Source organism: Hoplias malabaricus, chromosome 1, assembly GCF_029633855.1.
Source record: "Hoplias malabaricus isolate fHopMal1 chromosome 1, fHopMal1.hap1, whole genome shotgun sequence".
In the NCBI taxonomy this organism is placed as follows: Eukaryota; Metazoa; Chordata; class Actinopteri; order Characiformes; family Erythrinidae; genus Hoplias; species Hoplias malabaricus.
The window spans coordinates 60,237,545-60,352,589 of NC_089800.1; the positions used below are offsets into that span (position 1 = coordinate 60,237,545).

General features: G+C 38.5%; 3 protein-coding genes across 8 annotated transcripts; 1 reads left to right on the plus strand and 2 right to left on the minus strand.

Moving 5' to 3' along the window:
* Window positions 1-5,550: 5,550 nt before the first annotated feature.
* On the minus strand, window positions 5,551-32,262 carry mgaa (MAX dimerization protein MGA a). Of its 3 annotated transcripts, none has more exons than XM_066669216.1 (25): window positions 32,130-32,262; window positions 27,087-28,233; window positions 22,714-24,529; window positions 22,551-22,623; window positions 22,352-22,462; window positions 21,642-21,770; window positions 21,456-21,551; window positions 20,612-21,327; window positions 20,194-20,479; window positions 18,649-18,833; window positions 18,328-18,441; window positions 18,195-18,231; window positions 17,290-17,723; window positions 16,933-17,182; window positions 16,109-16,339; window positions 13,496-13,780; window positions 12,511-13,340; window positions 12,273-12,415; window positions 11,993-12,035; window positions 9,927-10,046; window positions 9,706-9,817; window positions 7,659-8,117; window positions 7,248-7,373; window positions 6,898-7,023; window positions 5,551-6,729 (listed from the first exon to the last, which is right to left on the minus strand). In XM_066669216.1, exons 2-25 carry the CDS (start codon window positions 28,166-28,168, stop codon window positions 5,816-5,818), a joined length of 8,718 nt encoding a protein of 2,905 aa, XP_066525313.1. In that variant the 5' UTR covers window positions 28,169-28,233; window positions 32,130-32,262; the 3' UTR covers window positions 5,551-5,815. The 3 variants fall into 3 exon arrangements, with proteins under 3 accessions (XP_066525313.1, XP_066525322.1, XP_066525331.1); XM_066669225.1 differs by having other exon boundaries at window positions 31,945-32,226; XM_066669234.1 differs by lacking the exon at window positions 32,130-32,262 and adding an exon at window positions 31,253-31,876.
* A 1,208-nt stretch (window positions 32,263-33,470) lies between these two features.
* On the minus strand, window positions 33,471-54,912 carry tyro3 (TYRO3 protein tyrosine kinase). Its single transcript, XM_066669245.1, has 19 exons — window positions 54,604-54,912; window positions 53,047-53,230; window positions 50,129-50,229; window positions 48,379-48,549; window positions 44,559-44,645; window positions 44,223-44,335; window positions 43,233-43,413; window positions 41,758-41,900; window positions 41,530-41,668; window positions 40,301-40,427; window positions 40,048-40,142; window positions 39,856-39,951; window positions 39,199-39,279; window positions 38,993-39,085; window positions 37,711-37,832; window positions 37,119-37,228; window positions 36,396-36,555; window positions 36,070-36,206; window positions 33,471-35,307 (listed from the first exon to the last, which is right to left on the minus strand). Exons 1-19 carry the CDS (start codon window positions 54,659-54,661, stop codon window positions 34,902-34,904), a joined length of 2,604 nt encoding a protein of 867 aa, XP_066525342.1. The 5' UTR covers window positions 54,662-54,912; the 3' UTR covers window positions 33,471-34,901.
* A 2,006-nt stretch (window positions 54,913-56,918) lies between these two features.
* mipol1 (mirror-image polydactyly 1) lies at window positions 56,919-110,311 on the plus strand. 4 transcript variants are annotated; one of them, XM_066669266.1, is made up of 14 exons: window positions 56,919-57,025; window positions 59,821-59,912; window positions 73,205-73,289; window positions 74,257-74,336; window positions 76,481-76,703; window positions 77,323-77,458; window positions 78,526-78,631; window positions 81,485-81,614; window positions 84,863-84,896; window positions 87,455-87,625; window positions 92,449-92,550; window positions 98,505-98,596; window positions 104,589-104,792; window positions 109,713-110,311. In XM_066669266.1, coding segments are annotated over exons 1-14 (1,524 nt in total). In that variant the 5' UTR covers window positions 56,919-57,023; the 3' UTR covers window positions 109,780-110,311. The 4 variants fall into 4 exon arrangements, with proteins under 4 accessions (XP_066525363.1, XP_066525381.1, XP_066525372.1 ...); XM_066669284.1 differs by lacking the exon at window positions 56,919-57,025 and adding an exon at window positions 57,642-57,686; XM_066669275.1 differs by lacking the exon at window positions 56,919-57,025 and adding an exon at window positions 57,693-57,841.
* Window positions 110,312-115,045: the final 4,734 nt, after the last annotated feature.

The window sequence follows — 115,045 nt, forward strand, 5'->3', positions numbered from 1 at the left end:
CGTTTCCATTTAGATAAAAATAATAAAATAAAACACTAAACCCAAACGTGAGAGTATTTTTGTTCACAACCAAACTATGCGGTATACACAACATAATGATTCTGTATTACAAAATACAGAGACGTTAGATTAGATTAGATTCAACTTTATTGTCATTGTGCAGAGTACAAGTACAGGGCCAATGAAAATATTACAGGTAATGTGAAATATAGATTAAACACTATACAAGTTTTTCAGTATTTTATAATTTTACTAAAGATAACTGTGCCCTCCAAGTCAGAAGGTATGGGTATCCTTATTACCTTTGTAGCTATAAGTGACATGTTTGCAGATGCAAGAAAGCAATGATCTTGATCATATAAACCTGAAATTGTGAGTTCAAGCTGCATTTTTCCACAAACGTCTGCTGAAAGTTTATTATGCCACAACACAAGTTTGAGACTCAGCTACACAATAAGGTTTAAGGGGTACATTACAACAATTCTTAACTTATCTATTGCATTATATACACAAGAAAACAATGTATTAGAAGAAAAAAATAATAATCAAAGTTGTACAGCACTGACAGGTTTCAGCGGAGCTTCTCTTAAGTTCTGATTTTCCCTTTTTTGCAGACATCTTTGCCCACAGCAAATCCACTGCCCCACTGCTCTGTGAAGCTGCTGAAAGTAGCTCTGGTGCATATGGAATATGAATGGATCTAGACATGAATTAAGACAGCAGAGAATCTCAGAGATTTCCACTAGTACATTGACTACCCATGCTACCCAGCAAATGTTATTACAGTCATTCAGAGTGAAGAAAAGTATGCAAGCTACAAGGTGCAGCAGCTGACCTGGAAGCCAACAGATCAGAAAATTGGCAATGAACATAAAAATTATGCAGATGGTCTTGTCCTGAACATGAAAGTTGGCATGGCCCCACTGCTTGCGTGTATGTTTCATTCGAGCTACAATCATAATGTAGGATGGTATGATGAGCAAGAGAGGTACAAACACTTGGATAGAGTAGTAGTATAGTAGGTTGTATGTAGCTTCTGTAGACTTTAACTTAGCGATCACCACTACTCCACAAATTTGGACACCATCTCCCCTCACCAAGTACAGGATATTGGGGTAGCTGAGGTACATTAGAAGGGCAGTGATGGTCCAGAGCAGCAAGGAGACCAAAGCACTATTCTGAATGGTGCGGAGTAATCTCGATTCCAGTGGGAAGACTATGGCCAGAAAGCGATCAATACTGATCGTGCAAATGAATATGGTGTTAGATGTTAAACCAACAAAGTATAAGATCTTCACCAGAATGCAGGCGATGTGCCCCATTTTCCAGTTGTAGTCTGCACTTATGTATAAAGTCCAAGGTGTTATAGATAAAAGATAGGCAAGATCACAAATGGCTAGGTTCAGGATACCAATAGATGCAATGTTCCAAGGCCGTGAGGGTCGCAGGCAAGTCCACAAACTCCCAATATTTCCAAGAATGCCAATGATTGAAAGCATGTGAAAGAAAAAAGGAATGAATTTCACAGCATATTTGCGGTTGTAAGGACAGTGACTAGATGGAATAAAAGGAAGCACAAAGTCATCTATGTCAGAGCAGTTATTATTCCACACACTGTTGTTAATTTCAGACATTTCCTGTTTGTTTTCTCAAATTCCTTGCAAAAGTAAAAAACAAAAAAGTAAAAAAAAGGTTATTAGTTATTACACTGAGACTATCGCTATCCTTTACAAAACCTGGAAATAATACAAATAGAAACTACTAAAGCACAGCATCGATAAACAATTTAACAGGTACTAAATCAAACTGTAAGCAATGCATCAGTAAAAACATTAAAAATTAAAACAGATTTAAAATACACATCACAACTTAATTTCAGAACAAAGCTATGAGACTTCAGAATTCTCTCTGCTGCCATGTGTTATATATACGTCTTTTTACTTCCTGTTGATCCCTTGTAGGACTGAGCCCATGTTCTTGGGAGCCTATAATGGCCAATCATTTAAATATCAGTGGTTACATGACCACACTGTGGCTTGTTTGTGTAATTCCCAAGAGCAGGCTGCTACATTAATCATTCATCAGTGCTGAAGTAACAGGGAGTAAACAAAAAATCAGGTTCAAGTGTATTAGTTTGGAAATATATTTTCTGATGCTGGCACATCATCTGTGATGCAACCTTTGGTGTTTTAGGCAACCCAGCTGAGGTTGATCAGGCTTCAGCTTGTGCCATAGAGACTGCCATCCACAGATCCTCTCTTTTGACCCAGAGCCTTTTAGAGGCTTTCTTTGCTACCTCAGTGGTACTGTAAAAGACTTCTCTCGTGATACCCAGTGCAGTATAAGCCTTACAGAGTGACTGCCTTCAAAACCTCTGCAGCCCACCTCCATAGGCTAGCAGCTTGTCCTCCGGCCCTTCTATCTGCAGTCACTGATAGAGTCCACGTCCAGTCTTCTTATGCTCAAGGGCCTCTGTGATCAGTTCTTCCCGAGGCGTGATGGTGTTTGTCATCTGACATCTTTAAACTGTTTCAGGAAGCAGGGAGGTGCAAATAACATGCAGGGGAATCATATATTTTTGCCCATGTCCATTGACAATTTCAAATCCTGTATGCTGCTTAGCAGCCTGATTTTTAATTTTTTCTCCAGAATGTTCTCCAACTTTGATGAAAGGGGACAGTCAGGTGTTGTCACCAGTCCCCAGCAATGCAAAATGGATGGACTAGGGAGAACATTATACACGGTCTGTACCAAAAACTTAATCAGTCCAAGTGATCTTTTTTCCTCAGCTTGCTCCAACTTCGTCCTGACCTCTTGCTGCCTAATCTCCACAGCTCTAATTTCCTTCTCTTCCTCGACTGCCAATCTCATGTCTCAAGGGCTTCATCATACCTGGGGATTGTAAAGGTTCGTAGCCCTGCTCTTCTACTTGTGAGTGCTCTCATTGGGTCATAGTCTTGGTCTGCATCACTGCCATTTCTGCACTTCACTTAATACAATTTTTTACTGCCACCAATCCTAGCCATCTCCTTAGGGTACAGCTTACTCTACTCTCTAGTTCTCTAATAGTGGTAATTGGGAACTCATACAAAAGCAGAGGATACAGGATCAGTTGCAGTATTCCATGTTGGTCCATCAAGGCTTTAAATCTTTTTTTCTGGGAGGCTAGTTTTGTTTACCGTATTTAGAAACCCATTTAGCTCCTCATTTGTGGTTGCTTCTGTATCCCTGAGGCTACCATGGTAAGTTTTTCCCAGGATTTTGGTGGGGATTGGAGCATTGTCTATGAATTTGCCCATATTTAGCTATAGATCTTAATTAGTCAGACTTGAATAACATCCTAGCCTAGCCTATTTGGGATTAAACAGAATTAGAAAGTTAGCTGCAAACTGGAAAACACACAAACTCATGTCTTATGAGCTGTTATGGAAAATGTTTTGTTGGGTTTAGGTTATATCTAATTTCTGAGTAGGTAAGCCTTAACCTGTTGATATAGCAGCCATTTCCACATTTAGCATTACTGCTTGTTCTGTCTTAGCCGTGGAGATTAATCTCAGATTAATTTGCAAAATACAACATAATAAACTGGAAAAATTCTTATGTGACCTTTCTGGCATTAAAGTTTGAATAAAAAAACAAACAGAATTGTTTGCAACACATTTACACTGCATTAAATTTATCTTCAATCTTTTATCGTTCTAAAACTAAAAATCCTACAAATTTTAGTTAGCATAAGATATGTCAAAATCATGTTAATTTTCTTACAAATGATAAACACTACTTTACAATTCTGTAAGTAACACTAAACATTCTGCAGATGTTGTGAATTTTAACTTTTTATATGGTCCATATTTAGTATATTACAAATTAAAAAATGTAAAAAAAAATTTAATCCAAAGAACTATCTTGTAAGTCAGTAATTTTTTCAACATTTTGGTAAAAATGTTATATGAAAGCCTCTCTGTAACATAGTCATAAAGATTATATTGCACATACTACAACCATGCTACATCAACAGCCATTCCCTTTAATATTTCTTTTTGTTCTATAACCACTTTGTGTTAGCCAAATTGAAGCTATTAACAGCTTCTTTTTTTGTCCAGGGGTGTGATAGTCTAAGAAACTGCTCCAGTATTGCTGAGCATAATGCACATGATGCCATACTGTACAGTAGGAGTTGGTGCTTGCTTGAAGAACCATTCATATATCTATATATATGTAGCTGTTATTAGCAGATATACTCAAGTGCAGATCTGAACTCACTGGGGCAGAGACAATTTAGTTGCACAGGTCACTAAGCAAATCCTCAAACCCTCAGGCAATAAGATGAGCCTGACCTTTAATGCTCTTATTACAGATTCTTTCTAAACCTAAAGACTTAAGTACTTTCAAGTGGACATATTGTGGGGGAAAAAGAAGGGGAAAGAGAGAGAAGAAAAAATAACGAGTGCATTAGCCAATGAATTTGAGCTGGAGCTACCATCTTACAAACTGATAAAACATTTCGTGATTTGCTTAAGTCTGAAAACCTGGGATACCATGAATGGTTTGGATTGTGTGCTGCTGTGAGACTGTATTTGTGAGGGGCGGCAGGTGGTGTCACAGTCACAGAGCGCCAGGGACCTGGAGACTGTGGGTTTGAGTCCCGCTCTGGGTGACTGTCTGTGAGGAGTGTGGTGTGTTCTCCCTGTGTGCGCGTGGGTTTCCTCCCACGGTCCAAAAACACACATTGGTAGGTGGATTGGCAACTCAAAAGTGTCCATGGGGGGGAGTGTGTGTGTGTTGCCCTGTGAAGGACTGGCGCCCCCTCCAGGGTGTATTCCTGCCTCGAATGAATTATTAAATATGGTGGGGTTCTCTCTCTCTCTCTCTCTCTCATATATATATATATTTCTCCATCCACCTCCAGGATGTGTTCCTGCCTTGCGCCCAGTGATATTACATGCTTGTAGTGACACTTGTAATGTGCTGCCTTGTTAAATTAAACTTGACTGTGAAACAAGCAGATATCTTCTCAATCCTAAACTGCCACTATGCAGATATAACAAATTATTACAGAATTAGCCTTGCTAAAACAAAAAAAGATCAGGAATTTTGTTAGCCTGATGAAAACCACAATTTATATGCCCTTTTATTATTTGCATTACACAAGATTTAAATGAGAGGTTCTGTGTCTTAAACGTCAAAAATAAATGCAATATTAGTACCATAAATCTGTATTATTAGTTACATTAGTAAAATCCTACGTTTAGTGATTTAACTTAAACCACTGTTAACTCAGATATGGCGACATCTAGAGGCAGGTGATGTAATGGCATACCACTGAAATTCAAAGTATTTTCTGTTGTTTTTCCTTAAATTAAATTCAGTATGGAAGAAATTCTCCATTATGGAGGATAACCCATTTTTGCTTAAATTTACATAAAACTCTAAACGTTACTTAGGAGCTATCTGCCTGTTTAAACACGCATGCATCTTGGTATATAGAGATAACATACAGCTATGCATGAACAATAATAATAACAAAAAAACAAGCTTATTTTGGTGTTTTTATTCAGTCTGTGGCCTCTTCTAAAACAAGAGGAAGAACATCAGGAACAAACAAGTTTTCCTATTAGTCAGAAGTTCTTTTTTCTGTTCTTTCTGAAAATAATAGATGTAAACATCTTTGGATTCACCAGAGGCACAATAAGCATGTCTTGCTGGAACAGGACATGATAAATACACTCTGAAACGCATAAATATTAAACATCCTATGTTTCCTATATATAGACCTGAAAAAATTAAAACAGCAGATATCCCTGATTCATGGTCATTACATATGGGCACTTCGTAGCCTAGGTGGTTTTAAGCCAGGTTTCAGGGTATGAGGACTTGTGGCTTTAGGCTGCCCAGCCTCCTGAGTCTTTAACCCTAGTGGAGCAAGCTTTGGCATGGGCCGCCATGAAACGCTGGCTTGCTCTTTCGAAGAGTTTGATGTGGTGCCCCCTCCAGCTTTCATCTGCAGCAGAGGGGGTAGAGACGGAGCTTCACCTTTAGCTTGGCCAACAGAGAGACTGGTGCTGTCATCATTAGTTCCTGCAACAACCTCAGATTCTGATGAATTGGGAGGAGAGTCAGACCCAAATATGACATTGACAAGGTCATCCACCTTAGGTGGAATATCTTCCATCTCATCTTTTGAGTTGTTTGAGGCTATTAGATCCTCATCTAATCTGAGAAACAAGGGGCTAAGGGAACGCTCGTCATCTCTGTCTACACCAGTCTCCCTTTCACTGAGCAAATTCCTTGGTACATCGTCCACCTCTGTTTCACTCAAAGTTCCTCCTTGTGTCTGAGAGGGTTCATCATTTAACTGCTGATTGAGGAAAATAAGTTCATCAAGTAAAGACATCAGATTTTCCACCTCTGTTTCATTGCTAGGGGCTGTTTTCCCCTCTTTTTCACTAGTTGCACCATCTGCTGGTATGTTGACCTTAGGACTCTGTGCAGGTTGCTTGGGCACAACCTCGACAGACTGTTTGGCCAGGCTCTTTCCCTCCCCCACTGTAAGGACTCCATTAGAAGATGAAAAAGTGTTTTCCACATGCACAGGGTTGCAGGATGCTGTGGTCTGGACAACAGGTGAATCGTTTGTCTTCTGCAGAACAACTGGTGGTGTTACAAGCAGATTCTCAGATGGAACAAGAGAGACTACATTGGATATCTTTGGGAGGTTTACAGATTTAACTGAAAAAAAAAAAGAAAAAAGAAGAATGACTTGTGTTAAAATTATTCCTGACAAAGTAAGCAATTCTTTTTTATAGTTTAAGCTAAACAGATATTCAATAAGGAAAATATTACACTCTATTTTGAATAGTTTTATAAACAAATACATCAGACACCAATAGGAACTACCTGGACTGCTGATGTTTAGAGGGCTTTGGGTTAGCGTAAGAACCTGAGGCTGCATAATAGGAACTGGATTCCCCAGTTGTATAGTGTGAGATACAACAGGACCAGATATAGACACTGCTGCAACTCCTGTTTTTATAGAGAAAAAAATAAAATGTAAAATACACTGTGAATACATGAAATGCAGCAGAATAACAAAAATTTATAAAGTTCATATCTGGACCTAGACAACACTGATATTTCCTACAAACATTTATAGTTTTAAAATCATGGAAATCATGTTTTGATTTAACTACTAATACTTATAGGAAAACAATGGGAAAGAAACATATTTAATGAATTAAACAGCTGACCTGGTGTGAGTGAATGCCTTTCAGTTGAAGAAGTGATGTCAATGGGCTGAAGGGGATTACTTATTGTAATGATTTGATTGCATGGTACCACCGTTTCCAACAATGGAATTACTTGAGAAACAAATGCTGAAAATGACATGGGACATTAACAAATACATGTATATACAAACGGTTTAGTAAGAAAGTTTTATGTTCAACTCACTACTGAATGCCACCGCATGCAGGATGTCACTTTATAGTTAAATTACCTAATGATTCATGGTCGAATACAGAATTTTCCAAATATATTAATTTCATTTAGTGATAACATAATACAGTCAGTCTACATAGAGGTGACTCAGACAGAGGAAATCATACTGGATCAAATTCAGCTTGGAGTATGTATAGTGTGTGGGTTTTTCCTTCACCAACCTTGCTCTTCAGTGGGAGAAATTGCTGGGGCTTGAGACTTGCTGCGGGACAAGATGTTGGGCCTTGTTCTCTCACGCGATGGTAGAGGAGGAGGAAGAAGCGTTTTCTTTGGTTTGGGTTGAGAAGTTGCAGTCTTATAGCTAAGTGGTTTAGTAGTTTGACTGGATCTCAGAGCTTCTTCAGAGCTGGCGCTTGCTATGTCCTTGTGTCCCAGCCTTTTCTTTTTGCTTATGCTAAGGTCTATTGGTTTGGAGTTAGGGGACAGCTGAGCATTTCTATGCAAAACATCTTTAACATTGTCCTTAGATTTTTGTTTTGTTCTGAGATCCCAAATCATACTTTTTGGAGCTGTTTGGTTGTGCAGAGGAATTCTCTCTTTTACTTTTTCTTGGCTTTCCATATATTTCTGTTTAGTGGTGATTTCTTTCAGCTTCTGAGAGATGGAATTCTCAGTCTTTCCTGTGTAAAAGAGCATTAAGGCTTTAGTTATTTAGAGCAAATCACAATAATCTATACAGCAATTCAAGCTGCAAGTCATCGGTGACATGCACAACCAAATATTACAATAAACTAAGTTAAAAAGATTGCACTCTGTTAAAGCAAATTTAATTTCAATTTGCAACAAGACCAGGCCAAAACATAAACCTGTTGGAGTTCACATGTCTGTAAGTACGACGGAGGTTTAGGGCCACAGCGGTAAAAAAAAAAAAAAAACAAGATTCCGAGATTAAAGTCGGAATAATTCTGAGAAAAAAAGTCTGAATAATTCTGAGAAAAAAAGTCGGAATAATTCTGAGAAAAATAGTCAGAATAATTTTGAGAAAAAATCTCAGAATAATTCGCTGCGTATAATGGAGCAGACACAGTGTAAAAGTGTAGAACTCCGGCGCCCACGAGGCTCCATCGTGTTAGACTCGGACTCGTACAAAAAACTAAAGCCTTCATGCATCTCAGTCAGGGGCTGCGTCATGTCTGTGAATGCGTTTAATAAATAATTCATGCATAAGGCTTTAGTTTTTTGTACGAGTCCGAGCCGTAACGCGATGGAGCTTCGTGGGCGCCGGAGTTCTACTCGTTCTGTATCCATCATTTTTGTGATCATTAATTGTATCGTGAAACTACATGCCATGGGTTCGTGCACATATTCAGGGTTTAAACACTAATCACACTGTGGCCCTGATGTGGAAGGGAAGAGTGTTTATTCCTGAAATCTATACCACAACATAACTTAAGCAACACATTGCGTTCCACAGTTACACTGTGTCTGCTCCATTACACGCAGCGAATAATTCCGAGATTTTTTCTCAGAATTATTCCGACTTTTTTTCTCAGAATTATTCCGACTTTTTTCTCGGAATTATTCCGACTTTTTTCTCGGAATTATTCGCTGCGTGTAATGGAGCAGACACAGTGTAACTGTGGAACGCAATGTGTTGCTTAAGTCCTGCTATGGTATAGATTTCAGGAATAAACACTCTTCCCTTCCACATCAGGGCCACAGTGTGATTAGTCTTTAAACCCTGAATCGGTGCACGAACCCATGGCATGTAGTTTCACGATACAATTAATGATCACAAAAATGATGGATACAGAACGAGTAGAACTCCGGCGCCCACGAAGCTCCATCGCGTTACGGCTCGGACTCGTACAAAAAACTAAAGCCTTATGCATGAATTATTTATTAAACGCATTCACAGACATGACGCAGCCCCTGACTGAGATGCATGAAGGCTTTAGTTTTTTGTACGAGTCCGAGTCTAACACGATGGAGCCTCGTGGGCGCCGGAGTTCTACACTTTTACACTGTGTCTGCTCCATTATACGCAGCGAATTATTCTGAGATTTTTTCTCAGAATTATTCTGACTTTTTTCTCAGAATTATTCCGACTTTTTTTCTCAGAATTATTCCGACTTTTTTTCTCAGAATTATTCCGACTTTTTTTCTCAGAATTATTCCGACTTTAATCTCGGAATCTTGTTTTTTTTTTTATTTACCGCTGTGGCCCTAAAACTCTGTCGTACTGTAAGAGACAACAACTTGTAGTACCAGATAATTGAGATGCAAGTTGAATGTAGTATGATCTCCTCTTTTTCAACTTTTCCTGTAGTTTCACCAACTGATTTCTTTCTTCAGTAAGTGCGTGGATTTCTTCTTGTGCCTAAAAATATTGTACAATGTGGAAATAATATACGCCATGTTCCAATATTTTGATAACTGTACGTGTTTTTGTATTTAAGATCAATTGAAATAATTTATGTCCAAGTCACCTGTGTGAGTATTGCCATTCTGGAGGCTTTATCATCCTTATGATTTAGAGTTTTTCGCATCTTCTGAAAGCACCCTCTTAAATTATTGCGTCTCTCCATTTCCTGTTTGTTCTTCTTTAGCTAGAGAAAGAGAAGAAGGAGCTAGTAGTGAGTGATATTCATATAATATCTGTATTGGCAGATAAGTGCCTTAAAACTCAACACACTCAATATTTCAAACAAGAACTTATATTATGTAGAACATGTTTCACCAACATTTTATGTATGAGATCACATTTTGAAATCTGAACAAATGGAAGATCTACCAGCATAAATGCCAGACTTAGGTTACTCAAAATAACAAATGTGTACATGTCCCCATAGTCTCCTATAAAATGAAATGAAACTGTTTACTTGCATCCTTAATGCACAGCTGAGTGTTGGCTACTTTGGTACACTGTCAGCAAGTGCTTTGTAAAAGTGCTTTTGTTTAGGTTCCTGCTTATAGTTCTCTTGGGGGTATTTTCTGATATGCTTCTTTTATCAAAATATACCTACTGTTTTATTTAGGACTTGTTAACTAGTTTTAGTATGGATTGGTAGAACAACTTAGGACACTGGGGTATAGTGTGACCCTTGCTTGTGTTGTAATTTGTAATCCACATGAAATATTTCTAAAATAATACTCTCCCGTTCTGAAACCAAAACCATCAGCACTGCTGCCACGCTCACTCAGACAGAGCAGAGACGGTGCAGAGCAGCAGCCCTATTGGTCACGAACATCACGAACTCAGTGTGACAGCAGCTTTCTATGCCCCTGCTTAACTAGCCTGCGAAGTACAGCGGATACAGAATGACGCACCTATAGCAACTTAAACATGAGAACTGAAGCAACAGTGATATATGGCGATCAACACTTCTTATCTCGCTATCAGCTGGTTTGTGACCACTGGTGTAGACAAAAGTCTCTGAATCTCTGGGATAATTACACGTGTTTCAAGTAACAATAAGTATCTTTTATTAAAATGTTTAAAAAATATAATTTGCATCAACATTATTTTTTTTATTATTATTATTATATATATAATTATTATTATATATAATTTGCATCAACATTAATAAAATTGTTAAATTAGAAATGCACAAAATCAGATTCTTTTCAGAATTTACCAAAATGGAATCAAAATACTGTGTGTGTCCTATGCAAAGTTCATTTTATGCCAAAACAAATTGTGCTCTGAACACCAAGAGGCTCAAGGTTCTTTTAAGCAGGATCCACTGCATCACCTGCTGCTGAGGTAACAATGCTTAGACCACTGGTCCCCAAAGTGGGGGGTGTGGCAAGGCAAATGAGCTATGCATGTTTGAGTGCTACTAGCAAAAGATGGTAAGCAATTAGGAGCAAGTATGTTTAACAATGACTAGTAAGCACAATCCCTTTTTTTTCTATAAGTAGTTGCAATTTTTTATGAATGTATAAAAAAAAAATCCAGTGGAGCCTGGAAGTGAAATGTGTGTACATATGTCAATATGGGGAATCACTGACTTAGACTATTGGTTAAAATCATGTATTTCTAAGAAAATGTTTACAACATGAGAATTTTGCCAAAAGTTAAGTGCTTCTTAAATGGAATACAAACAAATAAATACATTCTGCTGGGATAAAGGAAAGAAACATGAATTGAAAGAAGCATGAATAAGTTTTAGCATTAAATGTTATATATAGGGCAAACAGAAATGTCTGTTACATATTAATTCACTGTATTTGGAGTATCAGTTTACATTTATAAACCATATGCATAGACTTCAACAGATATATACATAAAACATATCCGATATCCTCAATGGCCAAAATTTCAGATATTGGTCCATCCAAACATTCATTTTCATTAATTCATTGTCTGATACCCCTTATCCAATTAGGGTCACGGTGGGTCCAGAGCCTACCCGGAATCACTGAGTGCAAGGCGGACACTTTTTGAGTCGCCAATCCACCTACCAGCGTGTGTTTTTGGACCATATTTCAACTTATGGGCGAATAACTTTACCATCACACATTAAAAACAAAAACATTATCAGAGACGTACCAAATATTGATACCCTTTTTCTTCTCTTTGTTTCTGATGATTGCTAAAGAAAAAAAAAACAACAACAACAAAGAAATCAGTTCATATTTAATAGTTAAATCACATGACAATTTAAACAATCCACTTAATTCAAATGATACGTTCAAAGCCTGAATGTGAGTTAACGTAAAATCTAAATAAAGTTTAATATTAAATGATCTATGAGCAACTAAAATTGAGTGTTTAAAGCAAAGCAAAATGCACCATCAAAAGATTAAAGAAATCACAGCATAAGTTTTACCTTTTATACTGCTTTGACAAATCTAGTGCATCTTTTTCCTCAAATGTTTCAATATCAATCTGCTCATCATCCTTTTCACAAAGATTCAGCAACTCAGCAGCCTTGTCTTGTTTCTGCTCATCCTTCTCTCCTCCATCAGAATCCTAGAAAGCAAGTCAGAAATATAGGTCTAAATGGTTACTTAGAAACCACAGAATATATGTGTATACACACACACACACCCTGCTTGATTCCTTACAGTGTCTATAAAGAGGTCCTCTTGGTCAGTGGGTTCAGAGGAGTCAGAGTCATTATACATGTCAGAGTCTTCAGTTAGTTCTGTGGAGTCTGAACCAACTTCTACTTCCTCTGTATCTAATCCAGCCGTATACTCGTCATCAATCTCAGACTCTAGAGCATCTGTGGCATCACATTCATCTTCAATAGGACCAAATTCCTGCATGTCCTTTGAGAGGGTACGGGATATAGAGGAGTCTGCCAGTCTTCCACCATCCTTGGGATTTTGACATGGAGTGCTGGTTTTCTTTACTTCTAAGGTGTAACAGTGGTCTTCAAGAATGGCACTGTCAGATAACTTTGTTGACTGAACACTCTGTTCTGATCCCTCAGTTGAAAGCAATCCCACTTTGACTTTGCTCTCTAACTTTTGAGTGTCTAGATCTTGCATGTTTAACAAATTTGGAGGTTTAATCAGTACAAACCCTCCCTTTGCAGGGGCAAAACTTGAAGTACTTTGTACTGGTGAAGTTACAGGGTTTATTGTAATTTTTGTATGTTTTGGATCTTTGATAGATAAGATTTTTATGAAACTTTTGCCAGTATTACTAGGGAGACCTTGAACTTGGCTTGAAAAAGGTTTTAGGCCAGAAAGAGAGACTGTTTTTTTTCCATCTACTGGTGAATTGACTGCTGTTGTGGTTAAGACCGTATTACTCTGTACTGGGGTCGAGCTCTGAGCTTGTAATAGAGGTACGGTGGAGGTGGCAGGGGTGGATGAAGTGTTGGTTATGGAAGAACTGCCACTTGATGGTTTACATGTGGCAGGGGAAGGAAAACGGAACACTGGTGCTGCAAAAATAGCAGAAATAATTAATGTTTTGCAACATTAAAATCACAGTCAACCTCAAACCAAAACACTGAATTTTCTGCCAAATACCAACAACAAAATTAAAGTTTGATCTTATAAACATTTACGCCCATTTAACATCTTTAACAACACTTACTCTGCTTGGGTATGAGATAGTTGGGATTGAGGGCTTTGAACTGGCTGAGAGGCACTAGTTGGATGAGTTGACCACTGGCATTGCGAAACATTGTGCCCCCACTTGATGTCTTTAACATCTGAAAAACCATTCTCTGTCCTGGGACTGCTGGTTGACCAGATGTTACAGGCTGCATCAGCTTGACTCCACCTCCAGGAGCAACTGCACGTGGGGCAGCAATACTGATCTTTACTGATTCAGCTGGTCCAGACCTTGGTACCATTTTAATATGTGGCAAAGTGCCATCTAATTAAAAACAAGATTAAAATTGCATATAAGAGAAATCGTGTGTTTTAAAAACGATTACATAAAATGTATTTATATGTGGGGTCAGTGTATATTTTACATTTCAGAAATGGACATTTGGAAAAAAAAAAAAATCATTCATTCATTATCTGTTCAGGGTCGCGGTGGGTCCAGAGCCTACCTGGAATCATTGGGCACAAGGTGGGAATACACCCTGGAGGGGGCACCAGTCCTTCACAGGGCAACACACACACTCACACCTATGGACACTTTTGAGTCGCCAATCCACCTACCAACATGTGTTTTTAGAGCGTGGGATGAAGTCGGAGCACCCGGAGGAAACCCACACAGACAGGGAGAACACACCACACTCCTCACAGTCACCCGGAGGAAACCCACGCAGACACAGGGAGAACACACCACACTCCTCACAGACAGTCACCCAGAGGAAACTCATGCAGACACAGGGAGAACACACCACACTCCTCACAGACAGTCACCCGGAGGAAACCCACGCAGACACAGGGAGAGCACACCACATTCCTCACAGACAGTCACCTGGAGAAAACCCACGCAGACACAGGGAGAACACACCACACTCCTCACAAACAGTTACCCAGAGTGGGACTTGAACCCACAACCTCCAGGTCCCTGTGTGACTGCGACACTACCTGCTGCACCACCGTGCCGCCCAAAAAAGAAATCACGTACTTTGAAATGGTTATGTGATTATTAATTTTTAGATAGGGTTCCTGATCGCAAAAAAAAAAAAAAAGAAATTATATATATATATATATAATTTTTTTTTTTTTTTTCAAATGTTGAAACAGAGAGATTTCAGATCTCAAGAAATATCTATATGCAAAGGACAATGCAACAAACCAATATATGTTAACTGTGGTCTTGGGACACAACGGTGGCACTGAATTAATAAAACAAAATCACTGCAGGGGCTCAGAGACACTCATGACTGGGGCCATCAACAGCTAAACAGCGTAACATATTCTGTGAATTTTTTCCATTTCATTGAAAAGAACCAGCTGAGAGTTAGGAGTATAGAAATTGAATAAGGATAAATTAAGTAATTTGTGGTGGTAATATTTCATATTGCAGTGTTGAACCTGTTAAATCACCACACGGGAAATGATTTTACCACCACAGCCCTAAGCAGGAGCTGGTTAAAAAGCTGGCTAACTGGTACAAATTCTTTTTTCGGGCCTGAAAAACATGCATCAACATGCATCTAGGTATTCCTGAAAGCAGTTTTTCAACAATAAATTAATCTATCAATTATAAATCCTCCATCAGGGGCCTGGGAATAGCCTGTGAATTAAATCTATAACCCACTCTTTAGCTTTTTTCTGTTCTGGATCATTACATCATTAATCATCATGACCAGAGAAAAGTCAATATCACATAAGCCTATTGTAAATGTCTCAGTCCTCCAACTGTACTGGGAAATAACAAAATGGAGCATTAGAAAACACTAAAAACCATGACTGCATCTCGACAGAGACCTCAACACGAGCTACAATTACATAATTAGGCAAGCTGCATTTGTATATTATTGTTTCCAAATAATTTCCATTCTTGTTGATTTCTAACTTACTACATCATTTGAACACAGCAGCTGTCCTTCACACTGTGTGAAAATCTCATGATGAATGGAAATGCTCCAAAAAATACATAGAATAAAATCTTTTTACCTTGAATTCCTTTGAAAATTAAGTTTAGTTTTTTTCCTTCTCTTATAAAGTTACTATTATGTTTGTCTTTGGACACTGACAATATGTAGATGTGATTGGCCGTCAGTCATGGGGCGCAAAAAAACACATATTCTCTCTCTGAAGCAGTGTCACAATTATTCTTTAGTTGCAGTCTCACTTTTGTACATGATAATCTCATGCATTATATTATGTTGTAGCTCTGTGTGTGTGTGTGTGTGTGTGTGTGTGAGAGAGAGCGTGCGCCTAAAGAGAGAGAGAGAGAGTGCATGTGAAAACAACAGCAATTGATCATATGAACACTGTAAATACCCGATAATTAAAAATATGCCGGAGACCCCTACTACCCTATTTGGACAAGTTACAAATAAATACATTTTTAAATCCCACTCTAGAAGTAACAGTGCATAATAATATAGCAAATTGAAAACATATATAATGTACTTTCATTACCACATTAACAATCAATATGTCTAAGAATTAAAGCAGAGATATGCATAAGCCGGAAAGCGGGGGAAATAATGAATGTATGTAGCAATCTTAGGGAGAAGAACAAAGACAGCATATTCATGGCAAGTGGTACAAGCAGCAAAGTTAAAGATACCTGTGGGGCCAGCTGTGTCAGGGGCCCGGGAAGATGTGCTTGCTTTTGGAGAACTGGTAGACAAAGCAGAGCTTCTGGTGGGTCCACTAATCACAGAAGAAGGGGGGTTGATAATATTTTTAATAGTTTTCAGCAACTGTGGGGCACTAGTGCTGGGTAGCTTGTGTTGCTGGGATGTTATATGGTTCATCACAACCTGGGTGAAAGACTTTCCCACTGGGGGCTTCGTCACTGTATAAATGGATAAGTTTGACAAAAGGTAAGTCCCTCCCAATCCTTTATTTTTTTAATGAATGATTTTTCTAACATATTCCTACGGTAATTTTATTATTCTGTTGTAGAGCTGTCTACTAGGATTATAAAATATAAAAACATTTTCACTTTCTTTATTATTATTATTATTATTTTATTTTATTTTATTTTACATATGCCAGTAGCAAATACCAACCATCTAAGTGAATATCATGTATTATTAAATCACAAGAGGGTGCTTAAAATATCAGTACATTGAGTCACCTACATATAAGCAAGTTCCGTTCTGGAAGCTGATTCACAAGTCCAGCAAAGCCACAAGTTATACTCTTATATAACTTACAAGAGTAATGTAACTGGAATATATCACAATAGTACACTGGGCATAAATGCTGCAAAACTCCAAAATACTTGACTCAATCCAATGAATCGGTTGTAGTTCTGCGTGTATTATCTGTGTACTACACAAATACATAATTTTTGTGACCCTGATCAAGTCTCTTTTGAAAACTACTCATAGAAATAATACTTATATCACAAACATCACATAGTTGTATTTGTTGTAGACTCACCAGCTGGCTTAACTGATATTAGAGGAGAATGTGTGCTGGCAACAGATGTTGTCAAGGCCACAGCTGTAGTGGCAGTGGTAGACTTGTTGGAAGTAGTTGTTGAAACGGTGGCCGTGGTTATGGTTTCTGTAGCATTTTGATTAACCAGGCATACCTTTCCTGTGATGTAAGCTGCAAGCCTGTTGGCTGGGTGCAAAGCCCCCATCTGACCCAGTTCCAACTTGGCTTGTGGATATGACTTTCCATTAACCTACATGGAGAGGTAGTAATTGATGGTTATGCAAATTTTGTCTTAACTTTACAACTATTATTTAACTCAATTCATTGATAAGGTTTAAAAGGACAGGTTTTGCCTACCGTTATCTGGCCTGGAGCACCAGGAGTTTTTTTCTCAGCCTTCAGTATACCTGCAGGAGTGACTTGGGAAAGCAGAGGGAGGCCTTTCACCTCACTTTTCCCTATACAATTTATCAACTGGGCTTCCAACTGCTTTATCCTTTCAGTCTCTTCGTTCTTCTCTTTATTTTTTGTAAGACTGGACTGTGAGATTGAAACTTTGTATGTTATAGTGCTTTCTTCTTCTGTCTCTTGCACAGTTTTAGAGATGGGCTGGATTCGGTACTTTCCAACCCAGAAAGGGTGCTTCAATCGGTCCTGAGCCATATGCTCACAGACCACACGCAGAACAACATTCCGACTGCCTTCTGTTGCCCACTTGCATTTGGATACAATCTCCAGCCGTTTATTAGGGCCGGACAAAACAGGTGGTCGAAGTTCTCCCTCCTCCATCTCTGCAATGCACAGGCCAAATGTTGGGTTTTAGAAGCAAATCAGTAGAAGCTACATTAAGAGCTCTAGAAAGGTTATTCTGGCCTTAAACCAGAGCATATATATATATATATATATATTTAATAATTCACAGCAAACAGTATGTAGACCACTGGCAATTCATTTGATATAATCAACCAATATTAACAAATAGATTAGCTACTGAGCTAAAAGCTGAAAAATACAAGCAAACTGAGAAAATGTAAGGAGATGAATGTATTCAGCAATTTTACTGAATGTTTATCAACACAAATTGGACAATTGGCAAGGTATGTATGTATCTCCAGAAATTAAGCAAATCAATGGCAAAATTTATAGACAGACAACTTTTAGCTTAACTATATTCGAAGAACCTGCCCAAAATAATACAACAGGAATACCAGGAAGATGCAAATATTCAGATTCATTTTCAAACTCGGTGAACTCATACACACCTTCTAGGGAGTCTTCTGGAGCAAGACCCTGATCAGTCTGTTTCAAAAAATGAAATTCAGTTTTAGACTTTCTTTTTTGTTGTTTTCATGTTTCATTCAATATAAAGTTTTACACATTTCAAATTATTTTTACCTTCGTGCCCTGCTGTCCGGCAGGAGACCGCTTCCTCCCACTAAAGGGTCTGGCACGAGCACAAGCCAAACTCTCTTTATAATCGTATTTCACATTCAACCAGTCATCAGTCACCTGCATGGAGAGAAGAGTGAAGTGACAGATACTGGATAGAGAACGAAATAAATGTATCCAAGCATTAAGCATCAGCCACTTCTAAAAGAGTACGTGCCTTTTCCACTACAAGTGGATTAATTAAATGTCAATAAAGTAGGTGAACTAAGGTATGCTAACACCACCAAGAAGTTCTTGGTATGGACTTTTATAACAAGTGAATCTCACCACATTTTTAGGTGAAGGAGAGAGAAGATTATCTAAACAGTTCTGCAGCTCCTGAGATGGGTGAGGACATGGAGATCTGGCAGGTGTAGGAATGAAAATACACTCTGTATCAGAGATATTTTTCTGATTCCATAATCTTTTCACAAGTGTGGCTGGTTCAGGTGCTGCCTCGGGACCTGAAAGAACTGCATAAAAAAAGGACACCATAAGAATTATAAAAAAAATAATCATCATCACGTTTGTTGCTGCTTAATCTATTTCAGGGTCGTGGTGGCAACAGGGCGAGTAAAGAAGCCCAGAAGCCCTTCTACCAGCTCCTCCTGGGGGATCCCCAGGTGTTCCCAGGCCAGCCAAGAGATAAAATCCCTCCAGCGTGTCCTGGGTCTACCCTAGGGTCTCCTTCCAGTTGGACATACCTGATATACCTCCAAGGGGAGGCGTCCAGGAGACATCCTTATAAGATGCCCGAACCACCTCATCTAAATCCTCTCAACACGAAGGAGCAGCGACTCTACTCCAAGATCTTTCCTAATCACTGAGCTCCTCACATGATCACGGAGAGTTCGCCTTGAAACCCATCGGAGAAAACTCATTTTGGCCGCTATGAAAAAAATCAGTATACTGATATTGCTATTGTTCTACACATTTCCTTACATCACCACCACCATCATCATCATCTCCAGCTTTCTGCTTTTGAAAACAGCACAAAAGCTTAACATACAGACTTGTTTTTATTAAATTTATGTTAAATGGGCATATAAAACATCCATACACTTTTAACCAAAGTTTACCACTGTAATTTGGTCCATTTTTAAGATATGGCCACCAATTCACCTGATTGGAACTGGATTCAGAGGGACATGTCATGTCAAATTTCAGACTGACAGCACTCTCCATCTTTTGTCACACCTATTTTCTTTCAGAATTTATTTGAATAAAAAATGCTAGAGTGGTTCATAACATAATCCACTCTTGCTCTAACTGAAAAGGTCTTACCTCTAGTAATAGCACACCATTTCAACTAGAAACCTCAATGAAACTTAAAATCTTAGGGAAATTCCCCGTTTCTAAGACCTGTAAATTTAAAATCATTCACAATAGTTTGAGATATAAGCATTTGTTCAGCACTATGAAAGGCAGACTGCTCCATAGAATTTATTTTAAAAAGGCTTTTCCAAAAGTTCCTCCTTATTCACATTTTCAGCTATAAGAGTGTGAAGTTGTATATCTCTCATATAGTGACTCACACAGGAACAAACATACGGATGAATTTCCAGTTATAAATGTATGAGTCTGAAGTGTACTTCTGTTTTACCAAGTTTTAGCTGAAGTGTCTCTGCTACTTTCAACAATTCTCTCCCTCCATACTCTTCTCGATTCTCCCAGAACTTTTCAAATAACCCCCCCCCCCACACACACACTTGCATTTCTTTTCAAGCACTGTGCTTTTTTCAGCAAATGCTAATCTACTTTTATTTGTATGATTTAAAAAAAAATTTATGGGGAAAAATGTATGTTTTCATCTAATGATGTAGCCATACTCACTATAGGCCTTTTTCTTTTTTTTCTTTGTCATTTCAGTTTGATTGTGCACCGATTGACCTTGAGGTAATGGTCTTTCATTTATGTCCTCATCCTCAATAGGGCTTTTTAACAGGACTACTTTACGTCGAAGGCAGTCACATCCCAGCATGCACTGTGGTTTACCACAGTGGTGCCGGCGTCTCTCCTGTGCCAGGCTAGCACATACACACCCAAGCCTGCAAAAATCATTAAGGCATGGTGGAGCCCGCCTTTTTATGATGGTAGTGGGGCTGCCATTTACTGTACCCTGAAACCAGAGAGAAAGAGAGATAGATTGTGAGCATGAGGAAGAGAATTACTCAAGCTGAACATTCAAGCTGAAGAATACATTTGAAATTACCATGAAAAAACTGCTTGATGAAATCAATTTAATAAATACCTTTGCTGTGACAAGGGCAGATAAAGCAATGGCTGCCCGTTCCTCAGTGATGCATGTGCGATGTTTCCCTTCCCAGACGGCACCATCTTCCACATCCAATAGTTTAACCAAAGTCTTGGACAAACCTGTATTGCGCCCTACAGGGGTACTAGAAGTACAGTCCTGATCTACACTAGACACTGTTGTACTTTTCAAAAGAGGTGTTCCACCAGGCAGTGCAGATGCCTGTAAGGTCTTGGATCCATTCTTGTTCTTGATTTTAAAAGTTTTTTTGTTTGGGGATACGCTAAAAGGAGCTGACTGCATATCATATCCTGGTTTTGAAGCACCAAATTTGGTAGATTTCTTTGAGGAGTCATGTTCTATTTTCGGGGCATCTTTGCCGGAGGTAGATGATGGCTTTTCTGTGCTGGAAGACTTCTTTACTGCACCAGATTTGGATTTCTTTGAAGAGGCCAGGCTATTTTTTTTAGATGCAAAAGAAGGCTTGAATGTGGTGGCTGTGGAAGGAGGTGCCTGTTTTTTTAATACACTATCCAGAGTACGAACATAGCTTGTGCTTTTAGTGGGCAGCTGGTAGGCCACTGGAGTGACAACAGCCTGGGAGAAGCTGGCAGCTCGTTCATCAATAAGTTTGCCTTCACTCTCCAGATACTCATCAAGCATGTCACTGCAGAAAGCAGAAAGATTCTTCTGCCCTGTGTCCAAGCTGGAGCCTATTAATCAGAACAAATCAATTAGCTTAGAATTAGCTTAAAACATTTCACACAAGCCTATACATGTTACCAATAAATAACTGGTTAAAGAGTGTTCATCAGATACAGTTAAGTATAAAATAACACACCGCAAGGAAGGGACGAAGAGGAGGTGACAAATTTCTCTCTCCACCCTTTGATTTTAGTGAAGTCTGTTGTTTTCCCTGTCCTGGAAACAAACGGTACTAGAAAGCCCAAGAATGATAAGCAAAAAATCTCAGCTGGCAATTACATGTAAGAACAGATAATAAAATAAATCTTATCATTTTACTCACCTTGTGATGAGGATGAACTCCCTGAGCTTTCCCCAGGTAAGAGAACAGGTGGAGGAATAGGTAAGCACACACCCAGATACTGCAGATCAATTGCCAGAGTAAGATCCAAAAGGTTCAACTTCAGACCAACTATAACATAAGTACACATGTCAACATATTAGCAAAATAACGAAATAACCAAATGAATCATTGAACAAAACCAAAAAGGAAAATTTGGGATTATTTAATTAGTCACAAACTAATTTTGAACAAGAAAACTCATTAACAGATTTGTCATACATGTTTTCTAATTACAAATGTGCTCTTATTATGCTTATACACATGTTCAGAAACCTCAAGCGCATTTAATACAGTGATAGAAAACAGCATCACACATCAGATCTATACAGTGCTGTTATTGTTTGCAAAAAGGATGCGCAAATGGCAGCAGATATTTGATTCATGGCACTGGGCAATTTTTTTTACTACATAACCTTGATTACATAGCCTTCTTGTGCATGAACAGAGCTGTGCATCGCACGCAGGGTAGCTGGCCAAGAAGGCTTTTAGTCCCTACTGAATTTTAACCTATTTGTTTTTTAACCATGATCTAGACCTTTGCCTTAAATCAAAGCTTAAAGTCATCATGTGGAGATTTTTGAGTCAACACAGTTCAACTGTCACTGCTGTACCTTTGTTTAAGACATTTTTATATACATAAAAGTCCATACCTGCTTGAAGCACTGGATGAATGACCTGTCTGTGCTTCATAAACTTTAAGTCACGCAAAAGGACCTTTTCTAATGCATCAATTTGTTCTTCTACATTTTGAATGTCTTCACCTGTTTCCCAAAGTAAGACAGAGAAATCATACCAAAACATTCAAGAGTGAAACATTTTTGTGAAAGAATAAAATATTTTATAATTTACCATTCATATTTTCTGTGGGTTTCTGTAAGGCTTCGTCTTTAGCTTCATCACCAAGGTGAATTTTAAGAGCTTTCTGTTTATAAGATGCACATCATTTACAGTGATATCTGGATAATGTGTTCCAACAATTTTTTAAATAAAATAAAAAGCATCTTAAAATTACCTTTGACATGAAGGAAACAAATAAATGGCCCTCCACATCCTCAAGATTAGGCTGCATTGGGACAGGTATGGGGCCTTCAATTGTCTGTACATCTTCATTCCGTTTTAATTTTCCACCTTTCTTATGTTTCATCTTGGTCTTCTTGCTTGTACTCTCTTGCAAGGACTGGTTGGTTTCCACTGGAATGCAAGGTTCAGGGGCAAGTGTAGAACAGGTCAGCTCATTACTAATACTCTGAGTTATTGGCCCTGTTTCTCTAGGACATGGTTTTTTTGTGAAAATAAAACTTTGGGGCACTGTGTCAAATGAGTCTACAGGAAGTCTTGGTCTATCAAATGACAGACAAGGTGGAAATGGGTCAAGTGTCTTTCTAGGAGGTATTGGCCGATCAGAAAAAAGACCTGGTGGAAATGGGTCTGGTGAGGAAGGAGCTGGGCTTGGTATAGAGAACTGTGGTGATGGTGGAGATGATGGCGAAAATGGAATGTCTTCATTAACATCAGATAAACTGGAGTGATCAGGAGTATCAGGAACAAATTCAGCACATAGGTCTGCATTGTAGTCCAAGGTAGGGTCAACATTTGATTCAGTGTTAATGGCATTACTACAAACAGTTTCATTGTTACAGCTATCAGATATAATAGCAGAAAAGGTCTTAGTAGGAGAGCTGGACGAAAGGGCAGAGAAATGATCAGATACAAATTTTGAGACATTATTATCAGGTACAGAGTCTGAATGAAAACTAGAGAGTACAGTACTGACTGCAACTGCAGACAATTCTGCATTCTTTTGCTTTGAAATAAACACTGTATCAGAGACAATATCCTCTGTTGGTTTAGTATCAATATTGGTGTCATAATCTAGTCTTGAGAGAGTTTTTTGTTCAGCAAGAGCAGGTTCAGGAACTTGGCCGGAATCTGTGACAGCTAGTGAAGTAGAAGGCTTCTCAGGTGAAGGCATTTCTGGCAATGTGGGGGATATAGTTAGTGTGTATGAAACCGTTGGTAATATCGATAAGCACTTAGAAACTGTGGTGCTGTCTATAGTGCTTGTTAAAATGGTTGAGGTTACTGTTTCAGATGAAAGGGAGGCTGCTGTTTGGGAATTTGATTGTGTGGGAAGAGAAGAACTAAACGATTCTGTAGGAGTAGGCAAGGTTTCTGCAGAGGATTCGACAGGAGGAGTCATGTCTTCCCCAACTGAAGTTTTATAGGATTTCTCAGACTGCGATTGTGAACTAGAACTATCACATATCGACTTTGGTCTAGTGGGTCTTGTTTTCGTCTTTAACTGTTGTAGGAACAGTGCAAGAAGTGGTAAAGGTACAGGCTCAGCCCGCTTCTTCTTTACTTCTCCTACACAGTCAAGTGGTTTAACCACGGAGTGCGACGTTTCCCTACCTTCTTTAACTGAAGCCATTTCACTCACTGCAATATCCATGATTTCATTAGTATTGGGGTGCACATTTGTGTTTGTTTCTGATGTTTTTGGACACATCCCTGTGGTATTTTGTACTTTTGATAAGTCTGTGACTTGGGAGACCAACGTTGTTATATTTTTTGCATTAACAATTCCACTTTCCTTTATTATGCTGGATTCCACTTCTTCTTTATTACCAACTTTGACTGAAATGTGTTCCGTTTGACTTTCGTTTGCTGTGACACCCAACTTTTCATCTCCAGCAGGCAGACTAAAATGGCTGATCTGTGAGTCACTGCCATCTTGAACTTTGCTGTCCTGAAGGGATGTCCTTTTAACTTTAACATGAGAACCTTTAATCAACTCAGACAAACCCTCTGGCCAAGGGCGTTTCTTACTGTTGAGAAAAGAAAAAAAACTAATTTTAAAACACTTATAATTAAAATTAATATATATATATATATATATATATATATATATATTATAAAACATATAGCATCTGAATACAATTAACATTGCTTAAAACACATTCAGAACCTAAATTATATGTATCAATGCTTTTCATTAAAATTGGACTAGATGTGGGCTCTGTACGCAGAATTTGTATACAAAGAGCTGTCAGTCACTTTTCACCACACACAAAATACAAACAATAATTGTAAAAGTTATTATCCATTATTTTATAAAGCGCCACTTGAATGAAATGAATGTAGTGCTCTACAGAGAAGGACGTCCACAGAGCATGTTTAAGTCGGTTAAATACAGAATCACTGCCATATTAGGGCACATGTTTTTGCCAAACTTTAAGAGAGAATTGCCAAATAGTTCAAAAAAAAAATTTCTCAGCACAAGACTGCAAATATTATATGTCTTTCACCATCTAATTTACAAAATGTTGTAAAAAGATTACAAATGTCCAGGGAAACCCAGTGCATGTAGGGGAAGGCTGGAAACAGCTGTTAAAATGTCAGTGAACTTCAATACTTTTGATTGCTTTGCAAGACAAACAACAGTTAGTATTCTTTGTTCCCAAATGATTGAAAAGTGTAATTAAAAGGAACAACGATGTAACAGGGTGGTAAACTGTCACAACTGTCCCAACATTTTTTGGAGTGTGCTGTAGGCATAAATTACAGTTTGTTTTAGTGGTGGGCGATATGGCAAAAATACATTATCGCAATTTTATTTATTTATTTTTTTTTTTTTTTTTGCAGATCACAATCTCTATTTTATCACGATTCTTGTTCATGCTGGTTTTTAACCTCTTAACACTCCAGGTATTTTTTCCATTTTCCACCTGAAATCACATACTCAAATCTTGAGGCAGTGAATAAACTAGAGGCAATTTTATGAAATAATGTTACTGAAAAGCCTTCAGAATTTTTAAGATATTGAAATATTTTATAAATAAGAGTCTTTAGTGGTCAAAATATTATCAAAACAACGAAACATTTCAGGCACTTTTCTAAATTTAATTTGGATTCTTCTTTGAAATCTTCCTTTGGAATCTTGAAAGACCCCAACCAAGGAAAATGATTAATTTTACTTCAGAAAAAAAATTTTTTTTAAAAGGACAAACTCTTATTGTTCACGATCTGATATTGTCATACTGCACACCCCTAGTTTGTTTATATTTAAAAAATAAAATCCAATTAGTCAGTGAAAACTGGAAATCATTTTGTACAGTCAAGATAATTAAAAAGTAGTTGGTTCATGTTTTCATTGCATTAAACTGTCTCAGCTCATCTGGAAATAAGGACATAGTATACTGTCTTCGTCAGTATCCACATTTTTCATACCGTCACACCGTCTCAAAATATTATCACAGTATACGGTATTACCGTGAGGAGGGGATGCTACGTCAGGCTGCGCTAAGCCTTATATCTGTGAGCACAAAGTCAAGTGAATTTAGCTAAACACGACACACGTTTTGACGATAAAAACCCGTATCTGTGAGAGAGCAAATTTCAGTAACTTGTGCTGAAGGAACAGGAAAGTTCGCAAAGGAGCGAAATAAGATGATTCTACACTCTTTAGAAGCACAGCTAGCACTAACATGCACTTGTGGTTTAGCACAGCACAGACGATTTTTCAGCAAACTGAGGCTCAACACACACATATTTAGAGGATAAAGCCATATACCTGTGAGTAGCACAAAGTCGAGTGAAGGATTTTCTGAGAATTTTGTCTGTTTACAACTTTCTTCCTCTCTCTTTTAACCCAAACTCAGCGCTAAACTTACATCTGCAGTGGGCTACTGAGCTTGTGTTTTTCTCCACGCGTTTTCAGATGGTGCCATTAGCAGTCATGGAGCTCCCACAGCACACCCTCCCTGTGGCTCTCTTAAATGCACATGAACGTTTTAGTCGATTTTTAAAAAGACAACAGAAATTTGACACACGTCAAAAATACCGCCCTCATTTTGAGCTACCGTCCACATTTTTAAATACCGTATACGGTATTAACATTATACCGCCCAACCCTAGTTATCACCAACTGTTAATTTAATCTCAGGTCTCATCTAATAATCTTCTCACTTATCCTGAATAATTATCCAACCACAGAAACACTCTCATTGACTGGTCCTCCTCACATTTAAATGAAATATGACGTTAGGTCCACCTCACACCAGAGACACTACAATATAAATTCATCAGGCTTTACATTTAAGTGACTACCTTGTTTCTAACCTCACCGTCCATATCTTCTACACTTATTATAAGCGCACTTCGCTGTTACACAATTGCAGATTGTAGTTCATCTGTTGCTCTCTGTTAGAAAATGAATGTAGAAACAAGGTGGAAATTTTAAAGTTAGTGTAGTTTTTGTAGTGCCCATCACACGAAGTTCAGGAAAAGACCAAATAAATAAATAAACAAACAAACACACACACACACACACAAAAGGCTGATATATTTAAAACTGACGCTCTATAAAAAGGTTTAAATACTTACCTACAACTTTTCTCATGCTCAGGAGGTACTGGAGAATTACCATTAGCAGCTTTAAGATCCTGATCAGTAGGTACTGACAGAGATTGTCCTTTGAGGACTTTTTCAGTAGCATTCCTCTTTGCAAACAAAGTCTTAAGATTGTTTAGTGTTGTAGTCTCTCTGCTGGGTTTAACGTCATTTTCCATTGTTTCAGCAGAAAGTCCATTTTTAGGCTTGCAGGAACGAGAGTTAGTAGCATCATCTCTGAAACCCTTTGCAAAAGGATTGTAATCGATTTTAAGCTGGGTAATTGATAGATTCTGGTAAGCCGTGACTGCAAAGAATTCTGTTTGAGGGAAACTAAAAGTAACAACCTCAGGTCCATTAAGCTCAATACCATCTTTGGCTTTATCTGCAGGAATAATGTGAAGACGAGGTAGGTACCGATGCATGGAGTTTATGATGATATGACCCTCTTGATCCAAGGAGTTGTTGGTAAGCTTCAGTTTGTAGAAAGAAACTGGGTTTTGCATCCAATCAAGGCCAGTAGCAGGGGACCCTGGGTGTACGAAGGATCGTAAAATATGTTGATCGGCTTTCCCATTGGTCTCCCATCGCCTGTCACTCCACTTATAGCGATGGTTATCTACTGGGTGCATATCCATTACAAATGTATAGCTCTGGAACGGTTCCAACCCAGAAATTCGGAAGCGGCAATAAGGGAACATTCTGCGACCTTGCTTAGTCAGAATCATCTCTGTCTGACATTTGTAAAACTCATTCCACATATTATTGTTGTCTAAAGTGACAGTAATGCCTTTACATGTACTTTCTGCTGGAAAGTTACACAGTTGGTTACCACTGTTGGAGCCTGCCATAACTGACATGGATGGTAATTTTTGAAAACCAGTAGTAGATGTTTCCAAAGGTCTGGCTTCCTTGTTAGCAAACAAAGCTTTTTTGTCCAGTCCTCCGTCCCCAGGAAGTATGGGTTTGAGTACAACAAACAATGAGTGAGCAGAAGAAACTTGATTTGCCAATGTAGATGTGGTCAAGCCCTCTGGGTGAATCACCATTATGGCCTGCTTATCTGTGATTGCCATTGAAGTGAAGTAGTCATCTGAAGAGCTTTTGACTGCTTTATCTCAGGTCTGGGTCATTCAGTGTCCTTCAACAGAAATGAAAAGAGTTTGTTTGTGCATGGCCATTTCTAAATATGATGACCTTTTTGTGAATTTCAGAGAGGCAATAAAAATGGGACAGACAAGATCTGACATTTATCAGTTTCTACTTTCAGTGATTGCAAAATTATTTAAATAAACAAACTATATAAACACTTCACTCCAATAGGTCACAGTTAGTAGTTTAAAACTGATCTAAACCCCAGCAGGCCTGGTTATATTATGACTTGAGATAAGAGGTAGGCGATTTGCACAGTATAAGTTAAACAAGGGGCTCAAATATGTTTAGCATTAACTGCTATTTACTGATTAATATTTACCATTACTTGATGCCCAAGAATAGCAAAGTAAACACAGCAAACGAAACTAAACCAAGTCTTATCTAACTAGGGCAGATGAAGAAGAACTAGGGCAGGTGAAACTTCCTTCATACAAAATATCTAATTCCATCAAATTTATATGGTAACCATTTTGCTTTTATTGTCCTGCTAGAAATGTCTGATACCCCCAGACACTAATAAATACAACTTGTGTACAATATACATATTTTTAATCTCTGTTTTTCTGCATGATGATGCAGTAGTGGACCTAAATATATGTTTTGCATTGGAAAATGCTGTATAAATATTAGAAATCCAAAGTTATAATTATAAATAAGTGTATAAATTATATAAATAAAAGGTTAAATTAATGTGAATATTTATTACCACTATATTTTCATCACAACAATCTCTAAGAATGAACAGATATTTTCCCCACTTGAGTAAATCTACTACAGAGAATAAATTTCTCTCAGTTTCAGCTTCAGATCATGATAATTATTTTTGTTAATTTTTAATGAATAGTGACTATTAGAGACCATTCTATACAAGCAAACACAACAGCATGTTTCAAGCAGTACTTGAAAGACATTAATTGACTATTGATAAGTATTTATGCCTTTCGAATAATCAATGTTTTTACATTGAAAAATGTACAAGCAAACACATTCAATCATTTTTTTGCAGATTTCAAATTTGTATAACATTTTACTTACAACAGTAAGACACAGAACAATTCAGCAGATTAAGCTATACTTGGATTTTCTAATGCCTACAAAGCCTGTGTAAGAGATAATGTTTATATTACATAATTCCAAAATTAGATTCTTTGAAAAATATTTGCAGCTTTCCAAGCAATAGAGTCTAACAAATTTTCTTGCTGGATGTTATAAAGCAATAGCCTCAAAAAAATGTCTCCATAAAAGAATGAACTATGCCCAGATGTAGCATCCAGCTATAGGCTCCTAGACATTGTGTTAAAAATACTTTTCTTTACTCAAGGACATTATTTCAAAAGCCGTAGTATTTTTCTAGCTAGCACATACATGTATAACATCTTTGAGTACCCAACATAGAAAAGGAACCAGACATAAACAAACAAGATACTGGTGGATTTTAGAACACACTACTTATAGCGATGGTAGAGACCAAAGTTTAAAAATAAAACAAAGGACTGTAAAATGGTGAATGCATGCTCAACTATCAACTGCCATTATCGTTCTCACTAACAGTGTGGAAATGAAATATGGGCTGCTTTTGTTATCGTTTGGGTTTCCATTTTTCAAACTTGGAAGCAAAACAATGAAACTCAGGTCGTAGAGTTAACAAAGAGACGTTGCATGGCAGTGAGAAGCAGCTGTCACATCAACAAACCTCATATGCATGAAGGACATAATTTTCCTTGACAGGTTTGGGGCTGTCTACTGTGCTTTGACTAATGTGTGCACCAGTGTTATATGAAACCATAATCCATGACATAAACATTGTGAACAAAATATGAAATTCATATTTTGCATACCACATCTTGACATAATAAATGAAGGAAGACTATTTCAATTCTGGGTCGCTTTATTTGTACAATTTTCATGAAATCTAAGCTGATATTCATGTGTAGACTTTTTTCTAACTGAACTGAATGCCAAATAAAACAGGTAAGAGAGGTGCCAGTGTAATATTCAAAGTATTGAGAAGTCAAAATAAAAGGCAAATTTAATAAGTAAACAAGTAAAAACAAAAAGGCAAACACACTATATACTGTGGGAATTCCAATCACAAAAATCACAAAACTGCTGTCATGCCGTGAGAAAACATTTTCTTCCTCAGCTTCACTTCAGCATGTTTGCATATCTAATCTCTTAATATGGATTTATAATATTGCTATAACTGCCTATCACGTCTATTTTAATATTCACTTATAGGAGCCCAAAAAGTGACTTCAACTGTAGTCTATTTTTATGAAAACAAACATGTTGCAGCCTAAGTTGAGTTTAAAGTGCAGTGTTAAAACCAGCTCATAGACTAAATATAAAAGCTGATTTAAAATGTTTGAAGCCCCTGTATTTATAAGAGAGCAATAAAGTTGATACTCACATCAAGTGTACTCAACTGTCTGTGTTTAATTCCAATAGAAAATGAGCTTGATCCCAAAATTTGTCAAACACTATCTTGAATTCCAAGCTCCGTTATGTAATTGCCAATTCTCTATAACCTAAAGCCTCTCTCTATCAAGAATTTCATGTGTGTGTATATGGGGGACAAAACCTATAAGATACATGACTAGACATTTGTATGCTAATCACCTGTTAAGGACTCACTCTCCCACAAAAAAATCCATGTGCTTTTTCACTGGCACAAATGTACTTATTTTGTATGAGTTTCAAAAAGCTGAAGCATGTGGAGGAGAGGTTTGGAAAATGTATTTGCTTGAATAAGTCTCACGTGTAATAAGATTGTAGATACATCTTGTAATACTACATTTAATTTTAATAGATTATAAAAAATAATGTAGATTATGATTTTCAGTGAAAATATACACCATTTCTTTGACAGTATAAAACTTGCAGCTATAGCATTCATTCATAAATTAACTACATTTCTATTGTAAAAATAAGCATATCATTTGTAAATCTGAGGGTAATGTCTAAATATAAATCATAAGCAGTATGTTTTAACAGTCCCAACTCACTTGGAACATTCGTGTTTCTGTGGTCAATGCCGTGGGCCAGCATTTCAAACACTAGGGGGCGCTACAGTTTTCAGCCTTGAACAACGGCAGCCTGTTAAACACTGAGCAGAGTTTTAAAAACAGCCGGTCTCCAATTCTACTGCAATTTACAATATGGCGGTCTCAATTCCGTTTGGATCAGTGCAGCCATATTGGGTGGTTCCCGCGGAAACAAATTCTAACCAACTGCGGAGGTACTGCTTTTACCGGTGTGTGTCAATTTAGTGGCGATATTACACTTTTTGGTGCACTTTCGTGCGACATTGGACGTTGAGATTATGTAATCCATCATATTTTGGTGTATAACGTTGACACATTTCAAATAGCTACAAACTGAAATCATTGAGGTGTCGTTTTATCCCGCTAGCGACGGCAAACCTGAGTAAAATCCGTGTTTATTCGTGAAACGAGCACCCGTTGTTTGAGTTATTGGCTTTCAGGTGAGGTAGTGCGATGGCTGGGTTGTTGGCTGTTATCGTGAGTGTGGAGCTCAGGCCTAACGCTACATCAGAGAAAGGCCAACTCAACAACACGTCTCTACACAACTTTAAGTTAAATATATATTTTCCTTTTGAATGTTTTCCTGCCGGCTTTTCCGCGGCGCAGGTTTAACAGCAGTTGCTCCCCAAACAAAAACGTAAGTTACTCATCACCTCTGAACCAGGGACGTCGAGATATTTTCTCCGACGTCGCCGCCTCGCGAGGCCCGGAGGAACGTGCGCGTGGAGCCCCGGAGAATGGAGGGAGACTCAAAGAGAATGAAAGGGTGGGAAGACTATGAACACGTGGCTATATTCCTTCGAAAAGTGCGCGGTTAAGCGCTATGTCGAAGCGTTACCTCGCGCACGTAGCGCCTATCGTTCCTCCCGTGTGCGAATATGTCGTCCCTGTTTTCGTATTGCGCTCGAAATCTCGGACCGTACGTCTCACCCTCAGCACGGTACGTGCATGTTGTGACGCAGTACGTCACCGCTCAAACGGAGCAGCGCGCCACCACGTGGTTAAAAACGGGCAAATGCGCATGCGCTTACTTAACACGTCTCTCTTCTGCTCTCCTGTTAAATTCCCGGTCCGTTCCCGCGCCGCAAAACAAATCAAGAAGTCAGTGTACGTGGACCGAACTGGATTCACAGCCGAAGTAAAGAATCTACTGGTTAGTGGGAAATGTGCTGACAGCGAAAACGGGGAGAAAATCACGTCGGATTCAGTATGGCTTGAGTTTGCCTTCTGTCCAATGTGTTTTGGTCTCTGACTCATTCTACCTAAAAACACCGATTTCCTGACCTACCTTGAGAAACTGTGGCACTCTGACACTTTGTGAAACGGGAGAATGATTTCAAATTTTCTCACAAAATACAAGGTACAGACATTTTTACACTTACTCAGAAGATAGCAGTGTTTAAGAAAGCTGCTAATGCTGACGTGTTATTGCAGCTAAATGCAAAGTTATTGTTGTACAAAGTAAATATAGAGAGTACACACGCATGGATAATTTCATTATCACAAATGTAAATGGTTGAAAATTGATGCCTAGCAATAGTAATGGATCACTGTATACTCACATTGCCAGGACTAAGGAATATTCAGTCAAAAATCTCTTAATCTGATACATTTCTCCCCCTTTTTCTAGCCATGAAGGATGTATTGTAATGGAATGTTGTTACCTATAGTGGGCAAAATAAAGGGGGAGGAGGGAAGGAGGGTGTCAAAGTGTGTGTGTGTGTGTGTTAGCCTTGGCTATGGTGACTTAAAAAAAAAAAAAAAACCTCAATCCATTGTTATTACTTAAAAGAATTTTATTTATTTTGTACATAATTATAACTAATCCCACTGAATTTAAAAATATGCCACAGGAATTGGAGAAAACTCTCAACATTCGATGATCCGAAATGACTGAATTTAAAAACATTTCCATTAAATAATTTCAACAGGAATATCTTCACAGTTTAATAGTACTAGTGTCATACAACTGGCATATTGTAATCTTCTGACTTCATTCCCAAAAGCCTAGCAGTTAATTGCATTTATTTTATCAGTTCTTTCATTCCAAATATCATGCTTTTTGAGTGTGACACTATTTCAAAACCTTTTGTTGTTGTTTCTAATCTGATGTATATTGAGAATATATATATATATATATATATATATATATATATATATATATATATATATACATACATACACACACACACAATTACACAATAATGCTGTAGATTACATGGTAATGTTACAAGTTAATCCAGTTTTGTAACAATATGCATTCATTCATAACTCTCCTACTGTAGATTACATATCATAATGCTACACTTCTAACATCTCTAACATTCACGTCTCATTCCACTAATGAATGTTAAATACATTAAAAGATATACTGCCATCTAATGTGTACGTTAACACATGCAAATGTACACATAATATAAAAATGTTAATGTTTGTACTGTAGGAAACATAAATCTAAGGTCAAATAATGACCATATATTGTACATACGGTGATGAGACATCACATGGAGAAAAAACATGTACAATATCAACTCATCATGTTCTCATCAGGTCTAATAAAAGCACCACAAGTCTGAACACTCTCAAAGCTTGACCTCTGCTAGATCTCGTAAAGGAGCCATTTAACATCAAAATAATATCTCAACACCTGCATATATTAACTATCCACATCCCTTGATATCCCAAAATATACATGAAATTGTGTAATGTGGGTTCATTAATGGCATGTGTTAACCACATGAATAGAACCAAGCTATTGAGACTGTGACCTGTTGTGTGCAGCAGTACCTTTTAATATAACATACAACTGCAGTGACCATTTTATACAACACAGGAGACTTCATAGCTCTATTTACAAAGGCTGTAATAAAAAAAAGGCAATCTTCCTACATGAAATACTAAAGCCCAAAGTTGGGTATCACAGTATTTTGAGAAAGCAAATGAATCAAGATAAAATGGTAAACATTACTACAAAAAATATTTAAAAAATGCTCAAGTGCCACAACAGATGATAATTTGCAGATTGTGAGTGTGACTCAGAGTAATGCCATGGACTTCCAATGCTGGGAGTCCAAGAGAGCAGCATTAGCCTCACTCTGAGAATGCTGCGAGTCAACTGTGGGCATCTATTAGCTAACAACATAAAACTGCGTGTTTAGTGGCCGTTTAAATATGTGCCTGTCTGCTAGCCAAATCAAAACTTGTGTAAAGCCTGATAAAACTTAAAACGTGCCCATTATCAGGGATTACAGTGTTTATGAAGTTAATAAAGTATACAGTTATGATGTTTTGAGGCAGTCCAGTGTAAAATATTGACATGGCTACACCTTCTAAAAATTGTTACCTTGGAAATGTGTGCATAAATGATGCATTCACATCATAGTTTTAGCAGGTGATTGTAGAGTCATGTGGCTGCATAGGACCATGGTTGGCATTTATTATGAATAACCTCACAAATGGCCCTAGTCTTATGAGGAATTTCCGTGATGCCCTCAATTTTTTGGACTCTAAGGTGCTTTTCCCAGAGCCACGTGCTCTTCATAAGTTGTTTGTATGATTAATCCAGTCAGGAAAAGCTGATTCTAGTTCACAATTTGATATAAAATTGACATCAAACGTTTATAATAATATCCTCCTCATCGTCTCTGATGTCCCCAGACATGCCATCTTCTGACCCTCTGCTCTCACTATCTATGACACCACGAGGGCCTATAATATAGCGATAATCTCCACCAATAGCCAAGGCAGCCCCAGAGGACACCATGAGCCAGTTTTTCTCATCCTCCTCCATCCCAACGCACTGCCATGGCACCCCCCATGAGTGTTCCTCACTATTTAGGGTTCCAACCCCAGGGTCTGGCACCTCCTCTTCCCCCTCAAGGTTCACATAGAGCAAAGGCTCCTTCACAGGAGCTGGAGAAAGTTCAGCCCACAGACCCTCCAACTGTGCCATCAGGTGCTGGAAACTGGGGCGGCACTTTGGGACAGGAGACCAGCAGCTGTGCATGATCTCATAACTGGATAAGAGAAAAGAAAGTAAGCTTACTCAGAAGTCACTGAACATATGCTGTGAGTCCTGTGACCAACAGTGGGTTTTTATGTGTCATAATTCATGATAAATTATACATACTGAAAAAACAAACACCATTCATGTTAGGAATGGAGACCCAAGTAGAATGAACTGTGATTTAACCAGATATACAGTGAGCTGAAATATATATAAATGGGAAGCTAATTTCATTCTTCAATGATCCAATTTCCATTTATGTATCACCTTTCCCAAACATTCATTTCATATATGGTGCATTGCATTGTGTTACACCGTTAATTTTCCGAGTACTATGCAAGCGTCGTCCAGTGTTTATAAATGGTATACTCAAAACCACACCCCCACCCCTGGCAAAACAAAAACATTTTTTTAATACAATTAACCATATTTAACAATATGTTAATTACTGCAGTTCTAATTATATCCAGTAGGCGGCAATGATGTATTAATAACATTTACTGGCGAGAATCCAAATGAACAGAAATTATCTGAGGGTGAAGACATTGGTACTGTAGCGGTACTCAGAAAAGGATGTGTTATATTTACATATTTGAGATGATTCATCAAATCTTTCATTATGTGGATATGGTGTATTCCTTTAAGTGTTAAGAAAGCTTCTAACTACCAAATGGAGAACATATTCCAGGGTAATAAATGACTCTTAGAGCGCAATGTGTGTCACAGATAAAAAAAAAAAGGTATGATACAGAGAGTATTGTTTGAAACTTGCATGTTATCTGGACAGTCAGGTGGCTGTTTGAGTCTCTCCCCCTTGATGAGGTACTCGTAGATCTCAGAATTCTCCACCCCTGGATAAGGTGTTTGCCCTCGAGACATTATCTCCCACATGGTCACCCCAAAAGCCCACTGAAAAACAAACATATTTACAATGATTAATACAGGACTAAGGACTGAAGGGCATTATTGTGCTGTGGGAAATGTAATGGAAAGAATATTCAGTTATGGGGCAATGTAACTAGTAAATATTCTTAATAGAATAAGTAATCAGTTATTTCAGGATTATAAAAGACCTGACTGTGGGGAAATGTATATTACCACATCACTTTGTGTTGTGTAGACATTATCAGCCAAACTTTCCAGTGCAATCCACTTCACTGGTAACTTTGAGACAGAACCTTGTCTGTAATAATCCCCACTGTAGATCTTCTTTGAAAGACCAAAGTCTGCCACACACACTGTCATGTTCTCATTCAACCTAAAACATGGGAGTGAAGCAAATAAAAGGAGTTTCAGATAAACATCCACCCTGTAATACAGCAGAGCTCTGTGAAACTCTATTTAGATCACATCAACTTACATTTAAATTGCATGCTAGATTCAGAAATTAGAAAATACTTGATTTAACTGGATAAATACAACAGCTCCAAAAATATTCGAACATTTTAACAATTGGTGAAATTTGTTGTTTCACTGAAGAAGGAAAAAAAAAGGTAGAATTCTGCAAAAGAATTACAACCTGACGGCATTTCTAATACTGTAATGCACAGAGGTATAGACATCAAAGCCTGGTGTGTCTTTCTTATAAAATCTAACTGAGAAGTGTATAAAGTTGTGTGTAAATCTTTCATCTCATCTCATCGTCTTTTCTGCTTGTCCATATCAGGGTCGCGGTATGTAAATCTTTGAATGTCTAAAATTTTAAAATCACAGTCTTGAAGTGGTCTGTTTATAATCCTCTAACATTTTGTGTGTATATAATATGTATATATACACAGTTATCTTTTTCAAGCCACAGTATATGACACGGAAAAGACTCACATGCAGTTGCGGGCAGCTAAATCCCTGTGGATGATGTTTTTGCTGCTTAGATATTCCATTCCCCGGGCAATATCCAGCATGAACTGGACTAGCATTTGTAGAGAGAGGGTCTGCAGGAAAGGAAAAGGAATACAGATGCCCCTAAAAAAATGTTTTGCTTAGAGAAACAATGAAAATAAAAATGTGTAAACAAAAGGTGATTGCATGTGTTATGTTTCAACTGTGGTTACAGAGGAATATTCATTGCTGAAACTATATAATGTGCTGTTTAAAACTATGCTACAGTATAAAGCATGTTGGTATTTTCAGTTATTTCCTGTTGAACATTTGCTGTTTGGTCACCATGCTGAAATGAGCATTTGGAACTCTAATAAACAAATTACAATTCTTTGTACTGTTAAACAAAGAGGATGTCTACACTTTACAAATGTTTTGCATCAATTGATAGTTATATGAAAAATACTAGACACCTCCTAACAATTCATATACTGATAGATCCCTTAAAAACTGAAAAAAGGAAAAATCACAGAAAAAAGTAGACATCCCAGTGTGTTTGAGTGACAGAGAGAGGCCAAAAAACCAAAAAACTCACAAAGGGGTCATCCCCAAGACGAGACATAAGGAGGAAAGTGTGCAGGTCACCATGCTTCATAAATGGCAGGATGACCATAGGGATGGGTAACCTCTGCTGTGGTCGTCTGTGCAGACTCACCCCTGATGGATCATGTTATTTGACAGACACATTTTTGAATGTAGGCTCAGTTGAAGCTCTGACATAATGTACTCATTGTCGATGTCCAAATAAAAACATGTATCTCAATTTTTGTGGATTTTTAGTTTATTATATCAGTTAAACACAGCAGCTATTCTTCACATTGTGGGGTTTCTTTCTCTTGTAAACTTATTATGCGAGATACTTGTTTTTGATTGGACAGGGACGATATACTACTTTATGTATCTAATATATAAATAAACCTTAGGATTTGCATAAGAGGGCGGCACGGTGGCGCAGCAGGTAGTGTCGCAGTCACACAGCTCCAGGGACCTGGAGGTTGTGGGTTCGATTCCCGCTCCGGGTGACTGTCTGTGAGGAGTTGGTGTGTTCTCCCCGTGTCCGCGTGGGTTTCCTCCGGGTGCTCCGGTTTCCTCCCACAGTCCAAAAACACACGTTGCAGGTGGATTGGCGACTCAAAAGTGTCCGTAGGTGTGAGTGAATGTGTGTGTGTCTGTGTTGCCCTGTGAAGGACTGGCGTCCCCTCCAGGGTGTATTCCTGCCTTGCGCCCAATGATTCCAGGTAGGCTCTGGACCCCCCGCGACCCTAAAATTGGATAAGCGGTTACAGATAATGGATGGATGGATTTGCATAAGACATTTTGCATCTTATTCATTCATTCATTATCTGTAACCGCTTATCCAGTTAAGGGTCGCGGTGGGTCCAGAGCCTACCTGGAATCATTGGGCGCAAGGCGGGAATACACCCTGGAGGGGGCGCCAGTCCTTCACAGGGCAACACAGACACACACACACATTCACTCACACACTCATACCTACGGACACTTTTGAGTCGCCAATGCACCTACCGACCTGTGTTTTTGGACTGTGGGAGGAAAACGGAGCACCCGGAGGAAACCCACGCGGACACGGGGAGAACACACCAACTCCTCACAGACAGTCACCCGGAGCGGGAATCGAACCCACAACCTCCAGGGCCCTGGAGCTGTGTGACTGCGACACTACCTGCTGCGCCACCGTGCCGCCCCCATTTTGCATCTTATCACATGTATAATTACAATGTAGCTAATATGAATAAATTATATTTTTAATACTTATAACAATGTTACTAGAATAATGATCTATGAGTGTGTTCACCAACCTATAAGCTGGATGACATTTGGATGGTGGAAGTCCTTCATGTATGCAGCCTCTTTCAGGCACTGTTCAATATCGCTGGAAGAGTTGATGTCAGCTATAGCCCACCCCCACACAAAAAAAGAGAAACATTCAAATTTTAAGAAGCAAGAACCCAATCCGCTACAGGGTCAGCATTACCATACAGCACATGAAACATGGCTCACTTACTTTTCAGTACTTTGACTGCCACCTTCTGCACTGAGCTGTCTTCCATTTTAAGAAAGGCCTCTCTCACTGAGCCAAATTCACCTTTACAGAATAAAAGAAAAATAAATAAATAAATCATTAACTGTTCTTGTTTTTTGACAACGATATTCGTTGTGACTTCTCATTGTGGTTAAAGGGATACTTGTGATATTAAATGATTGGCATGTGCACCATCATTCTGACTGTTTTGATGTCAAATTGTGCATTATAGACAAACCTACTCAGTTATTAACTAAAACGACCAGTGAGTTTCCCAGCGTCTTTAGAATCTTTCTATATAACGCTGATAGAATGCAAAAGTGCTAAATCTAAATATAAGTTTTCTTTAACCCTCGGCATGTATCTTTATGCCAAGTATGGTTTATGCCAAAATCCTACCTTAAAAATCAGTTATTCATTAGAATCTTAGGAGACAGGCAAAATATTCATAGCCATTAGGAATTCCCCTGGAATTAAGCTAGTGTTGTCTTCAGACACATTATGTTTGGAAAAGCACTATAGAGGGTACAGGAAATTTACACTGTAAACACAGACTTTACAAACCCTTAATTTTTTTTTAAACTCTAGATCCCCATAATGGTCATCTGTGTACCAACATGAAGAGGGGTAATAGCTGACCTTTGCCTAGCATTTGTCCGAGGGTAAGGAGCCTTTCTGAAATAAGAACATCCCTCAGCTTGGCCTTTAAGTCATCATTGATGCCCAGGCTGTCCACTAAATAGACACAGAATCAAAAGACAAAATCATACACAGTGAAACAGTAGCAGTGTTTATATTTGTGGCGATTAATCTGCCAAAATAAACACATACAAGTGGATTCTGGGAGCTCAGGGCACTGTCTGTTGAAGGACCTTGCTGCTGTGAAGGACACCACAGTCTCTGTCCCTGGAGGCTTGAAAACAGATCTACCAAGTAGGCGTAAGAACACAACATAATCCATAATTATAGACTCAAATATTCTCTGTATATTCTATCTGTATTACAGTGCATGTAGCAAGTAGTAGCTGCAAACCAGTAACCCTGGTATATTATGCTTGCAATTACACTTTTGTTACATGCTTACCCAAACTGAGTTTCTTTGCCTCTTCGTTGTATCAGGACAGTGAGGAGAAGTCCCACCATTGTGGCCACCAGCAGTGCTAAGATCAGACCTACCCACATGTGTCCTCTCTGGGTCTGAGCTTGCATAACTGGAGTAAGAAACCATAACGTTTCCTAAGCATAATATAATTTTTGCATAATAAAAATCTCAATTTCCCATAGGAAATAATGGTAAAGGCAGTAGATGTATTCCTAGTATTACATGTAAAATTAGTAATCACTAGTAACCACAAGTTTTCATGGAAGAGGTTACAAAACAGTAAAAAAAAAAAAAAAACAAAAAAAAACTCTAAATCATTTATTTATTGTCACATCACATAACACAAGTGTAAGGTGAGTGAAAAAACTTGGCCGCATAGTCCCTCTTGTTCTGGATAGACAAGTAAACTAGCCAAAAATAAGCTCATGATTATCTTATTTTACTACATTGCTCTCTGGTGTTTCTCATACAGTAACTCATAACATGAAATATTCATCAAAAACGTTCCTGCATATTGCCACTTCAATCCATGCTGGGATCAGAATTAACCAGCACTTGAATTCCCTCCTCCATGAGCCAAACCACAGGACCATGCAATCCTTACAGCAGGTTTTTTTTAATTCACAGATAAAATATGAGGTGATTGTACATATATTCTGCTGCACAACTGCTTAATGCACAATAAATTATGAATTAAACTAATAATTAATAATAATAATTATGTAATACAGTATATATATATATATATATATATACACACACACACACCAAAACCAATTATTTGCAGTATAAAGTATGTTGTTTGTTTGTATATTAAGTATAATTAAATGACAGAAATAATCCAGTACATGCAGTGTGGGAAAAATGTTTATCTGTTTAACAGAGTGATATATGTTGAAGTGTGCTGCAGGCATCAAATTTAAATTTGTTTAGAAAATGGCTTTGTTTGTGTGTTTTTTTGTCAGTTAAATACATCTTGGAGATTTTAAAAAAAAAAAACCTGTGTTTATTATTGGGTTGGTGCCTTGCCTTGTGCCTTTCTTCCCGAAAGTCTTTAGGATGTTCACACTACAAGTTCATCAATGAGAATTTCAAACATACCAGAAAACAACAGAACATCTGTGTCAGCTTAAAGAACTATCAACCTGGGTGAAACTGATTAATCATGCACTGCGCACTTAGTTTTATGTGCAGGCACTGAGGAGGCCTACCTGATGCTGGCATAATGAGCACCGGCTGGCTCCAGGGCCCACATCCAGCCATTGTGCACGCTGACACCTGGAAAGTGGCATTGAAAAAACGCCCTCCACCAGACAAATGGGCAATGTTTTCCTTAAACAGTAATGGCTCCTGAAAATGTAGTAAACGATTACTTCATGACAAAGAATGTTTCAAATTAAAATAGATAATAGCCAGAAATAGTTGGGATTTTTTTGTACCTGACTCTCCCCTCCCACGTTCCATTGCACTTTGTAGGCCAACAGACGCCCATTCAGCTCCTCTTCCCATAACTTTGCCCATGTGAGAGAGAGCTGCTGTTCTGTCAGTTCAAAGGTCAGGTTCTTGGGAGCTGCTGAGGGCACTGTTTAAGAGGGAAACAATCCAGAACAGCATAACCCCAAATAAATTTCTAGGGAATTACTAAATTAATTAATTAATGAAAATTTTAATTCAATAAAAATGTAATTACTAATAAATTACTAGGGATGGGCATTACAATTTGACTAATTAACTATCAATTAACTAGTAAATGGAAAAAGAAAATGATCAAATTTGGCTGAAAAGCCAATTGCTAAGTTCTATTATTAAGCAATGGAGAATTTTACTGGTTACAATCTTCTTTTCTGAAATGCTAATATATTTCTAATATATTCAGATGGTAGTATCAGCCATGAGCAGTGGGTGGCAGCACTATGGGTCCAGCATAAGCCCTACATTGAAATGGATTGGGGGCACACACAATGGTGCATTGTACCATCAAGCCTGGAATCCACTGGAGTGAGGCCAGTCCTGCCAGTTTACAAACATATAAACAAGGTCAACAGCAGAAACCCCCACTACTCCCCTACCCACCCGGGTACATCCCATCTCCACCCCCTGCCCCAAGCAGCTGGCTGGGGCCTGTGAGCTCAGTGCTAAGGAGAAAAAGTGGGCCTCACTGCAGGGTTGTTTATTTACTTGCCAAGTGTTGACTCTATAGGGCCACTCACTGAGACCAGCAGGATTAGTCAGAAGATCTGGATCTCTCTGGTATTCTGAAAATCTCACATAGCTGTAGCTATAGTATTAGGCCTGTTTCAATCAGGGATTAAATTATCAACTCAAACAGGAAATTAAGAAAACCAAAGATATTATGTCGGGCATTTAACAAACCGTGTTCAAGAATGTTTCAAAGTCATATTATATATATATATATATATATATATATATATATATAGCTGGTTCAGTACACGATGAAGGGTGGATTTGTTGAGTCTGCGTAACAAGTGTTAATAAGATAACATTTTTAAAAATGTTATCTATTTTTTTTCTCCTGCAACAATCAGCTGCCTATAAAGGTCTAAAGTAACAATACTACTGTAAACATTGCCTTTTAAACAAGTCCATTGCCTGTAAACAAGTCCATCGGAAACCGGAGCACCCGGAGGAAACCCATGCAGACACAGGGAGAACACATCAACTCCTCACCGTCAGTCACAACTAAACAACAAAAAAAAGGTCTTTTTAATTTTTACTTTGAGGTCTGGTTTCTCCAAGGGTACATCTTTATGCACTTTTCTGTTTTCTCTCCTTCCTTCCTTCCTCCCTTCCTTCCTTCCTTCTTTCGTTCAGTAAAGGCCTCAGCAATAATCAGGCTATAAACAGAAGAGGTCAGCAGGCATGGGTGACTCAGCATCTTAAGACTTACGCATACCTGCTTCTGGAGTCTGAAAGTCCACCCAAGGAGAATAGGGGGAGGGGCCGACTTCATTATCACATCGAATTCTCACACTGTAATTGGTGTGACTGCTGAGGCCTTCCATGATGTGCTTGAATGGAGGCACTGAAATGTGCTGTTCAGGAAGTTTGACCTTCCTCCCAGGGCTCTTAGACATCTGTAGAAGTGATTGGGGGCAGGGGGAGGGAGATTCCATTCATAACAAACACATTAGAAAAAGCTCCAGATGAACTGCAAATCCCAAGATGACTGTTTATCAAACCCTGCAAATCCGAGGAGTAATTAACATCTATTATCCAAGCCTTGTTTATTTATTCGACTATTGCAAATAACAATTAAAGCTCCATCATTTAATTATTTGTCTAATGAGATTCGGGGCTACTGTACAAACAGCTCTGAATGCAGAACAGACCAAATTAACTATGGAATTGCCTCTTTATTGGCAGTTGGCTTCCTGACGTGCCCTGCACTTTATGCCAAATTGGATTTGATGAGAACACAGACAGAGCTGTTTATTTAAATCCTGTTTTACTCTCTTGAATCCATAAGGGCTGGATATGAAGTAACTTTGTCTAAAACTGATACACAGACATTAACCAAGACTAATAACAAAAAAAAAACAACACCTAATTGTTTTGGTTTTATTGTGCTATTATTTTCTAGCATAGACCAGAAGAGAATAGGTTCTGTTTTTGAGTCTTAGGTTTCTTCTGCCACTTTTGGACTTGGGTGTGTATTTATGTATAGTTTCTTTCTGATTATGCCCATTTGCCAAAGTGTGATACAAACTAATTTAAATAAATGTATATCAGATTTGGCCTTTTAATACTGAGAGATTGTCTATAATATAGTAGTATTGTGAATATATTTGTGGTGGATGAAAGAGAACAGAGGAGGCAGTGAGGTCAGATGTGTACAATGTAGTTTTGTTGGTTATTGCTGTGATGGATTAGAGGAACAGAGTACCTGAATGGTGCAGGTGGACAGGTCAGAATGTCCATTAAATCCTGGGCTCCATATCAGCGTCACATTATTAGACGCCTGGTCAATAACGATGTTCACTGGGGATTCTGGGAGGACTGTAAAATAAAGAAGTTCATACATTTTTCATTTGATAGGCATTTCCACTGCTATATGCTTAAAAACATACAAAAAGTTCTAATATATTGTTACATAAAAACAATGAAAAAAAAAACGTTTTTCTAGGTGTAAAGTGAATATGGCTGCAGATTTCTAATACATTTTTGCACAACTCAATCAAGCAACTGACGTGGTTTATTTATACAGACAAACATAGCTCACCTTTTAGGTGCACAGTGCCAGTCCGAGAAACAGATACACCTCTGGCATTCTTGGCCTCACAGTAAAACTTTACGCTGTTGTTCACACCTAAAGGGAAAGAGGATGAATATTAATGATGTGCCCTGAGTTACAGTGAACACAGCTGGTTCACAGATGCCTTTTTGCTGTATATGTCCTGTCAAGTATAACAGACAGGAAATATAACATTTAAGAAAAGGCCAGGCAAGTTGGAAAATGAGCCTCAGATTCTTACCCAGCACTTAAATGTAAAATCCATACTTTTGTAAGTGATTATTCAGCATAGACACAGGCTCTCTCTGCCCAACAGGCAAGAAGATGCAGTTATTACTGTACTGCATTACCATCTAAAAAGGGAAAGTTTCTCTAGACCTCACTCAAGCAGTATTGATTACTATCTTGCATTTCAGAGCCACCAGGACACCAGAAACATAACAGTGAATACAGGCCATGGGTACTATAAGCATATCAGTACCAACATTTAAATGAATACGTATTTTGCAAAGAGGCAATGTAATATTAAAAATTTAAATGTTCCATTAATTCATTCAAGTTTGAGCTTTGCCTTTTCTGCTGAGCTCAGTTTGCATTTTCACATGTGTTTTGACACACACTGAGCACAGTAAGGGCTGATAATGGTATTGTAAAGCAGAGAGGTGTTTTTCCCCTTTAACATTTGAATTTTTGCCCATGGATATGTCTAGCATGGTGGCAAGCTTGAAAATAATATTTTAAAAATCTTCTTGACAGTTGTTGCACGATCAAATGTAACATGTTCATTCAACTTGTGAAATACATATTCATTTAAATCAATATATTCATATTCAAAAGCATTCAAATCTCTGTAAATGAAATCAACAGAAGTCTTGGAACAATTTAGTTATTTTGCCATTTTATGTATTATTTTTTATTTTAATAATGATATTGACATGCATCCATTCAGGTACACACAGACCATCAATGATATATTAAAGGGAGTAGATGTGTAAAGACAAAATAGAATGCAGCAAACAATACCATAGATTTTTCCAGTGGGAAACGGAAAATATTGGGAAAAAGGCTTATGTTTTTGGCCAGAAATATCAACACCCCAAATGCTCACTAATGTTATTTTCTGCTGCTTTCCCTGAGATATCTTTGTAAGTGCCAAAGCTACTGAATATTATCACAGTTCCAGAATAAACATGTTCTTGATTAAATCAAATAAACCTGAAGCTTGTAACATAATTATGTATGTTGTCTATCTAGCAGTATTAGAGTGTCTTGTAGTAAAGAGGTTAGGAAAAGTTTCTAATAAAGGACTGAGACTTGATTAGCTAATAGCATGTTATTACAGTCAGTGATTTATGTAGGACTTCTAGAAAGCCTAGAGTGACCACTGGTGTGACCATCAGTTGGTTTACTATGTGTTTGATATTGGTTACAAACAAATCAATACATAACTTTTATCAAGGAGTGGAATGAACCAGCTATTACTAACATACAGTCATGGCTGAAAATGTTGGCATCCTTTAAGTTTTTCCAAAAAATGATGTATTTTCCCCAGAAAATTATTGCAAATACACATTTTTTATACACATGTTTATTTCCTTTCCTCCCAAATTGATATAACTTCACACAAAACTTAAAAAATGGACCAGACAAAATTATTGGCACCTTCAACTTAATATCTGGTTGCACACCCTTTGGAAAAAATAACTGAAACCAATTGCTTCTTATAACCATCAACAAGCTTCTTAAACCTCTGAACTGGAATTTTGGACCACTCTTCCTTTGCAAACTGTTCCAGGTCTCTCATATTTGAAGAGTGCCTTCTCCCAACAGCAATTTAAAGATCTCTCCCCATGTTCAACAGGTTCAATGGGATTTATACCCAGACTCATCGCTGGCCACTTCAGAACTCTCCAGCGCTTTGTTTCCATCTATTTCTGGGTGCTTTTTGAAGTAGGTTTGGGGTAATTGCCCTGCTGGAAGACCCATGACCTAGCATGGAAACCCAGCTTTCTAATACAGGGGCCTACACTGTGACCCGAAATTTTTGGTAATCTTCAGATTTCATGATTCCTTGTACACAGTCAAGGCACCCAGTGCAAAAACAACACCAAACCATCTTTGAACCTCCACCATATTTCACTGTAGACACTGTGTTCTTTTCTTTGTAGGCCTCATTCTTGTTGGCTTACTCACGTACATTTTGGCAAACTGCAGTCTAGCTTTTTTATGTCTCTGTGTCAGCAGTGAGGTCCTCCTGGTTCTCCTGCAGGACATCTTGAATTTCTTTGGAACTTGATTGGGGCTGCTTATCCACCATCTGCATTGCAAACTTTCATCAATTTTTCTCTTCCGTCCATGTCCTTGGAGATTAGCTACAGTGCCATGGAATGTAAACTTCTTAATTACTTTGCGCACCGTGGACAAAGGAACATCAAGATCTCTGGGGATGGACTTCTCCTCTTTCTGTTTTCCATGCTTAGTGTGCACACACAGACACACAATGCAAAAATTGAATAAACTTCTCTCCTTTTTATCTGGTTTTTGGAGTTTTGCATGAAATTTTATAAAGGGGTGTCACCACTTTCTGCATTTCTGATAAGAAAATAATCCATGAAGCATCTCAGTAATTAATTACTTTTATTTTTACCCTTTAAAAAATGAAAGAAGAGTGTACAGAGGATAAATATTACACAATGATTCATGATGATACTTTTAAGTACAAACTATATGCTAAACGCATTTTTCAAATTCTTTGTAGTTTAAGTTTTCTAGTAAGGTTTATAGGACCTTGAGGGCTCCTCACTTAAAATGTGGTGAAACAAAGTAAAACAAGTCTATTCCAGTCCTAGAGGGTTGGGGTCCTGTATGAAACTATAGTTTTCCTGTTCATAAAAAAAAATACCTGGTCTAAGGAATTATACCAGTCTCAATTTTTCACAATAACACAGTGAATTGGTACAGGCAAATTACATTTCTTACATTTCTTTCTGATGATTTCAGTCCTACAAATCATCTCAAAATTGTGTTTTTAAACAGCTGCTTTTATTCTGCAGTAAGTTAGGTCCAAAGCCATTGCTGGATGGCCAGTTGTTTGCCAAGTATAAAACACACTGCCTCTATTCTTGTGAAGAGGTTTAAAAATATGGTTTATATTCAGAGGACAAATTCTGACCTGTTGTTATTTAATGGGCAGTCATTCATTCATTATCTGTCACCACTTTAACCAGTTTGGGGCACTGTGGGTCCAGAGTCTACATGGTATCACTGGGCACATTTTAGATTATGGGAGGAAATCTACTGTAAACCCACGCAAACACAGGGTGCCTCAAGCTGTGTAACAGTGACACTACCTGTTGCACCATTGTGGCAATGGGCAGAGATGTTTAGTGCAAACAAAAGGCTAGAAATAGAAGCTGATTTAGCATTAGGGTGGAAAGTGCACTAACAACACAATAACACACAACTTTTTAATGACCAAGTCAAGTTAACAGCTTTCTTCTCACTCAAAGTTGTCTGACAGTTCTCAGTAAAACAAGTAATAACACAAAATACCAGTGCAGACCCTTAGAAAACCTCTGTTAAATGCTTTTAAACAGGCCTTGTTTTCCTTCCCACTGAATATGACCTTTGACTCAACTGCCCAATCCAAACAGCTCTATTCAGATTTCACATTAATGCATTAGTCATTAGGATGACTAACGCATCAACTATGTTCATATCTCTGTGAAAGCAGGCATTATTATACAGACACAATGACCCTCCTATTATTTTACAGAATAATTACATGAAATGTTTTGAGAGCTATTACCTTTGACAAAGAGAACAGATGGGGAAGGCTTGAATTGTCCCTTCTGCACTCCTCCCAACCACCACAGCACCTCCACGGGATCCGGAGGCCCAACAGCAGCACAAGTCAGGTTAAAGGGAGCCCCTGGAATAGTAGCTACATCGTCAGGTTCCTCAGTAAAATGGGGCACACCTGAAACCACAAAACATCCAGAAAAGTTGGGACACAAAATAAAAAACTTAAATCTGTAACATCTTAATCCTTAAACTTATGTTTATCAGACAACAAGAAAAAGAAAAAATAATCATTGTTTTCAATGACAACCTTAATTCTATTTGTTAAATATAAACAAGTAAAAAAATGTATGATTGCAATATTCTCAAAAAAAGCTGGGGCGGAGGGATGTTTACCACTGAATCATATCACTTTTTACTTGTCCTTTATTTAATTGTTTGGGAATTGAAGATACATATTGTTGCAGTTTTGTGATTGGAAGTTTTGCCTATTCTTGATGTATACAAAATTGAGCTGATGCCCCATACATTTTCAGTGGGACATCTGGGTTGCAGACAGGCCTGTCAAGCACACACACTGTGTCTATGAAGTCACACTGTTGTGACTGCACAATTAGGCCTGGCATTGTCTGGCTGAAATAGACATGGAATTCCTTGGAGAAGATGCATCCTCTTTGCACAGTCCAATTTGAGGTTGCATTTCTTGATGTAGAGGCAGACTGTGTTAAATGACAATGATTTTCCAAAGTATTCCTGAGTCCATGTGGTTTTGTCCATCATTATATTAAACTGTTAATAAACCTGTCTGAGTAAATGCTTGTCAACATTCTCTACTATTATAGGTGTAGTGTAACCGGTCATACTGGTGCCCTCCATCATTCTACACCAGTAAGTGTCCTTAGTCAAGACTCCTAGTACTGTTTTCTGTAACCATTAAAATATGATTAAAAAAGTGACAATGGCTCTGAACAAGAGTATCTGCTAAAATCATAGAAGTAATGTTATATTGTTTGAGAAGTTGACTATTATTATTGATGTAATTATTATAAAATTAATTAAAAATACCTTTGATATTTTGTCCAAACGTGCAAACTCTCATCCTAGAGAAGTGAGCCAATAGTCTCTGGTTCAAAGGCTAGAAAAACTCACTTCTGATGTATTGAATGTGGTAGAAGCTTTTGAAAAACTACGTTTGCTCTGGGTTGAATTTTTGGGAGAGGTCTGTTTGAAAATTGTTTTCATTTATTTATTGTATATATTATTATATATATTAACTGGTAAATTCATAAGGAATCTAGCTTGCTAATATTAAAGCCATAGAACATATTTTGATTCTAAATTTATATGTATTAAGCCTATATATCCATGGCTAAACTAACATTTAGGACTGGTTGACACCACAAGGTTTCCCTATGGTCTCATTAAATATTGGGATAATATTTGTTGAGAACATTAATTGAGAAATTGTGAATAACAAAGCAATGGGAGGGATATCAATATGGATATGCCTACCATAACAAATAATAGAAAAAAAAAACATTGATTCTAAGTTCACTGTCTTTTCAGGAGTGTGGGAGAAAAAAAATAAACATATGTACAATAAACATATAATGTCTTTGAGCAATAATGCAGCTCATGCTCGTGCTGCAGCTGCAGTTAACAGCTTTAAATGTGTAAGTATGTGGTAAATGTGTAGCTGTAGAGTGATTTCTCTCTGCAAAGGATGAGAACAGAGAAGGAGAGTGGTATTGATCTACCTTCTACTGTGATCCAGGCTGGCTCAGAGGAGATGACCGTTCCATAATACTCAACCTCACACCAATATTTCCCAGCATCCTGTTGCTGGACTGACTTCACACTGAGAGCATAATGTAAGAACATGAGCCATCAGGACTGACATAAGCAACATTTACAGTACATCAACAGAAAACATAGGATGTATGCCATACAGACAAACACTGTAGTGTTACATACAAACACAATACTGTATTGTGTTTGTATGTAATACTGATGGATGACAGATGGGTGACAAATAGAAAGGATGAAAAGAAAAATCAACAAAGTGTCTTAGAAAGATGCTGGGCCAGCACAACAGTTGTAGTGTGCATTGGACTAGATTTTATAAATCTCTCTGTGCTGCAGGAGGAAAAAAAATTTTAATCAATATTTTGGTGAAGGTGGTAGAATGAGCAGTCTAACTCAGTCCAAAATCTCCTGGGTTGAGATTTGGTGACTGCGAAGGCCATAATGCATGATTTACATTTTTTCATACATACCAAACTAGTCACTGATCCCAGTTCCCAGAGGAATTCCAGGGGCATTGTCACCCTGGAAGATACCACTCCCATTATGATAACAGTGGTTCATCAAAGAATACAAGTGGTCAGTTCAAATAACATTCTAAGAGGAAAAATGGACGTAAACATTCTTAGTAAATAAATAAACAATTAACAGAGAACCACTGGACCTTTCACTGCAGAGGTATAGCATTCTTTCCAGTTCTCTTGTACAGCACATACGCACACTGGTTTACTTACGTACAATATAGGGAAGGCTGGTTAAACTGATTAAATCACATTCCGTTGTTTTTTTATTATTATTATTATTATTATTATTATTACAGAGCCTTAAAATGCAATAGTTTTAGTAACAAGGACTTTATTTACTGCAACCCTACTATAACAGTCCTCTCTAAGTAGTTGTGGGCTGTTTTTGCTGATATTCTCTGTCACCTGTGAAACAAATTATTTTATTTCTACATACGAACATGATGGTTACTGAATCTGTGTCAATGATCACATTTTCAAACTCGCTCTTACATTTACTGGAGCTTCTGTTTCTATTGTAGCACAACCCAATTTATCTGTCTTTGTGACTGAAGCTTCTGGCATGCTTTTACAAATAATGAACCCCCTTTCAAAGCCATTCAGATCTCCTGTTTTGATCATCTAGATGTTCAAAATGTAGGTCAACCTGCACAGAGAACAGGAGGATGTTTTATTTAAATGCACGTTGCTTTACTCCTGTCGAAAAGTTGAGTTTCACCACTCATTTACTCATGAATGTTTCTGAATTGGTCATCCCTCAATTAATCCAAACCAATATACTACAATTTATGAATTGTTGATGAATTCACTATATATATCTAAAGTAAAAATCTATTATATAAAATAGTCTATTTTTGTGCACTATTTAGGCAGTTTAATAACCGGTGGACACAAAAAGTGATAATATAAACTAAATATAAAAATACTGCTAGATACTGCATGGAGCTCAGACCCCTGAGCATCATTCATTCATTATCTGTAAGCACTTATCCAGTCCAGGGTGGTGGTGGGTCCGGAGCCTACCCGGAATCATTGGGCGCAAGGCACGAATACACACTGGAGGGGGCGCCAACACACACACACACCTATGGACACTTTTGAGTCACCAATCCACCTAAATGTGTGTTTTTGGACCGTGGGAGGAAACCGGAGTACCCGGACGAAACCCATGCAGACACAGGGAGAACACACACCAAACTCCTCACAGGCAGTCACCCGGAGTGGGATTGGGACCCACACCCTCCAGGTCCCTGGAGAAATAAAAACATTTTATACCAGGACTGAAGCTGTTTGAGTTTACAAGAGATATTCTGAGGTCCTGTGGTCTCAGACCAAGGCTGATCCTGACCCTGGACTAACCACGCATCTAAGAGACTGCCCACTTGCTCCAGCACGTCAGCACTCGTGCCAGGGATTAGCATTTGGCCTCAGGTACTCATGTTCACAGCAGCCTTTGCATTCCTTATGGCCACTCCAACAGTCATTTATCTCAGAAAGATGACTACGCCTACTTACTAATCAGAGTAAACTTGCTGATTTGCCACTCCCTACTGTTACACCTTTTCCCTTGGTTCATTGATTGAATATCAAGTACTTTTCCTTAACAGATGGTTCGTGATAACTAACTTTGTTAAGTTTTTTTTCATATTAATTCATATTATTTCTGCTTTATATTGTCAGTGCGCAACAGTTTTAAAGATTGAAAATGAGAAATGTCTTGTGAGACTCTCATGGTTGATTCATGCACTGAAATTCTAATTAAAATGCTGAGCTGAAAGAAGGCCAGCTAAAGCTGATTAACCAACATATCCTCCTCTCTACTCAAACCATTGCCATTCCTAAATTCCTATGAATCTAAGACATGCAGCTGAGGAAAACACTTCAGGGTTGAACATCTCCGTTTTTAAACACGGATGGATTCTGTTTTTTCAATTGCTCCCTAAAATGAAATAGCCCTCAAATACAGAACAACAACGCAGTTTCCGTTTCTAAAACTACTTTCTGAAATGACTGACTTGACCCACGTGTATTACACAGGTAAAGGACTACTTCACTTCACAAAGTACCTTCAAATCATGACAATGAATACTGGACTTGAAAGCAGTCATGCGCTATTAAAACTACCTTTCAATGAGATATATAAACACAACGATGCACATGCCAAGGTCCATGTTCATATCAGGCACAGTAAACCACTTAACCACTGACACGACGCACCATACAAGAGGATGAAGTCATAACAATAGCTCTAGGACTTTAACACATACATACTCTTAAAGGCATTTCATTATTTGGCACCATAAGTAACTTGATTCATTTAGGAATCTTCAGCTCAGTCACATATTCACCTGTGAAATGTCTCCCAGTGATGGGCATCTAGTGTGATGTACATCTGATCAGTGCTGTACAGCTTTTCTCCATCCTTCATCCATACAATCTCTGGCTCGCTCAAGCCCTCGATGGCACAACCCAGACGGGCCATGTTACCTTGGGTTAGGGTGAGGTTTGCTGGGCCCTTGGTGAATTTTAACCCTGAGAGAACATAGTACAGATTAAAATGACATTAGTTACACACAACTTCTTCAGAGATGGTGGTCTCTATTTGACAGTTTAATGCTTTTGAAGTGTCTCTAAATGAGGGGCTGAGATCCATGGTAACAACTAGAGTTGCAGCAGACATGGACAATGTTTTTTTTTATTTTATTTTATTGTATATATATTTCTAGATAACTAAGTCAAATAACATACTTTTATTTAATACTTGTGATGTACATTTGTTCATGAGTTAATAAATTAAAATGATTCAAATGTTAATATAGACCTATATCAGTGGTTCTTCATATGTGGTACATTGTGGCACGCTTGTGGCATGAGAAGCACGCAACACCAGATGCTCAGCCCTCTCAGTAAAATGGTAAGCGGTGAATGCCTATAATGTATACATTGGAGGCACTTGGAGGTTTTGATTTGATAATGAGTGCTACTTGGTCTAAAAGATTTGAGAATCACTGACCTATAGGACAAAAAATGGCTAAGTAAAAACACTCTGCTCACAGAACCAAACATTTGGGAACTCCTGCTCTAAACCCACTACAACTAAGGAGTTTCTTTTGCATCAAACCCCACCCCAAAACATGTGCTGCAGCATTATGACCAAAATGTTGCATTTCCATCAGTTTAAGCAGCTTTTGTACCCAAATCTGTGGTCTCTATTGTGCCAGAGCCACTACACAGATCTTTGCCAGTGTCCATGTTGTGACTCAGGCTCACAGACGTAATCAAAGTTGCAGAAGGATGAAAGCTCCACAGTGTCTCTATGTGGCAGCAGACTACTGCTGGCTTCAACACAGTTGTAATACCAGCCAAGACAGCCTTATCAATGCCCACATTCAGTGGTTATGAAGGGACTGATAGGGGGAGTATTGGATGACAAACCCATAATATGCCTAATGTGCTTTACTGGGAACCAAACACACTGAGATTAAAGGGATCCATCTACTGATCTATATTTCAACCAATCTATCTGTTTATACACACGATTGTATAGAAGTAAAAATTACAGGGAAAAACATCACCAAGTCTAAGCAGTAATTTTGCATGAGGAAAACAATGCATCCATGGTCTAGTCACTCTTTGCTCCAGTGTTCCTCTACAGACCTATCATTTCCTCTGTTTATAGATTATATGTGATTATAAAAGTAACCTGTTTTGTTGTTTACAACAGCGATTTGAGATCGTCATTTTTTACGATCAGATTTGCTTGAAAGATTGATTCAGTTAAAAGAATAGCTACAAACTCCTTTAAAAAAAGTCATTTTTCTTGGTAACTACTGAAACAACACTGCGATTCGTGTTTATCTCCACCCCGGGTTCGCTCGTTTCTGCTGAAAACTTTGTGAACTCACCGTGAATTGGCTCAGCGCAGGGTACAAGGATGAGTATGATCCATATATAAATCCCCATTATAGCATCCTGTATGCGACTGGTTCAGTTCACATTAGTTAATGTTATATCAGCACGAACTCGGTTCTGACTGTTGATTTAACTTGTTATAAGTTCCAGTGAGTGTCCCTCGGCTCCTCTGTACTCACTGCAGCCCAAAAGAAAACACACAGACCTCATCTTTGTCAAAAACTTTACACTAGATGCAAACCGATACGAGTCTCAGTGTATCCGCCGATCAAAACAGTCCCACTGCTGCTAATTAAATGGTACGGGAGCTTTGAGAAATCCAAGTGTGTTCATTCTCCCATTCTTCGAGAAAAGTGTGCCTGCTCAGTAACGCCCTCTGGAGACAACACGGCAAAACAACACTAATCAACTTCTCCCCATTGAGTTTTTACACACGTTACACTTGCTTTACTTTTACCTCTAAAACCCTGTAAAATAGACATGAATATACACACTCTCTTCGTCACACGTATAGTTCACTTTCACCTAGTTCGAATTACTCGATCTAAAAGTAATTCATTCATTTAAACCCATAAAACTTGTTCTGACGAGTTCAGATAAGCCACTGGGACCAACAAGATCTCCATTACCTTCGATTTCGTATTAAACCAGATTAATGTTAAGGAAACCACTTTCCTGGAACAGATCTGTTCTTTCTGAAACACAAGACCACAGCTTGTTAATTCTGTTGCGAATCTCACAGTAGTGATGTTACTTTACAGACAGACACTCCATACTAAGCTTCATTAAAGATACATGTTTTGAGATTTCTGCTACATTAAAAGTGGCAACATTGTCTGTAAAGTAAATCTAACATCACGGTTAAACGGCCATGAAAATTAAATATATAGTAGTCGCTGTAGTGTATATGTAGGGACCTGGAGGTTGTGGGTTCGATTCCCGTTCCGGGTGACTGTCTGTGAGGAGTGTGGTGTGTTCTCCCTGTGTCTGCGTGGGTTTCCTCCGGGTGACTGTCTGTGAGGAGTGTGGTGTGTTCTCCCTGTGTCTGCGTGGGTTTCCTCCGGGTGACTGTCTGTGAGGAGTGTGGTGTGTTCTCCCTGTGTCTGCGTGGGTTTCCTCCGGGTGACTGTCTGTGAGGAGTGTGGTGTGTTCTCCCTGTGTCTGCGTGGGTTTCCTCCGGGTGACTGTCTGTGAGGAGTGTGGTGTGTTCTCCCTGTGTCTGCGTGGGTTTCCTCCATGTGACTGTCTGTGAGGAGTGTGGTGTGTTCTCCCTGTGTCTGCGAGAGTTTCCTCCGGGTGACTGTCTGTGAGGAGTGTGGTGTGTTCTCCCTGTGTCTGCGAGAGTTTCCTCCGGGTGACTGTCTGTGAGGAGTGTGGTGTGTTCTCCCTGTGTCTGTGTGGGTTTCCTCCGGGAAACACGTGTTGGTAGATGGATTGGTGACTCAAAATCTCCGTAGGTGTGAATGTGAGAGTGTATGTTGCCCTGTGAAGGACTGTCGCCCCCTCCAGGCTGTGTTCCTGCCTTGCTCCCAAAGATTCTGGTTACACTCCGGATCCACCGCGACCCTGAACTGGATAAGTGGTTACACACAACGAATGTATGAAAGGAATTCTAACTAATTGTTTAGTTGTATCAAACTCTGAATTCCTAGTAAGCAGTTCTGTAAAATGTAATGTCATTCTTGCTAGCGTTTGCACTATATTCTCAGAGATTTAAACAAAAGATAGTCATTAGGAAAGCAAAGGAATTTTTAAAGCAAAGTTAAAATTGCCACCAGCTAATCTGAATGCACCAGCTCCAGGTATAATTAAACAAAGCTAAGGTTTGTACTGTAAACTGGGAGTATCAGGTAAAACAGAGTTTGACAGGGTTTAGTATCACTGGAACAGGTAGTGTCGCTGTCACACAGCTCCAGGGACATGGAGCATTTGGGGATCAAGGCCCACTCTGGGTGACAGTCTGTGAGGAGTTTGGTGTGTTCTCCCTGTGAAGTTTAACTGTGAATTGTATGTTCAGTGAAGATCATTCTGTCTAAAAGCATTACATATTCTGACAACTTGCCACAAAAACATTAATATCACAAGTTCTTGCTGTATCAAAACATTTTTATGACTTCACCACGTGACTTTGAGGGCAGTTCATGTGGTAAATCCTTATGGGAAAACTTGCTTTTCTGATGAAAGCATGCATACCTTAAACCATGCAAAAGGTAGCATATAAGAACATTACATCTAAATACATCTCTCTAGTATGAAAGACTACTTCTTATTTGTCTCAGCCATGGCAGAGTAGCAGCAGCTCCAGTGACAGAGTGAGCATTGGCAGCACAAGCCACAGCAGAAGCCCCAGTGGTAACTGCAGCTCCAGTGGCAGGACCAGAAGCAGCAACCCTGAACCCTTGCACAGATAAAAATGTAAGCCTTTTGTAAATTATTCATTCAATTATTTGTATTCAATATTTCTTTACATTCAAAGGCTTTAATAAAATACTTAAATACATTATTTCCCATACACCATAGTATATTTAGACTCATGTTCAGAACTCACAAGACTAAGTTTTAGACTTTAGACATCTTTTTTAAAGATAATTTCTGTTTGACAGTATAAATGTAACTGTAACTTAACTGTAGCTACTTCATTCCATTTTTTATGCATGCTTTTAAGGGTCTTTGTTTAAAATCTTATACTAATAATAAAACGAGTGATTTAAGCTGTGGACAAAAACTATAGCAAATGCGTTGAGAATGATTATGCTTTTTTTTTAGCCATATAAAAAAGCAAGATTTTTTTTTACCTTCAGCATTAAACTGTTAAATTATTCTCATCTTTATATGCAGCATTTTAAGATAACTCTAAGGTTTGTTAACTCCAAATAAGAATTACCACCTGGTTTCATCACTTACAATGGAGGGGATCCAAATGCTGGTTGCTAGGTTTGCTCGTCGTTACTCCTGTCCCTTCGTTGTGCCCTACAGCGAGAGAAAGGGCTATTTGGGACTGAGCCCCGTTGTCTCCGGATCATTGCGAGTGCATACTCGATTACGATCTTCTGGCCTCCTCTGGTGGGCGAACTGTGTAAGTGGTTTGTGTTCCCAGCTTCCCCCAGTGTTTCTTTCGGGCTCTGAGTCGGACAATGTCCCGGACTTCTCTGTAGGAAGTCGCTCTGTTAACTTTCAGGAAAGTAGCATAGACTGCTCAGAAAGTCAGCCATGCTCATGGCGGTTACCATGGTAAGTGTCAAAGCCATGTTGATAGTGTGATATGTTACAGAATACCGCGGGTTGTGTTGCTTCCACTTTAACGCTGAGATAATAACATGGGCATTTCCCCCCACAAATAACTAGAACAAGAAAAATGGGTAATCGAAATGGTGAAAGAAAACATCACCAGTATAAGTTTGTTTTTGTTAGCACTCAAGCTAATGTTAACTGGCTTGTAAAACTAAGTTCCTATGGAGGTAAATCCCACTATACAATTTTTATAGGAACATTTTTATAGGAACGTACTGCCACCTCTAAATACTGCCGCTGTAATTCATTTCATGAGGGCATTGAGAATCTGTGACTGCTCATGTGAGAGGTTTGTTGTCCCGTACGTGTATCAAGTGTCGGGGTAAAGAGAAGTGAAGTGTAAACGGAGACGCGGTGTAAAAAGCCTGCTGTCAGCAGCAGAGCAGTATTATCCTACAGTTGTGGCCGATGAATATTAAAAGTATGGCACACGAAGTCAAAACCGCAGTTCAAAGGGCGAAAAATAAAATCTCCCGCTTGGAGAATGAGCTTTACTATGTGAGGTGAGTGACGTAGCGCTAAGTACGTTGTAACTGCTGTAATAATTCTGCTGGGTGATGTATCCAAACGTTGACAAAGACTCGGTTATTCTCTTAATCCAAGCTTTAGTTGTGTGCCCTTCACACAAGAACACAAATGCCTTTAAAAACTTCGTTGCCCCTTTTCTTTTCTGACCAGGAATTAGTCGTTCCACCTTAAATGGTGCAGGGGTTGGTTTGAGGCGACTGTACTATTTAAGGTAGAACGGAAAATTCCAGTAAGGAGTCAAATTCACATTCCTTTTCCTCTGTTTCTCTTTTGCTTTTGTTTGTATTGTGTTGTGAATAGATTCCAGTAGGATTCACACTACACGTGAAGACAGCGATATGAAATAATCTCCTCTGTAAAAGTGTGTAAAATACACACTAATTCTATGCTTCAGATTTGAACTAAGATTTTTTTGCAGTATAGTTTATAAATATTGTCAAGAATCAGACTAAACCAAGGACTTTCACTCATTTACATTTACAAAACAAAAATGGCTGCAGTTTTTATTTATTCATTTAAAGTAAAACAAAAAAAATGTCCATTTATTCTTTCACCAGTCGGTTCAGTTAGAACAACCAACCAAATTTTGTTCATTTATTTATATAAAAACATGTTGGATTTCTACACACGGATTTCTTTACATATCAGTCCTTTTTAATTTCACTCAGCTATATTTTGACTCCCGCTTTTACTTGAGTTGTTTAGATTAAGTACTCACTTTCGTTCTTTTTTCTGTCATTGCCAAATTAATTTGTTTAATAGTTGCAGCGAAATGTGACATGTTAAGAATAGATTAATGGAATAATATTAAAATCCACATTCCCTTCAAAGTGAGTCATGTTATTTGAGCCCTTCCAATGAAAAAACATATATCAGCTATAATTGATTGTTTTGAAGTCATAATTGCTTGTCCAGTTTTAACAGTGGAGATAAATCATGTTTCAGTATTTCATAGCCCCAGTAAACAGAATGAATGCTTTAGTGACTTTTTAAATTTTAAATAGAGGATATCTGGCATAAGAGGATTTAGCATGCATGTTTATACGTGGTCCTTCGTTTCACTGGATCATTTGGTAAAATTCCACTGCAGTGGCATGACATGAATTACAAAACAATAAATAAGAATAGAATATTCTAGTACCTGTTAGACTACTTATATATGTAGCAGTGGCATGCCAATGTGGAATGAGAGGAAAATACGTAGATGATTGAGTCTGCTTCCACTAATGTACACAGCCCTGAGAAGAGGGGACATTGCTGAAGAGATTAGTCTAACCCAGGCATATGACCCGGCACATAAGAGACTAGGCCTAGTGTAGAGACACCCTCAGGCTTTTGTGTGTTGTGAAGAAAATGAGAGTGAGGTTAATGTATTCTCTTCTCCAATTCAGGGAGAGCTGCTCAGAGAGTGAGGAGGAGCTCCATCAGGTGCCATGGAAATTCAAACAAGAGCTGAAGGAGTCCCTAGTTGATATGTATAAAGGTAAATTTGAATCATGATATCTTGACTGCTCTTTTTAAAAAAAATAGTTAACTGTAGCTCAGGGTTTAATTCAACTTTTTGACTGGATCTAACTTTCAAATATAGTTTTATTCTAAGAACTATATAAACATTGACTTTATGTTTGTAATCAGGGTGGAGTGTACAGAGTAATGAGGTAATTGCCAGTGAATAAAAAAGATAAATATAGTTTTGAAATGTGTGAGAGATTCTCATAAATCCAATTGAAGATAAAACAAGATAAGTGTAAAGGAAGAAGGAGGGAAAACTAGCCATTTTTACCACTAGATGGCACCCTTATCTTTCCAAATAAGCATCTTACTAGTCCTGTCCATAATGGTTAATGCTGTTGGCTAATGATTCAAGTCAACATTGATGGAAAGGTAACATTAGGAATAATGTTATTATACCCTCACCTCTTAAAATAAAATTGCAAGTCTAATACCAAAGCATTATATGATGCATTTGTCTGTATGGATAAGATTTAGAGTGTTTAGAAATGAGGAATTGGTGTAAGTAAACGAACACCCTACAATCAAATCAAACAAAATAATTTGTTAAAAAAGAAACTCTGGGTGGTTTTAATTTATATTTGTAAGGTGTGCATTTCTGGGCCAGATACAACTTTTAAGGAAAACTCAAAAAACACTGAAAGCAGGTGAAGTATTTACAAATTGGCCCCTCGTTTCAGTAAAACTACACAGATGTATAATGGATAACATGCCAAAACTATCAGATCTTATGCCAGGCCCCAGTATGTGTTGTGGTAGTGTCTGACTAGTTTGAACATCATTGCTCTTATTCTCATTTTAGGAACAGTATTTCAATGAAATCAATACTGATAGGTTTCGGTTTTGGCAAATAATCAATCTTCCAATAATATTTTATTATATTTGTTTCAGAAAATATTAATGTTCCTCTTCTAATGTAAAGGGAGCTAAAAGATGGTAACTGTATTAACTAGTAATAAATGTGCCAACAGATGACACTTTGGCATCCTATAATTTCAAAGCCTCATTTTTGTCAGTGTATTCAACCAATAATGAAAAGAAGTCCCAAAAATGTGAGTTAAGATTAAATTTCTTGTAGTAGGAAGTGATTGTAACAACAAGCAACATTTTATTTTATGCCTTTGTGCACTTTGATTTCATCAGTGATCACAAGCCCCTTGACAGCTCTGCTAGAAAACAGCCTGACCAAGCTACCAAGCTAATTTTTCTCATTATTTTTGTAAAAAACATTAAGGTGTAACCACAAGAACCTCATTATAAGGTGCATTTAGTAATATAGTTGTTACAAGGTAATAGTATCCAAATTAGGGGGTTATGTTGGCATCAGCAAAATCTGCAGTTGTTAGTGTTTTGTTGGACTGCTGCTATAAATCATTATTTTAAAACTGTATTTATCATATATTGTAATGCAAATTGTGTTTAAGAGGAATGCAAAAATATTTGCATTTTATTCATTTTGATGCATCTGTAACCTCAACTATTTTTACAAAAAAAGAATTTACACAGGGTTTATGCTTCTGTTTAATGTTAATCCAGATATCTGTAGTCCTACTCTCTTTTTACTGTCTGCAGGGTCTTAAACCAATTATCCACGCTTTTAATATCAGTTTTTATCAATGCATGTCTAGTTCAGATATAAATTAGGTTTAATGTATGTATTATATACAAAGCTGACTCTCCTTAAAGTTTTAACAGTTTAACTAGCTGCGTTCTAGCTATTGTTTATTAGTTGAGTCTGCTGCTCAGGTGCCTCTAATTTATTCAAAAATAGACATGAGACCTGACATATGAAGCTCAGTGTTATCTTAGTGCTGTGTCCTCTGGTGCAGTTTGTGTTTGTTTTTGATGTAACGCCTTGCTTGCCGTTTGGGTGATGTTCTGTAACATCCTGGTGCAGCACTCCCTAAAGCATTGCATCCTAGATTTGGGTGGAGGCCAGTGCCTGAAACAGGATCTTACTTAGCATGCATCCTGATACCTGTGGCTTCAGATGAACGGTTGTGTATGAGCGTGTATGCCTTCAGGCCAACATGGCTGCACGCCCACTGTGGCAAGTTTGTGTTGGCGCGCTGAAGGTGAGTGTTCCAAATATGATCTTATCCATAAACTTCTGACTGCAACCCACAAGTAAACATGCCTGTCGGAACAGCCACCTTCATACACACTTTACACATTTATAGAAATTATTTCATTTGGGTTTCTGAATTCTTTTTCTGACAGGCATGTCAAAACTGCTTACAGTTCAGTGGGGAGTTGGCTGTAAATCAGTAGAACCTTCCCAATCAAGCTTAATCTGGCTTGTAGGTTAATTTAATTCAGAGTTATTAACCTTTTCCACAGAGACTGTGTGTGCAGCCTCTGATGAGCCTCTGGATCCCACTGGCAGCCACTCGTCATCAGCACGACAATGAGCAAATCCCTAATTCTCTCTAAAACAAGAAACACTTTTCTGCTAGTCACTCTAATGAGGCTCATGCAGGTGAATGAACAGGTGTCAAATCCCAGCCTGATGGGATCCTTCCACATGAATATTCCTGTCAGGATTATTACTCATTATATGATAGGGTGATGTCCATTCTTACCACATTAGAGGTCAGAATGACAAATTAGTTTTGTTATTAGTAAGATATGGAATTTGCTGCACAGTTGAGCGCTTACTGTTGTACTGTTTAGACAATAGCAAATACTCTACAGCAAGAAACAGGCCTTCTACTCTGAGAAGAAGAAATGGCCATGACTTAATGTCAGCCAAGCAGTATTATAGTGACAGCTTTGCAACTCATATTAAAAGTATCTGTGATCCAAAATTAAGTTTATAGAAGTATGTGAATGTGCTATTTTACATTCCATGTCCTTGCTGCTTTTATTTGCTTATCATTGTTTGGAATAAGCTTACCGCCATGGGCTGGGTTTTGTTATTACAACTGATATGTGGTCTGGCAGTAGATTGTTTTCTTGCACGGGCAAATTGTTCTTTTGCAGTCCAAATTCAAAGCACACACGCAAGTCCATCATAACAAACAGGGCAAGTTTCCTATGGAGCTGAATTGCTATTTCACTCAAGGAGGGTGGAAGAAAAGGCTACACTCTCAACAAGCTTTATTCTTAGCAGGTGAATCGACCTTTGACTCGGCCTTTAGTCTCCCACCCGCTACGCTAGCTTCCCAGGCAGGAAATGTACTGTTTAGTCCCCTCAGCCCTGGTTTGCCAACTGTGGCTTACAGTGGTACACTGTGGCTGTGGTGTGGTCTTCTGTCTTTTGGCTTTTCTGCCAAACAACCACCCACCCTGAGTTCCCCTTCTACCCCACTTCGCCTCATGGAGGGCAAGAGGCGCATTTGCGGCCCTTTTACGGCTTCCTTGTGGGTCCCATTGAAGTTCAAAATCCCTGGAATTGAGTGCCGTGTGGCCTAACAGGCTAGCCCTCTGCCTAAGTGGGTGGTCCGCCAGAGCAGTGTCGCCAGCACACAGATAGAGGGATTCCATAGGCCGTCCTCTTTTGTCTCTGTGTGTTGGTTTAAGAAATAGACCCAGGGTGGGCACTGCTTACTGTGATCGGCCACTAAAAAACCAAAAACTCTCACAAACACTCAAAAACATAACCATCACACACACACACACACACACACACACACACAAACAACAAAAAAACAAATCACCATCAACTGGGTGTGTCAGTACTTTTGGGTTTTTTTGTATTCATGAATGTATCAGAAAAGTACTTTGCATTAAATAGAATGAAACTGAACTAAGAATTAATTGTGGGGATGATTGCCCAAGTCCCTCTTATCCGGGCCTATTTTTACACCTGTCTCTCTTGCAGAAGGGTTTTTGCATATTCTTTTAATTCCTGACAAATCCAGTTATTTTCCAGCAGTGCTTCATCGATCAGTTTTTCTGCCAAATTTGTACCTGCTTATTTTTAAAACATTTAACTGAACTGATGCTCATGCAATGCAAACTAGCCTGCCACCCAGTTGCAGGATTCCAGCAGACCTAGTGACGGCCCATGAAGCAGAGAGGAAAACAAACAGGCCTGGCTTTGGTGTGAACCACACATGCTTAGGAACTGTTTAAACAGGGAGCAATTCAAACGGTCACTCCTGTGGCCTGTGTTCAAACATCAAGTGGTAATGAGGACTGAGTGCCTGGTCCTGTTGCCCCGGCCTCGCTTCAGTCCTTCAACATATTCCTTCTCCCAAAGGCACTTTCAGGCCATGCTGTGTTTCACAGGGTATTTAGTCTTGTTTTAGCATCTTGAGATGTGCTTATTTAAAATATTGGGAAACAAGCATACATTTAGTAATTTAATCAAACTTGTCTAATCAGAGTGAAGTAAAACCAAGAGTGGCATCCAAACCAGGGCAATGTAATTGTAGAAAGAATCTGAAAAGGTGTTGTGATCCGAAAGACAAGCGCATACAGGCTTAAAAATATTGAGTGTGTACAATCTGAAATATTTTGACCTTGTAAAAGATTAAACATATTTTTATTGCTGGAGTGTGTGTGCAGGAATCATCCTTCAGATTTGCTTTGTTCTAAGAGTGCCTCTTTGTTCTTTTAAAGAATAGATTTGCCTATAACCTAAGCCGATCTACACAAGCCCTGTATGCAGTGCAGAGGTTATACTCATATGGATACTCATACATCAGCTTCTCTCTCAATATTTATGCAGTGATGTACATCCCTTTGTGCACACAGCACCACCTGAATGCTGTGGCCTCCTGCCATACTATAGCTATAGCATAGGGCTGGCAGTATTTGTTGTATTTCTTTATTTTAATATAACGAAGCTCATTAGTTTCTTGATTTTCATCTGCTAAAAGAGAACCCTGGAATGTTTCAGAGTGTTTACCCTACAGACTTAGTACTTCAGTCCCCTGCTGTTTAAAGCTGGTTTGCCTGAAGGACAGGTCGAAGCACTTGCATCGCTCATCCTTTAGAGGAGGAGAAAGAGTGAAAAAAGCTCTGTTTGGATTCGGCGCTTGCGCCTCGCAAAAGTTCAACTTTGCAGTGCGTGTTGGAGAAAGGATTTTCAGAACAAAGGAAGATGTGTTTACCAAGGATCCTTGCACCACTAGCTATGTGTGTGTTTTAGTGTTGGGCTCAAGGCGAGGTTGCATGCGCAGTAATAAAGCTGGATTTGTAACCATTTGACTGTTGCCTTGCAAAGGCAAACTTAAATTTCATTCATACTTTGGCTTTACTTGTTGGGTTTGATGTGACCGAAGGGCATAAAAGTTCTATATGTTAAAACTGTTATGTTAAGCAGCTTTTAGGCCTGCATCATAGACATACGTGGAGGAATTCTTCAGGTGAATGAAACAGCAAGGAGGTGAGAGAGTGAAAATCTCAGTCAGAGTGTCTCTCGTAAGACAGCTGACCTTGAGTTGACTCTGTCCCGGAGCCCCACCTCTCCTGCTCGGCGTCTCCAACATGACTAATAGCAGCTTCATAGCTTGTGTCACCACCTCGCACCAGTTTCACAACCTTACCTGCCACAATACGGCTTTGTTTTCCCCAGTTTTATGCACTCAGGTTCAAATGCTTTTAATCTTGTGCTTTGAAGAAAGGAGTGCCTGGTTCTTTTGGTTTGGGTGGTGGTGGTGGTGAGGGGGTTTCAGCATATAAATCAAAATCGTAGAACAGGTTTGTAATGTTTGACAAATTCAGAACGGAATGCTCTCTGAGTCATATGGATTCAGTTTGCGTAACTAGAAACTAGTCACTTAATAGAAACTAAACTTCCAGGATATACTTATGTTAAGATTTTAGAATCTTAGAAATTCTGTTGCCTCTTACTCACCCCTCATTACCTTACGGAATAATTATCTGTAACGGAATATTTGCATTTTTGCCTACTGACTGACTGACTCCTATTGTTGAAACACGCATGCGTGAGAAAGAACGTTATTTCACATACTGCTGCTAGTTTAGCCATATTTCACATAGCACATCTCCACCAGTGAGGAAATGGAACGGTTCCAGTACGTGAACTAATAATGGAACCAAAAAATTTTTTAACTGGAACCAAGAAACAGTAGGTTCTTCAGCACAAACCGTATCTTTGTCTGTGGGCGTTTCAAGGTTCAGTAACTCAAGAAAGAGCTCAGAGCCTCACACACAGCGTTATCGCCTAGGGGAGTTGGACAGGGTAATTTACAAGTTTCATATAATTAAATAATAATAGGAAATAAACCAGGAACACGTTCCGTTTGTGTGTGTTTCTGGGGCTGTGTTTGGCTACTCCCCTCTTCAAAAGCTCAGCAGGATGGCTTGGAACTCTGCAATATTTACACACATATTATATCTCACAGAGAGAGGAGGACTGCTGAATTTGTCTTATTTCACATGAGTGTGTCTTTGCCTGAAATATTGTAAAGGGAAGTGGTGGAGAGACATTTTGTGGCGTTAGTGTGTTTATGAAACTCAATATAGCTGCGCATAGCCTCTTTAAACTTCACGTGTTTTACTCTAACCAGTTACATTGTAGATCATCTAGTATTTATTTCGAAATAAAATGAACAAGAAAAACACTGATGCCGTTGATATATATTATGAACAAGACTTTGTGCTCCTTTTTTTTATTATTATTATTATTTTCCATTTCTGCATTTATTAGTCCTGCCCTCCATATTTTCTGTACAGCACAATCACATTGTAAAAACCACATGTAAACAATGACGTTGATATAAAGCATTTTATATCTATTTATATATTGGGACCACTGTCTGATTTGTGGTGTTGGTAATTAAGTCTCAACAAGTAAAGGTCTTGATCGCCTTCTTTCAGGAAGTTCGTTTCAGGAACTTTACAGCATATACCTACGAATAAGAGTCAAATCTTTCTCTCTTCTGTTTTCTCTTTTCATTCAGTGCATTAAGCTCATCGTCAAATAAGTCTCTCTCTCTCTCTCCCTCTCTCTCTCTCTCTCTCTCTCTCTCTCTCTCTCCCTCTCTCCCAAATGTTAGCCAATGCAAATCTCAGCTTAGCCAGTATTTACAGAGCCAATTTTGAGGTTACCTTCAGCAGATAAAGTATAGGTTCACTGAATTAGTCACTATTGACATCCAAAAATATTTGATAGAAATTATATTTGATGAAGTGCTGAATGAAACAATGAAACAATTTTTGTCTTTAAAGATATGATCACAAGATGTTTAGCTAAATTATGTGTTAATTGTCTCATTTAAGATGCACATCAGCAGATGAGATCTAAATGTAAGGAGTAAGATAAATGTTCAGTTTAAATGTTCAGTTCAGTTAAAAAAAAAAATGTAATCACTTCTGTGATGCAATATATTAAGACTGTGTTATGCCCCTACAAACCTACACATTGTAGCCTTAAATCCCATGATCAAAGTGAAGAAATTAGTAAGTTTGCTCCTTTTAATTTTATTTGAATTTCTATTAAGGTGTGTTGTCTTCAATTTAAATTGTATTCATTTATATTTGAAGGGACACAACCAAAGACATTAAATATGATAACCAGCAAAACACATCCTCTTCCATCATTTTACATTGGGTGTTTTCTAAATATATGCAGGGCAATGGTATAAGTGCCTTATTCTAACTTCATATAAGTTTGTTCAAATAAATGAAAACTGGCCTTCATTCTGTTGTAAATCCATATTTCACACACTGTACACCCACCCTGGATGATGCTGATACAAACATTCCTTATAATAACTTTGTTGCCCTTCTTGTTCATGAAGACATTCAAGAAGGTAAAAGCATTTAGTTGTTTTACTGCCTTTGCATGATTGAATCCTACAAATGTGTTTTTCTGCTATGTAAGGGGCTCTCTCTCCAGACATGTTTCTGCTGGTGTTGCTATGTGCTAAGTTGCTAAGTGACCTGTATAAACAAAATTATGTCTGCCAAAGGGTATGAATGGTGACACAATTTCCTTTTTTTTTTTTTTTTTAATGAATCAAAAACTGAAGCAGTCTGGCCTACTTCCAGCGCCATGAAATTACAAACCACAAAGAAGATAACAGACCGAATGTTTGTAGGAATACAGAGTCTTTTTACAAAATCGACTTCAAATGAATGTTTTTTGGAAATTCATGGTGACATTTCCATTAGCATCAATTGGAATTCATTGATCATAATTATTTTTGCTGAACAAAAATACTGGAAGTATTAAAATGAAGAAATTAGGTGATTCTAAATAAAATAAACATTTTAATGTGAAGTATTTGTTCTTACAATTTGACAACAGAACTGAGTTGTACCAGTACACCATCAGTGTACTATAGCCCATTAACCTAATGAGGGAGAAATCTCACAAACACAATGGAGGATTAAATGAATAATTAATAAAAAAATTTTCATCATATCCTAGTTTGAGTATATGATGAAAAGCGTTTTTCTACATAAAACTGAAACTGTCATTTATTTTCCTAGACAACATTATTTACATTCTGTATTTACAATACTGGATTTAAGGGCTTTAATTGTGAACCGTGTAGCCTTTTTTTCCATTTCAGTTCTTCCATCTGCAACAATAGGAATTGAATGGCTTTTTATTTATCTTGGTTGTGATTTGCTCGCTAACAGTTTTGACCGTTGTATAATACTTGGAATTGTTTTGAATATTGTCTTAATGCACTCAGTTGTGCCACTGCAAGTAGCTGAAGCCATGTATGCCTTTATGCCACTATCAAGTGTTCAATATAAGATTTTCAGAGATTTCTGGTATAGGATAATTTTCTTCACAAAATTCACTTTGAGGCTCCCATATTGTAGTGCAGTGACAGGAGATAGAAGTCCTTCCTGTCTTTCCATACAGCTCATGGCTTTCCCACACCCAAATTAGCTGGAACTCTGAAAATGAGGCACTCATCCTGGTAGATTTGGCAGGTCATTCTGCCTCCCCTCTTAATGCCTGGGGATCAGCGAATCTCGGCCTGTTAGATGCCTCCAAGGCTGGATCCATCAGGGGGATCTGAGACGGCACTGCTTCCTCATTTCCCCCAATCTCAATTCAATTACTGCCACGCCTGCCCTGAGAATGAGATTAGACCTATAAGACACGTTTCCCCATCGCACAGAACCCACTCTGCCTATTAGATATTTCTGTCATGCAGGAAACAAAGGGGATGTGCATTTAATTCAGGCAGTCTACATGATGTTAGAGACAGTCGTTTTGAACTTTATGAAGGCCTTTTTTAGTGAGTTGTTCATTTACTGTTTTCAGTAAATAAATAATTTAAATACAAATGATTCATACCTGAGATATTTTGAGGAGATTAGATCATAATAATCCAATAATCCGCGTATGAAGAAGGGGGCAGTCGGATAAACAAAAAACAACATATGCAAATCAAGTAAAGGAGCTGCTGGTGTTCTCAGTGGACTGCACACCCCAGAATCCAAGCAGCAGCATTGTTTAATGTGTTTGGCATGAGTTCTCTCATTTAAAAAAACAACAACAACAAATATCCTGGCTTGAACTTTGGAGGCATGGAAGAACATCTTTGCGAATTCTTTTGAAAAACAGACACAAACAGGAGAACAGAAATCTCAGACGAAAAAAGCAATCTGTATTAGACACAAAGCGTGGAAACTAAATGCTGAGGAAATGGACATTTACATGAGGTTTTTTTTTAAAAACTTAACTTGATGGCTGTTTAGTATAGACACAGTAATGTGTTAGAGTTGCTGATACTGGAGTGTCATGACACTGGGAATTGTACTTTTGTGAATCAGACTGACTTGTAATAATGTAAGTTGCTAAATACATTGCAATAATCAGACTGTGGAAGAATGTTGATGTTACTCCATTGGGAAATCACCAGACTTGTTGATTTAATCCCCCTCTCTCTTTCTGTAAGGTTGTACCTTTGGTTAACTGGTTAATCATTCACCAGATGAAGGTTTATTATTTAGAGGACAGCAAGTTGATGTTAATGTTTTCCTTTTTCACTTTGACACTTCACCTTTTTCTTCGTTGTAAATGTTGATAGTATACATTGTAATTATTTTATTGATTATATTTTAAAATAATTTTTAGCTGTTTGTGTACACTGTTTTATAAAAAAACAAATTAAAATTGTAGTTGTCAAATGAAACAAAACTATCACAGTAATATCATAATATTTTAGCGAAGACCCTATCTGCTTTAGTAGGTTTGAGTTTACTGTTCTCTGCATCCATTCATACAGACAGATAAACAAGCAAGACGGTTAACACACTTTCTAGCTTTGCTCTTCACTGCCTCTTCTCTGGTAGATATTACACAGTCCTAAACTGATTGTGAGGATGCTGTAAAGAAACAGGTGCGCCATCCATACACTGTAGCTGATTGATGAAACAGTGTGTTTTGGGCATAAGAGGCAGCAAGTCAATAATATCTTTTGATCCACGAGAATCCAGGTCCACTCAGTGCTTCACAACAGCCCGTGACAATCAAAGTACACAGCAGGCTCTCCCCAGGTGCTACAGTCCACTGTTGTGTGAAAAGCGCCAGTTTATCCTCGACGAATCAATTCATGACTGCGCTCTTGTTGGAAAGCACAGCCGTGGTGTACAATTAAAGCTGCTTTAAGTTTCTCTCCAGATTAATGTCCGTATCAAAATTCATAAAGAATCGGTAAGATGAGAAGCCTGAGCTCACGGATTCACAGGGATTTTGTACGAAGCCCATTTAATCAGGATAACACTGTTATTAATATTCATAAAGTCAGCTGGAATACAAATGACAGACTGAAGAATCTGGAAACTTTTTGCTGCGGAAATGTATTAAATGGAGCTTAAAAAATTAATGAAATTTAGTTTATATTAGACAAAATGCAAAACCCGGTATTGGTTGATTGTAATTGGGCTTAGACATTTCTTTTTGAAGAATTCCATCTTTGGCGGACATCAAAGGCATTTTCAATGAATGCAATGCATGAATGGTCATTTAAAAGGATTTAAAGACATTACGCTGCAATAATTGTACATGAATAATAAGTAGCCCACAGAGGCAATTAGCTTAAAGTCTACAAGACAGGAAAATGAAGATCATAGGGAGACAGTAGAGGACATATTGTAATGAGAAAAGTTTGAAATAAAGGATTAGAGGTTTTGAAAGGGGGAGATGTTTTCTGCTGAATTGTATTTATTTATTTATTTATTTTGCTGGCAATGGTCACTGTAATTTGGCCCAGAAATATTTGTTATTTGTGTGATTACAGTCTTTTACAGTTTTTTGTTTAAAATATGATTAGGCAGATTTTCCAAATGGACATGCTATTTTTAGTCCCTAAATGAAATTAATGTAATTGGTTCTAGATACAAGTGTTAATTTGTCTATACACTCCCCTGTTTGAAACCCAGACCTTATTCAGCTATAGCACCTTATAAATGCATCATTATGAGCATGGTCTTCAGTAGTGTCTCTGTGTGTGCTAATGCAAATAGATCATTAATCTGTCATGAAGAAGCTGCAGATAATGTAGATGTGATGCTAATTTACCATCTGGAAAGGCAACAGAAACTCTTCAGAAAGGCAGGCCTCCCATCGCACTCGTCTCAATTCAAACTTTCATTAAACCAGAGAGAGTTCCTTTCTATTTCTCAGTATCGGTTTATTGCAGAATATCAGTTTCATTAAGTTTCTCCCAGGTAATTCTCTGAGGAAACAGTGTCAATCAGTGAATCAACCCAAATTTATTTGGTAAAGCGCCCTTTTCAGAGCTCTTTGCAATGTGCCTCACTGAAAATTATGAGCCTATCAAAAGGTCAGGTTTGTATGCTCGCTGTTGTTTTTCCTTTCTCTTTTCAAAAGCTACTTTCTCATGTTCATGATAAAGGATTAAGCGACTCCTCAGCCATACCTACCAGCTGAAAAGTGCTCTCTACCTCCCCCGTCTCTGAAACTCCTGCATGCAGGGCCAGGTCCTGCCCAGAGTCTATCACTGAGATTAATGGAGCCCCGTGGTGTCTCGCACAAAAAGCCAGTTGTCCGTTCACGCCTGACTGTGCCTGAGCTGAATAGTGTGTGAGCTGTGTGTGCTGGCTTACAACACAGGGATAACGTTCCACTGGCATCTGCCCCGGGGGTCACCCCCCAATCTAGCACCCAACCTCCCAAGAGTGCAGACGTGTAGTGTGTGTTTTTTTTTTTTCTCCCCCTCCTTCCTTCTCCCCCTCCCCTCCCTCACTTTTTTTTTTCTTGCTTTTTTTTTTGCTCATCCCCTGTATTTTGTGTGCTAATTCTTTCCATTGGATTTTCTCCTCAATTCTCTCCACTTTAAAAATGAGCCTAAAAATTATTTGTTGAATTGAATTTTCAGATCTTTCTTACGCTCACGCCATCATCCACATCTACATGACTTGCTTGTATTGGTCTGTATAATATGTTGGAAAGTGAGGCAAGTGAGAGAAGCACAGGAAAGGGCGCCACGTCTTTGAACCGACAGTTCATGACAGTCCTGCAGGACAGGATCATAGAGGATCACAGGTTGAGCTAGAGTTTATCCTCCATAAAAATCTTCATTTTCCATTTCAGTCATGGCTGGTAGTGCTGAATATCAATACCTGGGCCTGTTTGGAAAGTTCAGGTATGTCCCTTTTGGTCACAGCCTTGTTTGGCCAGGTTAAAGCGGAGCAGAGCTACAGTGAAACCCTGGTGCAGAACGTAATTAGCTTTTTGTCTTAGCGGCTTCACCACTAGAGGGTAGCCCACTCCCACTGCTGCAAGAGGTGGCGCTCAGCAACAGGCTCCATCTCTGAATGTCAGCAGTGCTCCTAATTGCCTCCAGGCTATTTGTTGCTTGCTTATGAATTAACTTGCATTTATGGAACTAAATTATCCACCATCAATTACCATGAATTACACCTGAGAAGCTGAACTTTAATTGGTGGCTCCTATCAAGGATCTGGTATGGCTTGAGCTTTATTAAATGAGTGTTTACATTCCTGATAGCTAAAAGCATTAAAACCACTGCACAATGGGATTACGATTTGTTAATTGCCCTCGTTCATTAGTCCTCCATAAACTGTTAGGTAGAGCTCTGGTACACAGTGGAGGGGATAAAACAAAGTCTTGAAGCACAATTTCACTCTGCAAATTAAAGCTGCCTGTCTTGTTTTGCTGTCTATGCTCCAGAGGTTATTAAAGATCGCTCTCCACCCAGCACCCCTGAGATCATATTGACAGGCTATAATTAATACTAACCTTTCTAAATCTAATGGAATGAGACTGACTGAGTGCCTGTGATGAAAAGCATTTTTTTCTATGAGAAATTAATCACATCTTCTATATATTTCCAGCTAATCCTAAAGTCAATGAGGAACTGAAACAAAGGCTGCCGTCCCCTGTAAAGCGCCATTGTTCAGAGACCACACCACAACTTGGGTAAAGATGCTTCTCTCTGCTCATTTTACATTGTTTGTCAATGGCTTTCTCCCACATGTGACAATTAAGGATGGGTTTTTAATATGTCTGAATGTTTATCAGTGTACATTGCTGCTAGTGATTACCTGCTGTAATGATATCTCTGCAGAGATATGTTTTCTAAATCCAAAATGATGTTACAATGTTTAAAAATCACCTGCTAGTGTAGTTTATTCATCTTTAGCGGGATGCATTTTGAAATCAGTTTCAAATGCAGTTTTTTTTTTCAGAGACTGTGCATATAGTAGAGGTATCATTGTTATCATTATGGTAAAATGAACATCCCCTATTGTCCATATATTTATATTTACAATATATTTTAATAGTTTAATTTGGCCTTTGGATGGATTAATTTATTTAAACACAATTCAGTTTGTTTTAATATGTTTATCACATGATGATATTCTACTTTTTTTTAAATATTGCTCTCATTCGAAAAAGTCTCAAATATAGTGTGTGTGTGTGTGTGTGTGTGTGTGTGTGTGTGTATATATATATATATATATATATTGTGTGTGTGTGTGTCAGACAGAGATATTGTAAATATATAATATGCAAATGTATAAATGCAACTCGCTTGAAAGACACATGGGTTACAATGATTGCATGCGAGTTGGTTTAGTTCTTATTTATTTATGGATGTAGGTGAGTACGCTCTGTCAGCACAGTGTCCACTGCCCTTGTTGGGTCACAACTCACTCTCTCTCTTAAGGTCTTTGATATTTACCTCATGTACTGCCTGTGCTCAGGGCTTTGAAAAACAAGGGTAAGGCCATCAAAGACTTCACAGGGATGTCTATTTTATCAATATCCTTCATCCCCTGTCCTTGTACAATAGATAAAAAGAAACAAAACTTTTTGATTCATCTTCATTCAGCATTTCACTCAGTGAAATAAAACTGTATGTTTTCTGTCATGTTGTTTTCAGATACTCTGGTAGGGACTCTGGCACAGATATCCCTCAGAGTGCATCACTGGCAGAGATTAATGAGAAAAATCCTGTTAAAGGTATTCTCTTTTAAATGTATTTTTACATTGGCTTGTAAATATTTTGTTATAAAAACAAACAAATAAACAAAAAAATCTGTTCCTGTGTTTATCATATAATACACATTTTATTCGTTTAAATATAATCATCTGCTCTGCTCTAATTCTTGTTTCTGTCCCCTCTCCCACTGAAGTATTTGTCTGTTTTAAGCAAATGTCTCAAGATTTTAAAAAAAAGAGAGCTTTTTTGTTTGCCTGCTTGCTGTTCCATGCAATACATAAACATTTATTTACAAGTGTAAATCACCTTCAACCATAGTGTCAGTCTGCCATCTAATAACTGAGTAGGCCATAATGCAATGGCAGAGCCACTATTTAGATAAACTGGTTGGAATGACAATGAGAGATAAACACTTTATTTACCCACCCTTCACCAAACTCCTGATACGCAAATTTATTCTGATGCTCTGCTCAAATATACATTTGGGCTGTTGCTGAAGCACTTCAAGCCTCCGCTCACCACACAGGATTTAATACTCGCCAATGCGATTATTGCTGTCAGGACAACAGTTGCCTTTTCATTGTTTTGTTGTATTGTTTGTTTATTTGTTTGAATTTTGTTTTGTTTTTTGTTTTGTATTGTTAATATTTTGAAGGTAATTGATGTGCCTTTCACCAGGTATGGCAATTTAAATATTTGTGCTTTTTTTCTGGTGTTAAAAAATGATATGATCCTCAGGCTCATGCAATTTCTTCTTGGTCGGTTCCCATAGGAAATAACCTCAGTGGTTTCCACAGTTAGATTAAATGCTTGCTCTCCCTTTTGTAAGGAAACATTACCTTAAACACTTTGTCATATATGGGTGCAGCTACCTTTATGAGAACCACCCAGACACGAGGTGGAAAAAAAAAATTAAAGAAGTAACTCAGGTTAAGGAACAATGTATCAAGAAGTCTTGTATTTGCCGTGTGACAAAAGGCTTATATAAATGTGTTTGGCGTTATTATTCATGGTTGAATTTGGTGTTTGCACTGGTGAGTCTTATGGAGAATACTAATAACTGTCTCCAGCAATCCTGAGACCAGAGCCCTAGCAACAAAGCTATGAGGCAGACCTCCCTGATCTCGACTTCAAAACCTGACCTTTCGCTAAATAATTGTGGCTGCTAAGCTGGAGCTTTTTGGACATCGTGGTCGCAAGGCTGCGACTCCTGCATCACATTGCATTTATTAATGGGGATGACTCCCCCTTTTTTCTTTCCCTTTTTTCTAGAGAGGCCATGCTTTTGAAGCAGCGATATGCTTTAAGTAGTCCATGTTTGAATTTGACTCGATTTGAATTGCATTGATGTCAAAATGATTTATGTATATTTTATAATCGCAGGAGAGACAGGCCAGTTTTTTTCCCCACATGTAGCACTTGACCCTGTGCATCTCCTCCAACTGCCTTATGATAAGAAATGGGTTGAAAGAGACATTTAAATAGAGAAGTTATTATTGTAAGATAGAAAGTAAACAGAAATCAGTGCACGCTTTCCATTCATATGTAATTTTAATCAAATTCCACCAAGAAGTACACCTTGCTGAGAATTACAGCTAGTGAAAATGATTTAGATGTGATAATAGCTGCTGTTTTGATGGCGTGTAAGTAGTGGGAAGGTTTTGAGAGAGAGAGAGAGAGAGAGAGAGAGAGAGAGAGAGAGAGAGCTCAGAAAGGCTGCCAGCGAGACAGGCCTTGGTGTTTGTCTCATAGCCTGCGACTCTGGCCCTGAGCGCTACAGAAACATTGACAGAGGACCACGCTTTCCCCTCCTGCCAGTCACTCAGCCTGGCTCGCCACATTCACCAATGAAAGATGGCAAGATCCAGTTTCCTTTTCAGTGTGCTGATGAAAGCAGACGAAAACCAACAGAGCTGCTTTTCAACTGTCAGACCTTCTTCTCAAAATGGGAGAATGCAAGTCTTGCACGTTACATTTGGGTGTGACGTTGTGGACAGGTTTTCTGTTTAATTAGTAACAGCTTTCACAAATTTTGTCTAATCTCAGCAGTGAGAACGAGAGGACAGGAATTATTTTGTCTAAATAAATCTAAATTTTTTATACTGTTGTTATTATTCGTAGTAGTAGCATTATTGTGGTCTTCTGAAGCTCATTTCTCACACAGGGCTTAACACATCGGCACGTAGTGAAGGCTCAGTAGCTGAACTACCACCACCGCCACCCCCACCCCCACCACCCCCACAACCACCTGTGACCATTAGTAATATGGAGGAGGGGAGTCTGTCCCCCAAAAGAGCCTTGACAAAGCAGATGCTGGACCAAGAAGAGCTGAACAGCAGTCCAGTCCAGTCAACTTGCTGCAGTTCACCTGAGCAGACTCCAGTCAGGTCAGCTTTAAGCACAGACAGGAGACTAGTAACTTGACTAACATTAGTTAGGTAGACAAGAGAAGCCCAAATAAACTTTGCTAACATGGTCCTCCACACTCGCAACGCTACAAGGAATGTTTTTTTTTGTTTGTTTGTTTGTTTTTTTAACCTAATTTTAAAAATGAAGTTTCATTTTAGTCTGAAGTTTAGTTTTAACTCCCTGGCTTTTCACGTGTAACATTTGTTATGACAGAGGCTCAGGAATATTCTGCCAGTGCTCTTTGTCCATTGTGGTATGGTTATAATTAGACCGCATAGTGAACATCCTTTAATGAATATATGAAGCTTTGCATTTTCAGTGTCTTTTAATAAGAACTGAATCGAATTCCTGGTTGCAAGAGGGAAGTAATTTACCTGCCAATACACTGCAGTAATACTTTAATATTACCTTAAAGGTCAACTGTACGATTTGCGTAATATCTCAAAGTAAATAAGGCTCAGTAATATTCTTCAAAGTTTGAAATTTCATCCCTTGTGTATTTGATAATTGCATGTCAAAATTTGGCCATAATTCGTTTGTGTTGCCCGAATAGGAGTTTAATAAGAGCGTTTCTAATGAATTGTTGTCTTTTTTCAGGAGAAGAGTGGATGAAGACCATGGGAATTCCAAAGTTAGGAGTGAAACCAAAAGACAAATCCCAGTCCTGGATAAAGAGAAAAACATTGCATTCCTTTTGAAGGAGATAGACTCCCTCAGAGACCTCAATAAGAAGGTAATAAGTCGTTTTATTAGAGGAGATTTAGTTTCTGTGTTTAATTCCAAATACTTTTTTTTAATATCAGACTTAATGTACAATTATAAAAAAATCACTCAGCCTCTTAGCAGGACTACAGCTGGACTAACAGGATATTTACAGTTAGTGGTGTGGGAAATGTCCCTTTTTTAACTAACTGAGCAGTTTGTTGATTAGACTGTTCCCCTTTATATTTCTTGTTAAACATGTCATTTCTTTTGGATGATCTATGTGTGTATAATCACATTAGTTGCTAGCCTGCTAAATATTAGCATTATAATTTGTTGTCCTGCCTTAAGGCTTTTATATGTTTGCTTTGTAGCTTGGAGCTTGTTAATTGTTTTGTCTGTTTTCCACTTTCACATTCACTGGGATTTCGTCTGTCACTGTCTAACGATGTCTGTATATAGAGAAGTGAATTGTAGTACAGGGCTGAGGACCTGAATATCCATGTGTGCTGGTTTGCACTGTTGATCACATTGTGTATAACTGTATCTTTGCTCATCTGGAGCTTCTCTCATAATGGGCTGGGGAGGGGAGCCACACTGAAAAGACTGTAATTGATGTCCTGGGTTTGCAAGTAGCTGCGACTCCTGACAGGGAGGCAGGAACAAGTCCTGAGGGTGTGTTTTTGCTGACAGAGCTGTGAGAGAACCTTTTGAGGACTCCAGGAAAGTCCTGACACATTTTCAAAGTACAAGGGGGACTAAAACAATCTTGGAGCAGGAGAATAAATGTATAATTTAGAAACTCTTAGTGTCTCTCCCAGACTTGATATATAACCAGGTACAAACAGTTCCTCTTTTTTTATTATCAATCCAGAATAATGTGATGGAGAGTCTAGTGCTACCATTACCAGCAGATGAGTAGGACATGTTTGAATGGTTGCCTGGTATTCTCTCATTTAGTCACTGCTGAAACTGACAGAAAATATCAGACTATTCTATAGAGTGCTATTTCATATTCTCTCTTTCCCGTAAAGTATTATTATATTTGTACATAATGATCTTTACAGGTCAATGATAGTGTTATGTATTTACATGTAGCTACAGGTCAAGCTGACCCTGAAGGAGAAGGAGCTGGAAACAATGCGACTGGACAGCCAGCTTCAGGAAACTGAACTGGAGGCCCATGCCTGTGAGAGAGCTGCAGGTATGGTGTAGAAGTAGAAGACCTGGTCTGTTGTCTATTTTGCATTCTCTTTTTTTTAGCAATAATCTTGAATATTTGTGTAGTAAACTTTTTGAATTAATCAAACTTTGTCTGAATTTATTAACTGACACACCACTGCTGTGTGAAAGTTTGGTGAGTGTAGTAGTCAACCCCTTCTGAGGTTGTCCACCTGGCATCATGCTGTTCCATTGGCTGCAGTTTGTATGATACTTCACTCAGTATGAAAAAACATTTTTTATATATTTAAATAAACTGCCATTATCAAGTTGCGAACAACCTCCTTTTAATGTCATCTGTCTAGATCGTATGATAACAGGGCCAACTATTTTGGCAGAGGTGGATCCACCAGTTTTTTTTGTTTTTTTTTTGTCAAAGCAACATCTGGCAGTCTTTTTGAAACATGCTTGTTAACGGTAATTTCAAAGTAAGTAAATCCATAGGTCACTTTAACTAGCGCCCCCTCCAGGGTGCATTCCCGCCTTACGCCCAACGATTCCAGGTAGGCTCTGGACCCACCGCGACCCTGATCTGGATAAGAGTTACAGATAATGAATGAATAACTTTAACTAGAATGTGGCCATTAAAACACTTACCTAAACCACGCGAAATCAAATAAACATTTATAATAATATGGCCTCAAATTCTTATCTGACTTGGTGAACTGAGTAGCCAGTGCAAATTCTTACACTCACTTAACCCTGAGCAGTGAGAGTGTGACCGAGGCAAACTGATGAGCTCCAGCATCTTTAAATTCCCCTTCACACTTCTGTCTTTCCAAAAATTTTTTATTATGTTAATTATGTTTCAGAGAGGTCTGAAGATCCTCACTACTGTAAACAATCACCCATTTGTTATACATATACACAAGTCTCAGCAAATTAGGATACGTTGTAGCTAATTAGTTTGTTAATCCAATTTACTTGCTCCTCACCTTTACTGAGCAAATATTTAAATGTGTTCATGGTTCATCCTTTCCTTAACCATCCAGAAATTCCCCTCTCATGCTTTGATAATTAAAAGAAAACACAAGACACATATAGAGCACAATTAGGCAGCCAATTGTTCATTTAATAATGAGATGAACATGCATGTATTTGCCATCCTCATTTTAATACGATTTGCATGGTTCAGGGTGGCGATGTTTAATGAGCAAATTCTAGCTAAAATGCAATATTGATTTTCTTACTGAACTTTGTCGTGGCTTAGCAGGAGGCTGCCTGTTTATCATTAAGCCATCTCAGTACGAGGAGAGGAACTGTGTGTTGATGGATCTCAGTGCTACTTTCACTGGGCTTAAGCACGAAGCTGAGGACAGTTTGATAATCCTAAAATCTTATGGATTTTACCAGACTACCTCAATGTGTGATTATTTTGGAAGCAGTACTGAGCAGACTAATGTATAACTCATGAGGAATGGGTCACAAAAACATGCACCCTATTTCATTTAGTGTAGACTTTAAAATTTTGAGGCTCTACCTGAGAGACTACAGACCACCTGGATGTTGTTTAGACATCTGGGAAAGGGTTTTTTTTTCTTTGAAACTTTGTGTTTGAAAAGTATTGCATTTTTTTTATTACTAAGATTCAGTACACGGAACTGTCCAGAATACTTCATTTGCTTAACTCCCAGCCATAAAGTCCATTTACCATTTCAGGGTAAATTACTGAAGAGGTAATTTATCAGAATGTGTAAGGAAGATTAAAATTGAGCAGTATTAAATCAAAGTAACCCCCAGACTGTCCAAGTCTAATAAACTATATGTAAACTTTTCATCTTTGAGAGACAGAAGAAAATCAAGAACATGGTTTGAAGCTACCGGTGTTTTAATGACAAAAATACAAAAATGGATGACATACAATATTATTATTAATAATAATGTTTAAAAAATTAAGCGATTACAGATAATGAATGAATAAATGAGTTATATACTGAAGCTGCTAGTGTTCTCAGAAAAAGGATCACCCCACAACCCATACCTCGACATAAGTGAATACTTTTCGAATTACTTGAATTGTGAAAATGCAATTATCTTCTTTGAAAAATATCCCTGCAGAGTTCTCTGAAAATATGAAAGCAACTGTGTTGAGCAGAATGGAAGATGTAATAAAGCTTGTATACACTTAATTCTGGGGGAAAATTAGAAAAAGGTATTATATTTAGTTCCGGAGGCTTCTTTAAAAGTTTCTATTAAATGTGCTTTCTGCTTTTTTTCTGTTTGCTGAAAACATTTAAGAAAATAGCTTTTTGCTTAATGACTGTTTTTATTGGAAATTAAACTGAACATAGCAGTGATGGATATACTTTTTTATCAAAAGTTTTGCTTTCAATTTGTAGAAGCAATTGCTTGTTGTACCAGAGTGGTCCTTTTGAGCCTTAGTGGTCAAACACTATGCTTCTGACATGCATGGTGACTGTGGGATGGTTTCTGACATCCATGAGTCTCATGTGATTGCTTGCTCTCCCTTTATAGTGGTGATAAACCAGGGTATTTTGATGCTGAAATTTTCCATATAAAATGCCACTTCTGGAGGTGCCTCTGACTGCAGGGCATGGCTGCTGTTTTTATTACTCCAGGCACACGCATGTCAAACCTGAGTGCAGGCAGTCATCTCAAAATGAGGCTCACTTATAGTTATTAATACCTTTGCCACAGTGTTTCAGTAGCAATAACCTCTTTCCCGAGGAGCTTAGCCTTGTTATTGTGCAGCTGGAACGCTGGTTTCAGCAATACAAGAGTAATAACCAGCCATATCTCTCTCTCTCTCGCTGTTTCTCTCTTGCGCTCTCTCTCTCTCTCTCTCTCTCTCTCTCTCTCTCTCTCTCTCTCTCAGGGCTGGTGGAGGAGATTTATAAAGCTCAGAGGGAAAGAGACCAGGCTGTGATGGCCAGACTGCGGCTAGCTAATGAGGAGAGGGACGAAGCTCTCCTGCGAGCCAAGAAGCTTCAAGAGGCAGCACTGGAGTAAGTCCTTCTGTTACAGTGATCCAAACCAGCCCCTTCAGCTTCATACCTGAGTCCTATTTGAAGCCCCCAGGCCTTAATGGTTGTCAATTATGTTAACACTAGGGCCGAGTAGTATCTGCTATTAAAGCAGCTTATTTCACATTTTTAAAAGAACGGCGCTAATTTAATGAAATGTTCTCATTTGTGAGTATTTGCTGATGCCTAAATTCTCTTATGGCAGTTTTTAAACAGGTGGGCAGACTGGCAGCTTTTATGAATGTAGTTATTATTGCAATACAGGCTAAATTAGTACACACTGTCACAGTTAATATATCAAACAAATTACATACATCTAAACTAGAACACTGCATTCAAAGAGAATAATGGAAAAAAAGGTTATTGTATATGAACAACAAAAGCTCAACCCTCTGGGTTATTTTGAACATTAAGGGGGCACAATCACATTTGATAATTTAGAGTGGACAGAAGCAATCATATTAATTAATAATATATTAATATATTAATAAATAATAAATACTGAACAACATATATCAGTACAATTGTATCTGCTCAAATTATCAGTGATTATGTGGATGGTTAGCTTGTTAAAATTATTTGTATTTGTGATCTGTGTCAGGTCATAATCCTTTTAAACCTCCTGTGACATGTATGACCAGTCCCTGACACATTGCTTTTGCAGCCCAAGTGGCCACTGATTTATTCTGAACAGTGTTTTATCAATGATAGCTTATCAGCTCTCAAAGATGTGTCATGCTTTATATATATATATATATATATATATATAGGACAAGTAATTAATCGAAATCGATATTCTTAACTTCAACATCATTTTGTCTATATTGATTATTTTTCTTCTGTTATGTCCCCATTGTGTGTTCATGTACTGTCCCTTTTAAAACCACGCTATTAAGTTGTAGTCACATGATTCTGCCCCTGTCTGCCACAGAGGCCGACCAAGCGACTTGAGCAGCTAGTAGCAGAGAAAAACACAGTGTCTGTAGTTTGGACGTACTGTGTTTTGACTATAAGACAACATTGCTCAAAAAACAAGAGAAGAACAAGCTCCCAGCAACATTAGAAAAGTATCTCATATTTAATACTGGAGCATATTTACAGTACAAGCATCGTTACTGTGGGTCAAAAAAAAAACAAAACAGTAGTTCATTAATCATGGTAAAATGTACAGTTTTTTATATATATATAAAAGGAGTATCTACTTTCATAATAAACCACTGATTGGTGCTGTACACTTTTATTAAAGAAAGATGCTCCATAGACTAAACAGGATGCTTTTCATTATGTGTCTCCCTTCGACCACCTTAAAATGTTCAGGAGTTTTTCAGTGGTGTTTTAAAGCTTTGTGAACTGCACCCAGAGTGTGGGTTTACTCGTCAGCACAGAGGGAAGCTGCTTTGTTTCTGCCTTTGCAGGACAAGCTGACTGAATGGACTGGGGAGTGAGAAGGGTGAGGAGGGGAAAAATCCAATATCGACTGGTTTGGAAATATATCAGAGAGGTGTGACATTTCATAAGAGTCCCCTTGCCCTAGTACTGGCTTGTCAGTCAAAAGAGTTGCTGTGCATAGGAAATCAATCAGGTCCTTCAGCTCAAGCAGATATTTACCATTAACACCCTGCCTCAACTGCCCTAATTAATGTGGTCTTTTTTCCCTCTCTGTTTATTTGGTTTTGCTGATAATGCTGGGTGCAGGTTGTTACGGGGTGAGAATGCTGTTCTTAAGTAGTGGGACCGTTTAAAATGAAAGCCTCTCTGTGCACCTGCAAGGGTTGATGATCAATAAGACCTTGTGTATTTTAAGAAGTAATTACAATTTTACTTTGGGGAATACAGCCAAATGCAGCTCTGTGCTTTTAATAGGCACCTGCTGGTGTAACCCTCTTGAAAGAGTTTTTAACATGTATTTATGTTTTTGTTTTGTTTTTTTTGGTGGGGGCGGTCTATGTTCTATACTTGAATATAAATGTTTATATTATTCAGTATTTTATTCTGGCTCGTGATTTATTTATAATAATTTTATTGATAATAATATGTTGCTCTTGTGAGCTGCAATTATTGACAGTCATGAAATTTTTCTGTGATTCCACTGTATGCCAGTTCTCTTCAAAATCTAATTATGAAAATGCATTCTTCTCTTAGCTGTACTGCAGTGCCCATCTCCATCTTCCTCTAGAAATGGTAATTGATAGCCAAGTGTGTAGAATCCCATTATCTCCGGCAGAATGGGAAAACGGGTTCTAAAGCCTTATTTTCCGAGGTCACTCCTGGGTCCAGTGTGTGAATGAGTATGTACCTTTATAATGGGAGGTGATCCATGTAATGCCTTTGTAAATGAGCAGAGAAGTTGTTGTGTGTGTGTGTGTGTGTGTGTGTGTGTTTTCTCTGCTAGAACAATCCGATTTACTCTCAGAAGAGAGGGACACCCAGCCAGGACTATTTATAACATATTGAAAGCGAATGAATAATTAGAATACTTACATGAATGGTGAACATTGTGTTTAAGTTTGTTCTAGAGATATTTACAGAAATTGAATTGTTCATGAAAATACCTCAGGTTTGGCCTAAAATGTGTTTTACTTAAATCCACTAATGGTGTACAGGTAGAAGATTATTATAAAGTCTAAATTGCTTTTAAGATTTACCACTATTTTAATATCATTACCATTATAATCAAATGTGCTAGGTATTGGGTAGTAAATAAAAGAGCCTAAAATTACATTGTTGTTGTAGACTTTTTTTCATTATTTTAATAAATCTGAGGTGTCTGAGGCTCTTTGTTTAAAGTAGTTTTCTTCTGGTGAACTGGAAATTACCAAGAACCTATGTATATTTAAAAGTTCATGGAGAACTTGCCTCAACTATAACTGGCTCCATAAAAAAGGTGTGCTAGCAGGGTCTAAACAGTTTAGCCCTAATGCTTTTCTCTTTTTTCTGCACATATGAACAATTGATCCCAGTAGACATATAGAGTAGTAAACATTAATATCTTAACAGTTCACTGTCAGTGCAGAATGGACATTCTCGTGGAATAATAGTAAAGGCTGGTGGCACTTTTAATATGCTGGAGTGTCTTCTACTCCAATCTGAAAAACCAATAGAATGCAATTACTGGCTTTGGGAAGTCATCTCATTTTGCCAAGTGGAGGAAAGGAAACTGATGGAAGCTCACTACATTTCATTTCTTTCTCTCTCTCTCTCTTTCTCACTCTCTCTCTATCTCTCTCTAGGCTGGAGAATATTAACCCAGAGGAAAGTGACATGGTAAGCCCTTTGGAGAATTTCATGTGGAGAATTTTGTGTACCGTTTCTATGAGGCTGTCTTATATGAGAAAATGACTTTAGGAAACAAAGGATTGTGGGAGTCTCTCAGAAAGCTTATATCAAATTTGTTAAGTCTAATTCTTGTTTAAAGTCAGATATGACAGCTCTTTTAACACAAATCAAAGACGAGTCAAATGATTGTTAGCACAGAATAAACATGAACAGTATGTGGTTTCCGTTTCTCTCTGACCAGGAGTAACCAAGAATGGTATAATCATTTTGCTTGAAGATTGATAGTTGCACAAACCTAAAATCTTTATTATTGTTGCAGCATGTGTCAGAAAAAAGCAGCAAACAAATATTTTAATAGAATTTAACACAAAAGCCTTGTGTCACCATCAAAATAACGAAGCAACTATTCAAACCCTCTGCTGTCTTGCAACTCTGTTTTGTTTACATCTAAATTAAGGAGGGTTTTTTTTCAAGTAGATTAAATATACAGACATGAACAAATGTATTACTACCTCCCATGAAAAACAAGTAGACATAATTTAAAATAACTTGAAATTTAAGTAGTTAAACAAATAAAAGTAGCAAGGAAAAAAGCAATGATCCTCAACCAGTATTTTGTCAAACCACCTTTAGAGGCAATTACTGCAAACAAGTGATTTCTGTAGTTTTCCGTGAGACTCCTGCACCTGTCAAGGTAGACTGACAATCTCTGATTTAAAGGGTATCTTCTCTTATCTAAAGGGTTTCCACTCTTTCCATGGATGTTCAATAGCATTCAGATCAGGGCTCATAGAAGGCCCATTCAGAATAGACCAATGTAACCATTGATTGCTGTTATCTTCGTGTTTTGGGTCATTATTCTGTTGGAGTACCAGTGACATGTGACTGAGACAGAGCTTTCTGACACTTGACAGTACAGTTCACTCCAGAATGCATTGATAGTCTTGAGATTTCATTTTACCTTGCTCAGAGTCAAGGCATTCTGTGCCAGATGCAGCAAAGCAGCCCCAAAACATAATCTACTGTCCTTCATGTTTTACAGTGGGTATGGTGGCGTTTTCTTGAAATGTAAGGGTTTTTTTCCACCTGTGAACATCAAGCTGAAATAACTTTCCAAAAAAACTCCTCTCTGTCCAAAGGACATTCTCCCAGAGGCACTGTTGCCTGTCAGAAGGCATTTTAGCAAGTTTAATTCTGGCTTTTTTTTTCTCAAAATTCTTCTGAATCTTCTTCCATGGAGCGGAATCCCCTCCAAAAACCAACAGTGGGCTCCATGGAAAAAATCAGACATTTGGGCCCCATGAGTTCACTTTCTATCTCTTTTCCCTTGATTTTCGTCTACCATTCACATTACACTTCTGTTCAATCTAGGGTTGATTGGTGTGTTCAGGGAAGTTGGCTACTGTCCCATGGACCATAATTTTCTTAATTGTTACAACTTTAATTCTTTGATTTTTTTTGGTCATTTTCTTTCATTGTTTAATTCTAACGATTCTTTGTCATTTTCATTGTTTTCCTCAAATCACTCACTGCTTTGCTTCACCTGGTTTTTAGTTCTGTGTGATGATACCAAAAAATAGACTACTACTTTTTCCATTGAAATAAGCTGAATATAGATTATAAAATAGATTTATAAAAAAAGAGGTAGAGACATTTCAGAATATTTTGGATCAATAAGCAATGATCGATCTCATTGTTTTCACTTTCTTGAGACAGGTATACATGAGACAGTTGCTTTTAGTTTCATCGCTCTTCATGAGGATTGGAGCATTATTTTAGGGTCTCTTATATTTACACATTCTGAAATTCAAACAGTTATTTAAATTACAGAGAAAATGGGACTCCTAAGAATAATACAAGGCCTAAGATTATCACCATCAGATGAGCATTACTTAAAGTTTTCAACTTTGAAAGAAAATCAAGCTTCCCTTGCCTCAAATCTGAACGAGTCCAAATGGTTTTGTCCACCCTGCTACTGTAAGAAAAATGTATTTTGAAAGGATTTGTAGCCATTCCTGAGAAAAAAATTAACTAAGGAGCATTTGCACAACAGCATGGGTTCTTAACATTATCAGGTTTCCAACCCTTTTTAGGGTGACAAACATTTCCTCACTCCACAACTCCTTTAATTAAATGGCTATAAGTAGAAACTCCTGGAATCTGCTTTTGAACATCTTCAGCAGCAGTGATTGTTTTGTGAATATCAGTCCAATAGTAGGGGAAAAAAAAAAGGCTCCTTAATCTTACATAATGTACAATCATGTATAAATTGTAGGTGCTGTGTGACACACACAAACCCTCTCTGGGGGTTAAAGGACATGTCTGCACTGTATTTTACAAATGTTAAATAGTTTTTGGCTTTGGTGTATAATTCTAGGAGAGACATACACTGATATTAAACCTGAAGTTCGTGTGAGAGTTCTTTAAACTTCCAAAATATTGTTCACAATCAGAAATGGTTCTTCAATGGATTTTACAACTTCCAAATACATTGCACAGCACCGCCATCTTTACAGGGTTTAATGCCATGTTGGGGTGTGTTTCAGGAACTGGAGGAGTTGTTAAACAGGGTGAGCAGTGCTGATTCTGCAGTGAGTATCGAGCGCAGTGGCTTGGCCATCATGGAGCACATTCAGAAAGCAAGAGACCGCCGCTCCAAAATCACCTCAGAAGAGATGAAAGCTGTCATAGAGGAGAGAGACAATGCCTTATCCCGAGTAAGAATTAGTACTACTGTCACCCCAGCACACACAGACCACACATTCTCTGCCAAGGGTCAGTCTTAACACATACTGGCTCTACACACTTCACATACATTTGTTGTGTACTAAGCCGGAAACCTTTACACCAGTGAAATAAATCAAACACTTCTTTCTAAATATTGACTATCTCTCTTTCTTCCTGTGTTTTAACCCCTCCGCAAGATGCTTTTGATTATCAGTCTAATAAACCACATACATCTGTTTATTCACTGATCCGACCCTGATTTAAAAATCAACACGCCAACTACTTAATTCACATGTAGTGACAAATATTGCTGCATAACCTCAAATATTTGATATACCATTCCTACACACATATTTCAATCAAATGAAAACAAACAAGCAGGTAGCCAAATATTGACATCCAGATATTTTACTCCATCATAGAGTTCAAATGTGGGCCAGCGTATTTGCTCAGATTTCTCTGTTGATAAATATTGGCTATATTGCATAATGGTGTCATATTAAAGTCCATTTCATTGTTGGAATAATTGCTTTTATATATGTGCTCACTGTTGGATTGGAGAAAAAACCTTTATTAGATGTTTAAAAAGAACAGTTAGAAAACCTTGAGGTGAATCCTGGATTCTGTTTTAAAAAGGCATGTATGTAATTCAATGGTTGTGATGTGTATATAAAGTCATTTAGATTGATTTGATCTCATATTTTCAGGACAAGTGATGGGAACCTGACATCTGAGGAGTTTAATCCCTTTAAAAGCTCTCTTACAGGAAGTTATTACATGAAATTATTATGAATGTGTCATTTTAAAGTAACTTCTGTATTTACAGTACTGTGCAGAAGTTTTAGAGAGAGATTATATATAACTTTATACAAGCGCCACGCTTACTGAGAAAGTATAAATTACCTTAGGTGCCTAAGACTGTATATCTTTACATTCACAACTATTGGTTGTTTTGGATAATAAATTGTTCATAAGGTTCTCTAAAACCAAACCCTAAATGCCTTTGTTTACAACTAAAGCACAGAAAAAGGCATTTTGAAACATTAGTAGTATTAAGTTTTAAACCTGCCTGTTTATATCAGGTCATTAAAAACACAGATTATTACTTAAAATGTCTGTACAACACTATAACTCTCTAATTAAAAAGTCGTTGGATATTGTTCGAAAAGCATTTTAAACGGCTGGCATGTGTTAGCTTTGTCAAATCTTGATGAGACTTCAAGGAGAGGAAAAGAACTCTAAACGCGAACAGAAATTTGTCTGTGTAGGTGGTCACAGACAGCGGTCTAAACTATTATCCTCTGCTCTGATATTTCTGGGCCTGGATTTGCAGGAATATTTATGATTGGGATCCTTTGCAGCTTTCCCTGTGGGCAGCCTGCCTGGATCCTTTCCGGTTCTGCCCAACGGGACAGAAAGGCAGGCGTAAGACATGTGGAGAAGAAAGGCAACACAACAGACAGAGTGTATGCTGAACAAATGCAGCTACATGGAATGCTTGCTGTGCTGCTGCTGCACCTCCATGGAAGAAAAGCTAGCTTTTTTTTTTCTGAATAGAGATGTTGGTGTATAAGAAAACAAAATTTCTTGGTCCTACACAACGTAACTTAAGCAATCTCAACCAAACTTGTAGGCCAGTTTTCCATCTCCAGTCCTTTAGCATCATGTAGCTACATAGACATACTTACGAGTTCTATTGCAGTGAATGAATGAATGAATGAATTGTATTTGTTCAGTATTGGACATTGCATTCATGTCACTGCAGTAGCAAAGCCTTGTAGCAGTGAACAGAGCGCTCCTCGTTCGTTTAATTTCCAGTCAACAGCCATTAGCTGCAAGTTATCAATTTTGTTTTCGTATCAGGGTAAAAACAGCAAACATAGTTTGAAAACTACACAAAAACTTTTCAAAAGCATAATGTAATATGATTACAATTGGGAGGCTGGTTGCATTCTCTGCTTCTCATGATTTTAGCGATTCCAAAAACCTTTACACTCCACAGTTTGGAAAACCTTTTATTTATTAATATCAAAGTCTATTCTTTTATATTTTTTAATCTTCTCGTAGATGCCAATTGAAAAATGCACGTACAGATTGTTTTGACAGGGAAAAAAAAGTAAATTGACAATGGCATACCAAATGAAGCCACTGTTATAGTACTGCATGTCAAAGCCAAGAGATATTGCTTTTTCCTAAATGTATCAGCACTTTGATCATGAAATACTTTTTTCAGATTGTTGACAAAATTTTAAAAAAACAGCTAGGAACAGGAGTGAGGAGGTTTTGATATTTTGTTGGTGATGTGTTCAAGTAATAAGCAGTGTATTTACGTCTCTCAAAATCGTCACACGGTCTTATGGCTTTTCTATGATGAGTGCACCTCATAAAGTGAATCACTGCCTTTTGAGTCAACCAGAGTGTGAAAATTTGGTTGACTTTGGAAAAACAGTGTCAACCTTTCTGGTACAAATGCAAGGCCAGATGTAACCTGCCTAACGCCGCCCAAACCCCACCACTATATTACTACAATCCTCTATCCTGCCTCAGATCCCTAGGAAATGGTGCCCTGATTTTTTCAGCAAGGCCAAAAACCCATCTATGGGGCAATTTCAGAAGTATGTTGCAAACGCCAGTGTAATCCCTCTGAGGCAGAGATGGGTCCTCTCTCTATCCTTAAGGATTTCTCTCTCCCCTGCCGCTTCTTCCATCCCTCTCTTCATCTCGCAGGGATTAGCCGGCGGCAGCAGGCAGAGGGCCGCCACATCCCTCCGGCCTGCTGGAATATGAAAAGCTGGATAAGTGTTGGGAGAAATAAATCTTATTCTCTCTTCCTTCCTCTCCTCGTGGAGAACGTGGAGAATAAGATCCGCTTCGTTATGTCTCCGCGCCTCGCGCGTTTATTGAATTTCTTCTGATCTTGATAGAGTGCTGATGTTAAAGTGAGAGAGGAAATGAAGTCTCCCCTTCAGATGCCTTAGGCTGGCTCGATTGTCGTTGAGATTTTTATTCTGTGGATACTTCCTCTCCCTGAGCAGGTTATTATGTGGCTTTAACCATCTTACCCTGACAGTAATTGCCTAATTAGATTTGATTACAAGTTCCGATTTGACAGAGCTTTTTTATGGTGATGAACTGAAGCGTAACTGGGTTAATGTGTCTGTTCATGTGCCACATTTCTCTCTGACTGAGGCTATTTTTGGGCCACTTGTAGCAAGAAGAGGCCTTTGCGTCAGAACAGAGGTGCATTCTGATTTAAATATGTTTCCCCCCCTAAAAATCTGTTCTCTGGGAGCCATAACTCAGGCTGACACTAAAGAGGAGCTGTGTGTTTTGTCTGGCCGGCGGCAGTATTATTTTAGTCTGCAGAGGAAAGGGCCGGGAGTGGGCTGGGAGGCTGTGCGGCTTGTTTGCACGGGCACTGGGCTTTGAGGCAGCTGGATGTTGAAACATTGGGACTTGTCAGGCAGTGAGGATGGTTTACATTCCTGGTAAGTGTCCTTCGGTCTTGGAATGTGCACATGGAGAAGAGCACATATGGACTGGTCTAAAACAACCCGGCTTACAATAATACTCAGCATAGGGCCTGTCGCATCGCGATGTTTATACTGTCCGTCTGTCTGTTGTTGCGTCCGTCTGTCAGTGCAGCCTTCCATCCTATAGCTGTGGAAGAAAGGGGAGCGAGGGAGGAGAGCCAGATCTGTGTGAATAGACGATAGTCCTGAGTTCAGATGTCTCCCACTGTTCGTATATTGTTACTATCATGATGTAGCTTCTGTTGCTTCTTTTAAGGTATGGGCTGTATAGCTGAACAAGTCACACACCCAGACGCAGAAGTGTGTGCATTCCCACATAATAAAGGTTTTTATTTTATTTTGAAACACACCACAAATGAATCTGCTCCTCCAAGGATTACAGACAGATGGAGAGAGTAATATCAGTGGTGTGTGCTTTTACCGTAAATGTAATAACAACTGAGTTTGAGGGCTCGTATCCTGCAGAGATTTCACCTCTCATAGAACAGCTATAGTTACACACTGCAACAGTGCAACAGGTTCTTACCTTGTCTACTAGCCACATTGTAAATATTAGTTCAACTATGTGTGTTAAATAATAATGAAGAGCATAATCTGTATACCGTGTGCATAGTTTATTTGTACTACACAAAAAACAAACACCTGATAAACAGACGACCAGATTTGCTGTAGACTTCCATATTGGAGAATATTTCTTTGAGAATCACTGACCTTTTGATACCCCTTGTTTGCGTTGAGTATGTATGGGTGGGTGATCATACCTGAAAAGTGTATTCAAATGAATAAGGGACAAATGAAGACACAAACAGTGATATAGGAAAACTAAAAGGAGTCTGACTATGCAACAGTGGAGAGGCATTCATGAGAGGAGTTGTGTGTGTGTGTGTGTGTGTGTGTGTGTTCTCCCTGTTTGATAGGTGATTAGGTTTTCCCATTAGGCCTGTTACATTCATGAAATGTCATTTGGCGTATTATTTATGATAAATCATTGTCTTTTTAGTTGAGTATGGATCTGTTCAAATACTGTTTTTTTTATATATATAATTTCTGATTGATGACAAAAAAAAAGTAAGCTGAATTAAACAAACATTACCCACTGCTGCTCTCTAATGTATTTTAGCACAAAACCACATTTTTATTCAGAACACGTGGTTGAAAAACTTAATAGCTGAGGTTAAAATTGTGGTCACCTCAACGAATTGTGAGCAGGCTGTTATGAAATGATTCCGGGTTACAGAAAGTAAACATGTGCAACCAAATTTCATTCTGCTTCTCTGCAGTGCAAGCGCCTGGAGCAGGAGATCCTTCAGTCTGTAGATTTGAGCCAGGCTAACAGCATTCGCCAACTGACCACTCCAAACAACAAGGAACGGATTCGCAAGGTACAAACATACATACAAAAATGCAGCACACTCAAAACATCCAGGGGATTTAACACTAATTTTAGTGTTTTAAACAATAATTTGGAAAGGATAGATGTTAAATCACACTTTATGGATGCTTTATCGATAATGAGCTGCGTGATAAACTGGTATTTCTAAATTAACCGAGCTGTGGAAAATCATTATCTTACTCTAATGGTGGAAATCAGTAATTGTCTTTGCTCATAAGAAACAAAAGTACAGTGTCCCCAAACTTATGTATGCCAAATACAGTATGACATATGGAGAATACAACACACCTGTTAGATATACACACACACACACACAGGTAATTTAGTTTAATCCAGATTCACCCCAAACACTGTTCCCATTCAATGATCAGCCAGTTAACCAATCAGCTGTATGACTGATTATCTGCTATTGACAGGGAGTTGGTGCTGCGGTCATTAGCAGCAACAGAGCAGTGATGTGTGGTCGTGTCACACACTGTTTGAAGATGACGGGGCAGTCATCAGACCACGGTGCCTTCCCACAAGCCTGTCGGGGAGGAGCAGGGCAAACACGAGCCTGTTTGATTTGCTGTATTTATCTGATGCAGCCGGAGCCCTTGAGTTTAATGCAGAGTGCTGTAAAAGGGCCGTCATTAGATAGAGCTGAGTAAACACACTCTCAGAAAGAGTGAGAGAGAGAGGGGACACTTCAGCTGGGGAGCTGAGTCAGGGCCGTGACCCAGGCCACTTCCCCACACACACACACACACACACACACACACACACACACACATATTTTATAGTGCATCATTATGCCATGTTCTCCTGAAGTGCAGCATAATATACAAAACCTTCAGAAATCTGGTGAATTTGTGAAGCAGGATGTAATATAAAATTGACAGAACATTTGCAGTTCTAAATAGCATAGTATACATAATCATAGTATATATTTACTGACGTCAGAATACATGTGATTAACGTATTGTCACTGTTAAAAAACACGTCTGCTCCACTTAGGTCTGAACAAACTTAGTTAGTTCTTGGCATTCCTCATTAACGAGAAAACTACTCAACACTGTAGGTCGGAATGGATGTGTAGATATTGAAAAGGAGTAACTGAAAAAGAAATGCAAATGAGGAAATAGACAAAGGGCAAATCAAATAAGCAGCTTTTCTCTTTAGAACAATGGATCGATTGCCTTGGAACCTGGACTTTAACGTTATTTTATATGTTGGTCATGTGCAGAGATGTTGTGAGGTGCTGAGAACACGGATACACTTAGAAATGTAGAATACTTACATAGTGTTCATAATGCATACTACATTTGAATAAATATGTCGTCCTATCTTCGTTTAGAAATATCACTACAGGAATCACAGATTATATCTTGGTGCAAAGATGTCTGAAAGTGGTAAGAATGGAATATATTGATGTAGGATATTGCCACAATAATACAATAATTACAATCTGTTGAAAACCGGTACATAAAACATTGACAATGTTGAAAATCTGAAAGAAAATCTACTTTCTTTCAAACCTTTCCAGAGACTTCCATTATTTTCTATTCTACAATTAAGATGGTTTGACTGATGGCTTATTGGGAAATATATTAAATTTTGTTATTAATGTAGCACTTGGTTTTTTCCCTATAAATCCTCTTAATTACAGATTGACTCCTGGGATTACAGAGTGGGGTTTTTAATTTAAAATGAAATGGGAACAGCTGTTGAAAAATTACTCAACAGTGCAGGGAACATATCCACAAAACAATTTAAAAATGAACAGGACTTCCATTTATCGACTGACATTTTACTTTAAAGAAATCGCAGTAAAGCTGTAGGGAAAAAATGAATAGAATAAAAATGTTGTACAAAAGGCTCATTCCCAAATCTTTATATCAAACTTGGAGCACATAAGCTTTTAGAGATTTATCCAGGAAGAAAATTAATTGCTAGGCTTTTAACTGCCACTCAGTTTTCAGACCGTGTAAGTTAACCGTTCTTTTTTTTTTTTTTTTTATAATCAGTAAGGAAGAAATTGTATGAGATTGGACAGATGCCATTTTAAGTTTTAGATTAGGTGTATGTATTTTACCAAAAAAACGAAAAGGAAACGAGAACTTGGGGGTGGGATTCACACTTTGAATGTCGAAGTTTTTGGCTTGAGACATTTCAGGAGAAAGCCTGGGGCTTTTCCTCGTCTTATCTCTGCAGTTCATCTGTGGCTCACCTGAGCGCTTAGACAAGAACTGGTTCAGCAGCCATTTCATACATCTTCACCAAACGGATCTGAGAGGTGTGTGTGTGTGTGTGTGGTTTTAGGGTGCTCTAAATGCCTGGGCTGGTGTGGGGGTCGGAGATGGGGTTAGGCTGTAGAGGTCAGTTGAAGCAGGCTGTTGTTGAGGGCTCTTGCCCTAGCCCTGAACCACCTGTGTTTGCTCTGCAGCTTTTCTCTCAGAGCACTGGCGGCCACACAGTGATCACACAAACCTGCCCCTGTTCCCCAGCCGTTGACACACTAAACCGTTATTGCTGCTTCCTCTAACCTCTCCGAACCCAAGCACCCGCCCTTCTGAACCGGACCCTTCTCCCACATGCACACAATACACATGCACCGAAGTTGGCATTCTATCAGTAATAGTCATGCACCAATTATTATTATTATGTAATGACACATTTTTTTAAATAGATGTTTAGAACAGTAAGTACGCATTATAGAATACAAATAATTTTTAAAAAATGTAACCTAAAGTTATTACGTTTGGAAACATTTATAAAAATTTTATTTTAAAATATATTTTGACGCTGTTGGAACAAAATCTTTTACAGAAGGAAAAACCTTCAGTTAACATAACACAATTGTATACATTCTTGTGCAGTTTTGTAATGTTCTAATATCATGAAGAAAAATAGAGCTTGCAAATTGTTTTTTAATTATTTTTTTACTGATGCATGGAATACATGACAAATAAAATGGCTAATAAAGTGACTTAAAGCACACTATAAGTTGAATATCTGTACCAAGAATGGTTGATTGTTTGATTATCCTTGCAGCTCACATGTACTGACAGATACTGCTTTATATCAACATCAGATGAATATTTAAATTGACAGATATTTATATTAGGCAATGCTGGGGTATTTTTCTAAGATAACTAACTTATTATTTACTGCATTTGTGTCTCTCTCTATGCTAATTCAGGTGGCTTTAGATGTTTATGTATTAAGTCTATGTATCCATGTCCCCATTGATTAAATAAAATACAATAAATACTGCATAGCTGAATCAGCCAATTATTCCAATACTGGTGCATCTTCAAATGTTCTATCATACACCTCTACTTTAGATAAAATCAGTAGACAATTCATTCCATTGCTCATTATTGTATTTTAATCATTTTAGATTGCTGTGATTTACATTAAAAAAAAACCTTCAATCACAGGAAAATGATTGCTTAGTGAATGAGCATGGCCTTAAATATTAACAAGGCAGAGTGCAGCTTTGTGTGTGTGTGTGTCTGCTGTCATCTCTCCCCACTGGGGCAAAAAGGCCATACTCAGCCCAAAGCTGCCCTATACCCAGCACAGTCTCCTAAAGGTCGAAGCAGCCCCTCTCCTTTCCACAGCTTAATCTCTCCAGGTAAATTCGCTATTCGATTGACCTCATTTGGATAATATTATAATGAATGCTGATAAAATACATATGATTAAAAGAATCAGGCTTTGAAGTCGAGCTCCGCTCCCTGTTGGAGAAAAGTACATATTGACTTTAGAGGTTAGCCTCTTTTTGATGTTCTCTTTGACTTGTGAGACCTGCACTCCAGTAATTAGAATGATTGGGCTGCTCCAGAGGAAGCTGCATGCACTTAGGGCAGAGGTGTTTATAGCAGTCACAGTACAGCAGCCATCCTTAAAGTCAGCAAACTGACACGCGTCTGCTTATGACTTCTTTGCAGTGGACCTGATTGGAAGAAAAACAACCGCTTTTATTGTATGTACACAACGAGAATCAGTGTGCATGTTTCTTATTTATATTTCAGAAAAAAAATATTATAATACATCTAGTATACTATTCAGTCATAGACCATCTTACTTTACTTAATTTCCAGTCAGTCATTAGGTTAAAGAAAATATGGGACTAACCTGTGACATTGGTAGAATACTGCGTAATATAGTTGTCATTTCTTTTAGCTCATGTAATTATAGTATGAGCAAGTCACAACACAGCAACTGAAATCATACACAGTAGAAATATTTAAACAATATTACTCTTTTAATGTGTCTGGCATCACATTACTATTTTAAAGTTACATGGTTTTATTACAGTGGTGATAACATTGTAAATTAAGATATGCACATACAATAGAGATATGACTATTAAGCTAATGTTTTAGTACACTTTAGTATTTAAGCCATTTACTTCTATCAGTGCGTGGTACAGATAATCCGTTAGTGTGAAGATAAGGCACAGGGCTCCTGATTCACCATTCCACACCAGAGGAAGCCTTTAAATCTCAACTTTATCAGATGGCAAAGTATAAATCTCACTCCAACACCTTCAAAGCCCCCCCAAAAAAATCATAATTCCTACAGAAGTCAACACAAGTCCTGGAGCATCACGAATCTGTGATTGTGAGCACCGTTGTAACCATGGTAGCTCTGGGTACACTTTTATTCAGAATCCCTCCGTTAAACATACTCTTGTGATGTGCATCTCTCTCCTGCCTCCTCATGTGGTAGATTTAGTGAATTGATTGCAGGCTCTTACAGTATGCCAGGTTGTTGTGTTTGTTTAGATGACCTCCATTGTGTGCGTGTCCTCCCCCAGCTGTTCAGAGGGTGACACCAACAATAGATCTATTTCAACGGCTGGTCATTAGCAGAAGCTTTACTGCTGGTCAGGTTTAAGCACAGAAAGGCCAGGAACAGTGTTTACCCAACCTCGCCTGCTACACATCGGGGTCTAGGCCTGCCTCTGTCACCCAACATGAGGACTCTGAGTAGGTGCTGAGTGCCAAGACAATAGAGTGAATTGGATCCCACTGGAGTAAGTTTCTCACCGTTTGAGAGGGGACAAGAATGACTGAGATATTCACCGTACATGTGTGTGGTGGTGTAGAGTCTGCTAGCCCAGTTGAAGTCAGAGAAAGCTGTTATTGCCATTTGAGATAAGTGTGTAATCAAATTGCACATCCATAAACATAAAGTAGTAGCTGTTATCAATCAGCTGATTGCTCTTATTTAACACTGATAAGTCCTCACCAAAGCACAGTGTACACAACAGTATTTAACTGTGCTTTGGTCCGGATAGTCACGATAAGCGGTATCATGTCATATCATCTTTTAGTAACTGCTCAGATCTTCTTGTGTCTCACATATTTATTATTTTCCTTCTTTTGATGAAACATGTTTTCCATATTTTAAAGAATTAGGCTGAGATTGTTTCCCATACCAACAACGTTCAGCCTTAGACATTACAAGTGGAAGTATTTTCTACTTCTCATGATCCACGTAATCCCAAACACATTCAGTGATATTGATGCTTGGGCTCAGAGTGGTGTTGTCCTGAGAACACCAGCTGCTTCTATGCTTTGCTTTGCTGTTTAGAGTGGAAGGATGGACAAAACAGTTATGGATTTTTATTTATTTATTTATTTTATGTCTAAAACAGCACATTTTTGTGCGGTTATCTGGTAGTGACATTGTTGGTGGTTAACCATGTTTTGCTTGGTATTTAGACCCTTTTTCTCTGTATCTTCTTATATATATATATATTTATTTGTAATTAACGTATATATATATATATATATATATATATATATATATATATATATATATATATATATATATATATATATATATATATATATATACGCTTATTTAATTGAGTGGTAAGTAAATGAAGGCTGACTTGTGTGCCATGTGGTATATCAGGTGAAAGAGTCAACTCTGTTTTTTGTTTAGATCCAGGTGGAGCTGGAAGCTACCCAGAGAGAGCGGGATATGGCTGTGGAGCTTAGTCGCAAACTAGAGGCAGAACTCCAATCCTTCCGCAGGTACCATAGTTAGACCAACCCACCTTACAGCACACAGACACAGGGCAAACATTGAGCTTACAGCATCCTTTACAAAGCATGCATTACTGGTTTAATAGATTTATAATAATACCACTCAACAAACAGTATGATTAGAGTAAGACTGAGCCTGATTTACCCAAACAAGTTTGGCCTTTAATGCCATTGCAGTTTTTAAAAAAGGATCATAAAACATTATACATTATATAAAGCCTACTCGCAGTGTGTAATACTTTTTCCTTTTTTATAATACACGTCTCTCAAACAATCCTCCCGGTGGAAATAAAGTTACATATACCTGTGACTTCCCTCTCTCTATTACACTTGCTTGTTCTTTCTTTTATTCTGGATTTTTTTGTTTGTTCACCCTCTTTTACACACACTCTCTCTCTCTCCTTGTTCTTTTTTGCTCTCTCTCTCTCTCTCTCACTCACACACACGCACTCACTCACTCTCCTTTGCTCTCACTCCTGAAAGAGTCGGCTCATAGAATGCTCTCCATTTTAACTTCTTAATAAAGAGCTCCTCATGGCACCTCCCATCATCACTGTGCCCCTTATTAAAGCAGGCAGGAAACATTTATTGAGCTGGCTCAGCACTCCCGTCTAAGAACAGATAATAAATGCTAAAACTAGTGCTCATATGCATTGTGTGCTTTGGATTGATAGGGAACCATGATCCTTGCCATGGTATTCTTTATTTGAAAGTTTGAAATGTTTTGGGGGAGAGACAAGAAAAACAACTTTCCCCACTCTTAAAAATAAAGATTTCTAAATGGGCCTTTGATGCTTTGAGACACCTAGTTTTTGTATGTGTAGAACCTTTATACAGAAATGGATGTTTTTTAAAGCTCACGTCTTATTTCTAAAGACAACCATGTAAAAAAAAAAAATGAGGAAATCAAGATTTTTTTCCGCCCCTAAGGTTATTGTTCCAAATAACACTTCTTGACATCTTTATTTTTAAGTGTATTGCAGTGTCTCTCGTTCTCTTGAGGACTGTCAGTCCATTTGAAGGGCAGGGATTATTATTATTGTCTTGTGCTGGAGTGTTGGATCCATCATTGACCACAGACATTTCACCACAACTTAATGTCAGATTGTTTTGGCCGCTGAAGCAGCCCAGTGCTTATTTAAGACTTCTGTGCAAGAAGATAGGACATCTCTGCAACGGAATCACGCAATTCTTGTCCATCATGGGTGTGGTGGAGTGCAGTGGTCTCCCACATACCTGGCTTTTCTGTCAATAAACTCAGGAGCGATGTATGATAAACTGTATATCCGTGGTTTATCTGTCAATCAGTTGAAGCTCGATGGAAGAGTCTGTTTAAATACATTTGGCTCATGAACTGGCCTTTCTGGTTTGGAAGGCTGTATCCTGTTTCAGATGGAAGAGACATCCGTTTACTTCAAGGATCCGGCAATCATTTTGTTTTTGTGTACGTGTAAGTATGTTTTATGCATGTATGAGACTATGGACGGCACTAGGGGCAAAACCTCTTGGGGAAAGAGGGGGAAGATGCTAAGTTCCCGCAGTCTGCCTGTGCTAGAGTAGGAGAAGGCTCACATTGTATTCAGCCAGACAATCTGCATTGTGTAGGAAACAGGGGGTGCAGTCCTGTTCCCATTCCCTATCAATGTGGCTTTGGAGCTGGACCTTTAAAGGGGAGAATCCTCCAGGCCCAACAAAGGCCAGAAGATGGCTGTGTGTGTTTACCCTCAGGATTGCCCAGCCAGCTCCTTTGTGTCTTCTAGGATAACAGACAGTCTGAGTCACATGAAAGGCCAGCGAACAGACGAGTATAAACGAGATGGACAGGACATGTTCATTTTTCAGCTTGAGAGTGATCAGATTTGCAGTGTTCTATGTGTTAAAATGTCTACAATTCTGTAATTCTACACCCCACATATAGATTAAGAGCAAACTTTTTGTTTTAGGAAGTGAATAGTGAAAGGTTTAAACTGGATCTAAAGCAAAAAACACAAGCGTACAAGTAGAATTGTAAAAATTAGAATTGCAATTTTATTAACATTAATCAATAAATGTTGTTCCTATAATACTTTAGGGTTGAAGTACAAATTTAACAGGAAAACAAAATTTGAAATATATGCATATACATATTATATAATACGGTAGGCTACTGTAACTGTTTATGGTTCTCATGAGCCATCTTTAAACAAATACAGCATGCTCTGGAATTTCTAAGTTGTGTAATAAAGCCTGATCATTTGGCATGGGGGGTATAGTCCCCTCCCCTTCTCCCACCACACTCTTACAGCGTACGTAGTTTTGATTATTTGGTGTTTTTTGAGAACATCTACAAACGATACTCTTCAGTGTCCAATTGTCCACTAAGTTTTTGATTTCCTCTTAATGCTTTCAAATGAATTTTCAAGAGATTTTTCTAAAGCTATTGTGAAGTCATCATACAATTGCTGTGCTTTGTGCCCAGTCTGTGGTAGCTCAGTCTACTAAATGTACAATGTAAGACAGCTCCCTGTAGATCAAGAGCAGCACAGAGGCTGGGGCGAGTTGCATTAATGGGTTGTCGTTGGCCGGCCTATGCAGAGGAGGGCAGACTTTGTGTAAGTATAAGGTGCTTTCTTTGAGTGTAAGCCAGTTGCAGAGGGAGTCCAGGCTGGGAAGGACATGGATTAACACCTCAGTCCCCATACAGCCCAGCTCCCTGGAGATCTCTCATTATCACAGTGACAAACAGTCCTGCCTGTCAACACTTCAGCTCTACAAGCGTTAGCCTATATAGTGGACATTGTCATGTTATGACATATGATGTTTTTTTTTCTTGTTTAATAAAGGGAAAATGCATTGTTGCACCCTTGCTGACCCACATGGTGACTGTGTCGAACTCTCTGCTTTGTTTAATTTAAGCACTCCTCTCAGAAGCTGATAATCTTATGGCAGTTATTTAAAGTCACCTCTGTCTTCCATTTTATTCAAAGCTCTGGATTTGAATGTTATCATAAATGTAAAGAAAGTCACTGATACTTATTGCAAGGTGTTAATAATTACATATCAACCTGGTATGCGAGGCTTTCTTCAGAGGTTTTTAACTGTTGATTTTTTTTGTTTTTGCGACAAAGCGTAATCTGCGCATACATCTATGTAACCTCTTGCACCTCTGGCTTTGTTTTGCTTGACATTATGTGCTGCAAAATACATTTTGTGGATTGTCTGCAATGCTTCCCAGCAAGTGAGCGCCACCGAGGAGAAAAAATATCAGGAAACTAATTCAAAACGCACAGCAGTGCTTCTGATTCCTATCCCCTCCCAACCCACAACGAACAGCCCTTATGTTTCATTAGCAAGGTAGGAAACCAGCAGTAGTGGTGACAAGTTTGGGTTCTAAATATGTGCATGGGAAACTGCCACAACCTTTATCAGAGCTCTACTGGCATTGTGAAGTGATGTATGGCCGATGAGGAAGGGCTGAGGGTGTGGTTGCTTGTTGCTTTCTGTCCAGTGTAGGTTGCTGTGGATACCAATTCAAAGAGGTGGTTCCATGACTGCTGGCTTTGCTCACTTCTCTTTATTTTGTTCCCGCAGGTACATCTGTGTTAAAAGGGTATTTTACATATCCTCTTTGATAGCAAGCCGTGGTAATGTTAATGTTTAACTCCTCTCCTCAGGTAGAGAGGCAGGTTCACTGGGATCCAGCCTCTGTGATTAGTTATCTTATGATTCTGGTTAATGTTTTGCAGGGTGCTCAGACCTGATGTCTGCTGGGCCTTCCAGAAACTAGAGCAGCACACATACACACAAAAACACAGACATTAAACCTCAAGCAAGTGTAGCAGGCGCACAATATAACATTTAAAGATAAGAACGAAACAGGAGCCGTATAAACTGAATCTGTCTGGCTACATTTCCTCAAAGTGTAATTGAAGTTCTATGTGCAAGTTTCATTTTAAGTGGATGTTTGCATTTCATTTCGTTTCATGTGGACCTCGTAACAGGGTGTTTGTCTCATGTGAGTCCTAAAACCTGAAGAATGTTTTCAAGGACAGATAAAAGGCTTTGGTTTTAAGTTGAATGGAATAAAGACAGAAGTTCCAGCTTACATTGAGTGTGTGGTCAGCAGGCTTTCTCACTTCTAACACAAACAGGCTTGAGAATGTTTAATCTTATTTTATTTAATTGTGTTTAGCGTCTTCTCTTACAACATTTATAAAGTGATCCGAGATACAGAGGGGAGTGTGTGTGTGGGTTGGTTGTTGTGGGGGGTGGTTAAGATAAGATAATCCATAGTAAGGCATTGCTCCGCTGCCCTTGTTTGTCACTGTCATTGGACCTTCGTACCCAATATGTTTGCATTTAATTAAACAAAGCACACAACTTTACCTCACTTCCTTGGCTATCAATATCACATCAGAATTGATTTTTTTTTTTTTTTTTTTTTTTTTTTTTTTTTTTAAACAAAAAGTAAGGGAGAAGCATGACATGGACGCCTCCCAGAAACTAATTAGAAAGACAACACGACAGAATGAGTAATATGACATTAAGGCAAAAACACACACAATGATTTGGCTGAGAGTCAAAGCCCAGTGGCAATCAATCTAGCTTATTCTGTGAGTAAAACCACAGAAGCCCTCCTCTGTAGCAGTGGTAGAAAGGAGAGCTGTAGTTAGTATTGTTGTCCTGTTGTGGCCTATTATTCAGTGTATTCAGTGGATTCCCTAACTAATTATGTTTAGGTTTTTGTGAGGTCTCACCTGGTCAGAGTCCACCTGGACAGGTTATTGATGACATCTACCTTGTCATAAAAGACTCTCTGAATGTAAAGGGTTAGCAGGTGCTGCTTATACCTCTGACTTGAAAGCAGTTTGTTATTGCTCTCATTTCATACACAGCCTGTTGTTGCTCTTATTTCATCTTAAATATACTATTAGTGCTATTTTATATATTTCTCCTTAGACTGCAGTATAAAGCACATACTCCATTAATTATAATCCATACTCACATTTATTTTATTGGGTTTTCACTGATTTTATTGTCTGACCATGAGTCTAAAATGGCAATCGATGCAATGTAATATGTGGAGCAGGTAAGTTCAAAGGTTTTCTTTTTCCCTCTCCCATTCTGTCCAGAAGAGTGCTGGACAATCACTGATTCTCTTCCAAGCACAAATGCTACATTTGTATTTTTCCTAAACTGTCTTTTTAAATTGTTATATTTTTTATTTAAGCTGAAATGCCTTTTTTAGCACACACTCTCTTTTCTTATGTATTCTTTCCCCCATTTCATGTGTGTGCGTGTGTGCAGCACAGGGCAGCGTGTTGAATTGTAATGTATTCCACTACCTGCTCTGCTGCATTATTACCCTCAGATATTGTCTGCTGTACCAACATTCCATTTCAATATTAGATGTGTCTGTTGGCACAGGGTGTTGATATAGTGTTACCATCTCTCACCTACAGGTAAACTGGGAGCATGCTCTCACTGTATGGGGTCAAGTTGTGTGTTTGTGTAAGGAACTTGGCCGTTAGTATTTCTCTCCTTGTGCAGTGGAAGAAGTGACAGAGCAAATAGAACTTCTTTAGCTTTGACTGATCCAAATGTTTTGATTCTATCAATATGTAATAGACTACACACATTGGTTCATGTAATAAAAAGCTAGAAGTCACAATTACAAAAAAAAAAAGCTAGATCTCCTTTATCAGGCCACAAAACATGAAATAACAAGTACAGTTAAGGTGCTATAAAAATAATATAAACTCTTCAAATGACCATGAACTAAAATGTTATTGTTTCAGGCAAAACGTTTGCTTCTGATTTAACTGATCATCAATATTATTGCTGATATTGTCTTCCATAAAATACAATAAATAATAGTGAGCTTACTGTTTGAAATGCTATTATGAGTGTTCCCACCAACCAGAGTGTTTCGGTTTTGGATTATTAAGAAAGATCTGGTGTAAATGAGTCAATGCTTTTCTATATATCATTTTTCTGTTAGTGCACAACAGAGCCAGAGACATGAGTTTAGTTGGAAGCATCCAGCAAGGTCTCAGTCTCCTACATGCGATAAGGACAGCCCTGCAACTTCGACCCAAACCCTGCTGATCCATCTGCAGCAGATGAGTTCGGAGCTTCAGAGCACGCAGACCCAACTGCACCGGGCTCAGGAAGCTGAGAGCGAGGCCACCGCCAAAGTGCAGAAGTAAGTACAAGTGTTAGTAAACCAAGCAGTCAGTTACAGGTGTATTCAGTTATTATTCACCTCACCATGATATAGGTTATGACTCAGAGTAAATTTTGCAGTTTGCAACTTTCTGATAGTTATTTGGGTAAATAAATGTGAAAATTGTAGGACCAAATAAATAAATAAATAAAAACCTCAACAAATTTTTACCATTGTTAAGATAATTGATGTGATAGGATTACCATCATTCAGAGCCCATTTATAAAAGCCATGATTTATTTTTAACCTCCCCTACTGTAGATATGCAGACTTGTAATATTACTCTGGCTTCCAGTGAGCCTCTGGGAGCTGCCCTGTGAATCAATCTCTCTCTCTCTCTCTCTCTCTCTCTCTCTCTCTCTCTCTCGCACCACGGCTCCCCACACAAAGCAAACACGGCTCGGCCTGCTGATCTATTTACACGATGAATTAACCAACCAGGGGGTGGGGATGCAAAGCTAAGGGGGTGCTCAAAACCCTGAGAGAACCCCCATCACCCACCATCAGCATGAGAAGCCTGAAAAAGAGGGAACTTTACAATTGTGTTTAAGGAGGAGAAGGTCCTGAAATGGTTCTTTTTTCTGTGGCTACATCCACAGACTATGTTCACTAATGTGGGACTTTAGACCCCTTAATGCACTCTGTCCAGCCCAGCACCATTTAGTGTTCCATTTTCATGGTCAACTCACTGACACGGAGAGCACTGAAGAAGAAGAGAATAATATAGGGCTATAAAATATGACTTATAAGAACATTGAGTATTATAATGCTATAATGCAGTGCGGGGAAAAGTACTGTTAAACAATCAATTATATGGGAAGATTAAATTAAACATTTGCATAATGAACCGAAAAGTCAACAGAAAATACAGAGCAAAACTGTGGGCTTCAATAAGTAATTAAAAAAGTGAAAATGTGACTCCTCACAGTCCCTAATGGACCTGGTAGACGCTCAAAAATTTAAAGTCATTATCCTTGAAAACCATGAGGAAATCAAGTTCTGCTCTTGTTCCCCAAGTATTTCTGTTTATCTTTCCACTGTGAGAAGACAGTGATCAAAAAGTAGTTGCTGAGAAAAGGAAAACTCTACTGAAGTCTAGATTAGTTTGTGCGTATGAAGAAATGATGAACTCTAAATTATTAATCTGTCTTTGTTAGGGGCTTGTTACTGTTACAGTGCTGTGTCCAGTTTGTGTTTTTCTGAACCACTTGCCTGTTTGCGTTAACACACTGATTTAGAGAAATGACCCAGCCATGTCCACAGTGCAAGGTTCAGCTATGTGTGAATCACAGTTACTGCTGTGAGGGGAACATCTATCTCACCACTGTGCCATGCAATTTTACTGGAAGTAGAAACAAGCGAGTTCCACTCCTTCTGAGAATCATCATGTTATTTGTTTCCCTGAAGCCTGAATCAGTGCCAGCGTCGAGGCTTAAGTCTTCTCTGTGCCAGACGCTGTGTAGTGGCCACACTCTGGACCAGACCCTTCCCCTTTTTTTAAACCACAGTTTATTTGCCAGAGAAGGGGCCTGAGTATTGGGGGGGGGCTGTGGCCGAACTGTGGAGAGAGAGGGTTGTGGGTTTTTTTTTTTTTTTTGGGGAAAGGAGAATCAGAGGTCAGATTCAGACAGAAGCACCATCATTATGAATCACAGACAGTTGCACGTCATGGAATATTTAACAGGAAAATTCATGGAAGCCTTAACAACTAAATATATAGGGTTTTTTTTTCATTATTTAGTGTGTCCAATCCCTTTACTACAGTTTCTACTTGTTTGAAGAAACCTACTTTCATTTTTCTTTAGGAATCTGCATGGATATGTAGGTATTTTTAATAAATATCTTTATAAATAAATATTTTTTTAATAATAATAAAAAAAAACACCTGAGAAGTTCAGTCTTTTGCATTTCAGCTTCTCACATCTCCCGTTTCCAGTTCTGTTGTTTTAATGCAAATCTTTTTGACTGTCTTTTCTTGAGTAACAGTATTTAGACAGGTACACATTCTTTCAGACCCACAGCTTTGGCTTGTCTCCTCGCAGTGGAAGGATAGTCAGAAATGACTGGATTTTTTTTTCAGACAGGGCAAGGTATAAGAACTGCTCACACCTGAATGTTAGCTGACACTCAGATGGATACCCCATGGTCACTGGACTTCTGGCGGCTGTGGGAAGCTGCTCTGACGTGGGCCTCGTCACACAGCAGTGAGAAGAATGCAGAGCAGGGTCGGGAGGGGCTCTGCCCCCTCCGTACGTTATACCGGGAGGAGGAAGCCCTCAGCAGCCCCAGAATGTGGCACCTGAGTGCTGGACCTGCAGCCCCCATTGATAGAGGGACTGAGCTGAAAGTCTAATGACCTACTGAATCAAACTTGGCCATGAGAAGCACACAAAGGCTCTTTTCATCGGCCGGACGGCCCACAAATGGGCTGAGGCTTGTGTTTCCCATCAGGCCTTGGGCATGCACGCTGCCATGTGGTCCTGCCTCTGTCTGGCACAGCTGGTGCTGACCCTCCATGCTGGCCTGTTGTTGCTCCATCTTTACTCGCTCTGCTGCTGTTCACACTGTCCTCCAACAGCACTCGCTGTAACTGTAGTGCTTTGACTGACTCTTCAGCCAGGAGCAACAACACTCCCGCAGAAACACTGGTGTTTCCGTGAGCTATAGACAAACCAGCGCTGTTTTGAAATTTATGCAAGGTCGCTGTTTACTCTGTCTTTTTTTTCAGCTGTAATTGTTGATTTTGTGTCCCTGTGAATTCTTAATCAGGATTTATGTTTTTGCTGGATCCTCCCTGGCGTGTATGTTTGGGTTTACTGGCTACTCTCTGCAAACAGTGTTTCCCAAATCCCCAGCAGCACATCAGCACACCTTGGACATCCTGCTGCAGAAGTGTTAGGTTCGCTAATTGTGCAAATGTGACAGAGACTAACAAATGCTTTCAAAAATCTAAATATTTCCCCCAAAGGAAATGTGTGTGATCTGTGTGTTTTTGTGGAGATGGTGAGGACTACAGAGTGCTGTCCAAAAGTCAGAGCCCACAATTCGTTTATTTTATTTTGAATTACTGAATACTTACTGTCTACCCTTAGATTTTGGTATCCACTCATTTTCTTTTCAAGAGACAGGCTTGATCCCATCTGATGTTTTTTTTTATGCAACGCCATCAAAGTTCAGACTTTGGTTGCAGTATGTGCTTCTCCCAATCGAGGTCCCACTTCCAAATTCTGACTGATCAGTCTATACATTTTTTGTTGTTGTTGTTCTAGTGGAAATGTACTTCATTATTAATCTCCTTTACTCAGCATTGACCCATAGCTTTACATTTTCTCTAAAAGATGACATTATTAGGTACAGTTTATCTGACGTCACTGTTAGTGCTTACCTTAGGATTCAAATGTTTCCATTGTCATTAAGTTTCAACCCACTTTAATAGAATTATTTGAGAACCACTGGTCTAATAGGTTTTGTGTAGCTTAAGATATATTTTCTTCTTTTTTCTTTTTTGTTATATTTTTTCCTCATTTCTGATCACAAGAATAATAATAGTGAAAATAAATAACTTACACTTCCTGTCCGTGTTGACTAAAAATGAAATAAAAGAAGGTTGGATGTGTGTCTTTTGCGCAGACGTAGAGGAGAGTTTGCTGGTGAGTGAATGTGTGTATGCTCGTGCATGCCTGTGTTTAGCAACAGTGACCTTTCATAAATATTAGTCAGTATGTTATCCCTGTTTTCTCTCCCTCAGTCTCAGATTGATGTGACGCATCTCTCGGCCACATTTGTTTTGTCCGTGTGCACACAAACACACACGTGTGGAGTGTATATACTCAGTGTGTCTCTGTGTGTGAAATACATATGGCCCAGCAGTCAGGCTCAAATCTCCCAGCGCAGGGAAAACAGGTGGAGGCTGCTGAAGAAACAAGGCTGGGGTCAGACCACTCCCATATGTTCCCTGATAAGAGCAGCCTGAGCCGACAATGGCCAACTATAGCATTCAACCACATTGCCTTTCTTCAGACTATTACTATTAGTCTACTACACTAATGCTGCTCTGTCAGTATTGGTTTCCAATGTTAATGGAGCTGTCTCACGGCACGGTGAATTATTTTTATCAAAAGAAAGTCCCATGGGCTTCTGAAAAACCCTTAGTATCTGAGTGTGTTATCAGAACAAAACCTCATACCTCCTTTTTTAAAAGAAGTTAAAGCACTGCTCTCTACATTGTATTTTTTTTAAACAGTGTTCCATTAACTTTTGCTCAAATGTAAGTTTTTTTCTTTTCCCTTACATTTTTGGAGGATGCTTGATTTCAATAATAATACACACGCCAAACTGTTTTATGGAAAAATGGAGCCTCAGGTCTGAAAGGGTTCTGTTTTACCACCATCCCATTATCAAGTGCACATTTGGTTCTACAGATACATTAGAGTTTTACACACTTCTGTCGTAGTAATGTAGATTAATATTAGCTTCCGAGAATCGCTCCCAGCCAAAAAAATGCAGTTTCAATATGTATTTTACAGTTTTATTGCTTTTAGTATTTCATTGTCTGCATTTATTCAGGGGAAATAAGTTGTGAATGTCTGATATAAATGGTAATGTGTGAATTGGAGGATTTGGTTTTATGAGAAAAGCAGGGATCCCTATACTCAGCCCTAAGCCACTGGTCTTTCTGCACACAGGTTACTCCACCACACAAAACAGTCTTGTTTGTCAAAGAGGGAGTGAAAAGTGCTTGTTATTTTAGGATCTGATTTAATTTGAATGATGGTTTCCTTCTTTGAGAGCTGTCTGTGTCAGGCCTTCAGTCTTCATCCTCCTTTACAAGAGGAGCCTTGTGTCAGAATAAGAAATAGGTGACAATTTGTCCATTCATCTCTCTCTCTCTCGCTGCAGGTTGGAGAGGTTGGTAGAAGTGCTGAGGAAGAAGGTGGGCACAGGGAGTGTCCGCACTGTGATGTGACCGGCTGCTGACTGGCCGGTGGGTGACCATAGCAGACGGACACATCTGGTGGCCAGGCTGCTGTGTTTAAACAGCCGAAGCCCGGCCTGGGCAAACACAGGCTGGAAGTGCTGCTCGCTCTCTCACCCTCAGCCCTGCACTCAGTCCCAACCAGGCTCTATCGTAAATGTTTAACCACTGGTTCTCAGTGCTCCAGTCACTGACTGATACTGCTGCAGTCCACCCCTGTTACCCAAAGACTTCAAGTCTCTTTTTGACGTATTCAGCTGTGTGTTTTTTGTAAGTTTTGTTAGGTCAAGGGGGAATTAGATATTTAATGAATAGCCGCTCCTTTTCACATGTCCACTCTAAATATGTCATGTATCAAGCTGAGTCTTTGATGTTACAGTAAATTTATCACAGAATAATTTCAGCTGTATATGGGCAGTATTATGTTCAATATTTTACAAGCATTAGAAAATAAAGGGAGGTTGATTTTTCAGCTTTTTAGCTGATAATCAGAACATCTCTGTAACATCTCAGTAATTTTAAATTAAAGGTTTTAAATAAAAAAATTTGTTTCTTTTGTAAATGCAAATGTGTCCTTTTTTCCACCCAATATTGTCTTCAAATTGCACTTTTCAAGAGTGAAATCTATCCTACACAAATATTCCAGTGTTAAATGAACACTTAGTGTAATAATTGAACACTCTCAGTGTTAAGGTAACACTAATAGTGTTGATTTAACACTGGAGAATTTGCTGTGTGATGTTATCAAGCATCAACATTAGTGCCTTAGTTTATAACAGATTAACTGTCCTTAATATATTTGCCATTAGAAATAGTGATGATTTGCACCAAAATAATATTATCTGTAAGAAGAGAGAACTACCGTGATTTAACAGGTGAAATATTCCATAAATTTGGCGGTGGTTTTACTAAATTGATTTTTCCAATATGTTAAAAAAACAAAAAACAAAAATAAATAAATAAATAAAGGCAACCAAAAGTAAGGCCCTCTTGTGATGACAAGCATTTGAACTGGTTTTATTCGACTCAGATGGATACACTGAATGGAACAAGGTTTGCACTGTTACAACGCACACATAATTCAGTCCTTGGCCAAATACTGTTTTTTGGCGTTGTTTTGTTACTTAAACTGTTGAGAATGAATGTTGCTTTATTGTGATTCATTTTAACCTGCTCGCTTTATTGGACTGACTTTAATGTACAAATCCCAAAGCAGTAGCTTGTTTCACAAAGCAGGGTTTGTGTTTAGCCAGATCACTTGGGCTTAAAGTCAAACCTGCCCAGTAAAAGAGCTTAGACATATACCTACTGGAAAATCCTCAACTTTGGGCTGTAGTTATCTGGCTAACTTAGACATTCTGCTTTGTCGCATGCCCCGTGGTGAATTTAATTTTAAGTGTGTCGGCTGTAATTGTTTGGATTTTGGATTTTTCTTTTTTTTCCACCTCCACCTCTCTTGGACCTGACACTGTTGAAATAAAAAGAATAAAATAAAAATTAAAAAAAAAGAAAAAGTCACTCTTTAATAGTTGGTTTTGTTGTAACTCGGATAAATCCACTGAATGAGACCTTGGTTACGTCATAGAAACGATTGGTTTTGAATAAAACGAGTTGCGCTTGGTGCATTACGTTGAACTGACGAAGCCGTTCCCTGGTAAAATGCTCATATGATAAGAACGGGTTGTAAGTTTGTTTTGGTTTTTCTGAACAATTATGGGTGAAACCAAACAGAATAACGTTTAACAATTTCCACACTTAAAACCGTGTGTGTTAAGAAGCCATTTAACTGGATTTTGTTCAACAGATGAATTCAAGTTGATTTTGCGGATTGTTTTAAATCGGAACCCTTTCCCTGCTTCAGTTCTCACGGAGCTGCTGATAATTCTCCACAAGCGCTGCGGTCATTTCCGCACACCATATCATTACCCTGTGATTAAGTGGCTCCTTCAATCTTTCTTACATTAAGTTAACATTTTTCTTTTTTCTTTTTATTGTTTGTGATCATTAGAGGGTTCTTTTGAACTACTCCAGTGTTCAAACCACTGTTACCCTTTTATCGAAAAGAGAACCCGTTTTTCCTCCGCTGCTGTCGGGACTCGGCTGTCTCCCTCTGCCCGATGTAGGGGGGGGGGGTCTCTAGGGCAGTGTGATGTGGGCTTGGACTCCTCTCCCAGTGCACTGTCCAGCCTTGTCTTTAGAGTGTGAAGAGTGATTGTGGTCATTTTCATGTGGCCTGTTGGAGCTGAGAGGAACACTGATGCTTGTGTGTGTGTGTGTGTGTGTGTGTGTGTGTGTGTGTGTGTGTGTTCCGTGGCTATGTTCACTGAGCCGTAACAAAAGGCAAAATCCCGATTATCCCGAAGAAAATCGGCCGCACGATGACCGGACTACAAAACAACTTTTTATACGCTTTAATTAAAACCGTGTTTCGACAGCCTCCGCTGAATGACCCTCAGAGAAAAGCGTGACTGATCCCGTTGCTATAACGACACCAAATATGTCAAGCCTCTCTCTCTCTCTCTCTCACTCTCACTCTCACTCGTACACTGCAGACTCTTAACAGGCGTCAACCATCACAAGTGAAAATGTAATGCCCTGGCTCCCAATCATCCGTTTATTTATAACCCAATAAAACTATCTCCGTCTTTCTCCGAGCAGATGGTGAAGTGATGCGCTGCATCCTTCATTACAGCCTCCTCTGTGGCTGTCAGTTCGTCTGCACTCTGTATTTATTCATATACAGCGTGTGCAGAACTCTGGACTCCCCTGCTCCACAGTTATTCTGATATCCCAGACACAGCAGGAGCCCACACTCTCACCTGCACTGATCACGTGTATACAGATCCACCTTCGGAAACATTTAGATGTTTACACACACACACACCTGCTCGAATGACAGGGAAAAGCGGTCTCCAGAGAATTTTTTTAAGTATATATATTTTCATATATCATATATTTTGCATAGACACGTGTTGTCCTGTTTGTTTTCTGATCCGTTCAACGGATAAACACTGCTCTGGGATGTACAGAAGTGTGCTGTTTCTTTCTCTTTTTTACGTTTTTATTTATTTTTTTTAATTAAACAAAATAAAAAAAATACATTTTATTTATTTAAATTAGAAATAAGTTAAAGGGTCATTTTAATAAAAGCAAAGTGTACATTTAGAATCACGGGTTCTATACAAAAGCGTTTTCGTGGTGAAATGTTGCTCAGACCGATGGGGGACTGTGTTGTGAAGTGCTATAGAACCCATGAAACACATTCTCCGTGTGACGTAGATATTCCTCCGTGTAAATGAGCGTATTGTTCTAACAGACCCACTGCCTTTTTACTAAAGAACCCTCTTTGAGACTTTGCTAAATTTCACTTAAGAAAAAAAATAATTTGCCAAAAGCGTACGATTGAACCGGGGGGCGCCCAAACTTTTGCGCGGGGCTGTAGCCTGCCTAAACGTGTATTTTTAGCTGCGGTTTGAAGAGCGAGACCCCACCGAGTCCATGAAACAGCTCCAACTGGCGCGTTCAGAGACTTTCCCGCGCGCTAATGAAGACAGAGCCGAGCTCGAGCGGGGAGCTCCGAGACCACCAACCTGACACGACTGAGGCATATGAGGGGGGCCACAAAGCCCTAATAAACTTCTCCCGTATCATTTTTAATGGAAAAGCAGCTGCTTCCAAAGCTGATTTCGGATAGAGAGATCTCTCCCTCTTCTCCCTCGCCCTTTCAAAGCCCCTTTCTTTCGTGTGGCTGTGCTTCTGCGGCTAATGCGCTGCTCTTTTCGTTGGCCGAGCACAATTGTGTTATTGGAGATAATGAATTCAATCCCCATCAAAAGGTATTAGAAAGCGCCTTGGCCCTGTAGTGGCTTTCTAAACTGGGAATGAAAAGCCGGGGAAGAAAGGTCCACTGCGAGGCCGCTCATGGCCGCTTTTGAAGTAAAGAGCCGCGCGCATTGTTCAACACATTTCAGCCCATAAGGCCCGAGACCGAGCCAGAGCTTTTGAAGGAGAAAGAGAAGCGGCCATTAGAGAGAAACCGAGGCTCTGCCGCTGAGACCCCGCGAGTGGACACTGCCCGCTGCGGACATATGTTCCTCATTCATCGGCGCTTCTGTACCGAGCAAAACATAGAACTGACCACTGAGCACTGAGCACTGAGCACTGAGGACCCTCGCCCTGCCTCAAACTCCTCCAGAGTCAGGCGCGAGAGTCACACACAGAGTGTAAGACCCCTCGGCCTCGGGTTTCCTTGTCGAGCCGCGGACAACCTCCTCAAAGTTCAAGTTTAGAAGATTTAAAAAAAAAATACTTCAAACTCTCAGTTTTCACAAACATTAAAATGCATTTCTTGAGTGGCCTGTGTGTATGTAATTAAAACAAAGTTATTTCACAGTTTTTAAAATGTGTATTGACTAATTGACAGATATGAACAACAATGTTAAAAGGACCCTGATTTTATTTATTGTTCTGAAAATGAGAAATGTATCGCATTGATGCGTTCAGCGGTTTACCCACATTTCCTTTAAACTAAACCAGACTCTTCAGTTCTAACGGTGTTTTCGCTCTCACTCCAAATTTCCTCTCAGACACAATACAAGGGGAAAAAGCGTCCCTCTCCATCTTCACCTTCATCTTCACAGCAGTTATTACACATTTTGTCTCGTTCGGACGAAATTTAATTTTAGCAAAAAAAAATAATAGCCTTTAACACTTTTAGGCGTTGATTAATTTAATATACATTTAGTCCCGAAGCAACCCTGTCTTCTCTATTGATTCTAATGGAAAACTTTTGTGGAATTCTGCTTCTCCCAGACTCTGTAATAATCCCGACTACACACAAACACACAGACCTTTCCATGTCGTAGCCTATTCCTTACATCATTTATTTTACATAAACAGACATACTGCTCAGTGCTTGCTTTTTTGTGTCGGTAAATCCAGCGCGTGCCATCACACGCAGAACCGCGCAGAAGATACAGCTACACTTTCTTCTCTTCATTTCTGATTTTGCACTGTATTTTTTTTAATATTATAATTTTTTATTAATTATTATTATGGTTATTTTCAGTATTATTAGTAGTAGTATTTACCTCAGCTCGCGTAACTCAATTCCAACACTTTCTTGTAGCCCTTACGGCTGTTTTAAAGTGTTTTTCTGTGTAAATCTTATCTGAATGTCAGAACGCGGCGAGTGTAATGTGGGTTTAATAACATTAGGAATGTGTCAAAAGTGTCTAAATATTAAAGGCGTACATTA

What these genes read in the sequence shown, in the direction of transcription:
- mgaa (XM_066669216.1), bottom strand. Translation starts at nt 28,168, where the DNA reads ATGGCAATCACAGATAAGCAGGCCATAATGGTGATTCACCCAGAGGGC. An exon ending in GTGCTCCAGGCCAGATAACG is followed by an intron (nt 17,183 to 17,289) that starts GTAGGCAAAACC and finishes CTCTCCATGTAG; the next exon opens with GTTAATGGAAAGTCATATCC. An exon ending in AAAAAGGGTATCAATATTTG is followed by an intron (nt 10,047 to 11,992) that starts GTACGTCTCTGA and finishes CTCTTTCTCTAG; the next exon opens with CTAAAGAAGAACAAACAGGA.
- tyro3 (XM_066669245.1), bottom strand. Translation starts at nt 54,661, where the DNA reads ATGGGGATTTATATATGGATCATACTCATCCTTGTACCCTGCGCTGAG. An exon ending in ATCTGTTCTCTTTGTCAAAG is followed by an intron (nt 44,646 to 48,378) that starts GTAATAGCTCTC and finishes CTTTCCCTTTAG; the next exon opens with GTGTGAACAACAGCGTAAAG. An exon ending in AAATGTCATCCAGCTTATAG is followed by an intron (nt 37,833 to 38,992) that starts GTTGGTGAACAC and finishes ATGATCCATCAG; the next exon opens with GGGTGAGTCTGCACAGACGA.
- mipol1 (XM_066669258.1), top strand. Translation starts at nt 58,310, where the DNA reads ATGAATATTAAAAGTATGGCACACGAAGTCAAAACCGCAGTTCAAAGG. An exon ending in AATGAGCTTTACTATGTGAG is followed by an intron (nt 58,405 to 59,820) that starts GTGAGTGACGTA and finishes TCTCCAATTCAG; the next exon opens with GGAGAGCTGCTCAGAGAGTG. An exon ending in GCCACCGCCAAAGTGCAGAA is followed by an intron (nt 104,793 to 109,712) that starts GTAAGTACAAGT and finishes CTCTCGCTGCAG; the next exon opens with GTTGGAGAGGTTGGTAGAAG.